This window comes from Strigops habroptila, chromosome 1, assembly GCF_004027225.2.
Source record: "Strigops habroptila isolate Jane chromosome 1, bStrHab1.2.pri, whole genome shotgun sequence".
In the NCBI taxonomy this organism is placed as follows: domain Eukaryota; kingdom Metazoa; phylum Chordata; class Aves; order Psittaciformes; family Psittacidae; genus Strigops; species Strigops habroptila.
This window is the reverse complement of record NC_044277.2, coordinates 82651152-82787722: the sequence shown is the minus strand read 5'-3', so window position 1 is coordinate 82787722 and position 136571 is coordinate 82651152. Positions and strand designations below refer to the sequence as shown.

General features: G+C 39.4%; 1 protein-coding gene across 2 annotated transcripts; it reads right to left on the bottom strand.

The window, feature by feature from the left end:
• Positions 1–17190: 17190 nt before the first annotated feature.
• CDH6 (cadherin 6) lies at positions 17191–122828 on the bottom strand. 2 transcript variants are annotated; one of them, XM_030480799.1, is made up of 13 exons: positions 122593–122728; positions 100417–100583; positions 70510–70864; positions 47766–48060; positions 46129–46248; positions 43923–44090; positions 42182–42369; positions 40425–40678; positions 34492–34628; positions 29362–29483; positions 28462–28579; positions 28124–28375; positions 17191–24493 (listed from the first exon to the last, which is right to left on the bottom strand). In XM_030480799.1, exons 3-13 carry the CDS (start codon positions 70738–70740, stop codon positions 24003–24005), a joined length of 2376 nt encoding a protein of 791 aa, XP_030336659.1. In that variant the 5' UTR covers positions 70741–70864; positions 100417–100583; positions 122593–122728; the 3' UTR covers positions 17191–24002. The 2 variants fall into 2 exon arrangements, with proteins under 2 accessions (XP_030336659.1, XP_030336651.1); XM_030480791.2 differs by lacking the exon at positions 100417–100583 and having other exon boundaries at positions 122593–122828.
• Between the last annotated feature and the right edge of the window lie 13743 nt (positions 122829–136571).

Below are 136571 nucleotides of genomic sequence, written 5' to 3'. Positions count from 1 at the left end.
TGTCTTGGAGGGATAGAAAGACAAGTTGGGCGTGCAGGCTGGGCAGCATCTCTCTCATCCCAATTTTCCTGTGGAGTCCTGGGAAACTAGAGATCTCCAAAACTGGGGACTCTGCTATGAGAAACCAGAGCCCAAACAGTGTGTAGCCTGTACACCTTTTTATAAGTAAATAAATAAAAACTTCCACTTACAGCAGACATTTCAAAAGTAATCCATTAGCAAAGGACAGACTCTTGAGCTGACAAACTGTGAACTTTTACTGGTGGCAGGAGCAGCTCATACATCAGTGGTCCAGGAGTGATGCAGCAGTGATGGGTGAGTGTTTGTCACTGGAGGCAGCTTGTTACTTTATTTAAAGATGCGGATGGTGGTCATGGGAATGCATGGGACCTCACAGATGCAAGCTGAGCCAACATTCCTTCACTGCAGATTTCTTCCTGTCATTACTTCAGCCATTTGCTGTGTCAGAGCAGTTCTGACATGGTGACCAATTTTTGCTGCCAACTAGGATTACAATTCAAATATCGCAGCTCAGTTTCCAGAAGGATACTTGAACTAGCAAACAAAAAGCAGTTACTTCCTAATCCAGCAGCACTTGAAAATGCTAATATTATTTGGTATCCAATTATAAATTTATTTCTTATGGAAAAAGAAAAAATTCTAATTAAAATTCTCTAGGATAAGAATTTTTAATGACCTCACTGGACAAGTCATCCAAAATTGTTGCTCTTACCTTTTGGTCTGGTGATGATAAACATTGTCAAATACATGAAAAACTTCTGCTTTTGTCATCATTAAGAAAAAATAAATATCATACCATCCAAAGGAAAAAATTAAAACAAGTTTTTTTATCTTTCAATTCTTGTCATTCAACACTGTTGTCTTCTTCCTTTTTCCAAAAAACAAGCCAAATATTTTAAATAAGTTTTCCACCAGTGAGAATGTGTCAGATCTTGCAACCAATATCCTGTCTCAGGAGGTGTCTGTACACTAACAATTGAAAGCAATCTGTGTGTCTCTGCTTACTGTTTTTTGAACTAGAGCTTGACCAGACATCCAAAATGGTGGGATGCTGCTGAGTTTATAAGCTCTCAAAACTAAAAGAGAACTCAATTGCTTTACCCAGGAAGTGGTTTTCAAGACTTCTCATCTTCTCGTGCCTTTTTCACCCATTGCTTTCAGGTTTTGGTGGTGTTTGTTTGTTTGGCTTTAATTTTTCAATGTTTTCATTGATTGGGTTTTGGGTTTTTTGTTTGTTTATAATGTGGTCTGTAGCACTACTCTCTCCTATTTCAACGTTTTCTGGTCTTACTTTTGGTTAGCAGATAGGCATCAGTTCCTTGCCTGCTGTGAGAAAATAACGTAAATGACCTTAAACTCTTTGTCCTTGCAAGTCATACTACAACATTTGTGTTGGAAATCAAGTGCCAACAGCAATAACAAAAGCCTCACTGCACCTCCACGCAAATAAAATACTGAATCATTCCAGTACAACTGGGAGGAGAAGGGAGGGGGGGAATTCTCTCAGACATTTTAAGAGAGACTGTGAAGTCTTCAGGCATGTAGTGATGTATTTTTTGCAGCTTATATTGTAGATTTATGCAATTGGATCAAGTTTAGCATCTATTATTTCAGCTGTCAGCTTATAGATGGACATTTATATGTGTAAGCAAGGAGAGAAAGGTGAGAAAAGGTAGAACTGTTACCTAAAACACTAGAAAAAGGCCTATTTCAACACTGACTGCTGAGAAGCAAATTGATTTGGGTAGAAAAATGTGTTAACCACATCCAAATATGTACTGAAAAATATGGGGTTTCATTGTAGTGTGAATACAAATCTATGCCATGTGTTTGGGATAATGATGGCTTTGAAAAAATGCATTGAGTTGAGTTTTATACGAAGCCAGAGTATAAATCTTAAAGGTAAGGTATAGCAAATCAATACTTCTTGTTAGAAGTAAAAGTGAGGTGATAAAGCTTCAATATCTGAAGATACAGAGGTGGGAAATAATCTAGTAAAATTGTAATAGGTATCTAGAATTTAATTAGGAGCGTATTTGAATATGTATGTTTGGACTAAATGCAGATATATTTATTTATTTATGAAACATCTGACGTTTTCACTCATTGCAACATGATACTTTTTTACCAAGGGAAAAAAGTCTTCTCTCTGTTCATTGCTTGTTTAACAGGTATTTAAACCTTGTTTGTATTGTAGTAGTATCCAGACATCTTCACTAGCACTGAGGCTTTTCATGCCAGCCACAATGAACACAAAATGACAGGCAGTGCCTGACCCAGAAAAAAATAGAAAGAACACAACCACTTATTCAAAGTCACCAAACAGGTCAAGGGTAGAAATGAGAACAAAATCTGAATCTGTAAAGCCCCAGCTGAGATTCGTCCTCTCTTCATACCACATAGCTGCTTATTTACAGCATTTAGCTTTGGATATAGTAGTTTTGTTTCTGTGTTAATGTGGGCATTTAAAATTTCATGCACAGCAGACTAGAATGCAGTTTTACATAATCTCTTTCATACTAAAAGTTTATCAAAGTAATGAAAAAAGTGAAAGAAAAATCAAGTGGCTGGTGCTGCGTGGCAGGAGTTTCTGTAGACAGCATGTTCACATTTCCCTGCCTTTACTGTCTGAGCTCCTGCTGTGGCAACTCAGGCTCCTAGCTCCAAGGTCCACTGCTCAGCACATCATGACAGTACGTGTGACAAGCGTCACTTGGGTAGTAACAAGCAGTGCTGTTGTGCTGTGGCAGAGCTGGCGTAGGCTCCATTATACACACCCAGGACAAGGCAGGCCTCTTTTCTGGCCTCTCACAGTCCGGAACTGATGGCTGTTGGTTTTTTAAGTCTGACCGTATCCTCACCAAACCTATTAGAGGTTAGTATGGCTCTGGGCACATATATAATATACTTTCAGCATGGTTACAAGAGAAAATAAGCATGCAAACAGCTGTGCTGTTGTTTATGCAAAGTACTTGATTTCAAAGTGCCTGGGCGAGTTCCTTGGTTCCCTGAAAAGAAATTGTTTAAGAACTGTTTGCCTTCCAGTAATGGCCCCAGATAGGTAGTGGGGGCCAAGGGCTAACATCACTAAAAGAGAAGAGCGTACCCTCTTCTTAGTCTTGTCCTGCCACGTGTACTTGCTCCTGCAGGAGGGTTAGTGGCTTCCAACCCCCGTTGCCATACAGGACATGGTTGGGGAGGGAGGAGGGAATGTGGAGATGTGGGAAAAAGCAGTTGCTGAGTGCTTGACTATAGTCCCTGGACTGGGAACATTGGGCACCAGTGCCAAGGCAGGCTGGTGGGAATACATGCAGTGCATTTGCAGAAGAGGCAGGCAGAGGAGTAAGCATGGGTTTTAGCCCAGCCTTGGCTGGCATAAATTCGTGAGATGGAGATGAGACTTGAATTAGAAGCAGGACCTCTCTCTTTACAAGCTGTGGTTAATCTCTGACTGAAATAGTAAAATAGTATTTGTTGCATGGCAGTGAGGAGGAAGACTGGAGGTCCAGAAGACGCTACACATAGTTTGATCAGCTGTTGCTTACATACTGTTTGGAAATGGCTTTTCTCATGGCTTCTTAAGTTTTGAAGGGATTTTTGCCTGGTCCCACATGTGCACATGTACAGGCATGTGTATGCATACTTGTATATGAAGTTAAACAGACAAGAATCTGTTGGTATATGAAGAAGTTTGGGACTGTGCAAGTGCGGGAGTGAAGGAGGCCCAGAGAGACAGCTGCATGATTCCTTCGCCTCCTAGGCAGATCTGTCATTTCCAGCTATGGGATTGGTTTGTTTATTCTGCTTAATGATACTGACCTTTGTGTTGAATAGGTTGGCCTGTTGCAAACTAGGATTTGTGGCCTTTTGGGACTTCAGTTGTTTGGAAGACAGGATATTCTTTACTACATCAAGTCCAAAGAGAACTTCTGATGACCCAGCTGCCCTTATAACTCATTTGCCCTTTACCTTTTGACAGACAAAGTGACTTCAGATTTAGTCATATGTTAGAGACTGTCTAACCTTGAAGAACATTCTGGTAATAAATTATGTCTTATGGAAAACGGAAGTTGAAAGTTCTTTTGAAAATTCCTATTTTTATTACGTAGTGCATGTACTTTCTTGGGGGAAACTAATCCTGAAATTGTAGTGTGAGTTTTAGAAAGGACTTATCTTGAAAAACAGAAAAAAAAATAATAATTTAAACACACTGGGTGGAGTATTGCCTCAAACGGTATTGTCTTCCACAAGAGAGCTTACACCAATGTTACTTTATCTGTCTCTGAAAGAGCAATCAGGTTCCCTGTTCCAGTGTAAGAAATTGTCCCCAAACCTTATTTGATTTTAGGACCACCGATCTGATTCCATAATCTGTGGAAGCTAAGCAAATCCCTCAGGACTGGAGCAGAAGGGTTTGCACCTGAGATGGCTTGCAGCACATCAACAAATAGCCTCATTTGGTTTTTAGCCCCTAGACTTGCAGTGGCCCTGATTCTGCAACACTAATGCCTAAGATTAATTCAAAGTATGTGACTATCTGTTGAGTTAAGCACATCGCTAGGATTGAGAACTTGTGTTGGTCTAACTTGCATGTTATCAATAGCAACAGCTTTGCAAGCTCTGCTTGTAGGTACAGCCCTCCGCTGTCTACAGCAGGAGAGTAAAGGTGGTCACAGTCCAGAGACCCTCAGGCTGCCCAGCTGGCCCTGGAGTTTAGTTAATAATCCCATAAATACATAGGCAAAAATCCTGTCCTGTGCTTCCCCTTAACTGTATTGGTTCTGCTGGGTGGAAAGCAGGGAAAGGGAGGGAGGGGTAAAAATATCTTAGTACTTTTAATGGTAAGTTAAGCAGCACTCTTTCTGACTTCACAGGAAAAGGATCTGCTGAGTAAGAAAGTGCTAATTTCACATTGTTGGTTTTCACAGTAGAACTATACTGTAAGTACCAAGCCCGAGAGGAACGAGAGCATAGTCAAATTAATGAAAAATAGGTTATGATGATAAATTATTCAAGTGGGTAAAATTACTTCGGATTCAGAAGACACTGAAAATAAGGACCAGATCCTTTTCTGGTATAAAATGATTCAGCTTCATCACTTTTAGGGAAATACTGGGCAATTGTATCATTCAGTTGAGAATCTTGACTGATTAGCAGCAATAAGAAATCCTTTAAAATTTGGTGGCACATATTTCATCTACTTTGGGTGACAGCCATAAGGTGAATGTTTTAAATTCTGACATGACATAGCTTTTCTTTTGAGATCCGTGGTATGATTTTAAAGAAGATGAGATAAAAGCTCTGCCTTTCCAAAGGCACCTTTCCTCTGATGTTAAAGGAAACAATGTAAAAATATGCCCACTAAATAAATCATCAGGGACTTTAAGAATAGATCACATCCTTCTCTCTTAAAACTTGTAATACAACTCAAGATGTTCACTTTAACTCAATTGCTTTTGTTCAGCAATTTTTCTGTACAAGGAGGTGTGTGTAGAGAAGGCAAGTCTGGAAGAGACTCCCCATCAGAAGAGGTTTCAGTGAACAGAGATATGAAGCTCCTCTCTTGACTTCTGGCATGGCACTTTCAGAAGTTTAATCCTCATTAATCCCTCTCATGTTTCCAAGGAGGAGATAGTGGAGAAAAGACTGAGGGTTGGTATTTTGCTGAAGGTGAATAACAGCGACCTGTGAACGTATCCAGCTCAGCAGAATAGCCTCTGTTTTTTCAAGTACCTTAGCCAACATAGTGGAGGAAGTGTGCTGATTTGGCTTCTGCTGCTCCAGGATGAATTTTCAGTAACATTTGTCTTTGGCTTGCATGCATGTAAGCACATAGGGCAGTGGATGGAAGCGCAGGCTGGCACAACAGGCTTTTAAGGACCGTGTCTGAAGTTACAATCTGCAGCAAGTTGGATCCATAGAAATAGAAAATGTCTCAAACTCAGGAACTCTTGTCAAGTTCATCTACTGTACTAAACTCTAAGGCTGAAACTGATCCTACCAAAGAGTAGACACTGAAGTCATAGCTATGGCCCCTATGCCCCTTGCTGTGATAAGTAGAGGGAGATAGCAACTAGCTCACAGCTTACGCAGGATGAATCACCCACTCTTGTCTGAGAACCAAAGGGTGACACCTCTTTTATCTTTGATTAGTCCAATGCCCATAGTTAGATTAGTTGAGTTTAGGCTTTAAACATTTGTGGCATATAGCTGTAATAAGACACTAGGGCTCAAATTGAGCCAGCATGGCACATCCTCCTTAACACTTTACATAGGCATTGCTGTGAGGAAGACACTTTTATCCCTAGATGACTCCTTCAAACATCCCCTTATGTGCAGATGTGAGGAGGAGTGACAGTTTCTCCAAAGTGAGAGTATTTTCAAATGTCAAGAAGCTTTATATTTTTAATGTGTTAAACCATATAAAATCCCCAGATAATATGCCTCATAAATGAAATGAGACTAATTAGTAGGAAGGTAATGAGAGAGCATTTACAGAGGTTACATCCCAAGGTCCGGTAACTGCTGTGGAAAACATGGGAGAGGGGTGAAAACTGCAATCATCTGCTTCGTTCCTCTAGCACTGGCATACATAGATGTTAATTAACTCCAGCAAGGGCAACTTTACAATGGCAAAATGGGAAGAAAAATGCTAAGGGACTATGAACTTCGTCTTTCTTTTCTCTACCCTTTGCCTCATGTCAGTGTCCTTAGGGTGGCAAGAGCTCCTTACTGCTACACCAACCTGCCCGTGTATCCGAAGCAGTGCTGTGGCTCTATCCAGCTTTCCCTACATTGCAGCCCCACATTGGGAAACTCAGTTTCAAGTTGTTTTCTCCAAGAAAAGTTTAAGGGCTGCTGGGACACCACACAAGTCCTTTTGACATAAGTCATCAAGGTTATGTAGGTGCCCTACTCCTTTTTAATTGAGAGTCAATTGTCCATCTGCAAAAGCAGAAAATAGCACTTCTTTACCTTATGGTATTGGAAGTGTAAATTTGTTATGGGTTTTTGAGCACTTGCGTGCAAAGGTATAGGGAGTTGTGTGCGGACTTAAAACAGACTATTGAATTAAAATGCCGTCTATAATAGCAGAAGTGGAAGCTTTTATACTGACTGCACAGTAAAGGATCTGAATGGCAAATTTATGTTCTGAGTTACTTAAGCTTGAATAGAAGTAAAAGGTCTCATTCTAAACTCATCTGAGTTGATAGGGTCCTTCCCTTGACTTAATAAGTGTCTATATTGAGCTGAAAGTTGAACCTTGAAATGAAACGTTGGCATGCAGGCAACTGAGATTTTAAGAGCATGAATTTACAGTTTGTCAAAATATCAAGGAGGTACTGCTGTATGCTGTGTACTAAATCTTTATGTACCTAGTGAAACACAGATGTCTCTTGAAAGGACGAACCTATTGAAAACCAGCCCCATGTTGAAAAAGGGTCATCCATATGCACAGCTTTTAACAGTCACCACTTACACCTGAATCACTACAGACTCTCTTTGAACATGATGGAATTCAAAATGCTTGAGGTAAGTGCAACTGAAGGAACATACAGTCAAATCAGTGCTCACTGTAAAAGAAGCATTTGTCTATGTACTGATTGAAGGAGCTGGATCGAAAGGGAACAAAATGATGAGGAGATGCAGTGACTGAAGTGTAACTAATGAGAAGTCAAGATAAAAAAAAAAGAAAATCACTGATGTCAGCTGTCACAAAGGAAAAAAAATTAGAACAAGCAGTTGTAATGAGAAAACAGGTATGTTGCATGTAACTCTGTGCCAATCTGACGTTCATCAGACCATTGTGGAGAAAAATCAGATAGGGTGCCAAGGAAGGCTTTCTTCATTGTTTCCTCTCAAAACTTACATTTTACAGATCTGCACTCTTTATCATTTTATTCTTGGTCCAGTATTCTTAAACATGTATGTTAATTGCACCTCAACTACCTTTGAATTTTTCACTAGCCTAATTATTCCTAGATTTTTGCTTATGTTTAGCCTAAACTTTTCCTTCCTTTGCTTATGGCCATTACTTCTTTTTCTGTTTTCTTCTGAGACTTGGTATAATTTCTTTCCTTCATTTACATTATTACCTTGAAGATATTTACAGGCTATGTTCATTTTCCTCCTGAGGTTTGTTTCCCCTGTGTTGCTCTTTTCAGTCCCTTTCTTTTCTCTTCTCTTTCCCTAATTTGTATGCTCCCCATCTGTTTTTATCAGCAGTACAGCTAAGCGTTCTGACTAATTTTTCATGTGATCTTTTTCTCATATGTTAAATACTAATAGTTAAGTAGCAGAACTGACCTTAAACTGCTGAGGGACAATTCCTCAAAAAATACTGCATAATATTCTCTCTTTTATCACACTTTTTTTTGCTTTTAATGTCCATCAACAGCAAACTACTTCTATTGCTAAGCTAGCTGCTGCAGTTATGCACAAAACCCAAAAAATAAATCTATAGCCTTCATTTTTGTTTCATGTAGGACTTTAGATCCCCATTTCTTTAATTTCTCACTGATGCATATCTTATTTGCAAGCTGCCCAGACTAGCATAGATTCTGCATAACTTGTAGCACATATGTGAGTCTGGTGCGTGCGTTTAAACAAGTGGGAAGAGTCTGTGCTCCACAATTAAAACACAGGAATGACATTCATGTCCTGCTTTGGATGTTTTTCCATTGAAGAAACGCCAGGCCAGGTTTACAGCTATATTTAAGCAGATTGACCTGCATGTAGACGTCTAACAGGGTTTTCAGAAGTGGCTAGGCAGACTGAGTTCCTAAGCCTTAATTTCCTGATTTTAGCACTTTACACCTGAAATCCTTCAGACATCTGCTACCTCTTCTTGGTAAGTTTGCTGGGTGGGAGCTGCCATTTCTCTGTGTGCAGTGCTGAGAACAGCAGAGCCCTGCCCTTACCAGTTAGTCAGCAGTACCAATCTGAAAATGCCTCACAGCAGCAAAACAAAAACAGAACTATGCCAAGGGGCTATGCAGTGGGAATTAATACAATGTAGAAGGAGCCAAACAGAAAGACAGCATGCAATCAGTTCATCTGATGATGAGAGTAAAGAACTGGTGATCAAAACCATCTCGCTTAGCAGTGCAAGATGAGGCATTGCTTTTCTGTTCTTTGCATATAAAGTGATTAATAATATCCCCAAATAAAGAAACAGGTTAGATGTACAAAAAAAGTGCAAGAATATACTTTTCTTGTAATCTCTGCCCAAATACTTGTTTATAAATAATATAGGGACAGCTGCAATCTGAGAAGCGTGCTTGCGCTGGCAATACAGTGCCAGGGAATGGGAATCTCAAGTCTGTCAGAAAAAGAAATGTGTATAGTAACCCACGAGCTTGAGAAGATACAGTTCCTTTGCCCTGAACCCCCTGTTGTCATTGACTGCTGTCAGCTGGAGGGTTTGGTTTCAGTGTTTTGAGAAACCTTAGGCAATCTCACACAATGCAAGTGAGAAAATGACATCCCTCTGATAATGCAGCCAGTTTTCCTGATCAGCATGATTGTATGATAGCACTATACTTAGTTATATCGATTTGTCTCTGAGAGCTCTTTCTGCCACATAAATCTCATCGAAAATCTTTAAAGATCTTGCCCCAGAAGGCCACTATGTTTTCTTTCTCAGAAAGAGAAGCAGAGCCAGGAATTCATTTCTCAAAGTTTTAACAAGCATAGTCCACTTATGAGGCAGATCTGAATGCAGCTCTATTTTACATTTTGAAATATTTAAAATCAGTGCTGCACTTCGTGATTAACCTTCACATCTAAGCAGTGCTACAGAGAGTTGTATCTATCTCTTCTCCCTTTCTCTCTTAGTTCGAGAGGCTTGAATAAAGAAAATCACCTTTCTTTTAGATGGGGGAATTTGAAGAAATATTGTGCTTATCGTAGCTAAGCCTTAAGTACAATAGGCACCACATTATAAAGATTCTATTTGTGCCACTCTAGCTGAAAAGACTGACAGTGCTTCTCTGATGAGATTTTGCTTTTAGAGTAACTAAAATGATTTTTTTAAATAAATAAATATTTAAAAATTAAGAATCAGGTCTTTCAACTCAGTCAAAGCTAAGGAATCTTAAAAACCAAATTTGTATTAATTCACCATGGAATTATTAACAAGTCTGAGTCATAAAATGTGTCTTTACACCTGGCAGACTCATTTCTTCCAGCATATATATAAGTAAATACAAGAAAACATAAGAAGTTTGACATTTTTTTTCCCCGACAAAGATTAAAAAAATAAAATAAAATAAAAAGTGTTGTTGGGTCTGAATAATCAGCAACGCAAAAAGAGCCTGCTTGTGTAAACACATACTCGTGTGAATTTTAGGTTGTTCAGGTACAGAATAGCTTGTATGATGGGGCTATAAATGTTCCAGTAACACTAAATGTTTGGTAATATTCTTATTTTTTTCCTCTTTAATAACCTGGTAAATTATTCCTTGTCTTGCTCTGTCACTCTGCGATTGTCTGTCCATGCACTGTAATAGGAGGTGGGGGACTTCATTTCCTTCTCCTCTTTTTTTCTTCTAAGCAAACTATCTCCAAGACCTTTTACAACCAATATAAGCCAAAGCAAAGTGTCATTTATTTATTTAAACTGTGCAGTCCAGTGCAACTTACATCTAATTGCCATGCAGCAGAACAAAGCTAACATCATAAAACCAGGAGATGGCAAGCAACTTCCTACAGGTGCAGCATCACTGACAACAAAGGAGGGTATGGCATTAATCCAGGAGGTAATAAGAAATTAAACAGGCCATCATTTTGTCATTTATTGCAGAGAGATACACCAGGACATTTGTATGGAGACAGTTTCAAAGAAGTGAGCACTGTACCTGTCCCATCAATGGACCAAGTTTGTGAACATGGCATAAATTGTGCTAATGAACCCTGGCCTACAGTATATTCACATGTTTGTGAGTTCTCTCCTAAGCTTCTTTGTCTAAGTATTCTTATTCTGACTTTATGGTAAATTAGTGGATTTGCTACAGCAAATGAAGGAGAAATCTGTCTCAGTGAAGCAGCAGGGTTTTTGAAGACTGGCATGGACAGTGCTCAACAGAACATAGAATCATAGAATCATAGAACAGTTAGGTTTGGAAAGGACCTTAAGATCATCTAGTTCCAACTCCCTTGCCATGGGCAGGGACACCTCACACTAAACCATGTCGCCCAAGGCTCTGTCTAACCTGGCCTTGAACACCACCGGGGGTGGAGCATTCACAACTTCCTTGGACAACCCATTCCAGTGCCTCACCACCCTCACTGTAAAGAACTTCTTCCTTGTATCTAGTCTAAACTTCCCCTGTTTAAGTTTGAACCTGTTACCCCTTGTCCTACCACTACAGTCCCTAATGAACAGTCCCTCCCCAGCATCCTTGTAGCCCCCTTCAGATAGTGGAAGGCTGCTATGAGGTCTCCACACAGCTTCTCTTCTCCAGGCTGAACAGCCCCAACTCTCTCAACCTGTCTTCATACAGTAGGTGCTCCAGCCTCCTTATCATCCTCATGACCCTCCTCTGGACTTGCTCCAAAGCTTCATGTACTTTTTATGTTGAGGACAAGAACATGTGCTGTAGCACAGCATAGCACAGCACAGCATAGCATACCACTGCATTGCATAACTCAGCATAGCATAGCATAGCATAGCATGGCATGGCATGGCATGGCACGGCACAACACGACATGGCATAGGACCGCACAGCACATCATATGTGGTAATTTTGTCAGGAGTATCAATTCTCCTAACTGCAGCATATCAGCATGTCTTCATAACTGTGGAAGTGTTTTTTCAAATAGCAGTTCAGTCTGATTAGAGTGTGAATGCTTGTCCCAAACTTGAAGAATATAAGGCACCAATCTTTCCAGATTTATGCATATATTTCATTTTATGTGCCAGAACTAGGGCCTTTAGTTTCAGTGGACTGACTGACTGAATAATCATAAAATACAAAGAGATTCAAAGTCAGTTTCTGACCCCCCCATCAGATTCTAGAAACCAACTCCATGGTTTTTTGAGCAGTTTTTGAATTTCTGAGCTCTCCATCAGCTCTTGTGTGCCTGCAATATTAATGGTCCATGTTTATGGGAGAGATGTAAATACGTCCACTAACCCTATATGACAGTCCAAGTTATATTTCCATCAGGAACATTTCTCCAGCTGACTTTCAGCACTCTTTTACATTTCCTGCAGTGCCCTTTTGTCCTTAGGTGAGACACAGACAGACTTGTCTCCCTTTTCCATGGTTGGTACTAAGAGGATGAAGAGGTAGGAAGAAAGCGCTAGCTGGCCACTCTTTTCATAGGAAAAAGGGCTTCCTAAAGCTACTTTCTGGGCCTTCCTTTCAGTGTTGGAGGAAAGATATTTGTCTCCTTTCCCGTAGTCAACACCCCTCACAGCAAATAAAAAATGTGCCTTATTTGCTAAGGAGCCTAGAAAGACTTCTGGTGGCCTCTAGCTCACTGCTGTCTCAAAGAGATTGGGCAGTGGGAAGACAGTCGAAGTGGAAAGTAATCCAGTTATCTTCTGGACTTTGCATTTTCTCACTTCATCACAATACGAACTCTAGTGATGACAAGAATAACTCGTGTGCTGACAGAACTGCACATATAGAAAAGGTCTTTTGCACTTTACTAATGAGTAAAAGGTACTCAGTGAGCACTCAGAACTATGTGCATCAGTGAAATGTGAATAATACATTCACACTTGTAGTGGTAAATCAGAGTGTGGGCCAAGTACTTGGCAGAGTTTCAAAAGACAAGGTGGAGTAAAATGATAAGACTGAGTTATCATTAGCATAACAGCTTTATACATACATAGTTAGTGTATAGTGTAAATGTTTATGAATGTAGGTAGGCCAGAGGATAAAAGAAAGGAAGTACAAGAACAAGAGCTGAAGGAAATAAAAGTTTGCAGTTCAGCATTGTCTGGTTGGTCTAGAGGCTGGGTATGCCAGAGAGGTGGCCAGAGCTGGCACAAGGCAAGCACTGCCTGCAGCAGGGACATGACCGTCCAGTGGAGAGGAAATTAGAGAGAGCAGGGAGACAGCTGACAGGATTTGATGATGTCTCAGCTGACATACAATGTGGATTGTTGTTGGGTTTTCTTGTTTTACAAGGTAATTGTTAGCAGGCAATAAAATGAAAAGCTGAAGATTTGGCAGAATGTTTTATATATTATGATTCTCCTGCCAGAGATCTTTGTCCACATGTGGTTCTTTTATTTCATAGGCCTCAGGAGCATCATCTGTAATCTCAGCCCCTTTGTCCTCTGCTGCACTTCATGCTGGTCATGAAACAGTTAACGTGTACTGTCTTTCAGGAGTCCCATTTCACTCCTGCCAGAATCAATGATAAAATTCTGACTGCAAAAGCGAGTGAGCCCATGGGCCAGATGGATATTTGGTATCAAAACACCGGAAAGACTCTTTCTGCAATAAAAAGCTATATGAAGCATTTGCTCTAAAGACAAGTACCAATCTCTTGTCTCCAGGGTATTTGTAATCAATATTATATTACAGGTTGATTAAATACCAAGATATTAGAACAGTGAATCTCAAAATGTGGTTTTGACTTTTCTTTGCTTCTCAAAAACAATTGTAAAAAATGTTTAGAGAAATGTTGACAGTACAGAGAACAACAAAAGCAAAATAGCAACATAGTTACTGTTTCTGAAGGTGCAAACTTGACAAGGGGGAAACACTCATCACTGGGTCAGTTCCTGGCAGATGCTGTAGGTGGGCAAAATATTATAACCTTGTGGGCTAAATATTTTGGCCATTTATCCTGCACTCTGTGAAAGTAGGTAGTAGAACGTGGAATAATTTCTACACATAGCTGCTTAGACTAGAATCCACTATGCTCATGCAAGGTGGGTGCCTTTCAAAAAGTCAGTGGCATCCACAGGAAGAGAAATACTAAAATCTGTTGTCTTCATGTTGAAATATTGGATGTGTGTGGAAATCAGAATTCTAGATTTGATGCATTTGACAGTGTGACAAAAAATGCGTAAGCAAGAGAATGAAGGCTATGTGAAGAGGTATGGCTAACCCAGCTATAATTTGGAGCAGTAACAGGTAGCTTGGCCCTCTTGTTCCTTTTTATCCCTTTAGGCTTTCTGTCTTTGGCAACAGGTATTAGGTTCATGTCCATCTGAACATGAGTAATAAAGTCTGGGACTGCTGTGAGAAGGAGGAGGCAGAGAGAACCTGGCTCCATACTCTAACTATAGATAAGCTGGGCCATCAAAATGCCCAGCAGTGGGGGGTAAGAAATGTAATGAAATGTAAATGAAACGAGTTACAAGGTGAAGAGTGCTCCCTCTGTGAGTCGCCGGTAAGCAGACTTATAGGAAAACTCTGCTGGAGACTGAGCCAGTTGGACCCCCACTTTCTTTGCCCATGCACCAGCTTCCTCACTCTTCCACTTACTAGAGCTCTTTTATTCAGTCCTCTTTTCAGTGACTTCTTACCAAAGTTTAGGTTTGTTCTTTGGGGGCATTTTTTGGTTTATTTTATTTTATTAGAAGAGGTTTGAGAGTTTGTTTGTTCTAATAAGCTGGAGCTGTAATTGGAAAATGGGTTAAGCTTGCTTCCAATTAAGATAATTGACATGAAATACCCAATTGCATTCTGAGAGAGAGAAAGAAATAAGTTCCCCAGCTGAGCTGTGGAAAAGAGCAGCTTTGTCTAACAATGTAGGGAGAAGCAGATGTTTAGAAAAACATGTAAAAGCAATCAGGAGGGGATTTATTCATTTGTTTATTAATTAAGATGCATGCATGAGCAGGCAGACAGCAAAGTTCTGAGTTAAGAAAGTTCCAGCAGGGTGTATATGGAAAGCTGTATACAGGGGGCCTTGATATTTTTTTTTTTTTTTTTATTAATATATACATTTACATATATAAAGAAGGAACCACCCTGGAGTTTAAGATTCAGGCCAGCATGTCCCCTTGACCCTTGTAAGTTTTTTCTCTTTTACTTAAATAGAGTAAGATACATTACAAGGTCCAATCAGGCCATGAGTATCTCCACAGCTAGTAAAAATACACATGGTTTTGTGCACTCCGTGGTTTGTCAAGTTTAAAAGTGCATGATGAGTACCAGAGCAATTCTAAAATAGCAATGGAGCACTCCTGACAATGCTCATGTTTGCTTTCTATTTTGTGAGGAGTAAGGAAATCAGCTTTTCTGGTTGGAGGGACAGAGATGCTTGGGGACCTGATGTGGGGACAAACAGCTGCTGTGAACCTGTTAGAGTAGTCAGTTCTGAGAACAGAAAATGTAGAGGGTGGATAATTGCTAGGTAGCTGTCTGTGCTAAAAATGGGGAAAGGCGTACTAGTGCTGGTAAGAAAAAGGAAAGGCTTCAAAGGCTGTAGGTGAGAATACGGACTTTTTAAATTTTAAAATGTTTGTACCTTATCCAATGAATTTGAACTTCATTTACAACATCAAAAGTAACACTATCAGAGATTAAAACTGGAAGGACCAACACTGAATTCACTTGTCTCATGTAACTGATCATTCCTGCAATTTTTATGCAAGTATTAAAGCATCAGTTACATGTATTGCTCTTTTCTTCAGTTTCCTTGTTTGAGCTGTTCTCGAAATTCAACAAGGACTGGTTAAGCGTTTTTAAAGAAAGAGACTGTAGACTTGAGTGGCTTGCCTGGCTAACTTGCCTCTGTGATGACTTTGGTAGCACCAAGGAAAGATGAATATGAGGAATGGATTTTGGGTTTTGTGTTGCTTGTTGGGGGAGACTTATATAGATAAATCTAGTAAATTAATGTCTGAGAATCAAATGTTTTCTGGATGAAATGCCAGCCTTTAGTTGACTTTTCTTTGTGATTGAGGTGCTTTTTGATATAGCCAATCAAACAAAAAGATAAGAAACACAGCAGATTCCTCTTTTATGTAAATAAAAGTGGTAGGATCCTTCTGTTCTGCTTCTGGCAATCAGAGCCTCAATAGACATGGAGGGTTGCAGAGCCTGGACCACCTCTCAGAAGGTGGTTAACCGGATCCCTGCTGCTGCACCTGTCTTCATTTAGAAGATGAAAAGCTGAAGTTGATGTTTTGTGAAATTTTGTAGGGCTGCTCTAGTGCAAAAAGTAACAGATCCGAGAGATGAGGTAACTGCAACCCCTGTATGCTTGCAATTGTAAGGGTGTGTGTGGGAAGTAGGTGCATCCTCCATGTACAGTGCAGTGTTTAGTTTGTATAATTTGGTGTTCAAATAATGAGACAGTTGAAAATAAACACTTTTAATTACTATGTAGACCGATGTATTCATAGCCTTATGATCTACTATTGACTGTCTAAAAAAGCTGGTTTATTGGACTATTCCTACAGAAGTTTTCTTCTGGAGGTCCACCAAAGATTGTAGGTGGATGTTTAGGCTAACTCCTTGTGTATAGAAGTTACTAATTTTTTTCATGAACTATATACAGGTTTCAGTGTTAGACTGGTTTGCTTTTTGTGGCTCATTCTACTGCTTTTGATAAAGTACTGCTTTACTGTGACCTTTCCCATTCTTTTCTTTGTGCTTGTGTTTAGGAAAAAATTTAAGCATGATGGAGTTTTCAGAGATGTAGACAGATCTTTTATTAAGGAAGTGTTAAAATGATTAATTTTCTCTGGAGATTGTTTTCCTTATGTATAAAGATATTGTAAATGACATTCGAACTCTCCATAAGTGAACTGAGACTGTAAGTCTTTTTTGGACCTCATATGATGAAAGGTAAATAACTGAACAGTGTTGTTATAAATTATATGGTCTTTATATGCTTCAAGGAAGATCTTCTACATGCTTTTATTTCAACAATGCTCCTGCTGATTTCCTGGAAAACCTTGGTTAGTCAAAATTTAGCTTGTGATCATAGACTAATATAGTCCTCAAAGTAAGCGTGCTAAGTGATGCCTTCTCAAATTATATAATTCTTTTGGGAGGCAGCACTTATCACAGAAGAGTGATCCTACTGCTCTTACAGCATGTTGTAAGCCAGACACTTACAAATGGAATTTGAAAGACTGAATCAATTTACCCCTGTGTCTTAATGTGATTGTAGAATCTTTTCAAAGGCTTATTTCTGTGATAGTGTTGTAAATACAAAACATGGAATTAGAAAAAAAAAAAAAACAAGTTAGAAAAAACCAATTTATTAAGTAGTATCATATAAATAACTTGTTACAAAAATCAATTTGCAAAAAGGCAAATTCACTCTGTCTGTGAGAAATTTTTGTTCAAATTGGTTTCTCATTAAATCCTTAAATTTAATTTCCCCTTGCCCCCCAACCCCCAAAAAGAAGCCAGTACAGTGAACAGGAATTATAAGGGAGAGAGTGCACACTTGCCATCTGACCATAATGAACTGCCCATCCACGCTGCAGCAGAGATAATTGTTCCAGCATGGATCCCTTTGCAGCACAGGGAAGCTTCTAGGTGTAAATCTCTTCGGTGACAAAAATCTTATAGCATGCAGATGTCTCTCTAGGCTGAGCAGTGACCAGATCCATCCGATGCTGAGGCTCCCTTGGCGCAACCAGGGGATGGCATCACCAGGGACTGTGTGCCTGAAGCATGCCAGCAAGTAAGTCTCCTCAGGTGGAGGCATCGGTTTCAATTTATGCTTGGAAGTGTTTTTAATTAAAAAAAATCAATACCAAAAAGCATTTATTTTAAGGGTTTAAAAATCACAAATCGCAAAAGGAGTTTGCTAGATAGATTTCGCTCAGCAACACAGTTAAGATGCACATACATTTATTATAAGGCCTTTCTTTTCAGTTTAATTTCTCAAAGCAATGAAGGTAATCACAGAATTAAAACAGTACAGTGATTCTGAAGAGATTTTTATGTGTCAAAATCCACAACAATTTTGTGTTTGCAGTGTTGTTTCTTTGTTGTGTTCACCTGAATGTTTAATAATTCTATACATTTGTTTCTTTAATAAACACTAAGGTAATAGATCATAGAAAACTAAAAGCTTATAGAAAGTATCTCCAGATATATTTACATAAATAGTGCAGTCTCATAGGAAAGGTCAAAAGCTCATGGGAGTGGAAAGAATCTCTCTATATGCTGGATTTATGTCTTAATTTGTCAAATTGACTTTATGGAAGGAGAAATTTGAAGTTAGCAGCTCCTAATTTTTTGTTCCTTCTTTTTTTTTTTTTTTTTTTTTTTAAACAAAAGACATGCAGGGAGGAAAGAAAAAGAAGAAAAAAAAAGCAGGTTCTGTAAAAACTCCTTTGAAATCCAGTAACTCTGTTCATAATATGACAGCTTTGTGGCTTTTAAGTGCCATGGACGTACTTTGCTTGTGACTGACTACCTCCCTTCCATCCCCCCATTCAATTCATTTTCTGTTCTTCCTGAAACTCCAAGCTCTCTGACTTGTACTGCCTGTAACTCCAGACATGGCTTTTGGATACCTACTGCTGAATTTTATGAACTGTTCACAGAAGTGTTTAGCGCATGACAAATGCAGGTCTGGGCTCAGAAGTGTAGTATTGAGAGTGAAATGATGGACAGCATCAAGGTTGTTTCAACTGTGCCTAAATAAAACTACTGAGGGGAGATGCAAAACTACATCAAAACATTGTGTGGCTGCTGTGGACTTTTTCCCTCCTTCTGGATCAATGCATGAGGCATTAAATATGCCTTTGTTCCTGTTGAAGTACAGAAAAAATCTCTAAGAAAACAAGTCTTTCTGAAGACTAAACTGAAAATGTTGTAGTTTTGACATTTATTGGAGGAGGCTGCTGTTTAGCAGGTCTAGAGGGGTTGGAAAAAAGCCCTGCCTTTCACAACTTACGATATAGTTCATACTTACTGGAAGTAGAGTAACGACTGTTAATTTGTCACCTCTCATTTGATAAGGGAGCTCAGACTGCACTGCTAATTGAAACACAAACGGGCAGGAGCTGGCAGCATCCAGCTGAGACAGTGGTCTTCTGAAACACTTCAATACTACTTGTAGCTGAGGGAAACATGGAGAGAATTAAAATAGATGGTGACAGGAAGAGCTAACACAGTGGTGTTTGCGAAGTTACCTGCTCACTATCTGTAATTCACCCTGCAGAAGACCATCAGCTGCAGAAATTTAACAAGTTTTAATAGTAATCAAGACAAAGGGACTTTCTTTCCCAGAGATCTGCATGGAAATGGCCTGGATTTAATTTTCTTGGTCTGAAAAAGATGTCTGTCTTCTTATCCATGCAAATCTTCCTCTGGCTGCTGTAGGAAACCTGGAAGTGCTAGAAGTTACTGTGCATCATTGGTCCTGCTGAAAATGAATGTCTGGTTTTGAAACATGGCCGGCTTCTAATGTTCAGCATTTCCCATCTTTTTATTCATACTGCATATGTGCAGAGAAACATTCCCAAAGCCATTTCTCCCTGCTCTACTTCTTTATGACCGTTCTGCTTTTTATGATACTACAGATGTTCAGTTAGTTGGGTTTTGTGGGACATTTTATTTGTTTTGTGACAGAGAAATGGAAATGTTGAGCCTTGTAATGTAGCCTGGTACTTCCAAAAGTGCATTATTTGAAGGTTGCCTCTCCCATTCTTGTTTAACAGCTAGGAAACACCTGTCTATAAAGTCAAGTAAGACCTGACAACATTTAAAAAAAAAAAAAAAAAAAAAAAGTCAGAAAAATATATCTGTTTCTTAGGACAAATTTAGAAAATATATGTCTTGGTACAGGTGGAGTGTTGTTCTTCTACTCAGAATATTTCCCAGCAATTTTTTTTTTTACCAGCAATAACTGCAAAAACACAGACAACTTGTTTTTCTCATGGTTAGACACATCTCCATCTATGTTTGGTTTGGGAGCACATCCCAGTCCTGTGGTACTTTTGACAGAACCGTGTGGGAACCCCAAGTTCCCTTGTCCAGAGCTCGCTGGAAATTTCTGCCTCAGCTCTCTTTCAAACACTTGTCTACATAGAGAGATTTCCTGGCACAACTGCATTGGAGGCATGTGCTGCTGTGTCTCTCCATACTAGTGCTGCTATAGGATAGAATCAGTTTCAACCTGAAATATTCCTCTGGAGTAAAAAAAGAAATCATTTTTACAGAATAAAGTGGCTGTTTTGGGAGCTGGAATGAAATACCTATACTAGAAACCTTATTCCATTGCAAGTGTAGAGGTGTTATTGTTCTGCAGTAGCAAAGCTGGAAAAGTCTCTCCTGTAAAACATGCTCCGGTTTCATGTTAACTCCACTGAATTCCTTGGTATCTTCTCATAGGTCCCCAGTCAGATCAGAAGTTTTTCCAAATTAAAAGCCAACTTCATTGCTCATCTCTCTACCCGGCTTAGCGAAGCTTCCTAATAATATTTCTCCTTCTTAAATAGGTGTAAGAAAATCAGGCTTAAAACAGCCTTGAAAACCACTTCATAGTCCATATTCTAACACTTGTTTATCTATAAATTAGAGTTCTAGCACTGTATGAAAGCATTGTTAAATACTCATTTCTATCATTTAGCACGCCGGCATGCAACAAAGTGCAAAGAAATACTACTGCAAAGTTTTGTATTCACTGCAATATGGCACTTTCAATATTTAATATGCAGTACTGCTTTTATAAATTGCACTTTGTGGTACTGCCAAGCAAGAAGAAAAGACAGAATTGAACTCTTCTTTCTGTGTGAGAAATGCTAAATCTGTCTAATTTGCAGGAAAAAGTAGACCTTAAAACCTAGATGCATAAATAATAATTTGAATGCAAGTTTGCCTTGAATTTCCTTAGAAGAAAATTTTCTATTCAGGCACCATATTTGTGGTGACATAACAATTTTCTATATAATATATTTACACAACAGGCATGAGTAGCCACTCACTGTGTCACGCAATGGACAAGAGAAAAACAGTTTACAATTAAAGGTAAAAAAGGAAAAAAAACCCAAAAAAATTGCACTTGGACTGCTACTAACAATCACTAAATCAGTCAAAATCACTGTACGAACATAGGAAACTAGTTACAAGGAGGTTAGTGATTCTCCTATCATCTTTTTTCCACCCAAAAGAATGACTAGTGAAAGTTGACCTGCAGTGTGGCCCAGCCCTTTCAGGGCGTACGGTCTGTCTTCAATCAAAAGATGGTGACAAGTCAAGCACCCTTCCCTGTGAGCTGGGGGTGGCTTGCAGGGCCAAATATGTGTGCGGTTTCACAGCCACCTCTGTCATCCCCTTCATGCACAAACCTGTTTCCTCAGGGCCTGAGGAGGGGAAGGGGCAGTTCACTGGCTCACTTTGGGTGTCGAGCTGGACTCTGAGCTCAAGGCAACGCAATGCAGTGAAGGGTGAGACAAAGGCGTGTGTTAGAGAGCCATTGGGAAGAGCTCCCTAGGGGTACACTGTCTCCACTGAGTGAATGAGGAAAGCAGCCCAGAGTGAGGGATGTGTACAGGTGGTGCTGAGAATCTGCTGCTCCTCCACTTATTTGAAATCCAGTCCCTCCTGTATGCGCCAGAGCCAGGTTTCAGAGAGATTGCCTCCTGGATGTTCTGGTTTCAAGGAAGTCATGAAGGGCTAAACTTTCGAGGCTTTTATCATCTTAAATTACTGAGGGGCTCACAGAAGGACATAATAAAGGCCTCGTTGTGCCATTGCCATTGTAACAGGCATGACAGGCTCAGCCTTCCTACGCGATGGAGTTCGGCATTCTGTTCTGCTGGACTAAAGCACCATAAAAGGCCTCCAACAGGGAGACCAGGGGCTCAGGATGCTTTGAAACACTGGACTCCTCCACACTGAACATCCATCTATCTGTCATGCTGGGTATCGGCAAGCCATTAGCTGCATTGCCCTAAACTTACAAATGTGGAGTGCTTCCTACTGCAGAATAATCCTTCCCAGTCCCAGCGAGACACCTCCACATGGCTGGCTCGTCCTCTTCACAGGGACTGTTTCACAAAACCTGAAATTATGTCGTCATGCTTGTAGAAGTCTAATACTCGTGAATCTTACTGCTCTTTCTATTTAAATCTCTAGCAGTAATGAATTCTAGGGATTAATTTTTAATCCCTTTTGATTTTCTCTTTATTAACTTTTTCCCCTTCTCTATATTTAGAGTAAATTGGAGCTGTTGTTTAGTTTTCAAACTGATGCTCTTAAGATTCAGGAGAGGAGGAAAATAGATCCCTGCCTGTAATACTGGTATTAAATACTGTTTCAAAATTAAATAAGTGAAATTAGTTATATATGAGGTATATTTAAAAAAAAAAAAAATCTTCCTTCTTTCCTTGGCACAGTGCCATGGGCTGTGTCCCTACTTTGGGACTCAGGGTGGCTTTTAGCTCCCGGAATTGGATGTCCCATGGCAGTTCCTTAGGGTTTTCTCCAAATAACCTCTTCTAGATGGCTGGATTTGAAAAACAGCAACTGCATGCATTTGACAAACCAGCAGAGGTACTGAATGGTGCACAAGCTATAAAGAAAACTCTTTTGGCCCGAGACTACAGCATCTTCCCCTACCCTATCCCTGGACAAAAATTGCTTAGCTTGGCAAAGTGGATAAACGAACGTATACAGAGAGACTTGTGATTAAAATTTTACCTTTTTGTGAAGCCTTTAACATCCCTGGCTAAATAGTTTATTTAAAAAAAAAAAAAAAAAAGAGCTATGGTTATAAACCCTATTTCAGGCTCTTGGAATGACAATTGATTCTCACTGGTGCATTCAGGGCTTGACTCTTGAGATGAAACAACCACCCAAAAGCAAGAGAAATTACTTCCTCTGGCAGAATGCCAGCATTTTCCATCTCTAAAACATTTTCCAAGTGACTTATATAATTCTTGCAACATCCTGATGAGGTAGGCGTTATTTCCCCACTTTACAGATAGTAAAACTAGGCAGAGTCAGACAGGAATCCACCCTCGGCATCCAGGCAGGGAAGGTCAGGACAAAATAAGCACTCTTTCCTCCTTTGCAGCTGCTCCTTTTGTCCCAGTGGGTGGCAGTCCCCTTGAGGCTACCACTCCTCTCCTTTACATGAGAACAGGCTGAATATGAAAAGCCTGTCTCCCCCCTCCCCATCGCAGTGGCCATCACTGAACTGATGTGCAGGTGAAGGCTGACTAAAGAAGTACAAAGAAAAGCACAGGTATGATCTGCTCTTTCCTCCAAGTCATGATCTAATCTGGGGTTGAATTAGATGACTTTCCCCATATCACAATGCAAGTCTGGGTTAGAATTGGGAAATCATCTAAGAATTAGATATTGGGGCTACTGACCACACACACATGCACGCACACACATCTCTCCAGCAATGCTAGGTCAGAAGAATATATACATAGCAGTCAATGAACTATATATACGTGTATGTTATATGATTCAGTGCATTGGGGGCAACGACAAGTCCTAGAAAAACACTTAGGTTTAAATGACCATTAGGCCTTTCTACCCTCCTTGTGAGTAAAATGTATGTTTGATGGTTTTTTCTCAGCTTACTCTACTTGTATAAAAAACCTTCATTCCATCACCACTACTTTTGGCTATAATACATAGGGTAAACTATGGTACCTCATAACATTGGGATGTGCAATACACGATTGACAGAGCAGTCATCTGAGCTGAATAGTCTGAATACAAGTAAAAAGAGCAAGTGATCTTAAACAGTAATATATTCCAATTTACAATATAAGCAGAACAAGTAAAAACATTGCTCCCATCGGATCCTTTTTTTTCCCCTCCAATACTGCCGTGCCTGTAAGATTGGCTTGGTAAACTGGATGCAGTGAAAAATAAGAATTTTGCCTCTTGGAAGCTCATAAAATGATACTAGAAAAAGTTTTCTGGTGGCTGATCCACACAGACTGCAGTCATTAGACAATTTGAGTGGGTAGAACATCTGTGGAGAAATAATAAAAAATAGCCACCTCACATATCTCAATGCTGTTTCTGAAAATGAGGAATGAAAACAAAAAAGAAAAGAAAAAAGGCAACATATTAAGAGTCTTTGTCACTGTCCATTGCGCCATACATATCTGCCAGCTTTTTAAACCTAGGTCCCCAGTCACTGAGGTAATCATAGTCCTGATCTCCATCTGTAGTCACCGACTCCAGGGAGCTGAGAGACTCAGCCACAGAACCATTACCTTCGTACGCGTAGGTTGCTAAAGAGTCATACGGGGGTGCCGTCGGATCTATATCATTTTCCTTTAACCTTTGGTTAATGAAATCTCTGACATCCGTGTTATCTCGCACTGTTGCAGTCCGCTGCGGCATAAAAAGTGTTTCCGGCACAATGTCTCTGCGGAATTTATTATCATCTATGGCTTCGGGATTTCTCAGCGTGCCGATATCAAATGCCTGGGTATCTTCCTCTCCACCACCTTCATCATTATAACTGACAATGTTGTCTCTGATGTCTTCTTTCGAAATAATCAAAGGCTCCTTTTTCCGCTGCCTTCTCAGTGCTGCAAATAGCACCACTGTAACTAGAAACAAAAGTAACAGGGGAAGAGAAAGGGAAAGGTTAATCCCTAACTCCATTAAAACTCAGAAGAAATGCTGTGCCTCTGCTTGAATATGAAGTTTTAAAAGATGTTTTGCAAAACTGCAAATGTGCACATCAGGTTTTCAGGCTGTGCATGCTCTGGGAGTACCTTGGGAGATGAAATGGCATAGGTGTGCACCAGAAGAAAGGAGATGTCAAGTTGTAAGAAGCCAAGTGGAGTGTGTTTTTGTCAGTAGGCCCATTTTTACCCAGAGTCATATAGCAGTTCTGTTGTCTTGAGAACAGAACTAGTTTCATGAGAGTTGGGAAGGAAGAAACACTTTCCTCAAAATCAGTAACATCAGATGTTATTTACCTTGAACCCCTGGGAGAAGATGCAGCTTGTGCTATGGACAAGGTTAGTATCTACTGGGCTATGATAAAAGGTTAGCAAAGCTGCATTTCAAGATTAGTAAATCTATCCTCCTCTGGAAAAAGCCTGGAATATGAAATGTATTTTCAGACAGCACAAGGTCCAAGTTTTAGTAATTTCACTGGTGTGTTTTTACAATGTACATCACCTTAAAAAAGTACATGGCTTAAATCCTAGACTGATGAGATATGGTAATGGTATATTTTAATCTGCCAAAGGCATGAGATTTCTCAAACAGATATTTTATTCCTTTCATTCTAAAGTGTGTGTGTGTGTATACATGTATTTTTAATTTATTTGGAGGGCAGAAACACTTTCCAAGGCCCAGATCCAAATTTAAATACTTTACTCAATAATGATCCCTGGTACTGTTGGAGAAGTAGACACAGAGGAAGGAAGGGGATATGTTCAACACTTCATTTCCTTCAGAAGCTAATTTCAGATTTTTTTAGCTGGATTCTACTTTAAGGTGCTGAAGGGCTGAATATTTACAAATGAGCAGCAGCAAGGAGCATGGATGTATTGCTACTATGACTGTGCTTTGGTAATCTGAGGTCCACAGCGCCCAGTATTTCAGCTCTGTTGTGTAAACTCCAAGAAATGACACATCTTGCGGTCTTTATAGTTCTTTCAAACAAAATGCAAAGCAAATCAGAAAATACCTAAACTCATTGATATTAGATTATAAGGTGGAGCAAAATTACCATTCATGTAATGTGTTTTTAACATGGTGTGTGAGTCAAAGCACAGTAACCATTAAAGACTTTTTTTTTTTTTCTGGCAGTACCTTCCTCATTTGTAATCTTTCTAAGGGCAACGCCAAGGACTAAGGTCATCCCCAAATAAAATTTTAGCCCATTGAAACTTGTCTTTCTTAGCTTCCTTCAACAGACAAAAAGACTATTTATTTTACTTTAGCGATGGATTCCCCTGCAGGGTTGCTTAGAGCAAGATGCTATCTGTAGGTGTGCTCAAGCATGTTGTGGAAAAGTCTTACATTCTTTCTCTCCATTGACTCACTGACTATAGCGGGATTCCAAGAAGACAGGATAAAGTAGAAAAGTGCTGTAATTCCTGTTGTGTTTTTACCATAGGAATAGTGTGAGAAAGAGAAAACATCAGTTAATGAGTTGGCAGGAAATAAGTAAGGTGGTGAAACCGGAGGAATTAGGAGGAGTGTTTCAGATGGTGAAAGCTTCAGGCTCTTGTCCTAACGATGAGGATTTACTTATACTGTTACACAGGGGTCCTAATCTGAGTAATGCTTGTTTGTGCTGCTGTGTAAAAATGCAGTAAGAGAGAATTCTCTTCCTTAAGAACATAAAGCTACATGGGAGGACTGGAGAAAAGTCTATGTGAGAGAACAGAGATAGCTGGAGAAAATTTTGGAGAACTTGAGAAATACAGCCTCTATTTTGTATGGGCATCTGGAATAGTGACCAGTAGAACTGTCTGAGAGTAATATCATAAGAATGATAGCTTTTATGTTGATGGGTTGCTGAAGTATCATGAACAAAAAGGTGCTACTCAGAATACACAAGGACGAGACTTTGATAAGTATGTCACATCTCTGATACTTAGATTTTTTTTTATTTTGTACTGAACTTGCAGGCAAAAAAAACCATTAGAAGTTCTATGTTAAAGTACATAAACTTTATTTGCATGTCAGTGTTTAACAGTATCTGAGGTCTCCTGATAAGCTGCTAGACTTACTCAAACTGCAAATAAACCTAGCAATTTACAGGCATTTTTGTTCCTGCTAACCTTTAAGCTGTGGTTCGAGTCTACCCAGGGTATTGTTTTACACTCAGTAGTGGTTGCACATGTAAACCCTGCAACCAGCCTGAAAATAGAAAATTATATAGCTGAGTTAATTGAAAATCTGCTTATGGTGCATGGTGGCGTGAGCAGTAATTGACATAAAGTGCTGCTTAGCACACAGAATCAGTTATTTTCGATTGACATAAAACAGGAAATCGTTTAATGTCAGATTGATATTAATGAACACAGTTGTACTAATGACTGCAAGACTACCTGCAGCATTAGATTTCTTTATCTGGTAAGGAACTTGATATAAAGTGATCTCAGCTCTTGGAGGAAATGATATCATGTGTTGAAAAATTAATGGTGAATTAAGGGTAAGATTGTTTTTGTGGGAATCTTTTATGAAAATGGGATAGTGCTTATTTGGGCAAACCATGACTATATTGTCAAAGTCTGAGAATCACAACATAGTCTTTAACTCATCACTGGAGAGGGAAATTTTTCTAATAGTAAAGATCAGGATGATTCTGCAGTGGTGATGAGCATGTCCAAGGAAAATACAAGTACAGTAGAAAGAAGCAGAATCACTGAGCAAACATTTTCTCCCCTGCTCGACCCTACTGCTATAAAATTGGCCTGACTCCCTTCTTTCTTGGTCATATATTAAAGGTGACTAACAACATCTCCCTCAGAACTGTCTGTGTTGCATCATACAGTTCTCCCCAGATGAATAGGCTTTGGCTAATGGCCAAAGAACTGATGGTCTCTGCTGTACAAGAGGGGTGAAACCTGAAACGAATGTGAGAGATTTTGCAATCTGTCTTTATTTTTATTAAAAAAAAAAAAGTTGACCACCTGTAAGTGCTGTATCCAGAGATCTGTATATCCTGCATACTCAGGATCCACCTTGTTCATATTCACAGGTGTCTGAAAGGGAGGACCCTGCAGCTTTTGAGGGAGTGCTTTAGTAGCCACTCTATTTCATCAACCTTTTTCAGCAGAACAGAAGCACTAAGACTTGTTTCTCCTCAGTTTACATGTGGGAAGTTAATTTGTTTAAAGGAAGTTACCTGCCCTCCTTCTGTGCTCAGCAAGAAATAGACACATGCATTGGTTGTTTAGTCTGGTCCACCTCAGATAGCCATAAGGGGATGGGATCAGTGTTTCTCTATAAGTGCCTGCCTCTTTCCATTGACCAGAGGGTGGAGCTCAGATGCCTCCTCTTGCTTCGGCATTGCAAACTTCTAGATATCTCAGATTAGATGTGTTCTGCACACCGTATGTGTAAGCGGCCCTCAGAGAAGGAAGTACAATAATAAAAAAGCAGGATAAGACAAGGATGTCTTTGCTTTGTTCTTGTCCTAGCCTTGGTATAATCACTTGTAGCAATGCAAAATAACCATGAAAAGAAAAAAATAACTCTAAGCTACTTACCAAGTAATATAATGATACAGAGAAGAATGGCAATAAGAGCTCCAGTGCTTAGACCAGTGGGATGAATCAAGGCTTCTGCATTACAGGACAACATCTTTCCTCTGTGGTCACAAGCACATACTCGAATAGTCACTGTTTCCGTGCTGCTCTGGATAGGGTAGTCATTGTCTGATATTATCACTGGCAAGAAGTAGGTACTCATTTCATGCCGGTTATATCTGTTTTTTCGGGTGAAAATCCCTGCTGTGTTGTCTGGAAACACAAAGCATACATTAAATCTTCATCTGAAGGCTGAAAACAAGGATGAGATAATAAAAAAAGTCTTCCTAGAAATTCACCTCTGTTGTCCTGTAGTGTAAAGTTTGAGGTGGTGGCTGCCTCGGGAGCTAAGGAGAATGAAAACTGATGTCCACTGTAAGAGTCATCTTTATCAACAGCACTTAATGTTTGTATCAGCTGAAACAATAAGAACAAAATTATCTTCAAAGTCAGCAAACATTATTTATGTAATCTATGATTGTAAAGCAATCTTACTATATTTTTTTTTTTCTTCTGCTTTAAGGCAGCTGATGCTGCTATGGCGAGCTTAATAAAAATGATCCATGTGCTGCTGATGCTATTTAGGATCACCATGCTATTGTAGCCTGTACCACCAGCCTGTAATATGATAAATTTGAAAGTTGGCAGGAAAATCATGTTGCATTCAAGAGTAGGCTTGGGTTGATGTTACTCCAGATGAGTAGCAAACCTTTGCATGTGACATGAAATAGAGATAAAAGGTGAGACAGTCCAAGCTGACTACCCAAATTGCATGTCACAGGAATTGTTTGGCTGAATCTTCCAAATTTTCTGCTACTTTGAACCATTTAGCAATGGTTCTGGTAGTGTGAAAATTATATGGCAGGAAATAGTTATATCACAGACAGGACCTGTAACAGATACGAACCTGAAACTTGAAGGAGGCAGTGGAAGTGCCTTAATAAAGCAGAGAATTACATAACAAAAATGAATCAGGGATAACAAGGTGCAGTACAGAAAACAACAGTCTAAAACATACTGTCACATTAGCTGCAAGAATACTAAGTGTAATCAGATACTGTGCAACCACTCTTTGGTTTAATTTTGCAAAACCAATAGTGTGATGCAATGCAAAGAATACCTCTTGATGAGGTGATGAAAATGTAGTAGCAAAACTCAAATAATTTGGAATATTTTCTTATTACAAGTAGACATCATACCTGTTCTGCCTTTGCATTTTCACAGACAAAGGTCTCGTAAAACATGGCAAACTCTGGAGCATTGTCATTTACATCCAAAACCTTAATGAACACTGGGACACGGCTGCTTTGTTTTGGGTTGTCTGAAATGATAAAACCAGAAAGATGGAAGATTTTATCTAGCCCAGCTACTGACTCAGTGCAGGAGAAGAAAAGGACAGTCTTACAGGCTCATTGCCCTAAATTGTCTTACTCACAACACTCCACCTATATTCTGTTGATTTCTGGGGAATGCACTATGGGGTGAATTCCACAAATCATGTTGTGTTATCATTACTCTGATTCTGTGAAAACTATACATTTAAGATGGGGTAGGAGTCCTGGATTTACAAATTCCTTTGAATGCTCCAAATGGTTATGAATGTATGTGTGATATCTATATACACATAAATACAATGCTGGAATCAAATCTATTTATTAACCTAACACAGTTCTGTGGCAGCAAAGTTTCTAGAACATATTCATAGAATCATAGAAACAACTAGGTTGGAAAACACCTTTACGATCATCAAGTCCAACTATTACCCCAGGACTGCCAAGTCCACCACTAAACCATGTCACTAAGGGCCTTGTCTGAACACTTCCAGGGGCAGCGTTTCCACCACTTCCCTGGGCAGCCTGTTCCAGTGCCTGACTACCTTTTTAGTGAAAAAACCTTTCCTATTATCCAATCTAAACCTCCCCTGGTGCAGCTTGAGGCCATTACCTCTTGTCCTATCACTTGTTACTTAGGAAAAGAGACCAGCCACCCCCCTGCTCCATCCTCCTTTCAGGTAGTTGTAGGGAGCATTAAGGTCCCCCCTGAGCCTTCTCCAGACTAAACAACCCCTGTTCCCCCAACTGTTCTTCATCAAACGTGTGCTCCAGACCCTTCAGCAGCTTTGTTGCCCTTCTTTGGACCTTCTCCAGCACCTCAACGTCTCTCTTGTAGTGAGGGGCCCAGAACTGAACACAGTATTGAAGCTGTGGCCTCACCGCTGCTTCACCAGTCCCTTCCTTAACAGGAAGAATGAAAAGTTGTGAAGATCGGATTGAGTGACTTTTTTTTTCCCTCTCCACCTCCATACATAATATTCTGTCCCCTACAAATCTCGTAACACAGTTCCTTAAACTGTCATAATTACCATTATGTTATATAAATAGTAACTGTGGCAGTGATCACAAATATTTTCTAATCTGTTGTGAATTGATTTGGCTGATATTCTAGAATTAACACTAAAAGATATCATTGCAGAACATAAGCACTATATAGAATCTGCAGATCCCCACTTGTAAATATGGTGTTTTTTCCCCTATAGAGACTGTATAGTGCTAAAAGTTTGAATTTGACAAAGGTATTCCTGAGCATAAAATACTGATGAAAATATTGTCATCTTGCTAAATAAAAATGAAGAAGATTGGAAATGCAGCAGATTGTATAGATCACTCTTTATCCTGTTGGACCATTCCGTTTCCTGTCGGAGTGAGACAGGCCTTAGTCATGAAGATTTCATTAAGAAATAAGGAAGAAAGGCAACAGGCAGCAATCTTGCCTAGGAGCTGGCTAGAATGGTGAAATAGTCAAGATTCTGAGGCAAAAAAGCACCATTGACTCCTAAAAGGTACAAGATCTGCCCCTAAATCATTTTGTCAACATCAATAAAAAGGAAACCAGAAGACTTTGCCAGGACTGGATCTCTGTCTTTTGTGCTCCACATGACATAAAAATTATCTAGGCCAGGTCACTCAGACATATCCACCTCCATGCCTGGGAATATGTGGGTGTGGGAATGTGAGAGAGTGAAATCTATAAGGCAATGAGTGTGATTGAAGTTAGCGTCATTTAAAATAAATACCTCCCCCCTCCATTTCATGAGGGCTTGCACTGAGTTTTGCTATGTTAATTTCCTACCCATATTAGGATAGTTTATTAATGCATTTTAACCTATGATTCAAATGGAAAGAAAAATGTGCAATAAAATACAGCAGATCTACGACTGTATGCTTCTGCAAGCATTCATTATAGTAGCTTGTTGAGTTAGGCTTTAATAAAAGTCCTATTACTGTGTTTATCATACTTTTATACATCTGAAAATGCCTTCTCCAAAATTGGCACTGTATATTTGTATTACAGAGCTCAGTCATTTTGACAAAATATTGTGCTTTAAAGCTCCACAGTCCCATTGAAGTTAATATGATTCCGTTAGGCATAAACCACTTTCTAATATGAACCATTGGGCTAAATTCATTCAATGTATTAAATAACTGTTTATACATAAGACAGATTAGGCTGAATGCTATGCTAAAATGCATCAATACAAATGTTGAATTTTTATAGTAGGCAGAAATCAAAGGTACTTATTTGAAGTTGCAGGACTATTGGCAAGACTATTTTATAAGGGCATACCTTTCTAACAAATACATTCAAATATATTGGCGAATGTGTTTCTTCTCCTCTCAAGAATTACAATTGTTTTCTTTTACGCTTTTTGAACCATGAACCACATATTTTCATTTTACTTCTACATGCTTAAGAATCTCACAATTTAAAATGATACTGTAATAAATAGAAATTTCATAAAACCCCTCTATGCTCTATGGACATAGGCCTTTTTTCTGATTTAATGGAAGTGTAAGATGAAATATATATACACATCTTTAAGCCTTTTTTTGTCATCTTTCAAACTATTTTTGCAAATTAATGGATGTCATTTAATTTGTTTTCATTATTCTTTAATTATTGCTGGGCTCCATCTCCAAAAAAAGCTTTACAGACTCAACAAACTGCTTACACCTATTCATCCCTGTAGTGGTATGTTTTCTATTGAGCCAGCAACCAAACTGCTGAAGTTCTTTTTCTGAATACAGCCTCAAAGACCTGCCAATGTTTGATTTAACCTTTAGTGTTAAGAACGAATATTTTAAAATACTCTGGGGATTCTCTCTGGTAAATCAGCTGTAATTCTGCAGCTGTGAATCAGTAGCTCTGTGTACTGAATTTTATTGCCAGTTTGCCTTCTGACTATGGCAGATGGACTGACCCAGTGTTTCACCAGCTATATGTCTGCAGCACTCACAGCATAATTCTCTGGGCTGCTGAGCAACTGCAGCTCATACTGGTGAAAAGAAGAACATTAAAAAAAAAAAAAAGGAGCTATCTACACTTAATGATAATTCTAGACAACTAAAAGCCAAACAACTTCTGTACTTTTTTCTTTTTTTTCTACTGTAAAATGAAGCCACGAACAGTTGTCACAGAAACATGTTTCTCTTTATGACTTTACTATTTTTTTCATATCAAAGGGAACACCCATGCATCTGAATGAACATCCTGCGTGTAACTTGACTGGATATTTCTTTTAGATAACTTCAGAGAAATATACCTAGAGTTTGACGTGATAGTATGTCACTGAGAGCAATCAGTGATTAGCTGGAATTTAGTGGAATGGGACTTCAGCTAGCCTTGTTAGAAATTACTGGTTTTGCCTAGGAACATTAAGCAGTAGTACTTTCCAGTCCAGTCTCTTGAGAAAAAAATTAGTGAGGAAGCCTGGATTAGACCAAGGCTTGTAGCTGTATTTGAACCAAGAAAATTGCCTTTGGAAGGCATCTACCCCAGTTATGCCAAATTTGGTCTAGGCTTAATGAAGCACACCCTGGGGAGTAGCTTGTTGTAGCCTGGAAGGATCCAGACTGAAGAGAAATTGAAATTAAGACAGAATCCTCTGTCAGACACAAAAGGTTTAGTTGTGATGGTCCAGTAGAAGGTCTGTTCTTAGGGGCGAAGGCAAGGAACTAAATGAGTATTTTGTATAGATGCTAAGCTGATTTTCAGATAGTATACAATTTTCTGTATTTTACATTATTTCAGCTTTGCTGGGGTCAATGCAACTGTCCTTCCTAAATATTCTTGTTCTTTCCTTTTTAAGTGGTTTTCCCTCTCCCCTTCTATCCAGGAGCTCTCTGTAGTGTACAACTCTTGGCCTATCGTCACTCCTTCAGACTGAAGAGAAACACAAACACTTGACTAACAGCCAGCCAGAAGTCAGTGTTTGGTATACTGAAACCACATGCCTACCATTCAAATGTGCAAGCTTTCAAAAGAGGGAGAAAAATATTAAGAAACATCATTCCTGTAGGGTCTAGCCCGCTACGCTTTTACATAACCCCATATGCTTTCCTCAGGAGTATTGTTTCACATCAGTTTTCAGTTTTAAAAAGATCTACAGAATAAGGAAAGCTGGAGTCAAGTAGATATTCCTTAGTTGCACTCTTCTCACCATTCAGCAGCTGATTGATCCATACACACACACACAACATAGAGACTTTGTGACAGTTGTAGAACTGGCGTTTATGTTAGATCTATCTACCATTCTACTGTGCTTCACAATCATACACACTAATTCTACAAGAGCAAATAGAAATGCATTTCCTAATATTTGAGCATGTCACATGCTTATAGCTAATGTACTAAATAAAGAGGGTTTTTTATTAAGGCCACCTAGCATACACATCCTTATCTAGCCCCCTGGCATTTCAGCTCTTAAAATCAACATGACCAGTATTAGCACAAGATTACTTCTTCTGAGCAATCCTAAACTAAGGGACAAAAGTGATTTGTAACTATAACTTAAAATTTCAAAGGACGTGAAAGAAGTTAAAAATGGAAATCTTTAAAACTGATTAAGGTCTGGACACCTAGCTCAGCCCAGCCACCTTAGTCTTACTTGAAAACATCCTGCCTGTGCTATATTCATTCTGGATTAGACTGGATTCAGCCATGGAATGCAGTTTGTCTTTAAATCATATTGCTTGCTGCATGCCAGTTTCATATTCAACAATCATGTTCAAAATTAAAAATGCCTATTACTGATTAGAAAACACACAATTGTTGCCTTTCCTCCCTGCTCAGCTCAGTTACCCCTTCATAAACTGTTTCCCTAGTAAACACAAAATTGCAGACCACCTCTTGCAGAGTTTCCACTTCTTCATTAGGACTGAGTGGACTATCCATATAACCTGACATCTGAACAGCCATGCTTTTCCACATGCTCAGCTAGAAAGCTAAATTCATTACGTCAGGGGCAGCAGCGGTATTTAGGTTTGACTTACTGATCTCTGCTGCTATTACTGTAATGTTGTGCCATAGCAGTGTTTCCCGGTCAAGGGGTTTTGAAGTAAATATTGAACCGTTTCCTGAATTGATGTTGAATACTCTGTCCATATCAGTGTGTCGATCTACAGAATACCTGAAAATACAGAGAAAGTGGTTAGGAGAAAGCTTTCCTTTTAATTTCTATGTTCTTAAACCATTTTCTAAGATGAGACATCAAACAGCTAGTAAATGGGTTTGCTTTTTGTTTTCAGTGCAGGATTCAGAGTCTTTATATATTCACACAAAGAGCTGGTCCTGAGCTACTGTATAATGACACATTGGAGGTTTGATATAGAAGGTGGAGCATTGTCACTGAGTAAATGAATTACTGCAGAATTTACATACCTCTGAGAATCATCAAAGCTTTGTTTTTAGTGAGAAATGTGAAGTCTGTGTCTGGAAAGATATGAAGTTTATTTTAAGGCTGAGTTGGCTTTCCCTTTATAAATCCCTGTTTTTATGGTTTGGTATCTCAACTGTTCCAAATAATTTCTGATATAAAATTTGACAGCTGGGATGCATGTCTGCCTTTCACTTCCCAGTGTTTAAGAAGACTGCCCCCCTAAAACAAGTCAGCATAGAATAGAGGTTCATTATTCTATGGTACATATTACATAAAGGTTTGCTGTAATTCATGAAAACTAACATGCTCAGCCCAGCTAGATGGTATCTAGATGTGAAAATGAATGCTAACAAGCTCTGGAGGAGTTCAGCGTCTATAAACAGATTCAAATTTTCAACCTGATCTTTCACTTTTTTCTGCTGAACTGAATCCAACTTTAAAAGCATAGCTCTCCAGTTCACAGGAGAGAGTGCTATCACCTTGATCCAAATACTGTGACTTGGTTTAATCTCTCATGAAAAGTCTTGCATAAATTACGGAGGTTTTGACAGAAATATGTCTCTGATTTTGCTAAAACAAGAATGCAATTGCATTATTCTGCTCTTGTTTCAAGCCCAACTGTGTGCTGTTGTACAATCCAGGACAGATCTGTAGGAAGCCCAGTGTGCTCCCTTGGTCTCCTTGCAGGCCGGGTCGATGGAGAAAAGGCAACTACTGCTGCCCCTTGTGTCCAGACAAGGATAAAGACACGGCTGAGCTGGTATGCAGTCAGATGAAACTGGGCCAGGGGAGTGGCTGGCAGAGCTTACTGTCACTATAGAATTGAGAGGAATGCAGAGACTGAAGAAAAATTTCTATTCCCTGCTGCGCCCTAGGGGTAGCTGTGTGACATGTCCCTCACTCTGCACAGATTTCCCAGTGCCTGTGCAGTGTTTCAGAAAGATCCGGCATGGAAAAAGGAGGGTATAGAAGAGTCTAGTCGAAACGTGATTCTGACAAAAGTTTAAAATGAACTAACTTGCTAATTATCTTGTAACTACATTTTTTTTCTTCTTCTTTACAATCAAAAAGAATGAGATATATCCACAGCAAAGTAGATTGGCTTTATTCTAACATAAGAAATTTAGTGTAGCCTACCTTCCTAAAAAAATAGCAATAGTAAGTATTTGAACCAAATTGCTTTTCTTTTTCCACATTAAATTCCTATGGAAACAACCAAATGAAAGTCAAAGGTACTCTCTTGAAAAGCTAACTTTTTTTTTTTTTTTTGGTAGGACTTGCATGGAGACACACCTTGCTAGTTTTTCAGGTGTTGATTTAGTTTTTATTTGTTGCTGTCACTTGACTAACAGTACTGCAATTTCAGCTGCACAAAGCCAGCTGCGGTGTCACTAACGTAGATCCTTTATGCAGCATATAATGTTACCACCAGCTTGAAAAGAGTATGTGAGGAGGTACATAATAGGCAGTGCTGATGGATGGGACAGCTCCAGCAAGCTGTGTTGTTTTGTCCAAATCTAAATAGCACATTTAATTCTGTTGACTTTGCTGAAATGTTTGATGGAAACAAGTTTAGACAAACCAGTCTGACTCTCTTATATTTTGACTAAGTAAGTATTTGATATGGTAAACATTTCATTTTAACTTTCATCCATTCAGGCTTTTATAGGATATTATGTTGGTATTTTGTGAATTCAATTATTTTTCAGATATTCTGTAGTTCATTTCCATATCTTTCAGCTGAAATACTTTGGCATTTCCATTTTGCAGTAAATCTAGATTTTGTGCTCCTATTTGAAATTAAATATCAGGATTTTCCACAGTTTAGCTGTTCCAGCCAACTGTAATAGTATGTTTCAGGCTCTTATTCAGCAAGACATTTAAGTAAGCAACTAGCTTTAGGCATGAGTTGTCCATTTGTTGCTTTTTTTTTTCTTCGTTTATGATTTTGCTCATGCTCCGTATTATGAATGGACTTAAAATATCTTGCTGCCTTAGCACATTTTAATGACTGGCCATATCACTATCTTTATAAGATTACAGTATCTGGAAGAAAAGAAAACAACAAAAATTGTTCTGGACTTTTTCTAAGGTTGCCAGAGCTGTAACATTGAGAACTTCTTCAAGATATTAAGCATTTTAAAATATAAGTCCTTGCAAAACTGATGTCTATTCAGTCATTTGTACAGTGGAAAGCTAAACTCACCAAAAAAACCCCAAAACAAACCAAAAAAAGATCCAGAGAACAGCTTCTTAATGAAATGTTAATTTTATTTCTTCATATCCAAAAGAAAATACATACAAGGTCAATGCAGTTAAAGTATATTCTAATTATACCATTAACCCTGGACCAGAAGGATGATTTTAATAAGCTAGACTGTCACTTCTGTTTCTCAGTTTGTATAATCCAGTCTCTTTTGATCAGGGACTGTTCATTATGTTGAATTGGTGGTGATTCTGACTTAAGGATCATAACCCAGTAAGAATTAAGCAGGCAACATCAAACCCATTTTTACATTTATTTAATGAAATTACTGGCGAATATTTGTCAGATTTCAGGACTTCATTCCTTTCAGGCCTTGAGGAATTGACAAGGTAAGAAGTTAAAAGGTATGTAGATTCCAGTCTCTCCTTGTACATAACAGGAAGAAGGCGAGGGTGAAAGAGAGAATCTAACACATGCAAATATGTTGTCAGTAAAATACACAAACAAAATTAAGCCTTACATTTGTTTGCAGATCATTTTCATCTGGGACACTTTAGTAAATCAAATCACAGCAGGGAGACAGTTCCAGTGACTGATGAACTTCATTATGCCTCTGAGGAGTTACCATAGCAAAAAAACTCAGCTAGCAATTTAAAAAGATCAGATGTACAATACAGCAGTGCCAGTTGCAGCATTTGGTTTTTTTTTTCATTATGCAGTGGTTCATAATATTTCTGTTTAGACCAAACACAAGCAGAATGCAAAACTTCTTTTTATAACACAGCTGGACAGTGGAGTGTTACTCAGGAGTGTATTAATATTGCTATGCATGAATGGATATCCAAATATTGCCAAACATCTATCAGTGTATTTTTGTATTTTCTTTATATCCCGTTACAAATAAAGCTTATTTATAAGGGCTGAACTGATGAAATGTAGCTTTGCCAATATACAGGTCATGAATGATTACACAGTCTTACTACCAGTGCAGGTATCCACTTCATATTTTGCTGTTGCTTCATTGTCTTTGATGTTCAGCAGCTTGCTGTCTAAAGCAACCACAAGTCAGGAAGATTTGTGGGTCAGGAAGGGATGTGTGTGTGAGTTTTTCATAATGCATTTTCATAATGATATTGTGAAGGTTTCCTTTAATGGAAGATCAAAGGGGCTTTCATCTAACGGAGTTAGGGCTCAGTTTGTTTAAAAAGAGAAAACTTCACTCAAGTAGAGGAGAAAATGGAAGGTTTTCATTGTAATATCAAGTGTCTAAAGATTTTATTTTTAACCGTCAAGAAAAATTGACAAGCAAGTGACAAGTCATATATATACAGTCTAATTGCATCTTCCCTGAAGCTCAGAGTGAGAATCAGATTTAGCATCTCTGTTGCATGATGATAAAAAAAAAATCACCCTGTCAAAAAGATGCAGAGTCAACCCATGCCCTTAAATTCTAGGAGATATCCAAGATATTAGCACCATAAAATTACATTTATTGCAAGCTCACATCTCTTAGGCTGCTGCTCTCTGTTGATTTCCTTCCCTCCTCACTGATTTTCATGTTTCTTCTTGTATTTATTTCTATTACTCTAACCCCTTCCTCAATTTTCTTTTTTGTCTCCTTTCACCTTGCTGTTGCATGTTATTAGAGTAAAAAGGAAACAAGTTTTCCACTGCACTGCATCCATTTTGATGCCTCTGTTAAATTTTGCTCAATAATTATCTGATACTTTAATATGCAAAGTACCTATACTGTATTAAAGAACTGCCCTTTGAAAGATAGGTAAGTTTTAGCACACACATTCAATTAATAGAAAAGAGCCAGTAGGCAGTACTCAACAATGAACAGCATAATCCCTATCCACTCTAAATCACCTATAATTAGGAGCTGGTGCTGATACAAAATGCAAATCGTTGTAGTTATCACCACAGGGAAGCAGAGAAGCACTCCCTTCACTCTCCAGTGCCATTAGATATAAAAAGGCAGATTCATGTGTAGACTGCAAGGGGCCTGGGTGTCACCCCAACCAATTCTTCATCTTCATGCTAGCATGCCCATGAAGACATGCTATAGAAGGTGTTCATTCTGTCCCTGGGCTTCACCAAAGTCAACAAAACAGTATGTTGCTTTTTAGGTTACTATGCTCTGCTAGTTCGGAACTCCATATAATTATTGCATGTCGTGATATAAATGAAAGCAAACCTTCACTTAAACTAGAAGGCTTAGTCTTGAACAAGAATTAACCTGCAGGGCATTGCGTGTAAACTGAAGACATTGAGGATTTCTGCCAGAAATGTTTTAGATTATAGTTTCTTCATCTAGGAAATTAAGATGATAATATTTACCCCTCTTACAAGATGAGCTGAGAGCTTAAAACTTGTTCATGTCTCAGAAACTTTGCAAGATATCTTGATGAAAGATAGCTCTTTACAGAAGTGAAAAGTATTGATGGATTGGATTTTTATTAAACCTGCATTGTTCTATTTTGGTCTTAAGACTACTATTGCATTTCCAAGGTGCCTAACACGGAGACATGCTGAAAATTGACCTGGATTTAATATTGCTGTATTTTTCATTTCCTTCTCTTACTGCCTTGTCAGTAACAATGAACTTTAATTAAAGCACACTACTATTTAAAAGTTCTTTTATACTCTATCTCATATGACTTAAGTACTCCAGTATGTTTTCAAATATACTGAAACAATGTGCCTGTTAATACACAAAAAATGAAGGCTTAGGTTTAGCTACTCCAACCTTAACATTTCCTCCACTTCCTCTAAGACTAGTTTATTGGTTCATGGCAAGTCTAACTTGTGAAGTCCATGAGACTGATTCTTACCTTGCTAACCTTACACTGATACAAGTAAGATAGAGTCTGCGTGCACATGAGTTGCTTTTAAGGCATTTCTGGCTGCAGTTTAAAGAAGGTGACCTCTGTTAAACAGGTCTGGATGCATGTGGGAAGAAAGGGCTACTGAATCTCCCCCTTGTTATATAGCCGAAAGGATGCACCACACTGCACTAGAAAATGCTGAAAGTGGAAGGAGAACACTTACATCTTCTTAGTGCTCTTTTTGCAGTAAATTCTTCCATGGCAGAAATAGCCAAAAATATTAGTACTGGAGAGGATAGGATGTAATTCAAGATTAAGGGCCATGCAAACAGAGTCACACATACCTAGATATGTTCAAGTGTGGGAGATCATTTATAATCTACAACACTCCATATTTAAGCATACCTGAACAAGTTAATTGTTCAAAGTGATTTTTTGGTACTGACATGAAAAAACAAAATTAGAGCTGTAAAAAAAATATACTCACAAGCTGAAATAGTCTATGCTTACTTGACAGGGTTCTTGGCAGCATCTGGATCCTGGGCAGTCACTGTTCCTATTACAGTGTTTATTGGAACATCTTCTTTCACTTCCATTATGTATGCTGGTCTGCTGAACACAGGGGGTTCATCTACATCCTCCACCTGAATTCTGACTGTAGCTGAGTCCTTGAATGGCCCCAGGTAGAGGAATCGAGGGTCCACATGAGTATTGGTAGCCTCCACTTTCAGGATATACAGGTTTTTACTTTCAAAATCCAATGCCTGGGAAGAGGAGGGACAGAGAAAAAAAAAAAAAAGGTAAAATTTTGGGAGATCTGTGGGCATTGCTGTGCCTTGCAGCCAGATGAGCCAAATGAATAGGGCGATGTCACGGAGAAGCTTTTGCTAGATAACATAAGCCTGAACTGGAATTACAATAGCAGCAGAAAGAAGAAAGACAGGGGTCTATGTAATTGATGATATGTTATTAAAAAAAAAAAACCAAAACCACCACACTTTTTCAGGGAATTCTATGCCTGGAACTTCTAAACACCAATTAACCTTTCATTCTCAAATGGCCTTAACTCTTCATGCCTTAGATTCTGTCATTTTTGCCATTTTGATGTTTTCTTGCATATTCCTTGCACCTAAGCACCACATACTAAAAGGGGGAAGATTTCTAGGAGCTGCTTGTTTAAATATTGGCATTCCATCACTGAAACAAAGCGCTGTGACATCTGTGTGACATCTAGTGTCTGGATATCCAGGACTACCCATCAAGCCAAACATGATTTTGTGGTAGGCTATGACTGTATAACACTCTACGAAGTAGCAGCACCTAGCAACACTTTGTTACAGTACTTAGATAAATGTAGGGATAGAGTAGTTATCCTGTTTTTCTATTAGGATGTGGAAGATTCACAGCTTCTGTCAGCAACGGACAGAAACGCAAATAGAGTTAGACTGATATAATAATCAGCCCCTGGAAGGCATCTCCTAAAAACAAGTAATGACAGGTGTCGTACTGATATCAAAAAGAAGTGCATGTTCAGAAAATCTATACAATGTCTATCTAGTGATGACTGAACTTGAACTGATGGAGGATGATATCTGTAACCTTATCAAGCTTTCCTGATAGCCCACTGTAAACAATATTTCTCAAACCTTTTCTGACAGCCAATGTGCAACCTCGTAGATGATGTCCAGTATAATCTGGTAAGGCGTCAGATGCTTTCTAGAACAAAAGCAGGCTGGTGGATTTATTGATTACATTTTTACAAAATGTGAGTCAAAATAAATTAGTCTATGTACTTTAATACATTATAACTATACAGTTCAAGGCCTTCTGATAATGCAAAACAGGCAATGTGATACTGATTATTTTTGTGGTCTTAACACAGCACCTTCTAGTAAGTGAGCAAATCCTGTAAGCATCATAGAGAAAAAATCACAGTTGGATAGTCTTGCCTCCTTGAATTATTCTGTGGGTATGTTCTGACTGTAGAATCTTTTTCTCAGTCTCATTCCACTCCCTAGATTATTTACTCGCTCAGGTCCTTCAAAGTACGTGCATTGGTTTAGTAAAGGAGGATATAAAAGGAAGGACCCCATTTGCTTGTATAAGAGAAAATTTACATAAGTAATGTAGAGTTTCCTAATAGATATAACATTCAAGTTAATAAACAACACATATTGCACTAAAAATGGAAAACAAATAGATAAAGTGCTAGATAAAGTTTTGACTGGTAGTTCAGAGGCTGGGATTAAGTGTGCTAAAATGTGTACCTTTTTGACAGTTATAATTCCTTCCTGTGTGTCCTTGTCTGTGGTAATTCCAAACATGTCATATCCATCACCCTCAGTGATGCTGTATTCAATCTCTGCATTTTCATCCACATCAGCATCATTAGCTTTTATCCTGCCAACTGGTGAGTCAGGTGGTGTAGACTCAGGAACTCTGAATTGGTATGTACCTACAGCAGAGGGAGAAGGAAATTTTGTCAGTCAGTCTCATGGTACTTTGGAGACCACCTCTCTGCCCACTCTCCACGCTGGGCATGCACAGATGGGTTCGTGAGTCATTGTATTTTCAGGCCTTGCTGGGGCAACAGCCTTCAGCTTCTGTCTCACTTTCATGTGGATAAAAGTAACTTTTTTTTTCTATCTATTTTCTAGTATGAAGGGTAGGCATTCTGTTTTCCTACAAACATGTATCTTTATCAACATATGTTCCATTCTAGATGTTATCAGGGTCTCTGTTGGCCATATCAAAACTGTATCCAAAAAATGTCTTGAGGCCAAAAGACAAATATTAAGAACTGCCCGAGGCTAATGCAACTTAGTAACACTAAAACCAAATCCAGTGCAAATGCCTACTAATAATGTGCTACATTGAATTCTCCTCTGAAAAACCTCTATTTGGGGAATGTTGGCATTATGAAGCTGTATCTTTGGCTTTTATATTGAAGACATTTATGTCCAGAGATGTATAATTAACTCACTGGGGGCAGACTGCTGTATTTTCTCTCAAGCTGCTCTAATTTAAATGGAAACACTTTGCCCACAGCTAAGAGCAGACTTTGAACTTAAATGACAAGTCGCTTCCAATAACTTTCCCAGTGACTTAACTGCCCAAGCTTGCTGATTTGTCTGATAGTATCTGCAATTATTTTCTCTAACAGCTGCTCTTGACTTTGACACACATTGACACTGTGATGCACACACATCACATACAGAGCAGTGGTTAGACAAAACGAAAAAGAAGAAAAAGAGAGAGAGAAAGAAGGAAGGAAACAGAGAAAGAAAGAAGGAAAGAGGGAAAGAGAAAGTTGATGAAAGCTGAATCACTTTGAATCACTAGAAAATAGTTTCCAAGAGATCTTGCTCAATTGATTCCTTTAAATATCACACAGGTTTCTACCAAATGATCTGAGACAGGGGATGGAAAATACATAGAAATATCTGGTATATTTATGTATATGCCTTTGTTTCTCTATGCAACGAATATAGAAAAACCCATTGAGGCAAGTGCTTCCTGGATGAAAATACTAATTTTAATAGAATTGATCTTGAGATCATTTTACGTACTTAAATAAGTATGTTTCAAAACTTAAATATGTTAGATTAGAACATATTTAAAACAATATCTTAAAACAAGTAGATTTTTTTACGATATCTTAAAACAAGTCAACCACAAGGTCTAATAGACATAATATTGAACAAGAAATATAGATTATATCAGTCAAAGCTATTTAATAGGTAGGAAAATAAAAGTTGTTTCTGCACATTAGTTTACCTCTCAGTCTACTGCAACTGGAGTAAAAATATGAGATTTGTTTCCCACTTATTGCAATTAGCCTTAGCATGATGTTATTTCTTGTTTGTGTGTACTCTTTTTCTTTCTTCATAGAAGTTTTATACTCAGTAAGATCACAAAACCAGAAACAATATCTGAGATTAAAAAAACCAAACCAAACCAATTTTTGTCTATTTTAACGTAAAGACATAGAACGTAAATGTTCCATACTCTGGGGGAAGTGAGGCGGATTGTCGTTTACATCAGTCAATGTGATGTTCACAGTGGTGGTTCCTGATAATCCACCCATCTGGCCTCCCATGTCCTTAGCCTGTATGACCACTTGGTATTGCTCTCTGTTTTCACGGTCCATGTTTAGCAAAGCAGTTTTAATAATACCTGAAAACATAAAAATAAAAGAGGGGAAGTTCACAAAAAAGGTCCCGACTTTGATGGAAATTCTTATTAAAAAACCCCACAGTCTAAAGAAAAAAGCAATTTCTGCGTAATAAGTAAAATCCGCCTGTACAAATATTTACCGTTATGACATAGCTCATTAAATTTCAGACTTTTCATATCATATTTCAGGTGGTTGCCTACGTGGCAGGTACAATGTTAGTGGCATCCCCAGAAACATGTTCTACTTATTTGTGAGCAGTGTTATTTTACATAATTATTTATCCCCTTTCAGTTCCATGCTAAAGTCTCTCACTGAACTGGATAAAGGCTCTTTGTTCATTACAATGTGCTCCATCTTTACTCTCCTTTTCTGTCAATATTTTTGTTTTGACAGAGGTGGTAAGGAAAAAAAAGCTAACTTCAGCAAGACATCATTAAAGAGGTAGTACAACAACATTAAATGGGAAAAGAGAAATTAATTAAGAAAATTATGAGCACCCAAGCATGCTTGAGTATGTATATTTCTATTTATACATTGATTGAAATGATTTTGCCACTCACTTTCTTCTTCAAAGGTACAAATACCAGTTATGAAGCCAACCCCTATTGAAATTCTTAGTGAATATTTACCATGAAGAAAAATGTTTGCATTCCTACTGGGCCCCTTACGGTTAAAATCTGACTCCTTTGTAGGCAAAAGGAGTGAAATTCAACTACTGAAATCCATGACAAAATTCATAGCAGATTTGACAGAGACTTATTTCACTCTAGGAGTTTTGTAATTGATTTCCATGGCAGGATGATCAAGCCTGTGGTTTACCTTGCTTCCTTTCTGTGTCCCATACAACCTTCTTTCGAAAAGATTATTACTGGTGAACTCCCAGCTACATTATCCTTATTATAACTCTAGATAGAAGAGCACATAGGGTACTGTCCAAGACAGAATGAGTGCATCAGTGCAAAAATCCTTGCCTGTATTATCTAATGCTATATGTTTGAAGGGAAGTTCCCTTTGATCTTGTCTCTCCCTCTTTTCAGAATTATGTACATTTTTTCCACTTCAGGTTTTTCTTTGAGACATCGAATCTCTCCCTCCTTTTCCCTGCCTAAGTCTCTAAGATTTGTTTGAGAAACAATGTTAAAACCTGATTAATTATCTGGGATAATCCATTCCTTTCTTGTAAGAATGCTGAGGATAAATGATTTCTCTAGGTTCCAGCAACATATCACAGTGGTTTTTCCCATTTAAGGAGTTTCTCAAGAACTTCTGTTTCTTGTTGGAGAATTTTGTTATAAATCTTGGGAAGAGACTATCTATGTAGTCAGATAGTCAATGGTAGAGCAGATTCAGTCAGACAGAATTCATATGTTTTACACGCACAGGTTCCAAAGCTGTCTGTTATTCAGCCCATAAAAAATTCCAGTCACTGTGTATAATTTAAACATCTTCCAAAAACAGAACTCAAGTTTGGGATTCTATTTGTGATTTTCTAGTGTAGCACAACAGTCAATTTTACCTCTTCTATAATTATTCTTAATTAAGATTTCTTTCATAAAATTAGCATTAAAGTGATGTGCTGCAGATGCAAAGAAATTATAATTACTTTAAACAAGTTTTGAAGAAGCAGAAGGAGAAAAAAAAAAACACCTGAACAAACCTTCAGTCTTAATTTAGCCGTTATGAAGATCTATGACGATTAAGCACTTTTTTCCACACCCACCTGTTTCTTGGTTTTGTCTAAAAAGCCCACCTATTTGGTTTAATTTAAGCATGCATGGCAGTCTCTGTACCCACTGCTTGTTAAAAATGATCGAAAACTGATTCACATCCAGTACTAATTGTATTTATTAGACTTTGCTGGTAAAATTAAAATAAAGTAGGTTGCATGTTTGCAGATGTATCGCTTTATTAAGTTTGTCAGATTTTGCACTAAGATGTAATCTCTTTGAAGTTTTTGTCCAATATGTCCTAGCTTGGCTTAGCATGTCATTTTGAATTACAGACATTGTCATAGAATGACAGAAAAGGTCCCCTGACCTGTCTCGGATTCGACGGAGAAATATGGTTGTCCCTGGAGAATGCTGTAGACAACTTTAGCACTGTTTCCATATGTAGGATCATCAGCATCAGTTGCAGTGACTTGCACAACAAAGGTACCTACAATGATAAATTAAAAAAAAAAAAACCAAAACAAAAAAACCAAAAAAAAAAAGGCCCAACAAAAATGAACTTTTACCCCCCTCCCCCCCGAGACAGTTTATGATGTAGAAATAAACATAGTTCAGTTCCAGGTCAAACTTATGGCAAAAGTTAGAGATATTCTTATTTTGTAGAAGTTTCTCTGTTCATAAAGGTGATAGATACAAAACCAAAATGATAGTTGGCTTATTCTCAGCTCATTAAAATACACAGTTATTGATTGGATATGTAGTTCCTTCATCATATTTCTCATAAAGAAACCAGAAGTGCACCTTTCCCCAGGTTTTGAAGGCATTCAGAATTTCAATCTAGGTCAAGAACATACTTTTGAAATTTACTCATGCGTGTAAGGTGTTTGACATAAGAATGTAAACCTGTTTTTTCATGTGTTTTGTAGAGAAAGAAATGGTGTTGAAACCTAGGCAAAGTGTTGAGACACAAAAAAATAAGCTTAAGTCTTGGCATTTAAAACAGATTTGTGAATAAAATATTCATTTCACATATTAAAATACGAATATCACGTTCTCTCTCCACCACATGAGATTTCACCCATGTGGCAAGTCCCATGAATGAGAAGAGAGAGTATGCCCCAAAGTCTTTATTTTCATATTGCCTGAGCTTTATTTTAATCTCATTTTTGATCATGATTAATTAATACTTCTCTGCCTGGATATTATATCAGATCAGAAACGTGCTTCTTGCTGTTTAACCATCCCTCGCTCTCTGACAAAGAAATCAAAATGACCTCCCTAAGAATCAGAAACAAAGAATCAAATCCCATCAACTTCTCTGGAAAAGACCCAATATTAAAATTGTGTTTCAAGAAGGCTATTTATTTTAGATTGATTCTTACAGCTAGATTACAGCTAGATACCTTTTAAATCAATAGAAAGATTTCAATGGACTTCAGTGGACTTTGGAGCTCTTTTCTTTTGCATTAAAAGAGCAACAAAGGTCATAAGAAGTTAGTGGCATATATTACAATCAGTGATGAGCTGGCTCAGGTGACAGTTTTCGCTCCTGAAGTGTGTACAAGCACTTCTGCATCTGCCCTTTTGCATTTTTTTACCTTCCTGAAATAAAGCAGTGTTGCTGAACCGATCCAGGGGTGATATGGACACAGGTGACTGCGGAATAGCATATTATTACACTGCTACTAGGTGATGTTAACAAAGCATGTTAATGTCACACACAGCTTAGCTCAGATCACTTTCACTGTAGTTAAACTAGATTGCATGAACTTGCATTTTTTGTGGTACATCAGAGGGAGTGGGTTTCACTTAGCTGACATTTCTGATTCCAGCAAACTGTTGCCACTGTTTCCCTGTTTGCTTTTTTTTTAAATGGCTGAGGTGTTTTTACTCCATACTCAACAGCAGATGTCTGTATTCAGTGCCTGTAAACTTTGGACCTTCATTAACTCCTCAGAAAGCACCCAGACCAGACACTAAAATCAATTATTAGTTAGCACCTACCAACGTCTGACATTTCGGGAATGCTGGCATTGTAAACGTCCTTTGTAAACATTGGTTCATTGTCATTGATGTCATGGATCTTAATGATGAACTCGGATTCTGGTTCCACTGGTCTTCCAGTCCTTCTGTTTATAGCCTGGGCACGGAGTATGTATACAGGCTTTTCTTCCCTGTCTAGTCTCTTTGTGGCCTGGATGTCACCAGTATTTTCATTGATAATGAAGAGGTCTCCTGCTCCGTCTCCAGAAAGGATGTACTTAAGTGATCCGTCTCCTTTATCCTGATCTGAATGCAGCTGGTGGTGAAATGGGAATTAAAAAAATAAAAAAAAAAAAAAGGAAAATAAATACTTGGGGCACAAATCTAGATACTTTTACTGATATCATGATACATGCTTTACTATTATTAATAGCCAGTCAAAAGTCTGTACACTGCTTTTGGGAAATGAGATGATACCACAGTAGAAGTGAATTGATAGAGTTGTGTCTTGATGTCAGAATTGAAATGGGCCATAGTATTCTAAGAAATTGCCTGAGGAAAACCATGAATTGAAGCTGCAGATCACTTTCCCAAGCTAAGCATTTACCAAACAGGTCTAAATGCTAGGGGTGTAGGTGGAATCCTACGAATACGTGGGACAATGAGATCCTACAGTGAGAAAACAGTGGATTTGGAAATTGCAGTAAGCAAAGAATTAAAAAGTGGCCAGGTCAGCCACTTTTTGAGTTTAAATTCTGGGTGCTCAGCTCTTACACCCCATGGAGATTATGTAATATACAATACAGTGCACAACATAAAAACATATTAAATACATACACAAATAGCAGATAAATACATACATTCACAGATGCAGCAAACTAAGAACAGAGGCAGGCAAGCATACTAGTACATTACAGCACTTGCAGTGAAGAAATCAGTTGCCTTATCCAAAGGGACAAGGACCAAGCTGAAACATGGTGGGGGCAGGGGAAAGAAGGCAATGATGGTAATTAGCATACAAAGCATGAGCTGCCCAAACTGTCATCTTTTTTCCCCAGGAGATTTCTATGTCTCTTGAAATGCTGCCTAGCAGACACACAAGGTATGACTGATTAAATCATACTCTCATGGCTGTTCCTTTGATAAAAGCTTATTTATCCCCTGGCCTTAAAATCAAGGCAAATCAATTACAGTTTATTTTGTTGTTACTTTAGACAAAATAAAAATCTAAAAAATGAAACATTTAAATGGCTTCTGAAGTCAGGGCATAGGTAATGAAATTTATGGGGGATAAAAGAATCTGTTAAGTAGCAGGTTCCTAGAAATTGTTGACTTCATAGAAAAGACATGTTCATGAGTGAGGAAAACTGGACTTTCTCAACCAGCTCTTTGCTTCTCTTTGCTTACATACAAGTTAAGTTAGAAAAAAAATACCTACTTGGCTGCATGGCAAAGTACTTAGCATTTCTGGATTGCATACTTTGTAAAAGAGAAAGATTTGTGGGCTGAAAGAATATAGAAAATCTTCACATAGACTTTACCAGTGGCTGGCTATGCCCCTACCATGCTGGAAGGGCAGCCTCCAGCACAACCATATGGTCAATGTTTTGGGCTTCCTCCAACTTCCTGCCAAGATCAGTGCTATGCTGGCAGCCTACTGGCACCCATTTAGTGGCACAGTGTGCTTATGTCTATGGTCTCTGAAGAAAGCATGCTCCGTGCAACAAGTCTGCCTTTAAGGGCAAAACTCTTTGTCACCGCGCATACCAAAAGTGCCCAATAATACAAAATATCAGAACTGTAGCATGATTAATCATTAGCAGACATGCTAAAGCACTCTTCTTAATTTTATCCCTCAGGGAGATAATGGGCATTTCATGTAATTTTGCACAGAGCCCTTTCTCTTGATAATAAGAATACCAATAAGTAGCTTGTATGCAGCATTTTTCATTGATTTCAAAACCCTTCACAAAAGCAGTCAATACCACTTGCTCTGTTTCTTGGATAACGAAGCATAGAAACTTGAAGTTTCCCAGAAGGCTAGTCTTGGAACTTGGAATAGGATTCATGTCTCCTGTGTCCAATTCAGTTGGCCAATACACTCAGCCAGGGTGCCTAGAGGAATTATACGATTTCCTAGATACAACCTCGGACTCGACTCTGACAAATATCTGTTAGACTTGCTGGTTAAGAAGTCAGAGGAATAGACTACTGGGGGAAGTAATTTCAATAGGTTATTTAAGTACAATTTTCCTCAAAGGCAACCTGCAACAAAAAAGGTGAGAAAAGTATCTTGTCTTAAAACTGTGTCTTTTTTGTTATTGTTTCACATTAAAAATTCAACTTTTGTTTGCCTTGAAAGCCTCTCTAAGTTTGTATGTATCATACTGGGACAAAAACAGCCCTCAGTAAAAGACTATCATTAATTCATATGAATTATGGAATAGTGCTGTTGTGAGACTTGTTGCAGGCTGAACTCCCAAACTCATTTTTATCATCAATTTAATTAAACCTGGTTTCAATGAACAAGGCAGCAAAAAAGGTCAAGCTAAAAGAGGTGTTAGAACCACTGGGAATTTTCTTCCATAATATCCTTTACCTAGCCCAGGCCACCAAAAGAGGTAAAAATGGAAACTTGTGTGATTTTTTTCAAGTTAATTAATTGTTTATGAAATTTCCACTCCTCCTCTGCAATTAATCCACCTGTGTAAGATCAACTGTGACTTTAGATATCATGACAAAGTATATCTCAGTGTAATGACTCTTCAATAACAAGAATTAGGTGATCTTCACCAAAAGTTCAATCTCTAGGCCTTTAGCAAAAGCACTAATATTTGAAAATAAGTGTTCCCTCTGACAAGTTCCTTTCCAACTTCAATACCTTTAGCTTTACAACTTTCCTAAGACATAAAAGAACAAACCAAGTTCTCAGTAGGCCAGGCTGCATGTGGATTATTTACTGTGAGAGCAGGTCTGGATTATTACTGTGAAAGGAGGGTCACGTCCTACGTACCAGTGTATATTATGTAGAGCTAAGGCTGGCTGAGTGACTGCTCTTCAGATCAGCTGGGAACTTACAGGTTGCCACCATGTGAGGCCTCAAGAACCTAGTTTACAAAGGATCTGAAAAGATATGATTACAGTCTGTTTGGTTTCGGTGAACTAGGATAGTTCTCTAACTGTGCGTCATAGGGTTTCTGTGGGATAGGCCTACATTACAACTCCAGCATCAACTACTTAATAGCTAGGCCAAAATATTTTGGGTTTTGTTCCCTTATTTTCAGGGAAAAAAAAAAAATGCTTTATGTATTAGAAAAAACAAGCAGATATTTGGAAAAGTTTCTCATAGACGATAAATCTGTAGCATTCACCTGTGAGGAAAACATCCCCAAAAATGATTTATTATTTTAGATTACATTATCTGTCCTTGACTGCTTGGTAGAAGCATTTTATCCCAGCAAAGATAATAATCTGTTCTATTTTTTCTTAAATGTCAGTTTATCTTAGAAGCAATATTTTGTCTGTGTGACCTATATGAAGGGGGGAAATTTCTACTGCAGCTCTGCTGGAAAAAAAAAAAAAAGGGAATAAAATTAAAGGAGAAACAAATGGCACAAGGTGAGGCCAAAAGAAGGGCCTGGAGGTGAGATGCACTTAGAAGTACAGTTGATGGTTTTGTATAGAACTTGACACCATTGTTAGGTTATGAGGATGACACGAGTAGTAATAACAACTCCTCAACTTCCTTTTAAGTTGAAGTTATTTTTCACTACTCAGACACCTCATTGCAAAGAAAGTTTACTGTGATGAGATATGCGTATAAATTATACTGCAGATGTTTTTAGCAGGACCAATCCCTGCCAATGCAAGATTATAGCTTCACTCTGCGTGCTAACTTGTGTTGCAAAAGGCCATCCATTATGCACTGCATAAAGTTGGGTAGATAAATTGGCCATGGCAGATAGTCATGGGATAGAATAAAACATCTGGGACATGTGCTCCTGTCATCTGGGCTGTATCATATTACCATTCGTCAAGACAAATTTACTTCATTCAAAGGTTTTTAGGACTTGACATAAAGGTAAGGTTTTTTATTTCCTTATGAACTCGGTGTTACTCAATGGCATTCATTTCAATTGGTGGCTGAACTGAGCAATATCCCAAATGTAAGCAAAATTGTGAAGAATTAAGTCTATGCAATGAAAAGTAAATGCATCAGCAATTGCACTGTATTAATATTATAGTAAATTGATTCATTCAGAATCTAATCTGGACACTTCTGTGAAATCACCCATCAATCACTGGCTAAGGCTGAGGATGAAAGACAAATTAAAGATTTTACTATGCCCTAGGCATACTTTTACTTGTTTTACTTTAATACCACTGTTAAGTGAACCATCTGATTTACCTTTAATGACTTACAGTCAGACAAAAACTGTCCAGCCTCTGTCTTTCTTTTGCCCCTCCCAAACTTCCTGTCTGCTCAAAACCAAGGAAGGCTTCTTCATGCCTCCAGGAAGAGGCATTTAAAGTGCATTCAGGACTGAAGCATTAGTTGCCTGTATTGGGCACTCTGCTTGTTGTCAGTACGTAATTACTTTAAAAAAAGAGTTGGTTTTCGTTGGGTTTTTATGGTTTATGTTGGGTTTTTTTTATTTTTTGTTTGGTTTTATTTTACAAATTAGCCACAATCTGGAGTAACCTCATTCTTCACAGTGTCTCTGGCAGAGCCCTACAGAAGTCCCAACGGCAATGGGGCATCTTCAGCAAGACAAAAAGGAAAAGGCAAATGAAACCAGTGCTCAAAGTATTTGTACAATAAGACTTTTTTTTTTTTTCTTATTTCCAGGGTGGATATATTTACAGCATTTGTGTTCATCTCCAATAGATAGTATTGCTTCACTTAAAAAAAAACCTCCAGGAAAATTTTTGCTCCATTTAGTGACTCTGTGCTAAAAAGAAAATGACATTGGTTTTGCACATTAGGTAATAAGTGTTTATGTAGATTTTACTGAATTTTAAGCATAGACTTCTTCTTAGTGCAAAAAAAATAACCCCAAAACACTACATACGTGTTCCATCTACCTACATATACACACACTAGATCATGTATCATCAGGGCAAATACCTACACATTTATTTCTAGCCATACAAGATCCTTTTTTATAAAAATATATTTGACAAGGTCCACAGGGAGATCTAGCAACACCAGAAATGACAGATTTCCTATGGACGTGTATGCCATGTTCTTATGGCATCAATTATGCTAAGCTCTGGTCCTTCCATACTCCACGTAACCTCTCTATTTGGCTCACCCCTAAGGCAAAGCCTCCTGCTTTCACTCATATCCCTTAGTCCGCTGCTTGGTACTGTATACTTCCTGCTCCAGCCTTTGTCCTCGAATCCTCTCGACTGCAAAATGCTGCTACTTCTTGTGTTCCATACATACTGGCTAGAGAAGAGACTGTGATTGGTGGTGGTTTATATGTGTATTTATGGAACAGGTAGATGACCAAACAGTCAAGGCATAATGTAGGCTTATCTGCCTTATGAAGCTACTTCTTCCAAACAGTATATGAAATTAATGGTTTTGACACCTTTATTCCTCTATAAAATTTAACTGAAAGCAGTTAATGGACTTAAGAATTATTTAGAGGAGGCCAATGGGCCGAGGTAGAGGCTAGACCACTGAATCTAGTTATCATCTGCTCAGGTCAGATATCTGGAAGGTTATGTCAAGACAGGTACCTACACTTAGGGACCAGTATTTCAAAAATGTAGCTGAAATTTCTGGTAAAGATGGGAGGTTAGATGCTATAAAAAGAATTTGGAAGACAATGGGAGAAAGATGCTACAGTGCTTCCAAGTCTTCTTGGTGTTTATTAAAAACTGGAAGAGATGATTCCTTCCCATTCTTATTTAAAGCAATGTGAAGATTTATATTCTTATAAGAAGATTTATATTCTGCAGCCTCAAAAGAGCTGGTGAGCCAGAGTGTGAAGTAAGATTCAAGCACTGTCATTTTCAAAGAAAATAAAACAATTAAAGAAAATCTGACAACATTAAGAAATAAATACAAACAGACGAAGCCTTACCAGATCAGAGCACCATGATTCCAGACGTACAGCTGTCAGAAACAACACTTACAGAGGGGTTGTATTTAAATTGTTACAACAAGTGCCTAAAGTAGATTCCCACATTTTTGTATCTATCTATCTATCTATCTATCTATCTATCTATCTATCTATCTATCTCCTCCGTAATGCAGGATCTGCTGTCCTAAGCAAACAGCAGTCTTCATTGTTCATCACTTTCTTGACCTTACAAACATCACAGTTTATAGAATACTTAAATTATATATACTAAGTATGAACTATACTGATTAGTTTACTAAATATAATACAGTATACAGTATATGTAATGTAGTATACAGTATAATTCCTATATTGTATAGTTCCTATACTAGTTAATATAGTAAACCTGAATATGGCTCAGTGTGACTTGATTTCTGAGTGAGTTCGTTAATGTAGTTTTAACTTTCTTGGCTCCCACTAGGCCTAGAGAAGAAAAAGGTAACACAGGTTCCTATCTGAAGAAAATGTTGCTCTGTATCTGGTGATAGAAAAGGATCTTGTTGCTCAGATTAGATGTGCTGTTCCTGTGCCAACATTATTTTTCCGTTTTAAGAACTTCCTCCCACGTGCATACATCCATCCTCATCCAGCATTTAAAGATAATAATTTGTATACTTTTATTTTTCTTTGATGGGTTACCAGCCTATATGCAGTCTTCGCTTGCAAAATAGGAACTTCTGAGTCCTCAGCTGGAATCCTGTTTACAAGCCCACTCTCTCCTTTTCAAGTCAAGTGGATTCCAAAAAGAGCCAGTGAAGAACAGGCCAACTATGAAGGGCTGATGTTGCTAGTCATTTTTCTGTAATTGCTGCACTTCGATTGGCCTTCCTTTTGTGTGAATGGACACAGGTCTTTGAATAATGATGTTAATATTTTCCTATCTCTATTAAAACTGAGTACAAAAATTTGCCATTTTCATCTCCATATCAAACTAGCTTCTTCCTGTCTAAACCGCTCAGGTTTTTCTCTTTCTCCTGCTATTTCTAATTTATGACCATTTATCATGTATTAGATTTTTTTTTTTTTTAATAACTCTTATTTCACTAATATTGCATTTTTCTTCCTCTTTCTATTCCTTCAGTTGTAAGATCACCCTTTTTTCTCAGTAGGATATTCTGGTCAGCTATAAAAGGTAAGCTTCAGTACTGAAATCAAGAATGCAAACATTGACTCTGTAAAAAATTAAAGAAATAGAGCACTGAAGAATTACTGAGGTTATAAGAGATTGCTGTATTTTGGATATTGGTTTCTTTGGAGTTACTATAAAATATACTATGTCCTATTTGAATTGTGCTTACTTTTTTGGTCTATAAGAGTTTGCATAGCAGAACCAGAAATACTTTAAATCCTGGTACTTCAGCTGTGGAAGCCTATTAATATAATAATACATTACAGATTGTGATTTATAAAAAGTCCATATCTGCAAGCTACTTTTTTTAAGAAAACTGTATCATCCTTGATTGTATGGAATCAGGTAGATTAGAAGAAAAACTCAGTAAAAATTTAAAGAACAATTAATTAAAAAACCCTTGTAAAGGATGTAGGAATCCAACACATGGTCTATTAAAATGTAAATTGAATGTTTTATTAAGTTAGCCAGCTCAATGATAACAGGCAAACAGTAAAACAGTAATACTCCCTAAGGGCCCTCTTAAACAAAGTACTGGTTTTTGGCTCTAACCCTAATGTTTTTACACAAAAAAGCAAGTAGTGAGATTTAAGGAGAAAAAGAATGCTAAAATTGCACTCACGGCAAATGGGGAAAAACCCTAGATGTCAGATAGAGTGTTCAGTAACAGCAGTATCATCTGTAAAAAAGATTGTCCAGCTATGAAGAACAACATGAGGTATTAAAAAAAAAAAAAAAAAAGAAAAGAAAATTTAGAAAAAAACAGTATGGTGATGCTCTTTCTGGAGAGCATCAAAATGTCAGAGAACTTTCTCATTCATTCTCAAAAGCAGCAGTGCCAATCTGTTGCCTGTAAATGAATGACACAAATAGAAGCTAAGAATAGTTTTGTGCTGCTGAACAACTTCAGAAAACGAATGGACCAGAAAGCACTAAGCATATTTCAAGATTCAGAAGTAACCAAGTACTCAAAAGGTAAACTGAGAATAAACAATAACTGTATCTAATTTAAAGCCAAACAAACAAAGCACGTGAAATGCGCTATAATCAGAATCTAGGGTGCTGGAGTGAAAAAAAAGAAAAGGGTAAGAGAGACAGTATAAAGGGCAATGGAATAAGAATTTGCCTTTAGACAAGAGGCAAAATGCTCTCACCTTGGAGCCTGCAGGCTGACACCCTCCAGGCAGACTGGAAGGCTCCTTTCATTCTCTTTTTTGTGAGGGCCGTTATGTGAGGCCACATGGCTTGAGATAGACAGCAACAACAGTCTGGCTGATATTGTGATCCTTGGTTTATGGAATAGGCTGTCCGAACAGTAGTCAGGAACCTGTTGTTCTATTTTAAAAGTATGAAGCTAAGAATAAACATCCATACTTCAGTGACTCACACCTTTCTTACACACCCTTCAAAATCACAAATGGGTTTTCTAACCTGAAGTGCAAACATGCAGCCACAGCTAATCAGCTTTGCAAAAAATCAATTGTAAAGCGTCAATCTTTTCAACATTGCCTAGGGCCTATCAGCTCTTTTCCCTCGAGTTCCCCAACTGCTGCTGCTCTTCACCGTGATTAAACAGGAACAATGAACAAGAGCTTTGGTCCTGCACTGCAGTACATCAAACTAGAAAGGTCCCTTATTCTATTGGCCCTTCTCTCTAGGGGCAACTTGTTATCAGATCTTAATGAATATTTAGCAAAGCTGCAGACTAGGTAAAGGTGTCTCCATGTTCTCCCAAGCTGAGTGCTGCTCAGTTCTTCTGTGCTAATGTAGTTTTATTTGTTCCTCTTCCTATTATCTCTAAGTACAATTACAGCAGGAATTTATAAAGTTTGCCTTTACAAAGACAAACAGGTCTTTAATTTATAAGTCATGAGAGACTGTGCTGTCAAGTCTGATCTCTATACATATGGGCCCTTGAATTTCATATTCTTTTATCAAACTTATTTTTCTTTGAATTACTGTATAACAGTAAGAAAGACAGTCTTCCTTTTAGACTGTAAGGAACTCAAAATAATTCTGCCTCTAAGTAATAACTGACCTCTCACTTAAAAAAAAAAAAAAGTCTTTGGTTGTAAATGGAATTTTCCCAGTTTTACTTACAGCAGTTTAGTTTCATTATGTCTTTGGAAGATCAAAGAGCCCTATCCAGCTAAGCAGTAGTGATGGTAACAAAAGAGCATTGTGCAGACTTCTGCAATTACCCTCACAAAAGCCTGGACATCTGGTTGTTCTCTTAGGGAAGGACAAAGCAGTTTGAAAAACCTGTTTTATGCTTTTTGGTCCATCTGTTTTAGCATCTGGCACTTCTTTGTCATACTGACCATCATCCCTCTTTGCCAGTGTTTTTAAACTGTGGTAGCAACAGTACCTGGTAACCATGAGGACTGCTTTTAGTTGAGGCATCAACATTCACTCGCTAAAAAGCATAAAGGACATAGCCATCCCCAGATTTGTCATACCTGAGCTCAGATACTGAGAAAACTTACATGAATAGTTGAGCAGAAGATTTGGAGAGATTAAAAATTACTGTCTTACCTAGTGTATATATTTCAGCCATCAGGAATAAAAATACAAGCCTTTGAATTCTTGAAAGCCATAAAGAGCTGTGCAAGTAATTTTGTTTTAGGAGACAGACTTTCTCATCACTGCAGATTTACCACTGTAACTGAATAGGCAGTCATTGGATTCAAGTGTGAGTCTTAAAGGCTAAATGGGAAAATTTGAGAAGTCATCGCTGATGATTTTCTTGGTATAAAAAAAGACTAACGAGGAGTGAAGTGTGTCTTCTTTGAAAAAACGCAGGATATGCAAGGGAAAGATAGGCTTGTAGCCACGAATGCAGGACTGGCAGGTTTTAATATTGTCTCTGTCACAGTCTTCCTGTCTGATCTTAGACAGATCACTATGTGATGCTTCTACATTCTCCCTGCAGTAAAATGTGAGTTGTTAACAACATCCAGCTCTGTATGAAATAATTATAACATGATTTGAGAGCGTTGGGTGTAATTTGTTCTGTGTTAGTTTGTGGAAAGACTGAGGATTGTTTAACTGGTGTAAAGATTAACGATACTGTGGCATTGCCACAGCCTGCCAGATTTAGAGGTGGGGAGGGAGACCAGCCACAATGCTAAAAAATCTAGTTGCTCTCAGGTGTTATTACTATCCATGAGCTGAAGGTTACTGTCACCACAGGTTAGCTAAGGGGTAAGGTAGATGGGGAAGTTTCTTCCCTCTAGGGCTGACTGTATTAGCTCAAATAACATTCTGAGGTATCTTAAGACTTTCTGGTGAAGTAAAAAGGAATGTATGTGCTTTTGTTCTTAGTGAGTAAGCTGTGAAGTTAAGGAAAATTGAGTGCCTAACTTCTAATGATTTTCAATTGGAATACGAGTCCCTAAAGGGATGCATGCTTCTCAGGGAACTCTCTACCCTAAAGCTCCATTTTTCAGTGAGAATTGTGTAAGCAATTCAAGAGCACCAACTTTCATTATAGCTTTTTTCCATAGTCAGAGCAAAATAGTTCCAATATCTTGATATCTTTATATATCTGTAATACAGGTATGTACACAAGAAAAGTTAACTACAGCATAGGTACTGTACCTCTACCTTTTAAGCTCACTAATTCATATGTAAACTATGTCTCATTTTCCTGTTTTGCAAGAAAAGATACTCATTGAGCCAAAAAGCCCACATGTATGTCTCATCTTTTATAAATTACACAGGGGAAACCCCCCCCCCATGAAGTTTTTTGTGTACCCAGCCATTTTATGGCAGAATACTTTTGTGGGTTTGATATAAATACTTTTTAATTAATTTGAAGGTCTTCAGCTGACTATAAAGGAACTTCTGTCCTCTACTGCATTACTCAGCCATAAAGGGAACTGACACATCAGTAGATGACAGCAGGCATTCTACTGAGATTAGGAGAAAACAGTTTGTTTCAGAAAAGAGTACATTCAACAAACATGCACTTCTATAATTAATAATTTATTTTAGTATATATCCCTTAATCTCTAAATTGCATGATGTGTATGGTTAGTGTAATCAGTCTGTATTATGTGCCCAGCTTTGATTACCTTTGATTTCTCAGGGAATTTACCCAGGGACAATTGCTTACTCTTTCATCACTGAAAAAGTGTTTTCTTTTCAGGAACTTTCAAAAATGCCTCAAAATTATATGGTAGGGAAATACAGCACCTGAATTAAGGCATATGAACACATAAATTTTTAATTTGGTGAAAACCTCTATTTCTTGTGAGGGTAGAGAAGAATATATCTTAAAGATGAACTAGGAAAAACCGAAACAAAACAACAACAACAAAAAAAAACCCTCCTTGGCCTAATATCCAGAAACGTTTTTAGTGGGATATAGTTGAATAAAACATCAGGCTTCTTCAGCAAGTGACAGCTTCTGACTACTCCCTGATGGATGCGCTTGAAAGCAAATGCTCATCCTTTGCTTACTGACAAAGGTGACCCTTTGATATTCTGAGCACTTGATGCTGACAATCAAACCCTGAATTATGTGTATGAATTTTATATGCTATATAAGAGTGTGTGTGGCAGCAGGAAAGTAGCAGGATGGAGAAGGGAGGATACAAACACTAAAACAAACGAGCACCCACATTCAGTTTTAACAGACTTAGTAAGACTTAACAAGAAGGAAATTAATCTATATCCACAGGTTTAGTTGAGTCTTTAATCTGTTTGGAAGCCTGGATCATATAGTTCTACAGTCCAGAAGCTGGGGAAAGGAAAATATCTCGATGTTGTCATGTCCACAACTTTGTTTCTAAACAAAATTTGTGTTGTGTAAACATATAATTAAGGATTTGTGTGAGGCAGCAGAGACAATCTAAAAGACTGCACATTTAAATCTCAACAGGACCCTCCTGAGGAAGGCTGCATACCTAAGAATATATTTATGGGAAACCTTAGCCAAGGCTGAAGCCTTCTTTCAAATGAGTATTCCTCAAAGTGCATGAGTCAGGATGTGAAGGGATAGCTGACATGACTTGAATGCTGCAACAGAAGGATGTAGGTCCTTTTGAAAGGCCAGTCCAGAAACACAAGGAGGTGGATTAGCAAAAGACCAGCTCAGGCAGATGGAACTTTGCTTTGAAAGAGGTGACAAATCAGTCAAGAGCTTGTGGATGAGGACAGACCAACATAAGACATCACAGTAGCTATTTGTTACAGACTGCCTTCTCAAAGAGATGAAGTAGATGAAGCCTTCTTGAGACAGATGGAGGAAACACTATGATTACAGGTCATAGTACTTATGGGGGACCTTAATCATTCTGATTTTTGCTGGAAGGGCAATATGTCTGTGTGCAAGCAACCCAGGTTTCTGCAGAATGTCATGAAAATTTCTTGACCCAGGTGATTGATGAGTTGACCAGAGGATGCATTATGTTGGACCCATTACTCATGAATAAAGAAGAACTGCTCAGGGACGTGAAAGTGCAATTTGCCTACAGGCTTCAAAGATCCTTGAGCCTAGCAGAAAATTCTGGTGAAGCATTATCCACAGCAGACAAAACCCAATTAATTAGGAGCCTTTTAAGTAAACTGGACAAAGTCAGTTCTGTAGGACAACACTGGATGCATCTAAGGATGGTGATGAAATGTTTTACTTCTATAATGCCTGAAAAGTGATACACATTGGAGAAGGTTCATTCTGAAGGTTTATTCTGAAAATAAGGAAAGCCACACCTATTCTAAAGAAGGGCAAGAAGGATCTGGGAACTAGACACTGGCCAGCTATATGTCAGTTCCAGGGAAGGTTATAAAGCAAATCCGCTTGGAAGTTCAATCCATGTACATGAAGAAAAAAAACTAACATATAACAACCAACAGGGATTTAGTAGTGGAAATTCATGCTTAATGAGTCTGATCACCTGGTGGCACTCATGGAAAAGTAGAGAGCAGTGGGTATTATGTTACTTTAGCAAGGCCTTTAACGCAGTCTCCCATAGTAACCTGACAGACAAATCAGTGAGATATTGACTGGAAAAATGTCCAGTAAGGTGGGTGGAAAACTGGCTGAACAGCCAACCTCAGAGGGTTGTGATCTGTGGTATGAAGTCTGACTGGTGGCTGATTACTAATGATGTTCCTCAGGGTTGGTAGTGGGGGTCAGTGCTGCTTAATGTCTTTATTAATGACTCAGCTGATGGAATGCATCCTCAGAAGTTTGGCAAATCATAAAATTAGAGGTTGCTTGGGTGAAGCACTCTCAATATTGAGAAGGTAGAACTGCTATCTGGAGGGACCTCAACAGCCTGGAGAAATGGACTAATGGAAACCTCATGAAGTTCAGCACTGGAAAATGTAAAGTCATGCATCTATGCTGGAATAATACCTAGCAGCAGTACTGGCTGAATAGAAAACAGTTTTGCAGTGAAGTATCTGAGCACGCCAGTAGACAAGAAATTGAACCTGAATCAGCAGTGCGTCCTTGCTTGGAAGAAAGACAACTTTTTCGTTTTAGCAAAACTGTAGCCTGTTGATTGAGGGAATTGATCATCCTCCATTCAGAGAAGAATACAGCTGGAGTACTGCATCTAGTTTCGCCCTCCTCTGTACCAGAAAACCATTAATATACTGCAGTGAGTTTACAGAAAGGTCGCTGAGAGGGTTGGGGGAGGCTGGAACATCTGACGTAAAAGGAGAGGAGAGAGAAAGGGTTTTGTTTAGAGTTAAGAAAAGAAGGCTTACTGTTCTTTACATTTACCTAATGGGAGGGTATATAGAGAAGGCAGAGCTAGAGAAGGTAATGATTAGATGACAGGCAATAGGCACAAGTTGCAATGAGGGACATTCTGATTAAATATTAGGAGGAAAAAGAAAAAGAAAGGACGGATGGTTAAACACTGAGAGAAGTGACCAGAGAAGTTGTGAAATCCACATCCTTGGACATACACAAAACTTGACCAGACACTGCCTTGAGCAAACTGCTCTAATTGGACCTGCTTTATGTGGGGGTTAGACCAGGTAGACTCTCGAGGTTTCTTCCAGCCTTAATTATTCTGTGATTCTATCTGGCAGCAACGATATTCAGTCTTAGGTTTCAGGTAATAGTTCAAGATCCAACACTGCCTGTCTAGAAATGTGGGTTCATTTTGACTGGAGAGCCTGGAATTCTTGTGGTGAGAATACTTGTGTCTATGCTCTCCCAACTATATAATATCTTGTATTCACGAAAGAAAAGAATCCTCCCTGCAGCAGACAAAATTGATGTGATCCCATCAGTCTAACCAATCTAAAAGGAATTTTTCCTAAAATATTTTCTCTAGGTAAAATAATAGATATTTGAATGAGATGGGTTTATTACATGAGCACTCTATATCCTGCCAGGCTTTGTTACTTGGAAAGCAGCATGAGGCTCAAGCTCACACCAGTTTAAGACTACCTTGAATATACATGCAAGAGTTTTCATCTAAAGGGCATTAACTCTTTGCCCACAATCCCCTTGGCAGTTGTTATTCCCTATGTGTACAGGACATTTTGCGAAGAATTTTAGCAACTGTAAGCAGCATTAATTCTGCTTTAAGCAACTGACCTGAAATGTGTAAAACCACAGAAAGAGCATGGAGTGGAAAGAGACTGTGAATGCTCTGACATCTCTGAGTGCGTACCCTTTAAATCAGGGCCTGATCAGCTTGATTGCAAGAGCTGCTGTGTAGGAGGAAGCACGTCATAGAGTCAGAGGTGCACTTGTGCTGTTTGGTTCTGTCTTTTAGAGATAACTTCACCTTCCATTAATAATAACATGGTGCTAAACACAGAAATTATACAATAATGGCTTAACTTGATATTGCTTTCCAACATGAAGATATAGTATGGGCAAAGCTGACAAACATGTTAAAGATGATCATTATATAAGCCTGTATGGGACAGTAAAATCATCTTTGTTCCAATAGACATCTAATGGTGAAATATTGCTCTATGTTTCTCAAAGCGACAAAGTAAGAAATAGTGCCAGATAGATAGACAATATTCCTATACAGAGAGGCCATTCCAGCTGAGCTCTTTTGGAGTCCCGCTCTGTACGAAATGACATATGCAAGAAGGGGATAGAAGGACTGCAGTGTTCATTGAATGATATGTCTCCAAAATAACTCTGAAAACAGTGGGAATGATAGTTCTAGCATAAACATTTGCTGATTTGTTTTTCCCCTTCTCCTTTAATGTATGTTTTCCACTCCTAGCTCACTCAGTGTTTTTGTTTCTTAACAGCCTTTGTTGTTTGTTGTTCTGGGTTTCTTGTTTTTGGAGGGTTTTTGGTAGGGTTTTTTTTAAATTTTTTTTTTTTATGTTTTTTTTCTTTAATGTGAAATTAGAAGAAAAGAGAGAAAAGATGGGTATTTTTCCTTTCTCCTTTCCTTCCAGAGGGTGATTCTTCCCTTTCCTTCATCTGCCACCTCAGACTTTCATGATAACTATAAGCTTCACTGAATCCTGAAGTACTTGAAAGTGCATGCTGAGGTTTGTTTCACCCCATTAATGGTGAAAGCAAGCCACAGTCTGCATTAGCGCATATGGATCAACAGTAGGTATTCACATCACAACACATTTTCAGTTTGTGTTTTGAAATGTTACACTCACTGGCCACAGCTCTCAATCTGCTGCTGCCCCACTATGAACCTATGTTCACCAGTGAGGGAAACAGCAGAGAAAGAGAGACACAGACAATGGGAGTTCCATTTAATAAAGAGGTTTTTCTAAGCTTTATGGTTTAATATTTTTGGTGAGCCAACTGTAAACAATAAATGGTAGAGTAACAATGAGTCTTTTTCTTGAGCATGAAAGAGGGACTTTTTTTTCTAGTTGTCATTCACCTGCAAGTTCTATATTCATGATGTTGCACCTTTATGGTGAGGACTTCACTGTGCTATAGAAACAAGAAAATGGTAATCACAGCTCCAAAGACCAGTGATCTAAATATCCCAAAGCAAAGCATGAACTTTACCTGCAGTACCTCCTTGGGAAGAAAAATTACTGTGTTCAGTTGTTTTTCTATAGCTAGAAGCAAGCAATTCAGGAAGACATGCAGATTGCTAACAAGAAGATTGTTAACAGGATGATCTATGAGAAGATGTGGCCCAAAATGTAAGCACTGGTATGAGCAGATCATTAGCACAAGAAAAAAATTGCTTAGTTCTGGGCAGAAAAATGAAAAATAAGAATTAACAGAAATATTGTCTTCAGGGTCCCAGGATTTGCTTGCTTCTCTAGGTAGAATGCAAAGAAGGTGAGGAGGTTATGTACCATTACACTGTAAGAGCCATAATGTAGGAAATGTGGTATGTTTGAAACAGATGGTTGTAAGGCTCTTATATTGTGTGATATATTTGGATACAAAGATGATGCCAAGTAGATTCACAATTATGATGATCATAAACATTAACCATGCTGTATTTCCTGCCTTTTCATTTTCTGAATAACATTCTTGCCCATCCCACCCATTTCTCATTACCTCCTTTCTTAGCCCCCACATGACACTTTAAAATCTGCAAGCTGTTTCTGGACTGTCATCCTGGGCCTCTAACCTCTCAACTGTCCCTCATTTCAGAGTTATCTCTATTCCACAGAGACCAACTGACTGTACAGAGAACTTCTGTCAGTGCCAGTAAATCTTTCAAAGAGGAATATAAGACAAGTGTGTGTATGTGTGTGCAATTCAATATAGGAATGAAGGGCACTTGGGAAAGTCAAGTGGTGGAACATAAAATATGACTGATGGATGAGGAATAAAGGAAGTGCAGATGCGCCACAGCATTTGTTCTATCTTTTAAGAGAATGACAAGTGTTCAACCTATTGAAGCAGGAGGCGGGTGACCTAATCATTTAAATGGGGAAGAGAGGGAAGGGGTAAGAACTCTGATTTTTTAATTTATTTTTTTTTTAATCTCAGTTTGGAGATTTCTGACTTTTAGCTGTGCATAACGTCATTTAACCTCTCTGTTCATCAGTTTCCTCATGTGTTAAAAGGTTTGGTCTTAATGCTTCTTTCACCACAGTTAAACATATCATTGCAATTAACTAATATTGGTACACAAACAGGACCCTGCAACTTTCTTGTAAGGAGCAAGGGCAGGAGTGGCATGAAACAGCCCACAAAATCTCTATGCCTTGCTGAGACAGAAGGTCCTCTGCAGAGTGGCGCAGACAGCCATTAGTGCTCCCTGAGGACCACAGCACCGTCACACAGATGGTGTGCTGGAGGGAGCCTAAATCTGGAAAAGTGGAAATCTTTAGTCCTCCTCCTTCTGCATGGTAAAGGGTGTGGAAGCCCTCTGAGAGGCACAGCATAAAATCAGATTTCATGTGCATGTTTAGCTGTGGAAGAAGAAGATTGAGGACTTGCCAAGGACAGGGGTCCAGCCCAGTGCCTTGTGTATACTGTAGCCTGTGCTGCAACCCCCAGCACCCCTCAGGTTGACTGAAGCAACCTAGGTATGACTGATAGCTGTCTTCAGTTTTGCTGTGAGCCACTTCAAGCCCAGGAATTGTTCAAGATTGGGAGGTCATTCAGAGACTTAAAGCCTGGCTCTTGGGCTGCCATTTCTCCTGGAAGCATAGTGCAGAATCTAGCCCCAGAGAAAGGATATTCTGAGTGTCAAAGCAAATTGAAAACTGTTCTGAGTAGACTTCCTGAATAAACGGAAGTCACAGGTGGAACTTTTAATATTAGGCCTCATAAAGATAACAAACACTGTGTTTGGAATAGGAAACTAAAGGCATTAGGTGTATATCACAGTGCAGGTTACAAGGTAAAGAAAATAAATACTGAGCAAGCGTTTGCCAATAGAACTACATAAAGGATGTTAAAAGTGCAGATGGGGAGAATCATTTTAGTTTGACTCTTCTCATCTTGCTTTTTTGGGAGGATTTGATGAGAAGTAGAGTGCTATTATACTGAAGATCTGAGAGAAAGTGAAGGTTTCTCTTGCTAGTAATCATGTCATCCAATTAAGATGATACCTGCTGTTCAAATACCCCCTTGTGCGTACTCGCAGTCAGATATTTGTGTCTCAGTATGTGACTTAGTCCCATTGCTTGCAATGGTTTGGAGAGATTCTACCTTTCGTTTGATTTGCTTCTGGTGAAATACGCTGTATGGAACAGTTCTACTTGCCTTCAGAATAGTTATAGCCAGAAGTAAAATCTGGCAAAAGAAAGAAAACCAGTACTAAAACTATACTGTGACACCAGTTAGTTCAACCCCTCCTCCTCCAAAGCAGGATCAACAGTACCTTAAACCATTCCTGACAGAGAGGAATTTATCTTTCCTAGTGGTTCTTTCAACACTAAACAAAAGGATTCTGATTTTGCCTACAGTAATGTAGTATCCTTTCTGTTTTGCCAAGCCACACAGCAACACGACTTTGACTTTATCTTCCTTGAAAAATGGAGTTGTCAGCAAAGGATGACTATTTATGATAGGTTGTACAGGTAGTAACATCAGATAGCTTCCAGGCTAGCATACTGCTTGAACTATACGAACATCAGTAAGACTCTGCAAAAATGAAAAGTATGTCTGGAAGTTTCCTTTTAGTGCCAGACAGACTGAGTGTGACAAAACTGTTCCATGGTTGTGCCTGTTGTTATCAGGAAAGCAAGTTGCTCCTTTCCACTGCAGCCTGCCAGAAGCTGTTTCTGGGTTAATAAGTAAGATTTAAGACCTGCTCAGATTTTCCTTTAGTCTAAAAGAAAGCAGCATCCTATCCCTTTGCATAACAATGATTTGTAGGTTTGTGCTCACTCACAAGACCACTCCGTGATGGATGCCAGTACATGGATTTTAGGCAGCTAATGAGACAGCATGCAAAGACACCAAGTGCATACAAATAACAACTATACTTTTCAGTATAATCTTGGAGCAGGGCAGACATTTTTAATCTTTTGTCCAGGAATATCTGAAGACTAGGGAACATAGCATACATTTCTATATACAGCTGCACTACCACTTCATCATTTACCTGTGATTTAGAGACGCATTCACCCCAGCCCTTTAAAATTGTACTAAGCAGCCACAGGTACAATTAGAACTCTTTTAAAACCCAAATCAAATGTTGCAAATTTTGGCTAGGGTAGTAGTGCTGGGCACTTCTCTACTTCAATGCTCATGTAATACTTTTATTTTGGGACTGAGTCCCTACCAAGTGCCATAATTCTTGAACCAGAAGAAAAGATTTCTTCAGGTTAAAATGTCACTGTGCTCATCAATCACACTTCAATGAATGGCTGTAGTTCACAAGTTATTCAGCAGTGCAATGAATAATTCCAGTCTAGAACTTTTCTAGAAGTTCCTTATATTACTATGTCTGAGACTAACCAAGACGAGTTGTGAGTTTGTATCTTTCTAAAAGGCTTTATTTCATGAATATACAGGGATGAAATTCAGAAATACAAGAACTGGATAATAAAATGATGAATCTGGTGTCACAGCCAAAGCATACAATTACCTTGCATTGACAAGAGCTTCTTGCTGGCAGCCACATATTCCTGTCCAGTGTGATACAGCAGCATACTTTACTGATAGTAAAGTGTGTAGCATACAAAACTGGGGAGCACTTTTTAAGAGCTGACAGTACACATGGGTACCAAACAAAGGGCTACTTTGTTTTGTACGTGCTTAGACAATTATGTCCTAAAGGATGGAAAGCATTTGGGTTCATTTCTTATAGAGTATATGGGGTACTGAGCACAGTAGTACTTGGGACCATGACTCTGGTGATGTTTCGGCATTGTCTTCAGTACTGCCTTAAGCTCTATTTTTGGAGAGATTACTTTTTTTATTATCCCAAACCTGAATGCATTCTCCTTCACTTTTCTTCTCCTTCTCTCTAAAACTATTATGATACAAAAATGTGGCTTTCAGTATAAACAGTTACAGGACTTTACAACTGTAATTTGGGAAGTTTATAGAAATAATGCTATTAAAATCCTTCACAACAGACTTCTTACATCTCACATTTTGATGTTTGAATTAAAGATGTTTACAAATGAAAAGAAAAAAGTAAAACTAGCCTGAGTAAAAGATTTTTTTTCTTGTAGTGTATATGGAAATATTTTTTTTTTAAATGTAATTATGATGTTAATTCCCACAAGCTTTAACCAGTAAGCACAAAAGAAAACCCAGAAGATCCAGGCCTGACTGCTTATACAGTAAGATATAAACACAATTCCCCTTTACAAACCTATATTGCTATTGTTTTAAAAGATTTTCCTGTTCACATTTCTTTATAAGAGGATAAAAAGACTATAACTGAATATTCTTACTATTTTCAGTTCATATTTAAGGTTAACATTTAGTCCTCTGAGAAAAAATATGCTTCAGAAACATGTTTATTATCCTCATTTGCCCACACCAATCAAGTTTAATTGCTCAGTTAAATTGCCTGGTTACCTCAATTTGGAGACATTCAGCTGTTTCTATCATTTATACTCACACCAATACTCAACTTTCTCTAATAATAAATGGCTGCTCTTCCATGCCTTTTGGCTAATTGTTCAATTACAAGGGTGTGAGCACTTCTGGCATTTGCAAGACGTGTGAAAGGCCACTTATGAACACCCCAGGAAAACAGAATCAATGACATTTATACATTATGTGTTGTTTCTATGCTTTATAATAGGAAGTGTATTGAAGTACCAATAGGTAGAAGAACAACCTTTAAAAATAACATCCACATTATTTTTCCTCTCAATGCCTCCAATTCAAATTTTCTTGTTTTTCTGTTTCAACTACACTATTTTTAACCGTCTCTCAGCAAACTCATCCTGCAGGAATATTTGATCCCCCATCACTCCCTCTGAAGGCAATAGCTTCTACTCTAACGCTTCAGCAGAGACAATGAGGGACTTGGGTCTGAGCAGGTTTAATGTCAAAATTCACAGTGAAATTGACAGGCTGTAGGACCTACCCCAGTACAACATTCTTTATCTTTGAAGAAAGAGATCACCTTTACCCTAAATGCCCCCATCCCCCACCTCCTCCGTAGACTGTGAAAGAGGTGAGCATGTAGAGGACTGCTGTCTTGCAATTTGTTTTCTTCCAACCCCCCCAACTCCATATTTCTTACCTGTTGGTTTTGGGTTTTTTCCTTCACTCTCTCATCTTCTGTTTTTATATGTGCTCTCTTTAGGTAACATTTTTTTCCCCAACTCCTATCCTCTACCCCTATTTGATATCACTTTTCCCTCCTCTATCTTGATTTCTCTTTGTAAAGGTTCTTCTCTTTCCACCTCTGTTTTTCTGGTTCTTCCTTCTTACTCTTCCTTCCCCATCCCCTCCCCCCCGCTTCCTTACCCTCTTGTCTTCCTTCTCTCTGAGGACTTTCTGCCTTTGGCTTTTTCCTGTAGATTGGGTTCAATTGTATCTTTCATGAATGCTGATTATTCTGGTCAGAACTCTACAAGTATTGCACCAAATGAACAGCTCTTCATCTGAATTGCGCCTTGCAGCCATTTAGCAGGAAAGGAGTGTCACACCCAACTTTGGCTGACAGCTGATTGGCAAGCAAGAAAAGCAGGCCACCATCTCTCATGGGATTGCTCAGAAGCTTGCAGAGGGAGATAAAATGTCAAACCACTGTGATCTACAGCCTTTGCTAAAAGGCTTGAGAGATCAAACTAGATCAGACGCAATCCCATTTTAGTTTGGAAAACTAAGCTTTACTGTTTCTGCTTTGAATGTCACAATCAATAGCATAATGTCTACATTCTGCAAGAGGGACTCCTATAGACTGTGGCACCTTGGGCAGTACAGACTCAGTATACTTACCACAGGTGCATTAGCTCTACAGTTCACATAAAAGTTGTTACGTACATTGGGGGTCTGCTGCTCAGGGAGGTGGATAGTCTCATAGTTAAGCTGTGCTTTTTTTTTTTTTTTTACTTATTATTTTTGCAGACCCTTTTCTAACTGTCAACATGCTTTGAGCTTAGAAATCTTCAGCTGCCTTTTGCTTCTTAGTGTGTAAGCACAGTGTGCTTCAACCCTTTGTAATAGCATGGCTTGTGATATTAAGGTCATGTTAGAGAGTCCACAAAACCTCATCAGAAAACGGCTGCAAGCATTGTTGTGCGCTTAATAAAAATCGGAAATGGTGGGAAATAAAAAGAGAAATGGTTGCCTTTTGCTGGGTAGAATCCTCACCAAATTATGTGTATTGGGAATCCTAAATATTTTGGATCAAAAACTTTTCTGTTTTATATAGTTTGACTTTAGCAAAATTAATGAGAATGAGGGAAGATGCTTGTTACAATCTAAAGCTAAAAACCTAGCCTAGACAACTCTCTAATTAAGTTGCATTATTTCCAGCTAAAAATAAAAATGAAAATCTTTAACATAATTGGGCATGATTTGCCATGGGATTTGCTGGTTAAATGAGGAACTTCCTGTTGCTGATTACAATTTGAAGCTGAAGTGTACTAACCAACAACACTGTTTCTAAAAACAAAATACAGAATGTATATGTAAGAATCTTACCTTGCCAACATACTGGTAGTCAGTTCCTGTGTATTCCTCCAATAAAAAGAATTGATTCCACATCCAGCTTCTTTTGGAACGATGGAGGTCTTGCCTGGTGTTTCCAGACAACACCAAAACTTTTCCCTTTTCTGGAAAGCCACTAGTCCTTTTGGATAACGGAGTTAAGAGAGTGTGATGGGGCTGACCAGCCCAAAACAGCAGCCAGAAGCAATGGTAAGTTCTCATCATGGCAACACAAGAAGGTCTAAAAAATGAGTTTTGTCTTGTCCTCAGATTAACCTACTTTACTGCACTGAATCCAATCTCATGCTGTCTTCCTTCTTTAAACAGTCTTTGCAGTCTCAAAGGATCTCTGAAAAGAAAAATAACTTTTTTGAGCATTTTCAAAGGTACCTAACATTCAGCACTACAGCAAATCAGTTAAAAAAGAGTAGACTAGTAACAATGATTGTTGAAAAGCTGGGCTGTTTCTGGTTCAAAACGTTGCAAGCATTCCTTCAAATAACCTGAATGAATATATACTGAGTAGGCAGAAGGAGTCACAATGTTTGTGGTTTTGTTTTTTTGTTGGGTTGTGGGTTTTTTCCCTTTAACTCCATTTAATTCTATTCATCAACTAAGGCAAACCAGGCATTTATCTTTTTACTGCCTGAACTTTGGGATGCAACTGATTAGTTTCTGACTGGTGATATCAATGAGGTTACCTCATTACATTGAAGAAGGGCTAGCAAGAGTGCTCACTGTCTTCCCAGGAGGCCATTCTGTTGCTTTAGCTATGGGCTTCAGAGCCTGAGCTGAATTTTTCCCTCACATTCAAGGAGCTGTCCCTTTGAATTCATTTAGGAAGGGTGAGGCAAACAGCGTTAGTGAATAAATGTGCATATTTGTTAATATCTTCCCACGTACTAGCCTGTTTTATACTGCATAGGAGTTAAGTGGACATTTTGGTTTTCTGAGGTTACCTACTGAATTTTGTTCTGAGTTTTGGATCTTTAAATGCATAATTATATATGTAAATACTTTCCTTAATGACTTCTAAAAAAAAATTCTGCTAGTTCATCTCTACCTGTGGGCTCCTACGAGCTATTGCTTTCTACCATTATTAATACTACATATCTGTGCACCTACAAAATAATTATGAAAATTATCCCTATCTCTGAAGATTACATGATTTTCTTCACAAAAAAAAAAAAAAAAAAAGAAAAAAAAGCTATACATATAGTACCAGAGAGCAGTGCAGACAGTTCTGGTTTTTTAAAAGTTGAAAGCTTCTTTTCAGGAAGAAGAAATGATATTGTATGTCTCAGGTAACCAGTCCTGCAAAATGCCTAATGAACAAGCTTTGGAACATTTTATAATGTGAATAAATCAGAATTACTTGACAGAAACATTCCACCACATACATTTTTCATAAATACTTTGTTAAATTTTTAGTCTGAACAGATCAGTACTCTTAGAGAAGTATCGTTTAATTAATTTTCATTCGGTTTCACACAAATGCTCTTTGAAAAAGTTATTTTTTTCAATATTCTGATCAAAGCCCAATAAATCATTCTCAAATTCAATGCAGCAGCTCTCAATACTTGTAAATAAAGATTGTGGAATGACAGTCAAATTGAAAAAAGATTTTTTAATTTGTTTTATTTTGTAAGTGTTTTCATGCAACACCACTTGGATCATAATCTATATGAAAGGCCAATTTTTTCCTTAAGTGTGTTTGGTTTTTTAAAGATGTAAATCAGGCAGAATTTAACCTTTGAGCTACACTGACGAAGTTAAAGCATTTGCAATGCCTTGGGTTAGCCACTCTCTTAGTTATCATTGTTCTCAGTAATAAATTGTATAATATAAGCTCAAGTCTCTTACAGTTCCTCTTAGTAAATAATTTTCTTAGCTTTTAAGTGGATAGTAGGTAATGGAACAGGGCTGTTCAAACAATAATTTTACTGCTTCACAAGGTAAAATACTGTAAAAATGTAAGGAGTCAGTTTTCAGCATTAAGAGGAAGACTGGAACAGGTACAGTTAATTCTGAAGCAATGTAGTTTCCTCCAGAGAAGAGGGAAGGTTTCTAGTTAGCTCTCATTAATGCCAGTGAACTTTCTGCAGGTAAAAACAACTCTGTCCTGTAGGTCATGGGAGCCGTGTCCACATAAGGCTCTGAGTGTTTTGAAGTAGACACAGACACACAGGGTTATACGTACATGTAAACATGCACACTCAGAGATATAACAGCAAGAACAGACCCCCTGCCCACCACAAGAAGACCTCCTCAGAGGAGGAACAGAAAAAGCCAGCATGACTAAGCTTTACAATGTGTTCAACAATTGCCTTCAGGGCTATTCATGGAGCACTGGCAAGTAAATGTGCAGGTCGCTAGAGGGGGACAGAGCAGATTCAGGTACCAGGCAAGGGAGAGCTGAGGTGGCTTTAACTCTCTCTCTGTTCGTAGTCTCACTTACCCTCCTCCTGTATCCTTCTGACCTATGTAGGGTCTTGTCCTTTATGGCTTTGCCAACATCCACTCCTCTAACCCCAGCTCTGAGTGGAGCTGTTCTGGTGGGCATCTTCCCTGATGTTATTAAAGAGGAGATTATGTCTCATGACTGCTGTGTTCTTGCCAGGATGCTTTGTGGGGAGGTTGGGGCCTGCCCAGGTGAGTCAATTAGTGCCCTGGCAGCAGCAGTCCTGGCGAGCTGCCATGTAGCAGCACGTCCATCATGATCTGCGCTCGGAGTGCAGACGTGAAAAGACGGATGAGATGGTAGCTCTGGCTGTGTGCGTGTGGGTCGCCTTATTGGGGAGGTAGGGACTGAGGTAGGGAGCGCAGCATATGAGCAAACCTATTATTTTGCTATTAGCGAAGTCTGCATGGATTGCTGAGGCATGAGGGAGTGAAAATCATCACTTGACAGGCTCCCCCAGTGCTCATCTCATTACCCCTATGGACAATCCCCACAGCGAGGCTCCATACCTCTGCTCCTGCATGTAACATTTCCTGAGCAGTGCTGCCTGGAGCAGCATTACCTAGACAGGATTTGTGCCAGCCTTTTAAAGGATCAGTCCCTCAAATGCCAATTGCCAGGAAACGATTATTCCTGCAGGGGAAATTTTATGCATTTGAAGTCAGCTATATTTCATAGCTCTGATGTCATGGGAGAGGTTTTATAGTGGCTCATGCTGAAATATGGCTCACAAGAATGATATCATAGCTGTGAAATACAGCCTTTTACTCTTTTCTGCAGAGATGTGTCCAAAATGCTGAAATAAGGGCATGATCCCATAATGTCCTTCTTCTCTGGGTAGTCTTCATGAAGCAACAGAGCAACTAAGGCCCAGCAGCTTCCCTGTGAGTGGCAAGAGATGAAACACACCTTTACAGACCTTGGATTAAGTGTGCAATTGGGTAAGTACTAGCTGAAGCCCAGGATGTCTTTGCCCTATAGGTGCTGATAACTATTTTATGGGTCACAGTGATAAATTCAGTTGAGTGAATAAAAAGGGCAGGGGCACTATACTCTGAGATAAGCCTTTAGTGAAGAGTGAGCTCCTGTGGCTCTTAAAGGCCATTTTGTGGTCCAGTCCTGATGTCTTGTGCTCCAGAGGGGTCTCTGCAATGTAATAGTTTTTCTTGTGCAATCTCCTTTATTTTGAAAGCAAGTCATTCACCAGGGCTCTTTTATTTTCTTTAAAGGTAGATGTGCAAATATAACTAGTGCGACCTTAGGATGGGGGCTAATATTTCTTTGTTTTCTTCACAGTGCACAAAGACAAGCAATAAGACAAAAGGGGCTCTTTAAACATGGCATTTCTCTCAACCATCAGCTGGTTGGGGAACTCGCTGTGTTAATCAGCTGTCAAGAGTGAAAAACAATTTTACTGTAGAACAGCCTCAGACAACTGGCTTAGCTCTGTTAGCTTAAATATATATAGCAAATCTGGGCTTTTTACAGGAGAAGAAGGAATCTGCATAACCAAACTTAAAAAAAATCCCAGTCTAACTTTAGGTATGATGATTGTTAACATAAAAGCAATGTCACTTGCAGTCACAGAACTGTCTTTGGTGTGACAAGTTGCAGATTTAAAGTTTATGTTCATGCCTCTTTGAAGGATCAAAACCTTAGACAACTGCTTAATCACTATAAATATCAACTTACTTCAAAATTATTTCTCTTAGGTGATGATATTCCTAGTCAAACTTTCTATTCACCCTCTCCCCTACTATCTTCTTAATGTAGGTAATGTCTTAATGCCACCAGTGTGAGAATTCAGCACAAATTTGCACCCTTCCAGAGAAATACTTAAATTATTTCAACTATAAACCAAAGACAAAACACATCCATTGGAGTCATTCTTAAGAATCCAGGAGCTCTGCCCTGGAGATGCCTTTCTGGCACAGAGAACCAGGTGTAGGTTCTTGATATGAGGAAGCCCAAAGAGGTTCCATCTCTGCTGCCACTCAGCACTGTGGGTTGTGCTGTTCTTCCCAGCTAGTGATTAAATAAACCAGACTAGCAAAGAGCTTTACCATGAGAGGCATCAGCAAGGAGATGGAAACTTTTCTTCATTCCATTCTGCTCAGCCTGGAGAAGAGAAGGCTCAGGGGAGACCTTGTAACAGTCTTCCTGTACTTAAAAGGGGCCTCCAAGAAATCTGGAGAGGGACTTTTTACAAGGGCATGTAGTGACAAGGGGTCATCTTGAAACTGAAATAGGGTAGATTTAGATTAGATATTAGGAAAAAAATCTTTACTGTGAGGGTGGTGAGGCACTGGAGCAGGTTGTCCAGAGGAGCTGTGGATGCCCCATCCGTGGAAGTGTTCAAGGCCGGGTTGGATGGGGCTTTGAGCAAATTAGTCCAGTGGAAGGTGTCCTTGCCTATGAATGGGGGGTTGGAACTCGGTGATATTTAAGGTTCCTTCAAACCCAAACCATTCTGATTCTACGGTAATACTCCCCCCTCAATAGACTCTCAAAGGAATATGATTTATAAAGTGTCCTAGAATCTGCACTTGAGGATAATTTCTTTTTCAAAACCCATGCATTCAATTACATTTCTGTACATGTTTATATATCTTGGACAATATGGGCTCCTGGTTATAAGATTTTAAATAGCCTCTAAATATGCCAACAACCATCAGTGTAGCTAAAGTTTCTGACATACATAACCTTTATTCAAACAGAAGTGTCAGTAAAATAAATCTTTTTTTCCCTAGTCATCTAGATACAGTTTCATTGTGTGAGGGTTGGGTTCAAAGCTTCACGCATTGGTATTAAGGTCCATTAGTACACTGGTATGAAAGTTCATTGCATTTTCAAGAACTGATAATGTACTGTTATTCTCACACAAGGTCTGAATGAGGAGGTGAAAGTTAATGGATGATGTGGCATAGTAATTTAGGAAGCTGAGCATGGGAAATGTTTTAGGTTTTCCGGTGGTTTTGGTTTTTTGTGTTTTGGGGGTTTTTTGGAGGGGGGGTGTTTGGTTTTTTTATTATTTATTTATGTGACACAATAAACTGTATCCATCCTCATGGAGATTACTTAGGTTCTTGGGGAAAAATGCACAAAGGCAGGGAATAGACCCTGCTCTTTCATTCCAGCAGGTTCACTATGAATGTACCAGTATATGTGCCTTTACTGCCCCCAAATCAGGTCTGATTTATGGTTGGTGGAGGAAAGACACAGACTGGTCCCTGTCAACAGCTGTATTATGTGAAATGTGTAGCACCACCTTTGGAAGAAAAGGAGGCTTCTGACCTGGAAGTTTTAATTTATACCTATTTTTGTAGAAGATGGGGCGATGCACTAAGAATATTCTGATATCATATCTTCCAGATGCTTACCTAGCCATGCAAACTGACCATGCTTAAATCCCTAACAATTCTACAGAGCAAATTGACAGCCACAATAACTGGACTGCAGGCTTCAGCTTCACAGTTACCCTGTGCAGGAAAGTCAATGGGTAGTCCCCTGGTGAGACCATGCAGTGAGAGATACTCTCCACATTCACATGGTCCTACTGGAAGGACCTTCTCCTGGCTCAGACATCTGGTGCTGGTGTTTAAGTTATCAAGCCTGAGAGAGAGGAAGACATCAACGCTTCGTTGTCAAAGCCTGAGGAATGAAAGATGGGGAAAACATTAATGGGTAAGGAGGATAATGTTCAGATTACCCTCCTGTATTTGCTGTATAAGGTGTGACAGTCTGTGGTATGGAATGAGGCATGCTAGGTAACAATCTGGTGATCATTTGCTTGGATTTTACCTTGTTGCAAAGCCGTGCTAAAGAAGCAACGTCCAAGTCCCTGAGAGAACTTTAATGACTCAAAGGAGCCAAGGACCCAAGGCTGTCCTTGGAGTTGTCCTTGCAAATGTGATGTATGTGGTTCTGCTACCCCACAGGCAAGACTGCAAGGAAATGATTAAAGCTGTTAGGAAAATCTGCAGAAAAATTACTTTCTCACTGGGGAGGGAGAGGTAAGGTTAAAGTAGCACTAGTTGCACAAAGAAAAGAAAGTATTCCAGCTAACCTCAAAAGACAGAGGCTTCCAAATTTATCATATTCATTTATTTTCAGTGTCATATTCATATATTTTAATATATCATATTGATGCATTTTCATATATAGCAAAGAATTCCTTGCTAGATATCTTCAGTAATAGCTAAGATTCATGTGCTCAGAAGCTGTAACACTGCACACTTGTCCATAATTGACTTGGACTTAAAAAGCAGTTGTTGAGTTTGAGCTTACTTTGCAATTCTGCCTCTCTTATGACCAGCCAGATCTGAAAGTCTCCATCTAATAATTTTCTCAAGTCTGAATTAGCTTTTACAGCTCTGAAATAAAAATGATCTTTTCCCTTCATTGTCCATGAGGCATTCCTTTGTAAATATGTCATAAACAGAAAAAAAGGTCACTGTCAAGGTAGCTGATGGAATTTTAATCTTCTGATGCTCGCTTTTTTGATATCTTTGTTATATAAACCCATATACTCTAGTGATCATTCCTGTAAATACACCTCTGAAATAACAAAACAGAACAGAGTCAAGAGAGAATTCAAACTGAAAGATTTGTGGGTTTAAACTAGAGGTACTTTATGAAGACATCAAGTACACAATGTAATTGCAGCCAGCAGTGGTTGATTATAGTGTCTTTCAAAGTCATTCTTTTTTATTCAGTTGTCTCAGCAGGAAAAAAAATCCAGAACCATAAAAGTAACTAAATGCAGCAGAAATGTTAAGATAACTACTACCTCCATCCTGTATTGGGATCTATCAACATGGTGCTTTTGAACAATGCAACTGCTTTAACTCTAATGTACTTGAATGCACACAAACACCAGTCTTCACAAGAGCACACACGGAGAAAAGAGGGAAAGTGAGAAGTTTATCTTCTTCTTTAGGTCATGAATGGCACTGGCAAAAGATGACTGTTCAGTGGCTGGGGAGTGAATTGATGATGATGTTTGCTTGCTTTCAGATACTTTGGTTTTTACAAGACTTCTCACAAGGGCATGAAGGTATAGGACAAGGAGTAATGACTTAAAACTGCAAGATAGTAGATTTAGATCAGATATTAGGAAGAAGCTCTTTACTGTGAGGGTGGCCATCCTCTGGAACAGGTTGCCCAGAGAAGTTGTGGATGCCCCATCCCTGGAAGTGTTCAAGCACAGGCTGGACAGGGCTTAGAGCAATGTGGTCTAGTGGATAGCGTCCCTGCCTGTGGCTGAGGGGGTTGGAACTAGATGGTCTTTACAGTCCCTTCCAACCCAAAACATTCTATGATTTTTATTTTTTCTTTCAACCTGGCACTTGAAAAGAACCTTAGTATCATCTTGTTTCAGAGTTGCCCACTCTAAAGCTCTTGATTTAGCCATGCTGGGAGAATATCTGTGCACAAACTGTCTCAACAGACAAGACAGAAGAATGGCACAGAAAAGGACATATTTTTTCCATTGTATGGTAGCATTAAGTGACTTTTCTGTGGTTGTTCAAGAGTATCTGTGGTGGGGCTGGAACCTGGATTTAGATTTCTTGAGGCATACAGCAGCATTTTAATCACAAGGTGGTTATTCTTACTTTCTGACGGTATGCCAGTCCAAGACAAAATTTCTGTGCTTTAACCACCATGTGTACCTTTGCTGCATGTACTGCCTGGATGCTGGTGTATGCTGGAGGGTGTGTGGAGACTGTAGTTGGAGCACCTGGAAAAGGATCTGAAGTTCCCTGGATGCGCAGGCAAGAGCAATAACTGCTGCAAAAGCAGCAAACTTAAGCAGGTGCCACGGGCTAGTCACCTCTACAAGCAGCTATATGGAGGAAGAAGGATCGACCCAGTTCTAGCTGATCCTGTCCTCTTTGTGTGCTACCTCTGCATGGCATTAACAGGAAGCAGGGCGGGTCTTGCGAAAAGCTTCTAGCTGCTTCTGCCTTCTGCAGGTGATGTGGGGACAGGCCTCCACAGTAGGAAGAGTTTTCATTGTTCCCTTGCAGTGGGAAGCATTCTGCTAGTGCTGTTAGAATCTAAAATGGGGGACGGGTATGTGACTAGTAGGTAATACAGACTAAAACTGTAAATTATATTAAGTTGTTCCTCGATAGAGAGAAGACTATACCAGTGAAGTCATCAACTACATTTAGTAGAACAAATCGGTAGCACTCCTACTGCTATGCATATCCGGTTCATGAGTCTTTCTTTTATTCCTGATCAATACCTTAATGTTAGAGACTGGCAGATGTGCATGGAATCATAGCCAAAGGGTTTTCAGCAGCACCAAAAGTATCCTTGAAACCATGAAACCTTATTCCTTGTTGCAGTACTTGAGGTAAGTCTGCAGTGTTGTGACCACGTTGTGAAAGTTACTGTTGTTTTCAGACATATTATCGTGGTTTAAGCCCAGTTGGTAACTCCACCATGCAGCCACTTGCTCACACCCCCTCTTTCCCTCCCACCCTGGGCAGGATGGGGAGGAGAATCAAAAGCTACTATCGAACTGGCAGTTGCTTATATAAAGTTGAGTTTTTCCCTAATCCTTTTTATTTATTTATTTTAGAATAGGGAACTAGTCAGGTTCTTCAAAGCAGAAGTGTCATCAAAAAGAAATTCAGTCTAACTTATGCATTGAAATTTGATGTCTGAAAAGGAGTCTAGTCTCCCTACGTAGTTAATAGAAAGTGAAAGGCTCTTGGGTGACTTGAAGTGCCTAAGTTACAGCATTTTGTCTCTCCACTGAAAAAACTACATGGTTTGAATACCTCTTCTTCTGTTTTTCTTTTTTAGACTCTGGTACATGAAAGTCTCCTAGACAGGACCTTAGAAGTGATCAGTGACATTTTAGAGTTTTTATAGTAAAACAAAAATAGAGCTATTTTAAACAAGACTCTGTTCCAGGAAAGATATGAGATTCCACCACCCAAAAATATCTAGTAAGGAAACTATCCCAAATCTTTAGATACCTTAAAAAAAAAAAAAAATGATCTTCTCCCAGAAAATTGTTTCTCTCAGTGTAGGTGGGCTAACCTGTTTTTCTTTTTCCATACACACTCAGACTACCATTTATTAGGTGCCTAACTCCATGCCGTCAGAGGAAAATTAACCGCAAGCTTCCATAAGTGAGACAGAACCATAAACAACAAACCCTTTCTGTGCTGATCAGCAATTACTCAAAGCGAAGGTGTCAGCAATACTCTCCAAACACAAGAGAAAAATCTGGGCTTGCAGCTGCTTCAGTGGTATTGCAGTTCTCCCTCAAGTATTGCAGTGTGATATTGAAGGCAGAGGCTATACTGCCACATGCGTAGCCAGGAAAAAAGAAAGGAGGAGGCAAGGTTTCTTTTTCAAAAGGCACCAGCGTATCTTCCTATAAAAGACTATTTTTGATAGTAGTAATTAGGCAGTTCAATAACAGATACAAGAAAAAGAAAATTCTTTGACAGGAATGTTTTGGGCAGTGTATATTGTTGTTAAACAGGGTATTAATTGCTAAAACCCTTATTCCCTGCAAAAGAAACCCACAGACTGAGATAACAGAACTGTTATAGCAAGTGGTAAAACTGAAGGCAAAAAGGGAAGCAGAGTTCACCTGATTCTAATTTAGGCATGTTAAAGCCTATGCACTTTTCATATGTACAAAAGAGATTGTCCTTTTATTTCTTTTTTTTTTTTTACTTACAACTGTCTTTAACTTCAATAGCCACAATCCTACATGCTATTGCTGCTGTCTGTCTGTTTGTTTGTTTAGGGTATTTTAGTGACTCTAATCTCTTTTGCCTGCTTTTTGCAGGTCCCTCTTACAGGCACTCTCCTTGCCACCCCCATTCCCAGCATGCCCCATTTCATCTGTGGCAGAGCAAAGCAGTTGTTTGTGTTAAGCAGTTTTCCATTTACCAGCTGCTGTTTGCTTCTTTCTCTCTGCTAGAGGCTCAGTGCTCACTATATTTTTCTTTACTTCTTGACAGAAACATATGCTAATTACCTAGCTGAAGTTAGGCAAAAACAATCGCTAGGTGGGACATAAGGTACTGGACCTGGGGAGGATAGAAATAGCTAAACTTTGGCTCTGTATTTGATTGCCAAGGGCTTTCCTATTGCTCATAGACTTGCATGGTCATTTACCACTGTGAAATGGATGCAGAGTGCTACCAAATCAGGAATGCCTGCAATGTTCGGCTCATTGTGGGCAAGTGAACTCCATTTGTGCAAATACGCTCCAACAGGAGCAATCAACTGGAAAATAGAGAGCTACTCATTAAGACTAATTTCATTATGAATGTGCTAGTAAAAGAACTGTAGATTAGTAGGTCATGTCTCTTTTTTGATGAAAGAGTCTATTATTTCTTTGATCTTGATAGTAACTGGCTGTACTAAGTGGCTATAGCTTCTTCAAAAGCTTCTTAATGTTACCCCTGTTAACTACAAAGCTTAAGAAGCTGTAGCAAAAGACAGGAAGGCTAATGCAGATCTGTTGGCCTCCCTTCTGAGATATCTTAGCTTACTTGGCAACCTATTAAGGATCTAGGAGATCTTATCAAGCAGGGCTGGACTGGATGGCAGAAGGTGGAAATACCTTTGGCAAGTCCTCCTGGTATATCCTTGTGCTAGCATTAAAAGAAGCTGTAGCAGTGAGAGGAACCGGCCATTTCCGAGTGACGTTACTAGGAGTGGATAATGACTTGACTTAAAACAGAAATAAGGCATGCCTGAGGTTCATTCAGGGTGAATGAATACCACGCCATGATGGCAGGGGTGTTCTAGCAGTCTGACATTCTTGTCCAGGCAGGATGATATTCATTCATCCTACAACTGCAGGCCAGAAGCATCTACACTCTGCCTGTGACTGAGGCAATAAACTTTACCACTGCAGTGTGTATTTCCAGCCACGATGACTCATTACTTAACTGAGGTTTTGTGAACAGTGAGTGATGTTTCTGAAACTCTTGAAGTTTCTTGAATAGGAAACATACATACTTGCTTTTCAAATCACTAATCTGAGAGGTGGCTTTCTTCTTTGACAAGGGCCTTTTAATATGTTTTTGCTAGTAATTTTATGTTTCTCAGAATATGAAAATGTATAAAAGAATAATGTTACTTGTGACTGAATAGATTCTGAAGTATTTAATAATGCCACTTATGTCACTAGTTCTTTGAAAAAAATTTAATGAGTTGTTTAATTAGGAATATTGAGGAAATTTGAATCAAACTATTTTTTTTCCCCTCTCTTGGTTCACACAGCTCTGCATACATACATTGTGAACATCAAATATTATACAGGTGACTAACCCCTTTCTTGTATTAAAGCATGCTCCTCTGGGCGTTGGAACCAATAAGAAAGTTCCTTTCAATGGTATGCAATCAAATCCCTGTAAAGATGATTCTTCTTAGGAGTGAAAAAAAACCTGGGAAAGATTCCAATCTGACTTAAAACAATCAGTGTTCACAGTATTGTTAAATTTTTTGCTACTGTATGTGTAATCTTTTGGGGATTAAACACAGTCTATAGTTTTTGGAAGTGGGGTCTCTAATGGAATTACTGAAATATTCCCCTTGTGTAATGCAGACATGAATATGTTGCTTTATTTTTAAAATCTGTTCCAGACAGACTCTTTGCTATTGTTTTTCGTGGAAAGGAGGAGTAGTCATGCTACAAATCTTAGCTATATTGTTAATGCTAAATAACTATGTGATCATCATATGCAGCAAATTGAGGATTAAAAGCTTCCAGGACAGCCTTGCAATTATGTTTTAGACAACTGAAGGAGCTAATCCTAAAAATATAAAAAGTGTAATGCAAGTGGTTGTTCTTGGTCCAGGATTCAGCTGAATATTGCTCTGTGCAAGCCACTGAAGACAGCAAAATTGGCTGTCTTTGCTCAGTGCAGTTTTGGTTTTGATTCTGAATTAACTCCATAGAGTTGCCAGGATTGATAGCCAAGATCAAAAATGCCGGATAAGTACACTGGGAGGAACAGAATTAAAAGAAACTATTTCTGCATAATTTGTGCTTTCATGCCTGTAAACAGGTGTCTCTGTTTAAAAAAAACAAAGAGATACTAATCTGGACAAGAGATTTCTTATTTCAGAAAATCTTTTTTGTCTAAAAGGCATTCCCCTGAGCAGTTAATGCTCAAGTAATGTATTTCCAGTACAAAATGAAACTTGACCAACTGAGGTGTTAGTACAATCTCTGACACTACTCCTTATATCAGAGAGAGGTAAATCTGCTATTCTTTCATTAGTAGAAAGACTACTGTATATGTTTAAGTATTTACTTGAGCTAAAACTGAACTTCTCGGATGCTCTTACAGAAAGTGGTAAACAGAAACAACAAGCCTCAGTCTTGCTGAAACTGATGAGAATTTTGTGTGATAAGAGCCAGCATGTCACTCCTTTATTTTTTTTTTTTTTTTAATGTTTCTTAGTTCTACTATTGCTTCTTTAAATTGTCACTATTCGTTTTACTGGCAAAATTTCAGTTAGCCTAATTTTAATGGCTACAGATGAACACAGTGGAACTTAAATATCACATGAAGTGACCAAATGTTTACTGACTGTATCTAGAGAAATCCATGCTTTTGCAACAAAGGATGCGTTTAATTATATTTCAGACATTCCTAAAAATTACACTTATTTGCACTCATAATATGTTCCACCCCAGCATTTTAAATATTACATGCACTTCTAATGCATTGTGGCTGTTGTCAGCTTAGGCTGCTTCCTTCTGGAGGAATAAAAACCTCCCTCCTGTCAAGGTCACTTAGCATTGATCCTGAAGTCCCCCACTTTCTGCTTTCCTGTTTTCTTCTCACCTTTAATTATGGGCAAACTGATGTAAGCTGAAAATTGCAAGATTGCCCTGAAGGGTTTATTCACCTGTCTAAGGTACCCACATTGTTTCAATTACCAAGGATTTTGATCACTTAATAATCCTTATTGTATTTATTGTCAGAGTAATTTTGTGAGAATTGCAAAGCTACCATTCCTGAAGATAGAGTAAATGTAAAGACCAGACCTTCAAAGGCATTTAGAAACCCAACTCTTACTGCAATCAGGTCAATGGTATTTAAGCCTCTTATTCCGTGATATTTTAGCACTAATTCAAAACAAGAGAACAGTATGGACACTGAAAAATCTGAGGAATCATTATAAACTGAACATGGATAAACTCATACTTACATGTGTATCTTTCTCATTACTCTGTAAGTTTTCATGTATTCCAACTCAAGTCTTAACAACTTTGTTTCTAATGATGTTTTCTTTAATAAGCTTTAGGACATTTACAGTTTTATGATATTTGTCACCTGATGGATGAAGATAAATTTCAAAACAAAATCAGAATTACATCAGCAGCTTATTAGCTCAATCTATACATTATCTGTTGAATTGATTGTCTTGTAATAAAATGTTGTTTCTTCAGTTACATAATCAATCCACAATTTACCTTTTTTAAACTAGAAATTAGATTCTCTCTCCTATTTAAAGCCCTTGCAACTTAGCAACAATGCAGGTGTTAGGGACATACAGGTAACATGAGGGGAAGTCTGCTGTGGAGTTATCTGCCTCTGCTCCTTGCCTATAATCTCTAACCAATACCCCTTTCATCTGGTTTACTGCAGATTATTTTACACTGCAGGTTATAAGATGACTTGTTTTCCAGTATGGGCACTTATAAAGCATTAGGGATTATCCAAGATTCAGGCTGTCTGTGAAAAAACATGGTATTTCATTAAATGGGCAATTTAAGATTTATGATTTTAGATTTTCATTCCTTTCTGTTTCTGTCAGAAGTGTGATACATTGTCCCTTAGTACCATATTGCAAGTGTTGAGCTTGCATGTGTGTATATATAGATATATATACATTAAAAATATATATATGCCTGCACCTGTGTGCTGTACACTACTACCTATACTAGTAATGGCTATAGTAATGCTACTGTTGCTGGTGGGAATTGAACTTTGATTACAGTGCTGAATAGCTAAAAGGTTTGCTTGACGTTAGTATCCAGAATAGGATGAAGGGTTACAATCACAAGCCACTGTTCCTTGAAATCAACGTGTGACTCTATCAGATGTAAATAGAGCTGAGTGACTTCAGATTGAAAGGAAACCTTGGGTGTTTGGGAGAACACCATATAACACTTTGACTGCGCTTCATTTGGCTCTAACTGGAAAAAGATCAGGTAAGCAGAGTTATACTGACAAAAGCATTGATGTAATTGTTATGTACAAGACTGTGTATACATAAGCAGTACCAGTGTGAACACAGCTTTAGTAGCCTGCACCTTAGGAAATAAGATGTTGCCATTGCTACTGGAAAATTGCAGATTTTGTTTTACCTTAACTCAGGCCACTTCAAGCTTTAACTGGTCCCGAGATTATGCTTCTTGTTTTGGCTGAATTGCCCAACAGGTGACTAATATCCAACTCTGTGAAATTGCATTTCAGGATATTATACCATGTATGTTGTTCCAACAACTCCTAGATGATCATTCTGTAACTAAAGTTGGGCACCAATTAAAAAAAAACCAGTAACAACGAACTGTGTGAAAACCCCAAGCAGACCAAGGACTGAAGAGAAAGAAACTGACCTTCAGCAACATGCTCCTTCCAGTGTGGAACTGAGGATGGTAATTATTCGCTGTTGCTACTCATAAGAAAGGTAGGCATCACATGACAAAAAGAGGTAGATACCAGGAAGTTGGTGACTAACAAATTGGATTGTACTATTAATGGGAATTAGCAATGACTAGATAATATGGACTATAAATGTTAGCATCATTGTAACTGGACTTAGAATAACTGTTTGATCCGTTTTGATTTTACTGTTGAAATGTTAATTAGACTAACAATAAACTCTAATTGTTGGGTCTGCATAGAAGGTGTTTTTCCCTGTGCCAATAATGAGATTTTGACTGTAACACTCTTTGTCAGATGGGCAATTTTTATACATCAGAAGTGTGGAAAAGGGAAAATAATGAGAAGTAGCAGCAAGGAGAAAGACGAGTGGCAGCAGAGAGGCTCGTAGCTTGGCTGTGCTTCAGAGCGGAGACACAGCTGGTTATCCAGCTGTGAGCCTGGGACACAGCCAGAGAAGGAAGATGCAGGGCACACCCCCCAGATGTACCTTTTCATTGAATTTATATTAAGCTCATGCCAGTGGCACTCTGACATATCAACTGTTATCACAAGGGGCAGGTTTTTCTCCAGCCTGGCAAGGAATTTTTGTGGCTGTCCCTCCCCTGTACTGTCTGCTTGGAGCAGCATTAGAGGTAGGGGACTGCATGCGGTCACAAGGTCTGTAGCTGCCCTCTTAGTCCCAGCTTAACTTTTGCTTTTGAAGCAGCCCCCGATTCTTGGCAGTTTTGCACCGTAGGGACAATCCCCATGCCAAAACAGGCAGCATCAATTCATTAGTCAAGGCTGACTGAAATTCAGAGGTGCAGACTGTAATTTGGAGGTGCAAGGGAAATATGGGTGAGGGTGACTTTAAGCAGCCTTGCTTTCTGGCATGCTCTGGGGCCTGAAGTGACCCTTGACAAAACCTAGGCAGTCCTGGGGAGCTCTGTAGTCACTACAGCGGCCTGTGCTTTGCTGATTAGTCTCTTCCTCCCCAGATCTCTGTATCTAGAAGCTGCAGTCCAAGATCACCCTTGACATGTTCTCTGTGCTGATAATATACATGAGCTGAATGGCTGGAGTTCAGTTCCTGTGCAAATTATGAAGTCTAGGGAAACATGCCCTTCCTGCAGTATCTTGGGCTTTTAAGTCTCCTTTAACAGCTCCTTAGTAAACAGGGAATCTGGGAGAGTGATGGATTGCTCCCTATTCATATCCAATTCCAGTATAAGGCGTGACACATGAGTTGGTTTTCTCAATCGTAAAAAAAGAAAAAAACAACATACCTTACTGCTCTTGAAAGCTAAACAGGGAAAGAGAGCATTTAACTTCAGTGGAGTTCCATATCCATTGAACTGCCAAGGTGGGGAAAGGGCTAGGTTGTGGTTCTTGTGGGGGTTCCCAGTTTAAAAAGCACTTGAGCCATGTGTCCTGAGTAAGCATATGAAGGAAAATGAGATGCTGTCGAGGAAAAATGGCAATGTCTGGCCTGCCTTGCCATTCCTTCTCAAATGGGGGAGTAAAATATATCATCCCTGCCTAAACTCTGCATATTGAGTTAAGCCTAACGTTTGGATTTATTAATAGTACAGCTTCACTCCTCCTTTCCTCCAGGATAAGAATTCAATCTTTTTTCCCAGGAGCTGCATTTTTATGCATACTTATGGGCAGGCAAGGTTTGCAGAAGGTGACTCTCTATAGAAAATGTGTGGCTTCATAATGTCAATTTTTTTCTGCATTTGCTGGAGGACCCTGTAGTAATCTGGATGAATACTTGCTGTAGATTGATAACAAAACATGATGTCCTAGAAAGTATACACTAGATGAAACATGAGGGAAAAAGAATCCCCATTCCATTTAAAATTAGCAAAATTGTTACAAAATGGAGAGATTTCTCACTATTTTATGAGGTTATTTATACTTTTTTTTTTTTTTATTACAGCTGTTTTGTGAGTGGGATGGGAAAGAGACAGATAATTGATGCATGTGCTTTTTCTGACATGGCAGGATGAAAGCACAACTTGTAGCTGGGGGAGAAAAGATTAATTGTCAGTTGGTCTCTCATGCAAAACTTCAACAAATTTCTACAGTGTGGAATCTACACTTTTTAAATGTCTGTCTTTTTCTTTCCCTCAATATATGTGAATGTAATACTCATAGTTCTAGGTGTGGCAGGAAGAATGTTATAATGCAAAACTGCAGGAAGAAAATCGGAATTAGAATGGGTCACCATTTTACTTCTGGACATTTCAGAGCCTTGGAGGAAGGGGAAAGGAGTAGCAGAAAACTTTGGCTTGGTCAAACTGAATTTCCCCTTGGGTTTAAAAGGGAGTGCATGTTGCCATTGCACCTTTTTCAGTCACTGCAAGGGGACAGTACCCCATGAGTGCTCTAAATATCTAGTCCTATTCCTCATACTTTTGGTTGGGTAACATCAGCCTTGTGGCTGTGGGTCCTCTTCTGCCTTTAACCTGCAACTGCACTTGGTTTAGTCACAATTAGGGTTTTTTTTCCGAATTGTTTCTGATTGCACTTTAAAACTGTTGCATCCTATTGTATTTTCATCCTCATAGTAGAAGGGCAAAATCTATAAATTCTATTTTAGACAAGGAAAAAAACTCTATAATTTTTTTAACTGATTTTCTTACTTGTTATTTATAGGTTTGATCTGAAACCCCATGCCCCAGCTCACCTTTGTACCAAATCACATCTGTTCTTAATGACAAAATCTTTAGGGTGAGATCATAACAAACAAATAGCTGTTTACCCATGAGTTCTTTCTGTTGTTTCTCTTTTTGTGTGTGTGTTGTAGTATTTCTGTGCTTTGATAGGATCAGAATAGTCTGGCTTTTGTATTCCCATAGCTGGTCACAGGCTATATGAACATTTTTCAAATTCAACCTTCTACCCAGGACATGTATTAGCTCTCAAGGAGGCATAAAGGAAACATCCCAATCCAATGGCTGCTGCAGATGTGTTCAATAAAAGAAGAGCTGTAACTACACAAATTACCTTTGCTAAGCTGCAGGGTGCTGCAGAACTCCTGGAATGAGTTTCTCTCTGCCACACTTTTCATTCTCTCTGCTGGTTGTGAATGAATACAAATTAAGAAGAAATCCCTGAAAGAGGTTGTAGACCTATACAAACATCTTACAAGAAAATTGAGCTGCTCATGCAGCTTATTTTTTACATTGGAGAAAGTTTTAGGAAGAAAAAGCTGCTACCCCTTTAGAAGCCTGAACGAGTAGGGCGGAAATGTCAGATGTTCAGCATAGCCGAATGGTAATTTCATTACGAGTCTTGCAATAATTGGTATTTTAATTAAAGCTGCAACTCCTGGAGATGGGTGATTGTCAGAGAATCTCCATTTTCATTTAGGAAAGCATGGTTCTAGTCTGATGCTTGCTAAATAATTTTGGGAGATATAACCTGTGTCCTAGCCACCCCATAACTGGAATGCAATGAAAGCCAGATGGAAGAGGCTGTGGCAGCCTGTAGTGGAGAGGCGAGTGGAAAGGGTGTGTGTGAAATATCTATTGGGACCAGGAGAAACAGAATAGTCATAGCAAACTCTATCTGTTAGCTGCATCCCCAGGAGGAGCAAAAGTATGCTGCTCTCTGCCAGGGAATGAAAAGCTAATCGAGAAAAATTGCTGTGTTCCCTTCTACTGAGAAAAACAGTTTCTTGCAGAGATTGATTTACTTCATCTTTTGGCTCCAAAATGATATTAAACAGTGTATTCAAAACTGATTGACAAAATCCGGGTGCTAGTTTCAGTGCATAGACGACCCAGACTGTCTCCAGATATCTATACCTAGCTATACCTGTTCTTTAACCAGCGGCATCCTCATTTTTAAGAAACCCTCCTGCTTATTCTTCTCTGGCAGAGGTGCAGGAAGGAACTGGTTGTAATGTGGCTTTTTAGGTGTAAAAGCAGGATTTTAACTGTTCTTCCATACCTACAGGTCTGTTTTATTTCTCCTAGCAACTACCTTGTAGAGTTCCTCCTGCTTCAGAACCCTGGGAAATGAGACCAGGAGTTTACCTACAGGAGAGATATATGTTGTCTTTTTTTTTTCCCCCCCTTTGTGAATTTGCTATAAACAATAAATTGCAAAATGCTATAAAAAGAAGAGTCGACATGAAAGAAATTCAAAACCCTTACTGGAGTGTTGTCTTTAAAAAAAAACCATTTTGGCTTCAGGCCAACCATGCTGAGAACAAATGGAATAAAAATTCTCTTAAAATATTTAACATTACACAGTGGATTATACTGGATTACAAATAATCAAACTTGTCTGTTTATTTTAAAAAAGACATGTCAAGTGCAGTTCTGTAGCTTTCATGTTTGTTTGTTACTACTCAATAATATTTCAGTGAAAGCCTCTTAATGGCCAGAAAACAATACTTTATTCCTTATTGGGTTTTGCCTTTTTCTTATACTAGCTTAAATTCAGAGCATTTTTTGCATGGACTTCAAGAAGAGCAGGGTGGAATCCATTTCCAATTAACAAATGGTACTTTCTTCTTCCTTCTCTATCCCATGAAATAAGTTATGTTACACACGCAACGATGGTCATGGAGGGAATCATTGGTGTGAATATAACCAGTTTTACATATAATTTGCTCTAGCATTAGTTGACAGCATAGGTAGTTTGACATCTTTTTTCTCCCAAATGTGGCTAATAACAGTCTCCACTTACATAACTGGCAGAGTTTTGGGAACAAGCTTTATTAATTTATCTTCTTTTAAAAGGATGAGTACATCAGGAACGAAAAGAAAAGGAGAAAGAAATGGAGTAAGAATGGTTATTATGTGGAATTTTTCATGGATTAGTGACATTTGAGGAATAAAGTGAGTTGCGAACTGCAAAAGTTATGGAAGTAATATTTGTCCAACCATTGCAGTAAAATAGTCAATAGGATCAATTCTCCTGTACTGTATCCTGGATGGAGAACTTGGGCCCTGAAGCTCAGTATTTAGAGCCTCTGAACCTTTTCTCAGCTGCCAGCTGACCCTGGTGGTGCCAGAATTCCCTAGGCACTCGTGCTTCTGCCATCAAAGCCCGACAGGTGCATGCACTTCTGCTATTGAGAAAGGCCAAAATTATGCAAATCTGATGCAGGCAGGCAATGTGGCAGCTAATGCTTGGCACAATTCAGAGGCTAGACCCTCCTTTTCCTATTTCCCCTCAGGAGCCTCAGCTGGGACATCAAAATGCATACACCAAATTGGAACAGCATTCAAGCGATTTCCCACCTCTAGCCACTATGTTCCAGCGGGGCTCTCTGAGCTGGATCCTTTTCAATCTGTTGTGCCAAGTCCGCGTAACATATTCTAATATTCATAGCACCCATATCTGACTGCCCTAATCACCACATCTAAGCCACCTTTCCAGCCTTTCTTTGGCCCTGGAGCAAAGGGAAAGTTTTGGCTCAAGTTCTTTTCCTATCTGTTTTCCTTTTCCCTGTCCCTGCTTAAATGGATAGAACATGAACTGTGACATAGCTCTACCTTACACAACCAAATGGGCTTAGATGGGAGAGCAAGGTCTTGTCCACATGTTCTCTCTCACCTGCAGCTGTGTTGTTGGCTTAAGAGCCCTTTTGTCACCAGACACTCATCCATACACCCTGCCAGGAGCGGAGGTTAGCTATACTATGCCTTAATGCATTTCATTTCAAACAAGCTCATTGTAGCTTGCAGATCTCTAGAAAACCTACATAGTCTTGACACAAAGGAGGTGGGGAAGGATCCCAGGAGCAGTGTGAACAGCTCTGGGAAGGTGGCCTGCAGGTAGAGGAGTGGTGTCTCCTTCACAAGCACAATGAAGTCAGAAGAGGGTGTAGGAGCAAACTTCCATCACATTGTAAAATGGTGGCTGATGCAGCTTCTGTGCAGAATAAATGAAGAGACCGAATTGTGTCTGAACCCCTGTGCTTGCTTGTATTTCCTGGCCTGGTCTGAAAGATGCTAATTTAGCTATTAAGGTTTAATAACAAAATGGAAATCTCAATTATAAAAGATTAAATGTTGCATTAGAGGTTAATAGAATGGTCTGATAAAATAATCAGTTGTTCTTTTCATCCCTCTGTTACCAAATTACTGTTTTTTCAGTTATATGCTTCTACCCTTCTCTACTCTTTTTCTATGTGTTATGTTGGTTTGGTCTTGGTGTTTTTTGATTGGTTGGATGGTTGGTTTTTGGTTTGGTTTTTTGTTGTTGGTGGTGGTTTTTTTGGGGTTTTTTTTGTAATGCAGTTGCTTTATATAGTTTCCGTCTTCTCTTTGAAGAAGAGAAAGTACAACTAAGACTTAGTTATGTTGCTTTAGCTAAAATATCTCCTACTCATTTATCCCTCAAACCACATCTCTTGCTTCAGTCACATAGGAATGGGTGAAACAGGAATCAGTCTTGGGGGATTTAATTGCAGTGCCAAAAGGCATGGAGAGCCCTGGGGATTCAGCACCCTGTTTAACTGTATGATGATGACACAAGGGAAATTTGAGATTAATGTATCTGCTAGAATAGAACTTGCAGATCATCTCCATAAAAATCCTCACTGTTTCCAGTTTCACTGAGTACTGTACACATAGGCACTTCTGCCAGAGTTGAAAAGCACTTTATAGGCACTGATTGGAGCCAGGAGGGATTAGTGCAAAGAGGGACTTACTTACAAAAATACTGGCAAGAGTTAACTTAATGGGAATTAGGAACCCAGCTGACTTCTGTGCATCCTGTGAAGGTGTCTAACTCCCATGAATAAACTCCCTCAGGGACTTTTGCAAGTCTCTTGAAGTATCACTAAATCTTTGTAAATCTCGTACAGAAGGCTATGTCAAGCCTGAGCCAACCGTGATCAGGGCTGAACATTTCTGCCTCTCATTGAAGAAAAGAGGACTTGGTGTTATACAAAAGGTCAGCCTATACAACCCTAAGGGGATGACAGTGAGTCTGAATAATCCAGGAGCCCACCAAACTAGCTAGTCAAGTGTGCTCTGGCATGAGAGGCTCCATGTGTTCTGGCTGTCCAGGATCAGTAATTACTTGGTATTGAGCACGGCCATGGGTAGTCCCCAAAAAGCTAACATCCTCATGGTGATTTGCACATGCCACTCTGTAACGGAGCAAGAAATAACATCTAGCTCATCTTACACCAGCCATGGAGATAGCGCTGCTTCTTGGCATTGTTAGTGGCAGGGAAGGGAAGGAGCTGAGGCAGTAAAGATTACAAGGAAGCCTTCCCCTGAAGCATTCAGCTACCTGATGACTCTTTTGTGACAGTTCAGAAACGCTCAATATTTGCCATGTTAAGTTTTTTTCTACTTCTGATCCTCCGATCTCTATGATTACACACAACCTCTACAAGCCTTTCGAATTAGAGGATAGGTTTTAAAATGTCATTGTCTTTTCAAAAATCAAACATCTCCCTGCCCCCAAAATCTCAGCAAGACAACTGACAAATCCATGCTTAGAGGCAAAAGGTACAGAAACTCAAAAAGTATACGGACAACACAAAATAAGATAGGAATTCAATTATATGAAGCATGCTGCACTTCCTGAGCACAAGTATAATGCTAGTTCAGTATAGATGAGACACTGTCAGAGCTTTTGAAACCTTTTCATACATTTTACAGTGTGCTGCAAAACTAGCAGGCTTGGCCCTAGTGCTTCTCTGATCATGAAGCAAAGAGAAAAGCAATAGCAGAAATGATGGAGCATTGCTGATACAGGGCTGCATGTAAAAGTGTATGTGCTTGCTCAGGTGTGAATATACGTATCGCCTCCCTTTGTTTGCATGGATGCTTTTGTTTCCTGTGTTTATACAAGCTTGTTTTCAAGGCTGGCACATCTCATCTTTGAAGCTGTGAATCCTGCAAATTCTGTCCAAGCACACTGCCAGCAATCCACAGCTGTACACAGCAAGAGCAAGTGAATAAACCAAGTGTGACTGGAAGGAAAGCAATGCTGTTTTGTTCTTGTGTTAGCTTTCTCTTTAGTCCTGTGAAGGACCCAATTTAGCAGAGCACTTTACTTTCAGATCATATGCTTTTACTGAAGGCTGTAGCAGACCTAAAGATAAAGATGTACCTGAATGTTTTGCTGAATCAAGGCCTAAGAGGCAAAGCATAACAGGCAAAATGTTGATCATTACCTAAGATATGATGGACTGGCATCATGCTGATAGAGTACTTTTTCAGTACACATAAAATCAGCAGGGATTACAGGTGAGGAATGGATTTCTGCGTCTTATCGCTCACTCATTGAAGTAAATGTTTATGTTTCCAGCAAGTTTATTTATATTATTCTTTCCAAAAAATCATTTCGTGTTTGAACTGGGTAGGGCAGAAGGTGAATGAACTCTTCTGGTACATCTGCAAGTTCAGGGCAGCCTTAGTTTTTTTGCTAGTGACACATCCGTAAGCGTGGTGGAAAGCTCTGTGAAGGGAGAAGTTCTGTACTGAGACTTTTCCTTTGCCAAATGGCAAAGAACATTTTGTATTACAACAGGTTGGCAAACCAGACTCTGTTTATCATCTATGCTGGAGATCACTGCACCTTGACATTCCCAAAGTACAATAGCATTTCTGAAACTGGGAAAAGCAAACAATGGTCTGGGGAAAAAAATGTCTTCCCTGAATTAACAATTTCCCTTGCAGGGTGAGGGGAGAGAGAGGAGAATTTGAATTTGAATGTGCCCCCCTCCACACACACACACTCATATGCACCTCCTGCCAAAAGATGCATCTGGTTCTATAAAAATCCCAGATCCTTTTGCATGAATGCAATCTGAAGTCATAGGTTTGCATAAGAACCAAATCCTCAGCCAGAGGGCTGTGAAGTATCTGTCAGCTCGTCAGCTGGATACATACAGAGCGAGCTATTTAGAGCTGATGTTGCTACTTGGAAGACAGTGACTTGGTTATCTTTTTACTTCTGTGCACCTGTGTCCTATCTTGCTTATTTTTAATGCTTCTACTTGCTTCTACCTTGCCTTGTTTGAGCTAAGGGCAACTTCAAAGTAAGGAGCTAACATTTGGATGCTCTAATCCTTGCTGCGGCAAACCTTTACCCAGTGATGGCAAGGCAGCACAGTGCCGAGGTGCTGTCTTGTGAGCTATATGCAGGAGAGCCTTACATGGAAGGAGAGCCTGATGAGAGTCAGGAGAGAAGCAGTGAGCAAAGCCAAGGGTAGTGCATCTGACCCATCAGACCAGCAATCTGCTGGGAGGTAGGTTGAGAAAGGTCTGCTTTTATAAAGGAAGTAACTGCAGCACAAGAGGAGCCATATGAAATAATACTAGGTGAGATTCACGAGAACCTCTCTCCCTTGTCTCAAGTGATGCATGCTCTGCTTTAATTTCTGGTTCAAGCAAACTACAGGTTTTGGACAAAAATTCAGGCAAAACAATGCAGGTTAAGCAAATAGAAAGCTTTCAGAAGCTTTCAGAAAATCACAGTGCACAGTTGACCAAATCATTCTGCAAATAACCACCTTTGTAACAGAGGGCAATGACACCACCAACTCTCTACCCTTTCAAAAAATGAAAGGAAAAAAATAAACTATGCTTTTGGTTTCATTGTCTCTAGTTCAGGTACAAGTCTCTATCAACTACCAGGAAGTTACTCAGAAGAGATACTGCAATGACTGTAATGCCAGCGCCATCAGAATCTTCCTAGATGCAGGTGCTGGCAAGCAAACTTGAAATTAAATCCCACTGTGATGTTCTTTTTCCTATTCCACCGAAACAAATGGGGTAGTGGTTCACTGCTGACTCCTTCTCAAAATGTGGTCTGTGACAGTGGTCTTGGAAACGGGTCTGTGGGGTGAGCTCTCCTGTTCCTGCTCCGAAGTGCTCTAGCAGATTAAAAACAGTGGGATGGAGAAGGAGAGGTTGCTGAGCAGTTAATGGCACTAGAATGGAGAGATTGCATGTTGTGATGAACATTGCCATAGTTTGTGACCTTGCCTGGTGCATGCGGTGCTGATTACATACCAAAGGATCGAGCAGATGTGAAGGAAAATTGAGTTTCATCTCCTCCCAGCTATCACAGGCCCTCTTTGATATGTGGAGGATTATGATACTTTAACAAAATAATGTATATATCTGTGTGTGGCTGCAATAATAATGGATTTTTTCTCCAACCAAAGTAACTGTGATTGATGCAGCTGGCTGCAACCTATAACAAAAACTAAGGTTAATTGAAGCCAAGGGCACAGCAGTCCTTAAGTAGTGTTATTCTGTGGTGCACTCATGTTCTGTCATTAATTTTCTTATTTGTTTGACTTTACAAAAATACATAGAAAAAAATTTGAAAAGAATAGAAGAAAGAGCTCAATTATACCTCTTACAAGGTAGTACTGAGGATGGGGAGGAGCTGAATCACCCAAGTGCTTGATGACATTATACTTTTGTACAGCAGAACGCCTCCAGGTAACTGGAGAGCATACTGTGCAGTGGCATTTGCTACATCTGTGCTCTTCTGTTTCTTCTATCTGGTACATTAAAATATTGAGCATCATAACACTTCCAGGCCACAGCTATTTTGTTACAACAGACCAACCCGTGTCAGAATTTGAACTCCTGAAGCACTGAAAAAATATATGGAATATATTTTTTTGAACAAGAAACATTAATTAAAGCCATTGTGCTGTGTAAGAATGAACACATGGCACATCTAGTCTGCACATCTCTTCTCTGAAGGTGGTCAGCATCTAGAGGAATGGTCAAAGATCCCAGCAATAGGCTGATATGGGGATAATCTGCTTTCCATGTGGAGATCCTAATCTGGTAGAGTTAGAGACAGCTTTGAAATCATTAAAGCTGATGTATTATGAACTCCAAAAGCAGTCATGGGGACCTTGGGGCATTCTCACTCAGAGTCTGCTGTTCATGACCACACAGATGTCCCATTCCCTTTTGGACATTAGTGAAGTTGGACTTGGCAGGATTATGTACTGCCGTGATTCCTCTGGTGCATATTCGTGTCACATGAAAAAAACCCACCACATTTCCTATTGTCTGTATTTCAAAGCAGCCATAAGAGTGGAAGGTGGCAGGAATTTCAGTAGTGATGTAAATGAGAACTGATTAAATACAGATATCTGACAAATGGTGTTTGTCTCTGCTGATCCCACCATGTTGCACAAATCTGCAAGACAACTCAAGCCCATACAACATGTGAAACATTACATACTTGTCAGAACACTCCAAACAAAAACCTACTAGCCTACTCCCTCCTCTTCCAACAAACAATGCAGTATAAGATCTTTTGCTTTACAAAAGTCAACAAGTCAGAAATTATTCATATTCTTGTATAAAACTGATTTTTACAAGGTTTTGTTGGAATGAATGGTGACTGTCAGTACATGACTATATTAGGATGTATATAAGAGAGCTTTCATTGCAATGTAGTATCAGGGACATAAACTAAATTCAGATTAGAGGGAAAATGAGGTCTCTATGGTCCACCTGAATTGATACCCTAACTTCTAATATCTTTGCAAGATTTCAGGTCAAACAATACCATGTCAGGTGCAAAACATACCACCCAATTCATTCCGTGAGAATGGCCAAATTACGATGTTGGCCATGAAAAATAAATACGTACACCAAGAAAACTGACAAGTGCCTCTGCACTGCCTACAAGTAAACTCCGCATGTGTACTTTTTCACACTTGCACCATTACAACATATTGCAAGCGCGTGAGAGAGAGGAGGAAATGGGAGCGGGGGCAGGATTCCTGCATGTTACAGATACTGCTAACAGCTTTTTTTTTAGTCTTTCCCTAAACCCTTCTGGTTGCTGTATTTCATACATTAGAAAATTTCAAGATCCTTCTCTTGTTATCACTTATTCTAACAGCTCTGTGTTCCCTGATGAAACTATTTTCTTGGACATATTCTTATTAGTGCTCTTAAACATGTATTTTGATATGCCTCTTTTGGCTCAACTGCAGCATGAAACTGTAGACATAGTGGGAAATAAAGACTTAAAACTTTTCCAGACTTTTGCAAACAGCTAGACTTCTGAAGAAGAAAATTTATTATTGCTTTTGGGCTATGCCTTTTTTGGGAAAGATGAAGCCCTGCCACTGAATCCAGTGTTGCATAGAAGTCTATTGGGTGAGCAGTAAAGTGTCATTGTCAACCTAACTAATCAGCAATGGAAAAGCTGGTAAGTAAAATTCAAGCTCCTGAAAGTAATTTCTGAATATATTTCACATTCATATTTTTAATTATTCATTAAAAGAAAACCAGAATGACTGACAAGATCAAAATCCTTTTCTGTAGGCCCTACAAAGTAATCAAGACTGTAGTGGGTTTTTTAGTGGAAATGTAGCAAGAAAGTAGGAAAAGCATAGGTTGAGGCAATGCATTCCTTGGCCATTATTGTCATGCATTGCAAAGACAGTAGAACAGTGTTCATGTGTCATGTGAGTCTATATTTCATATGGAGATATATTGACGGGGACATAAGACTGGGGCAGTACGTTACGACAGTGAGCAAGATCTTGCTTTTGGCCAGTATCAAAGAAAACTATTTTATCAGGCATTTTTCAGCTCATCAGTATGACGTTACATGATCCAGCAGAAACCATATGGTACAAACTCCTACAGAGTTGCAGAGTACTGAGGCTTTAAAATGAGTGCCACCAATCTTTTTGCCAATGCTTTGTACTTCTAGAAAGGATTACAAAGTTAGCATTGCACAAAAGCAGCACAGGGGAGCCTGACTCATTCCAAGCTGTGGCTTAAGAGCAGCCTGAGGAGCAGAGGTAAGGTTAAAGGTGGTTTTAAGCCATCTTTATACACTACCAGTCCTCTGTCAGTTTCTGCCATATCAGACCCTTGCTCTCTTCCTTTCCTTTATTCCAATGTTTTGCCATTTTTAAGCAACTTCTCAGGTGGGTTACAGAATGTAGTGAAGGGTGAAGTGTATTGTTGCACTCCTGTAAGCTAGAAGTCTATTATGTGGAGGCTTGTGATTATGGGAGAGCTAGACTCAGTGTCCCAAATGATTCCTTCTAGTGCTATGATGTTCCCAGGAAATTCAGAAATATTTAAAGTAGGCTGAAGGCTATTTTAAGTTGCACCAGCTGCTAAACACAGCAGGGATTCAACAGGGTGATAAAGGACATTTTAGACCAAGTCTTGGCTTACACTTTCTGCAGTGAGTATAATACAGAAACTGCTAGGAAAGCTCTTCACAGTCTGCAAGTTCACCTATTTGGGGACAAGCTTTCCAGGGCTAAGTGAGGGCAGATTTATACTAGAGGAATGGTGCCAATCTGCACTAATGCAGGGTCTGACTGTGGAAAGGGAATAACAATAGCAGAATTATTTAAGGCCAAAGATTGATTTTTGAGACCTAGCTGCCTGGAGGCTGGGCTTTTTGGTATTTGATTTTTCATTCATTAAACCAATAATTTCACTCATTTTCAGTCCCCATTAATGCAACTCAACTTCATGAGTGCTTTACCAAGCCATTAAAGGAACCACCTTACAGAAATAGACGGGTAAAATTGTGTCCATCTTACCACACTGTGACTCTGATCACAGGCATAATGTGCTGAGGATGATATAATACTCCTTCAGGACTCTCACTGGGGCTAGTAAAAAGTAAAGTAAAGATGGGATGTTTGAGGGAAAACCTCTAAGCTCTGTGCTTTCACATGTGGTTCAAAAGCTGGTATTCTGAAATTACGCTAGCTGGGTATAAATTGAAGCTGCAAGAACCTGTAGTGTGTCCAGTTAAAAGCACGCTGCCTTGTTATATGTATGGAAAGAAGGATACTGAAAAACCTTGAGGAAAGGGTTGATGCTATCAGCCCTTGTGACTTCTTGTGCTTTCTATCTTGGTGAATTTTTGTGCTTGCCAGAAAAAAAAATATCCTCCATGGCCTGCATGTTGCTATATGAATGGTGGTGAGGGGCCAAAACCACCCTCTCACTCCTCACGCAGGGCACAGGCTGACCCAATGTATAGACTGTAGTCTGATGATACAGATATCTGCAGGGCTCTGACCAAAAGGTCAGTCACAACACCTCAGTTGAAAGTCTTTGCCCTCACAGCTAACAACAGAGAGGTCTACACAGGTACAGTCCTCAGCCACTCTGCTTCAGTCTGCACTTAATTTATACATCAGGGGAGACCAGTTTGAGTAAGTCCAGGCATGTCTGCATGCGATGGACAGCTCTAGGAATACTAACTGCTGGTAGCGCAGCATGACAACATCCAGCTGGTGGCAAAAGCCTTTTAAACCATATCCACAGCACCATTCTGTCTGGGATTGAATGCCTCCGCTGTGAGTGCCCAGTGGAAAGAAACAGTATTTATTTGCCGTTATGTCCTGCCCATGTGCAGCCTTTTCTGCATTTACTCCATCTACCTGGCAGAATAACACAGCCCTCCTTCATGCAGGCCTTTCTGTCAAGGGACATGACAAGCTTACAATCGCTGTAGTATACAAAGGCCCACTGGGCCTGCAGCACCCAGGGCCTCTTGGGGTGACTCTAGGCTGGAAAGGAGCCACAACCCAAAGGGACAACTCAGGCCACCAAAGTCTGACTACACTACTCTCTGGAGAAATTTATTGCCCCTTCTTCATGGCTCTAAGTGAAAACCTTGCACAAGTAGACTCTGAAAATAAAGATTGGGGGTTTTTTGTTTTGGTTTGGGTTTTTTTTTATAATCTAAAGCAGTGCCCCAGTGTCAATTTCGAAGTCTCGTGTTTGCATTTGATGGCAGGGCAGAATTTCTCGTCGACTTGTGCAAACTTACTGGGCGGGAGGTGCAGGGAAGCCTGACCCGGCGGCGGCCGCCGCCCCCGACCCCGCACCCGTCTCCGCTCCCGGTCCCGTTCCCGGCTGCCACGCGGGGGAGCTCCAGGCTTTGCAGAGGGCCGCCGGCCCGGGACTAAAGTTATCCTCAGATTAGGTCCGCTGGTACTTGCAAAGAAAAAAAAAAAGAAATGGGTGGTTTGGTGCGACATGTAGCTCGGCAAATAACTTAAGAGTAGAAGGGAAAGGACTGTTAATCTTCAAAAAAACCCAAACCCAAAACAAAGCATCTCCTTTACTGATACACATTGTAAAACACAAATGGCTAATCCTTTCACTGTTTCCTAGTAAAGTATTTAACTGCGACAAAAAAAAAAAACAAAACAGGGGTGGGGGGGGGACGGACACTAAGCATTTTAAATAGCTCAGCTGGAAGCACAGAAATTAGCATGAAGTGAAATATTTATAGGCGCGTAATACAGTTCAAGATCATTATTTTCTCAGCCATAAGACACCAGGGCCAATTAACTATTTCCAATTAAGTAGCCTAAAACAAAACAGCAAGCAGCAAGAAATACTGATAGTTATGACCGGACTGTGGAGTGAAAAGAAATTGACTATATGAATGCGAGGAAAATAATTTTCTGATAGTAAAAATTAAAACTACTATAGCATGAAAAGGCAACAATTGGATAAGAGAATGAGAAGGGAAAATCATGCTCAGAATTGACATTATTAAATACTGTTCTCTTCAAATCCTATCCATTAAATGCAAAGCCTTTTGTTTGTCTAGATGTGCATCATATTCTATCTCATAATTCTGCTACACAACGCAGAACTCTCTACTCATCTGCCAAATTCCAACCTTCGGTCGGTTTTCTGTGAGATTTCTATGCAAAACAAAGTTAAACATGTACAGTGACAGAAACATATTCAGTTTTGTCTTTGAAGGACTCAAAAAATGTCTAATCAGGCTGTCACCAGGCTGTGACTATATGTGTTTTATTACTCTGGATTTTTTAAACTTATTTTCATCATATTTAATGCTTTTGGCATCTAAACAGACGACACTGGAGTTGGCAGTTTGTATCTCATTGTCTGAACGAGGGAGAGAGTTAAAATTTCCCTGAAACGGATGAGGTAATGTTTACAGATTCATAACCAGGCTGTTGCTTGTGCTGTTGTTTGTTCTTCAAGGTTGGGTTAACAGTCTAACTGTCATGGTGACTCTCTGGAAACATAGGAATGCAGAACAGCACTTTAGAAACTGAGTAAGACAGAAACCTAGTGTTAGATTACAGGTTACTTCATAGCAAGGGGAAAACTTTGGAAGAAATACTGCAATCCCAGAAGTTGCATTTATTTTCACATTGATGATTTATGATGACAATTTTCTCACACTTTGTAATGACACCTCAGGTAAACTGTCTTTCTCACAACACAGAGATTGGCCACAATGGGAAGAAAAAGTGCACTGCAGCGTCACAGTTAGAACCTGACAAAAATCTTAAGATGCTCTGATACTTTTGGGTGCTAAAAAAGCAAGCTCAGAGTGGCTTTTCAAATGACAAATGTTTTCCCGTGAGCCCAGGATGAATATATACATCAGCAGTTGTTTTTCAACTGTCATTTTTTACACTTCAGCCAACTTTGAGTTATTTGCATTGAGACAGTGTCTTAAAGAGACCTAAAAAGGTGTGGGTTTAAGCTACATTGTAATGATGATCTTCCTTAAGATCATTGCATGTAATGATTAGATCTTCCTTAAACCTTTGAATGATAACCAAGTGGCCACATACGTAAATGCTAAAGTCTACCTATGAATCAAAAAAATATGTCTGTGAATAAGTATTTTCATGATTGGGCTCATCTGCTCTGACCTGTGACTACAAGAGCACACTTTTCATTTTAGTTTATTTTTTTTTGTACTTATAACTGTTCTTTATCCAATACCCTGATAGCTTTGTCTTGCTATTACAAAAAGAAGCACTCACTTTAATTGCAATTTAGTGTGAAAAATTTAACCAACTCGAGAAATGAAAGAGATTTGCATTGACCTCACACTCACGTTTCACAGCACTGGGGAGCTCTCTCTCACGGGCTCCTGTTCTGGTCCAAAACTCGGATAAAGCACTGCACGAAGCTTGCTACCTGCCACCCTATTTCCTACAGAGTCACGCTCTTTCTCTGCGGCACTTGTAAGGGCATGCCTACAGGGCTGTGCAGCCGAGTGCGATGCAGAGAGCCCCCAGCCCTCCCAGGCACTGGCAGCAGTCCCATGGTTCCAGCACCGCACTGCATCTTGCCTCATCCATCCTGCTGACAGGCAGAGTTAACCAGCCCGGACGCGGCACAGGGCTGGTACAGCTCGGCTGTTGTTGTGGGATCTCTGCCTGGCACTGGATTCAACTCTTGCGTGGGTACCAGTGAAGTCTGGGACCTGCAGCACAGCACTGAACTCTTCCATAAAGATGTTCTTATCACTTTGGTATCAAAATCAACTGCACCACTATCAAACACTGCCTGGGAGAGACATCTGCTATTTAAATGTGTTATAGCGGATGAAAGAAATTGAAACATAAAACCCAAACACTTCCATTTTTCCTAATATAATCAGTAGTTTTAAGCAGTTTATCTGCTTATTAATAGGAAGGTTTTAAAACATTTTGCTGGAGCTGACATTCTTTAATTATAACATTCACACTGCTGAATATGCAGTCACACCAGCAGAAGCTCCATTGTGAGAGAACGCACAGATTCAATCTGTTTCTTTCTCTGAATTTTTCTGACTTAGTTGTATTTTTCCATTCATCATTATTTTTTTGTTTGCTTCTCACATTTCTTCTTAAATGTGTGGTTTTCTTCCTTTTACTCTGTCGTTTCACTTGAAACACCAGGATTAGCATGCAGATGTTTTTTTGATCAGAGATTTATTTTTTTTTAATCATTCCTATTTTCCACAGTTTCTTTGGGTAGCTGGGGATATTTGGTTTGGTTTTGACTCTGTCTCTCTGGCTTTTTTCCCTGTTAAATGTATTTTCCTAGTGTGAATAACCTTCTGTTACTATTAACCTTCTGTTTGCTATTGTTCTTAGAACAACATTTTAGAAAATTAACTATTTCTTCTAGTTTAATAGATCATGGTCTATACTAGCTATGCCAATAATCTAATATCTTGCATATTTTTAGTGCTTTGCTAGCCATGAAAGCTTAAGTCAAAGAGATACTGTTTTAGGAAGGTTTGGGGAAAAAAAAATAAATAAAAGAGGTAAGTTTTCAGCATGTCTTATCTATTGCAAAATTGTGCTGTAATACCTTTAAATTTGCTTTTAGAATTTGGCTAAGTTACAGGGCTTACTGAACACAGAGTAGGTGCATGACAAAAGTAATCATAACCCTTGTCAAAAATAAACTTTTTTTATTTATTTATTTTAAAACAATAATGACCTCTTTAAATGAGCACCAGTTGTAATTTTGGCTATCCTGTCACCTTCAGGCTAACTTTCACAGGAGTTGAATTACACTTAATTGTTACAAAGCTGAGAGGAGAAAAAGATGTTCAGCAGCTTAGCCCAGGGAACCTGCTATCAAATGCCACCTCAGCAACGACCAGCAGAAAGAATACAATTCAATTGGTTATCATCCATGAAACTGGCAACATCCATCTTCACTAAATCTATATTATAAACACTGATGTAGTTCAGAAATGACTTCTCTCTCACATTAGAACAGGTATTCAATGGATTTTACAAGGCTGGTATTTCCATATGAATTTTTAACATCAAGAAACTAAAGTTGGAAGGGGGTGGATGTTTTTCCATAACCCTGAACATTGCTCATAACTATTGCCACCGTTGCTATTTTAGTGGCTGTATTTTTTTCTTTTTTTTTTTAAGAACTTCCATGCCTGAAGGACCTGTGGAGAGGGAAGCTCACCTATACACCATCCCTTACAGGGAAAAGTAGAACTGCCTTCAGTGATGTGTGCTGGGCAAGCTCAGAAATACCATGAACTTCAGTTGTTAGGGATCTTAGCCAAGTCAGAAGAACGGCCCGCTCCTTTCCAAAGTTCGTTTAATGCCTCAAACTTGGTTGGTTAATAGTTCTCTTTCAGCCACAATGAGGCCATTGTTCCCTGGTGGGCAATGGCAGTTGCATGACCATGTCCTGGCACCCCCAAGGAGCAGCTCCAGGGCAGCTCCTGGAGAGAGGTCAGTTCAACAGAGAGAAAACACAACCCACACAATTTAGTTGCCTCTTAGAAAGCATCTGCCACCACCTCTTCCTTGCAGCATACTTAGTTCCTGAAAAGGGTTATTGGCTGAAGTTAAAAAACAAGACATCATTGACAAGTCAATTATCCCTTGAAAGTTTTTCCACAAATAAGTAAATGCAAAAAATCCATGAATGTTGCTTTTCGCTTTCTTTGTGGCTAGACACCTCATGAAAATGGGATTATTTTTTTTTTTAAACAAGCTATCTTTTTTAAAACAAACTATCTTTTCTTACACAAGATAAAGCAGGAGATTAAGTATTACCTGTAGCTATCATCAGGTTAATATTACAAATCTGTTTTTTCCCTGCAATCCTATTTCTTTCTGCTAAAGTAATTTTTTTTTTTTTTTTTTTTTGTGACATCACATACTTTAAGGAGAAAACACAAGATGATTCTGCTCCAGTAGTACAAGCAGAGCAGTAAAGAGGGGATTTTTCTCTCTTGCTCTGCAGTATGTAACTGAAAATGTTTTAGAGGTTAGTCAGCTTTCTTTAAACTTCTGGCAGTTAAAAAGCATTTTCCCAACCCTTCTTCCATGTCCTACCACAAACAGACAAAGGCAGAATTTCCTGTAGCCCTGCAGCCCCTTTGCACCAATACAGATGAAGCAGAGGCAGCACAGGCAAGGTATAAACCTCTCCTGAAACAGCAGTAGGTGTGTGTGTGGAAGTCTAGATGTGGGACCATGAGGGACCTGGGTGCATGAGGTTACAGTAGGATTAACCTAAAACTGCCTCCTTATGTCTTGTAATCTAGTGATTTCCTATCCCAGCACAGCAGTTTATTACACTAAGGACACAAGTTAGCATTTCTTTGAACATGCCATTATTACTGAACGTATGGTAATTAGTTCCTGCTTGTGAAGCAGGTGGACATAAAGGAACATGTAAGTGTAAAGTGTTACATTAATTATTATTCACCTTTACTTGATACTTTTCCACATGCAGTGGATTTTGACATTAAATAAACATCACAAAAACTAAACTATAAGGCCCAGATTCATTACTACTAGTCACCTAAACGGAGAAGAATTTCACTAAAATCAACAGGTAAAATCTCGACCTCCCAAACTTACAGAAGTCTGTTAAAAATTTTGCTAGGATCTCCAGTGGAGAGGGAAGACCAATAATCCAATCTAAATAAGAACAAATGTAGGTCCTGCCATTTGACCAGACAGCCTAAACGACAGAAAACAGGGCCATGTCCTCAGCTGTTATAAATTTTATTTGGTTTTGCTTTGCTTTTCCCTTGGAAAAACATTGATTTGCCTGTCTGATGAACTGAAACATAAGGCTGTGCTTTAGGTCGTACTTAGATTTAAGTGGAAGAAAATCATGTCTGCTTGGGATGAACAGCTACATATATTTTAGATGCATATACATCCATTCGTGTGAGGGCAAAATCTGTTCTACTTATGAATGCATGCCTTATGGTCCATTTTTGCGTGCTTGTGTTTCTGTTAAGGTGCATGTCTACAAAGCATGAGTACTCAGAGAAACTTCAAACCGGAGTGTCCAGGTCTGCAAACTCCTAATCAAGTGAGTCACCACTGCTCTCCTGAATAATTTTTCCATTCTAAATTTGAATGCTATAAAGACCTTAAAAGGAAATGATGAAAAACACTTGATAAGAATTTCAAACTCAGCTGAGTAAGGATTCTTCATGAAAGGAAGGGCACTGACAAAACTCAGGTTACCCAGTTCATTTTTAAAAACTCGTCTCTAATGGCTGGTTGCAAAACTGTGAGTGTCTTTTGTCTCCCCTTTCCTATTCCCTCTGCATCATAGGAGATATTGCAAGTTTTAAGATTAAAACTAAGGCCACAGTACAGATAATGGATAAACAGCAGCAGAGTTTATTCAGCCCACCTCATCAGGGAGCCTAGATCTCATTTTGCAGTGCTGGCCTCCAAGCCACTTCTGCTACTGGTTCAAGAGCCAATGCCACTGAAGTTCTGAACAGATGACGCTATTAATACAACCCTCTATTACTTAATTTTTCTGTATGGAAGGGAATGGAAATACTCATTTTGCCTACACAGTCCTCTGAAGAGCCATTAGGTCTTTCACCTAATGGTGCTTTTGACGGCTGCCATCTGTTCTAGCTGGGGTTTGAGTAGAGGCATTGAAGATAGAGGGCTTTCAAAAAACTGTTTGCTTGACAATCCCCTGAGGAATACCAGCTATGTTGGTATCAGCATACTCAAAGATGTGTGATACCAACCAGCAAGACGGGTGCTCTCAATGGCAGAGTAACAGTTCATGAAAGGCGTATGAGGGTGAGCTGGGAAGTAAAAATGAAAAATTTCTCATGAGGACTTTTAAACACTCTTACTGAACTATCTTGTCCAAGTAGAGTTAAGTTAAGAGCTTTTGGAGAGTGTTCTGTTCTGTTGCCATATATTCCTCCCCCAGAGGCATTTGTCAGTCCACTGTATTGTGGGGAGAAGATAAATGATAAGAGTCTCTCTTTTCCTTCTTGAAATAAAGAAATTTTTAGAAATAAAATATAATCATATTCTTAATAAATTCTCACAATTCTACATTTCTTTCCTTGGCAGTCCCATGTATTTTTCCAGTGCCAGTGGCCTGAATAGTAATTGTATAGCATGAACCAGGCTGTCACACACTGCTCGTCTAGAGCAGCAGTCAGGTTAAAATGCTCACTCCTGTGTCCAAAAGAACTGGATTTGTTGTTTTAAACTTTTATGTTGGGGTTGGGTTTGGGGTTTTTTTCTGACAGAGGAAAAATCCCAGGGACAACCAAAATACCATTTCTGGTGTGAGAAGCAACCTCCTTTTCCCTCTTTGCTTATGGCTTTTAAAGAGATCATTTCTAAAGGAACTAGGGTTCTGCTTCCTATCTTTCACGCAGTGTCCCATGCTTCTGACTTTGCATAGAAAAGGGTTAGAGCTGCAAAAGCAAAGCTGAATGTTTATATTGCAAGGTATGTGAGTTGTGCCTAGAGCCAAGCAGCCAGAACTGCAGAGGGCTTGCAGTGTGTAGGTATACACCCCATTCTTCACGGTGGATAACAACCAGAAGGCTGCCTCTCTCCCTTTGGCATCCTCTCAGTCAGGCAGAAACGATGCCTAGCCCAAATGCTCCAAAGCATCCTCTGCTTTGTGGTAGCAGGGACCCGGTCATCAGCTGGTAAAGGCGATGGCAGTTCCTTAAAGTTACTGGAGTTACACATGGATTTACTCCAATTAAGAACTTGGCCCAGATTCATTCTTTTTTTCTTCTTTTTTTCTTAATGCATTAGCAGATGGCAAATATGCACTGAACACAGCGAAATTGCCAGTTTTTGAGGGCAATGGTTGCTTGCAATGCTAATTCGGGACTTCCTGTTTATGCAAGTTAACCCGGAGGGACACATTTCAGAGCTGGGTTGAAGCAGCAGAAAGACTCAAGCCACAAAGTGCAGAGCTGAGTACCAGTAACCTGTTTAAAGCTGGGGTGCATGTATGCAGGGCTGGGTGTCTGCTTGTTCTGAAGAGATTCAGAAAATAAGGCAGGAGCAGATGTTAAGATATCACAACTTCATGCATTTTTTTCATTCAGTCATGTCAAGATGAGGCCACTTGCACAATGTGGATCTCAGTTCAGACTCCAAATGCCTTCATCTTGTGAAGGTATTTGGCTTTATGGTTCAGATTCAAGCCAGCTGACACTCTACTGCAAGCTGATATCCACATGTTCTCCTGGAAATGACCGCCACGAGAAAATTTTAGTGTACTGGTGTGTGGTGAAACTCAACTAGTAATAAGCATCCAAAAGTAGAGGTTTAGAGATGTGTGCAAACCAGGTGTTGACAGATGTTTTTCATCTAGCAGTTCTTCTGACACATACCCCATGTATCTGCAAACTGTGGTGTGCTGTTGCAGACTCATGTGCAACAAAGCCAATGTTTCCCACAAAACATAACCTTGCTGCACAAAGCAACCCAGGATCACCATAAAATACCTACTAACCAAGGCTGAACAGCTTATATATAACAAGGCACTAGTTAGTGCCTAGTTCAGACTGTGCAGTCACAGAATAGGAATAAAATGAAAAACAAAGCAGAAGCCACTTTCTTGGCAACAGTCCTACCCACAAATACAGTGGAAAAATGTGTGACACTATGTGCAGAATTTATCGTGAAGACCACTGAAGTATTATGGTCCCCACTGACCTCCAGGAGATCCCAGTGAATGTTTTAGACCTTGCTTTATTTCTCCTACTTTCTTCAAAGAAGTGTGATATCCTTATGTTAGGCCTGATACCATGTTGTTCCTCCACATAAGATATTCTGGTTATGATCATTATGATCAGATCTACTTTTTTTTTTTTTTTTTTTGTAATTTCTGATTCATTTAAGGGAACCAAGAAGCCATCATGAGTGAAAATCACATTGGCCTCACTTGAAAATTCTGTACACAAGACTTTAAAATTATTTCAGTGGTTACAGAATGAATCATAATATAGCAGGCATTCAGCTATTTTTTTTAATAAGTGTGCTTTAATTGGGCAAAAGCATAGCTGACATTTTTAACTTACACATCTATTACAGGGTAAAACTCACTTAACCACTCTGTCCTAATATGATTTCCTGCAAAGTTAGCCACATTTTGGTCAAACAATCCCACAGCCAAGACTGATTTCTCTGAACATATTTGCCAGCTGGGACTCTATTAGGTTAGAGCACCACTTCACAAAATTAGGACCTGTGGGCACTAATGTTATACAAATAAATAATAATATGTTGCTGTATAATAGTTTTTATAAATAATTTATCACACAGGTTAAGTATGAACTATTTGCTCACACTGTTGTTTGCTGTGTCACTGGCCACAGAAGTCCATGATATCGCTCCTCCTCTCTGTCTACATGGCTGAGGAATTTTTAACAGGAGAATGAGGAGATAGTGGGAGGAGCTGACTGCTCTCCGTTCCTGGGCATGTCCACTATTAATAATTTATTCATGCACTTTCTTCTGCTTGTTTGGTCCAGTTTTTCAGGTCATGTATATCATTAGAGGTCCCTGGAAGTCAATAGAATAATATTCATTTGTCCTCTTTGACTGAGAATGTGATTGGATAAAAACTCCGTCAAAACTGAAGAATAAAATAGAAACCTAGAGTGTTGTTAATCCTGAATCTAAGGGCCTTATTCCTCTCAGGTACTACTCAGTCCCTGATTCAGCACAATCTTTTGAACATTTGCTTAAATCCCACTGACAGTAATGGCCCACAAGCATATGCTGAACACAAGTGCAACAAGAAAATATTCTGATGGCAGTTCTCAGAGTTCTTCTAACAGCAAATCCTTGAAATATGAATGCAGCTCTAAAACTAAAATTCGCTTTATCACATCCTGAAAAGCCAGGAAAATGAGAAATTTTCCTCTGAATGTGTTAATGCTCATTTTTGCTTTGAAGAACCAGAAGTTTTCAGATTATGGCTCTAGTATTTTAAAACTTAAAGCCCTGGAGTCCAAGACTAAAACTAAGCTTTTGATTAAAAGAAAAGCCATGGAGATGTTGAGAGATCAAATAAAGCAATGAAGGTGCTTAAATATCAGCATTTCTTTTGAGCCTTTTAGTGTCTTAGTGACTAGAGAAGCTCAAGAAGACAAAAATAACGTCTCCCTTGCCATGAGCCAGTGGAGCCATAGCCCTTAGCCAACAATCTTTTCCCTCAGCTCTACAGGTTATGACCACCACATCCAACCCCTGGTGGAATGAGTGTTAAATCCACTGAAGGGTATGAGAAATGGAAATATAGAAATATAGAAGGGAAAAGAAAAAAAGAAATATAGCATACAATTTTCTGAAGCAGCTGAACTTGCAGAAGACAAAGTCAAGGGGAAGCATTAGGTCAATTTGAAAGCAGATAACAAAACAAACTATTGTTATTATGTTCCATTTCAACACTAAAAATAATAATAAAAAAATAGCTTTGCCATAAGTGGAACAAATTCCAACCTGTTCCACCAAGCTTCAAGTCTTTTGGTCTGATTTCATACTCAGGAGAGTGAGATAAGTTTGGCCAGAGGGTTTACTGGTATCTGCTACCCACCACCTTTCCACCTGGTAGCATGCTCCTTCCTGGGCTGCCTCTATTATTATTGCAAAAAGCAACAGTTCTTGCTCCGTTGCTTCCCAGAACATAGCAGCTGAATCACCCCCTGCCTCCTCTTCTAGGAGAGGCTGTCCTGCGGTAACCTAATAAGGAGGACTGGGAGGCTTATAGGAAAACATTGCTGAGACAGAGACGGCACTAGTCACAAAAAGTAAATGTCAGAAAGGAAAACTCCTCTCTGGGAAGGTACAGCAGGCAAACCTTGGTCGTGTGCATCTGGATTTCATTCTCTAAAATAGTGTTAGCTAGACAACATTCAGCTCCTGGGCTTGCAGATCTCAGTCTTGCTCTGCCAAGTGCTGATCACCCTCCATCCCAAAGGACTTTGAGGACAGTGAAAAGCAACTGAGCCCAGCAAGAGACAAAAGCCGTCATTTTGCAGGATCAAGGCTATCACATAACGCAAGAGACCAGTTTTCCCCCTGACACGTGTGAAGGGATGGGTTACTAAAAGATCAGTACAACAAACTGGTGCCTGCAATGTTCACGTAAGCAGTATTTTGGAGACAGCAATACTAATAATAAAAACAGTAAATAATAAAAATATAAACCTGAGTATGGTTTCTCTTAGATACAAATTAAGATTCAAATATAAAAATTATAGGCTTCTGCTAATCCTTCTTAGGAAGTCATAAATTGTTAATCAGACCTTAGGCGGTGTTGTTTAATACCAACTTTAATAAAATAGCTGCCTGAAGCAGAAAGACAGTTGGGATCCTGACTCTAAAACTTTGGTAGCCTTATCCACATTTTTGTAGCCTGAGGCTTTTATACTACTATTGATACCAGCTCCTTTGAAATATGCTCATTTTTTAGGCTGCTACATTATTAAACACCTTATTAGTAGAAAGATTAGATGGAAGAAAAGTCATCTCTGTATGATGGAAAACGGATTGGAAGAGGAAGGGAAAGTTGAGGGAATATTTACATACAAGATACAGCTCTGTTGTTGACATACAGAGGTAATCTATAATCCATAATTCATTTAAAAAATGAACCCATCAAATTACATCACAATGCATGACAAATTGCTACTGTTGAGCTATCCTACAATAAATTACGTAGAATCATTCCTGTCAAGAGAAAAAACTTGTTTGAGGCTAAAAAAGCAATGTCATTACAAGGTTATTTTCCCTGTTGTTCCACAGTATTTGTCTATCACACAAAATGCCTTACATTTTCATCATATACTTTGATGGGGGTAGCAAAATTTCCCTCGTACAGGATAACTACAAAGTCTGCAAAATTAAAACTGCTTTGAAAAATTGTAATAAAAGTAGAAAGGAAGAAAAAGAAGAAATGTTTCTTCCCTATTATTCTATAATATTTGTCAGTCAGGTAAGCAGATCTTTAGACTAAAAAAATAAGAAGTCATTTCCTCAAGCGCAATGCCTTTTCACTCTATGTCCAGAGCAGCTTGTCAGCATGTTAATTGTTTAGTTTAAAATGCAACACAGAGCACAGTTACTATTTTGAAGTGCTTATGATGTCATGGATATTAGTGTATGTTTCTTAATTACACAACAGGACAATCTTTTCCCACTTCAACCTACAATTTCTGTTGCTCTGATTGGTTTCTCTAACTAGCCAGAATAATCATTTTGCCACACAGAAGCAGATAAGGAAAAAAAAAAAAAAAAGTAAACAATTTTAAAAGCCATTTTAATTTAATAACAAATTGGGAGCTGTACTTTGTGTTAAATTAGCACTGCAAGCCTCATATCAATTCAAGGCAAGGTTCCTTGTTCGTTACTGCTTAATTAATCAGTCCTGTTTCCATCTAAATGAAAAGTTTTCTCTCTCTCCCCTATCATCTCTGATATCTCATTTCAGGCAGCACATCAAGTTAATCTTGCTTACATTAGCAACTTGTTTCTAATGGCTCAGCTCAGTTATTTACAATAACTCATCCTATCCCAGCTTGCAGCTGAATCCTGCTTGGTCTCATTGCTCTGTTGGGCAGAGTCAATGGTAAATCAGCAAGTGTAGAGCAAGCACATCCAGCCCTATGACAGCTCATGTGAAGAGAAAAAACCTATTTCCAACAACACACTGATGTCTGCTGAACTTTCGGCTTGCTGGCATCTCTTGTCTTCCCAGAGGGAACATGATGCTTAAGGACATGGTGGTGGACTTGGCAGTGTTAGTTAACAGCTGAACTTGATGCTCTTAAACATCTTCTCCAACCTAAACGACTCTGTCATCGTAACATGCACAGAGCTGAGCAAAGGATCATTGTCTTATAGGACAACAAATGAGCATGAAACAGTCCAATGAAAGAAGAGAAATGTGTAAGGGTAGGAGAAATAGAAAGTTGGGTGGTGCCTGAAAACTTGTCCTCATTACCCTTTCTACAGCACATCCCATAAATAAAGTTGGGATAACCACGACTCCTGCATTACCATCGGTAGTGTACGTAAAAAAATATCAAACCTTCCACCATGTCATCTTTGAAGGAAGTGAAGAAAGGGCCTTGAAGCACCATCTAGCTGAGTATCTCCTCCTTGCGCTCAACCCACCATTCCCAGAGCTGCAAAATGCTGCTGCTGCTGCCATAATCTAATACCTTGTATCACCACAATAGCCAAACACACTTAATCTGGGATTTAACGAAAGACCTCTGGTCTCTGGTGTTTCAGATTGCACCAACCTGTCCCCAGCCAAACACTTACTGATGCAGTGGTCGCTGGTAGCCATCTGGCCTATCTATGTGCTTGCTACTGCCAAGTTCAGCCTCCAGAAAGAAGTAGGTTTTCCGGCTGCCTCCTGGGTCTGGGATGCCTGCCCACATCAGGATGCCTGTCGCTAATCCCTCTGCACCCTCCCAGCAGCAGCACTGCTCCAACAGCTCTGTCCCCTGGTGGCCCACAGCCTCTGAGATGTAACAGATACAAGCTCAGGTCAGGGCTCGAAACTAAATCTGCACCTGAGGTGCCTGCATCACATCAAGGCTGGTTTTAATGTCAGCTTGACCAAACATAAATACCTCTGCAACAAACACAAAACACACTTATTATTAAATAAGCAATTCAAGGGGGCAAAGACTAGTTTTTTTCTGAGTAACCTGAGTATTTGCTTTTGCTCAACCAGGATTTGGGATGGTGTTGCAATAGGAAACAAGGATGTGCCGTGTATTCTGACCTCCTGGATTTGCAGCAACCAGCTTCTGACCTCACATTTACCAGCCTGGTTGAAATTACAACCTGTTGCCAAGGAAAACTCTGTCATACCTTAAAGTAACTGTGATATCAAGTAGCTTTGAGATATCTGACAAATGAATTACAGTAGATTGATGAAAAGCTGCTTCAGAAATCCTGCAAAAGACACCCTAAAGTGTTACATTATGATAATACATTTCATTTAATAACAATATAAATTCTGTGCTGAGAAAAGTGGGAGTTGGTTTTTGTGTTGCTTTGTGTTTTGTTTTGGCCTTTTTTGTTTTCTTTTTTTTTTTTTTTCCCAAAGGGAAAAGAAATCCTTTCTACAAATCAGAGTGCACACTTCTGTTTCTGATGGGAAACACTGCTCTGAAAAGCACTGAATTTCAAAGCTGCTTGAGATTAGATTGTCTACAGAATTGTGCTGATGGTTGTAAATATTAATAAATAAGATACACTGGGCCAGCTTTTTTTCCTCAGATGTTTATGCACTATTTCCTTTTAAGTACATATGACCTGAAGATACAGGCACCAGAAGGAAGAATCTGAGATAAGAACTGGTTTTTGAGATGTAAGGCGCAGCGACACTTGCACAAAGGAAAGATCCTCCTGCTATGTTCTAGCAGACCCAGCCAGCCAGCAAGTGACAATCTCAGTCCAGTCCTCTGCATCCCTGCTGCAACTGCCCCCAGCTGCTGATAGGAGCAGGGCAGCAGAGAATCCATCTCAATGCTGCACAAATGAGCCAGGGTTATGTTGAAGGGGCTTCATTGGGAAATGATGATCATTTCTTTACATTTTTTTCTATCCCCATAATTCCTTACACAGATTTGTTTGGTTGTGGGGTTTGGTTTTTGGTTTTTTTTTTTCCCATCCACACTTTTCCTAGTCTACTGTTTAGGGAGACTAACTATACACATTTTTGGAAGACACAGTTTGGTCATCATGGAAATAAATGCTAAGTCATAAACACTTCATTACAAGTTCCTGACATCTTGATATAGGAAGGTACTTAAGTATTCAAACAGTCTTGTGGACTTCAGCACAGTTTATTGGTATGTTTAAATGCAAACTGCTCTGGGACCAGGTAGGATAAAGCAGAGAGAGAGAACTGCTTTGTTTATAGCAGAAACAACTTGGTAATTATCAGCAGTGAGAAGTGAAGTACCTTAGCAGAGCATTCATATTATTTAGACTTAAACGGAGTTTAGATGAAATACAGAGTTTTATAAAACTGGTTGGCACAGCATGAATTGCTTAAAGGGATGTGGCTGGTGGACTTAAAAGTTGCTTCTGCATCTTTTTCCCTTTCAGCAGTGACAGCTAAATTGAGCACCAATTTCACAAAAAGAATTTGCTCCCTGAAAGGGATTCTAACTCTATATATTCCTGCTCTGTGATCTGCCAGAGCACTCTTCGCACTATGAAAATGAGGAAATAGGCTCTCTTGAATTCCTGTAGTGGTCGATCAGTTTACGAGGCCAGCTCCAAAAGCAGAAGGGCATAATAAGTGGCACTCAGCTCAGAACCTGGTACTGTTTGGATCTAACCCTTCCATATAATTTATAAATTTCATTTGTCTTTTTTTGTGATTATTTTTCTACTTCTCCTCTATTTATTTATACCAAGATTAATACCCATGACAGGGGATACTGGTGTACACTGTGTCCTTATTCAAGTAACTTCCCTTTGACTCACCTTCATATCTATGCACTAGGAATACTGCCCCTTAGAAAGGAGGGGTGCTTTGAAATGAGTTCATACAGCAATAGCCATGAACAAAAGAGAGTGTGGTTTGACCTCTGGCTGCCCCAAAGCACAGGCAGCAGCATGCAGAAAAGGCAGCCCTTAATGAGACTTTTTTATCCCCTTCTCTCCCACAGGCATAAGTAGGTGGGAATGCACAAGGCAGGAAATGGTAAAGAAACTCTGTGGCCAGTCCAACTGGGCTAGTGCAGAGAGGAAGGTCGTCACCACCTTGCCTGGGGACAGCTCAGATTACTTTCTCCTGGGAATAAGATATTCAGTCTTGTCCCAGACGGCTCTGGAGCTACCCAGCCTCCTCCTTCCCCTCCACACAGAACAAGGCTGAACAAACAAGCAAAAAACATCCAGAAAATCCTTCGGGGAGAGAATGCCAAAGTAGCTTCAAGGAGTCCTTGAGAAAAATAATTGGCTTTCTTTTGGATGAAAAAAGAGACCCAAATCTGACTTTTTTTCCCCCTTCCATTCTTTGATCAGCTCCAACAACTCAAGTGAGCAGCAGAGAGGCAGGAGGGTTGACTGCAAGCTGCACTTGCTGTAAGATCCTGGTTTAGCATCCCTGCTGTGCTACAGCCTCCTCGTGTGACCTTGGGCAAGACACTCACCTCTGTTGTGATTCACTTCCCTCTGCTGTAAAACAAGGCCAATTACACAGGCCAGTCTTGCAGGAGGGCCGTGTGGTGAAGATGTAATTTTTAGACATTGTGGAATACTTCAACAGATTTAGTGAAGGCCTCATGTTGATCAACTATACCTTGTCCCTTACTTGCAGCAAGACTCCTAAATGTCCATAGAGCATTCCACAATGATAGTGTTATTTTTTATAACAGGATATTATAAGCCATTTCATTTGCTTCTTGTCTAGGAAGATGCTTTCTTCAAATAATGATTGCCAGGCTAATGACCCCCTAAAGTTACAAACCACCAGGCACTCAAAGAGAATCAATTCAGCAAGGAAACAGCATTGCTCACCTCAATGCTTAGGGCACAACTAAAAGCAACTGTGCTTTTAATTATTTTTGTTAATTGATTGAAACTGGGAGGGATGAGAGGGAGGACACAGAGATGTCTTTTTAAGTGAGAGGGCTTTCTCTCAGGTGAGAGTGTCAGTACAGAGGTGGACTCCCATGCTGCATGGTGTCAGAACCCCAGTTGGGACCCCCAGGCACAACTGGTTCTCCTACTACCCCACTACCTCACAGGCAGGACAGGTCTGGATACCCATGACCTTCAAGAATGCAAAGTGGAGTTATCAAAAGCAAGTACTTTCTTTGAGTTTGATCTTACCCTTCACACCAAAGCAGAGCTACATGCTAATGATCATGTTGATTAAGCAGCCTTTGTGCTTATAAAAGCTATTAACTGACAATTGAAATGCAGCAGTTTGGGAGTAGGCGGTTCTGCCTTATACCCAGACAAGCATGCACCTGCAGTACCTGGGGAAACTCAACTAGTGTTCAATTTCTGTGCTAATTTTCAATTCCTGCTGGCCCTTCCCCTAGGTCCTCCTGCTCTGGCTCTGAGATTAGATGCAGAAGTGAGAATGTTGGAAAGATACACTAGCTATTATCTCACAGGCAGCTGTAAACATTACAGCAAGATAGTGGAATTAGTTCAGCTGAGAGGAATTAAGGTATCCAGATAGTACAGGACCGATCTCATTCATAAAGTGCTCTCTTCTGTGCATTGCGGTGTGTCTCTAGGGAAGAGCTGAGGGGTTACGATGGGTATTTATGTTGCAAATCAAATCTAATAGTCACATTCTGGCTAGAACTAAGCACTTTCTGTCTATATATAAATACATATATATATCCAGACAAGACAGGCTAATTAATCCACAAAATATTTGCCCATGACGCCCGAATAAAGCCATTATAGAACAGGTTACTTAAAACATAGCAAGGTTGGCACTGTTCCTGAATGCGACCAGATGGAAATGTATACGCTTTTTTGTCTGTGTACTTGGCGAAGAGGAGAGTATGGAGAGGGTGTCTTGTGGCTGGGTGTGAGGAAAGATAATGCAGTATCAGTGTAATCTTGGATGTTTCAGCACAGTGCTATCAAGTGCTCTGGCACTGTCACAGTTAAGCACTTTTCCACTTGAAGCTTCTTTTTGGAGGTCCAACACCAGAACTTGTGAAGGACACCATGCCAGATGTGCCTTTTCCATCCTGGCAGGGCTCCCAGGCTTCCCTCACCAGAAAGATGCAGTTTCCCTTCCCCATCTGCATTGTTCCTCCCTGCTCCAAAGGGGATTGCAGCTGCAGGAAAAACTGTCTTTTTTGGCTTGTTTTGAAAGAGGAAAATACTCGAGGAGCGGGCAGCTCCATGAGACTGTATGTACCAACCAGTAACATTAATTCACACCACTCAAAACAGTCCTAAACTACAGTTGTCCTAGTTTCTTCTGGGAATGCTTGTGTTAACAAACAAAAGCATAAATACAAATATTCACAGTATTGGGCCTTCCAGTGCCAAGTTCACAACCGGGAAAATAAAGTGAAAGAAAATGTTGGCCACCAGCAACACTTGGAGTAAGTACAGGAGATTGTCATGGGTGCAAGGAGGGGTAACACTGCCTGAAGTAGGGAGGGGAAATCACTAATGGATGATCAGGATGAGGACACACAACAGTGCCCTGGAGAAGCTTAGGAACCTGAGGCTGGATGGACTCCCAACAGATATCTGCCAGTAACTGGGGAAGGGTGAGAAAGAGGCTCTTAGGCTGAGATTTACGGCAAGAAAAACCCAAATGGATGTGAAGTACTCAAACGCAAACTTTAAAAATGCTTTTATCCAGCACTTTCTCCACCTAGTTCCACTGCAGCATCACTCACAATACAAACCATAGAGGATACTTTTTCTGCTGATTTTACATTTACATTTACATAATTAATTTTACATTAATTATGCATTCTTCGAAGGTGTTTTTAAAACTCAGACAGGGACTAATAATCTGCCCTGTACCTTTTGTTAAGCAACAAAGACAGATAATATCTAGGTTTAATTGCACTGAACATTCCATCTACATCACTGCTCTCCCCATTCCAAATGAAAGAAGGCAAGATGTCGTAACACCTCTCTCCTCACAGAGCATAGTTTCTCCAGACCCCTCGAAAGGGCTGCCATGACTAAGCAAGCAACATGAGCAAACCAGCTGCTACTGTTTTTTTATCTCAACCAGAACACATTTAAACTTGAGAACTGTGTTTATACTGCAAATTGAATCATGCATAGAGTCAGCAGAAGAAATTGGGTTTGGCAGCACACAGGGGCTGTTAACTTCATGTGCAGGATGGGGAACTCACTTTAAAGGTTTATATTGAAAAGGTCCTGAATTTGGCCTCACATGACAGTCAGGATAATCACAACTAAGTTTATCAGACCTGCTTCTGAGAGTTATGAACCCAAGTAATAATTCAGATAAAAAGAAAAGAAAAAAGAAGCAAATCCCAAATGATGCAAAGCCTTTGAAGAAATCAGAACAGTTACTGCAGCTAACTGGTCTTTGAGGAGTTAATGAAGAAGCTTCCCTACCACCCAGCTTCCAAGGCACAGCCCCTCCATGGCATTTCACGCACGCTTATGATAACCAAAAGATACTGAAAACCAATTCTGCTTTATTCTGGTATAATTGCTGCAGAGCCACTAGAGGAATTGCAACCATTATGCAAGATGAGGCACCATCACAGTGGGGCCTGCTGTTTCCAACGGATTCTACCCACTCGTTTTTATAGATTTCAGCTACCTTTCATTTTAGTAATTAGCCACCATTTCCAAGGAGATCCATAAGCAATTTCCTGCCCATCTTGAGCCATAATGCTACAAGATTGCACTGGAAAGGGAACGTAGTTTGAAAGGAGTCAACAAAGGGCAGATGGCACACTAAAAAGTTCAGTTAAGTAAGAAACGGAGCCCACTATTTCATTCAACAGCAGATAAATGTTGATGTCCCCTAGATCTGCTTGACCACTACACAGTGCACAGTCATCCACTGGAAAACCCAATAGCAATTCCTTCCAAACCCCAAAATACTGCAGGAGTTATTAATAAGCAGCAGATCTGTGTGCTGAAATCTTCGGTCAAAGCAAAAATGATGTAGAAGAACTGAGGGAATAGTGGACTGGAGGGACGATCTTGCCCCAAGGAACCCAGTGTGCCTTTGAGTAGAGGGCTGCTCACAGAGAGAAGGTGCTCTGGCAGGGTATCAGCTGGTGAGAGCACAGGCACATTCATAACTTCTATCAAGTTTGCGTTAGTTTCATGATCTTCAGCAGAAAGGAAGGGAAAAAAAAACCGAACCCAAAAACCCACAACATTTTTTAACGTGTGTGTTTTGCTTTCAAGGAAGTCTCTCAGCTAAATATTATTGAAACAGCAGATGGCAAAATGCAAACTTTATGTAAGGGAAGGCTGCCTTAAGCGGCAGGTTGCTGTTTGCATGGGAGAGCTGCGGAAGGGAGGGAGGGAGGGAGGGGAGATGCTGAAGTTCAGATGCATATTTCTAGTTGAACAACTTGGTTAGAAAATGATGACCATGCCTGTAAAAGTAATCTTTGGAGTGCTGGCATGGAGATGTGCAAGAGCTGTGAACTGGTGTGAAAACTAAAATACCTACAGGGACTAATAAGTCCCTATGGGGACCCCAGTTCCTTAGATGGCTGCAAAAGGATAATTGCAGAGAACTACAACAAGACTGAATCAATGCCATTTTCCTGGGGGAAAAAAAAAAAAAAAGTATTGCTGCCTCCGATTACGTTATTCTGAACAGACTGGCTGCTTTCCCTCTTGCTCACCCATCTCAAAAGTCAACTGCAAGCCACTAGAAATATGTTCAGAAAGATTATGGTGCAGCTGAAAGTCAGAAGCATGTGAGATTATATATTTACTGGTGCTGTGTCAGATAACATCTGAGAGAAGAGGAAAAAGGGATTCAGCCCTGCAGTCTCTATTAGCATGTTTGGGCCGTTTAAAGGAGCTATCCAATTGTGCCATTGCTGCCAGGCTTTTAAAACTGTATATATCCATGATAAAGGAATCTACTTAATCTTGATCACAAGCCTCCAAGCCCTACCCGGCTATCCTGTGACATGCAAACTTATTGCCTTTAAACAGGAATTAGAAAAAAAGAAATTAATAGGAATGCATCATTACCCATAGCATTATATTGCTCAGGCACAGATGTTAATCAATTTTATGGAATGCTTTAAGTAATATGCAAGCACTTCTGCACAGAACTAACTGCATAATAGAGATTTCAGCCCAGCAAATACATGAGATAAGCCTTTATCTTGACTGGGAGACTTATGTCTATTTTGATTAAAACCAAAGAGGTCTGTATGTTCAAGCAGTTTTATTCCCTTGGAATTATGTTATTTCCAGGGTGCTAGTATCATAAGGTCCTATGATCAAAGGGAATGGAAATAACCTTGCTCTTGATTGTAGTGTTCCCCTTGCGCATATGTTCATGCACATAGCTCATGAAGTACACATGTAGGATGCATGTACCACCCTCACAGATTCCTGAATAGACAAGGAACAACTGTACTCTCCATTCCAGCTGTGCTAGAAGAACAGTAAATTTGGAGAAAGGACCAACAACTCTGTAAGTAATTTTTGCTACACAATCTCCTATGCAGTGCTAACAGAACTTTAAAATCCCACACCATGCACAAGTACAAGGGAAAAGGTGCCCTGTCATCTCAATGTGTATAAATGTAGCAGCTGTGCCATTGTGCTTGGGAGTAATTTCAGTCATTAAACTTCTTGATCCTTGAATGTCATCAGGAGCTACTTAGGTGACCATTCATTTGCACTTATGAAGCACTGCATTTAACTCTCCGTAAAATATGGATTTTATTGCAGCAGTGACAAGACTTCTTTCCACAGCCACTGACCTCTACTGCTATTGCTTATCTCTCAAGTGAACCTTTTGCATAAGAATACATGTATATAGTATACATACTGTGTATTGGTTTCCCTGTGTGTGCATGTAGGTGCTATACACATGTGAATACATAAATAGTTCAATCTATCTGACATACAAAGTATGTTACCAGCTCCTTAGAAACATTCACAACATAACCAAATTCAGCACTTTCTTTCTGCAATTATCTAACTTCTCTCCTGTAAAATGCTTGTACGCCTACCCCCTTTCTTTCACCACTTCCATCACTCCCCAACCCGTTTTTTTATCAAATCAAAGATTTCACATTTGTCAGCTCCTGTAACATCCCCAGATTTATCCCCTCTGCCCCCTTCTTTCCGCTGCGGGAGCGCCTAATTTCAACTGTGCTCTACATTCAGCTCTGCACTCTTCCTCGGATTTTTCTCATGATCCGGAGGGGTTTGCCTTGTATCCATTTCACAGCAAGTAGGCAGCATCAAGAAACCGAGACAGATTTAATTATTATTATTTTCTAGTTATCCATTAAGCTTCTCCTGTTGTTGTTATTATTTGTAGCAGTATTAGTATTATTATTCCCTTCCGAACGCACACGACCCTCCCACCACCTCCCCTCGACCGAAGCGTCTTGCCGGCGATAACAGTTCCCAGGAAAACGCCGCATCCCTCCGCGTGACTTTAAATGACAGCGAGCGCGGTCGCCGCACGCCCCTGAGCCGCCGGACACTGCACGGAGCTCCGGGAAGGGGCACCCCGGCGCGCCAGTGGGGTGCAGAGCCCTCCACAAGACAGCTGCCAACTTTCCCATCCTCCCCCCGCCTTAATTAGTATTCCCAATGAGCACAGCAAGAAGAAGAAGAAAAAAAAAAAAAAAACAAAAGGGAGGGGGTAGGTATCTGACAGTTGAAAGTTGCTCCTGAAGAAGCGCAAAGCCGCATCTTCTTACCGGCAAGCAGGGACGGCGGGGCTGAGCCTCGCCCGGGTCGGCGGCGCGGCGGCGGTGGCTCCCTGGCTCCTTCTCCCCGGCGCTCTCTCAGGCTCCCCGCCTCTCACTGGGGCTCCCGCTTGGCCAGCAGCACTTTTTAACTCCAGCATGCAGGCAGCCCGAGCCGAGGGGGCTCTCTATCTGATTGGTTTCCATTCAGTGCTCCTGGTTAATAAAAAAAAAAAAAAAAAAAAAAAAAAAAAGGTGGGAGGGGGGAGGGAAAGGATTGGGGGGGGGGGGAGGGGGTGTGGAAATCCAAACTCCTCCCTCTTTGCTTGTCTCCCTGGCAGGCGCACACACACTCCCATACACACACACACTCACACGCACTCCCGGCGCCGGCGCTGCGGATGCCGGAGCCTTGGAGCTGCCGCACTGGGGACGGGGAGGCGCGGAGCGGGCGCGGGCGCGGAGCCGGCTACTCCGGGCGGGCAGGAATTTGCAAGTGAATGAGGTGGGAGGGCAGAGGGGGAGGGTTGTGCTAGGGAGCCCCCCTTCCCCCCGAGAGCAGCTCCGTGCTGGAGGTGGAAAGCAGCCAGCTTCTTCCTAATCGTTGGGTAGTGATAGAGCAGAATAAAATCCGGGGAGAGGGGGATAAAGAAGAGAGAGAGGCATGGTCCTCTTGTAAACTGTTTGTGCTGTGCGGCTTCTCGTCCTCGGAGCCGGTTTTAAGTCTTCTTGATGCCAAAGATGCCAGGCTAGTCTTTTCCCACACTTCCCAGGAACTTCCTGGACTTCATGAATCAAGAATTTCAGTGAATTATTAATGAAGATGACATTTTGTGGGGGTGATCACATGTGGCGGTTTCTATGTGAATGGGAAGCAGCGGAGGAAGATTTTCCAGGTGCCTGCCTTTGCCTGGGCCATCTGCTCCCAAAGGGCTCCCCACTCACAAGGTTATGACTAATCTTCATGCAGAATGAACTGAAATCTCAGCTTTTGCTGTGGGACTCCTGGAGCCCCTCTACACACATGCATGTTGTTCAGCCTCCCCCCATCTCAACGTTTAACCTGAAATAAAGCTTTAGGTGTTGTAATCTAAATATTAAATGACAAGATGGAAGTTGCCTGACAGTTTATTATTTACCTGACAACAGTCCACTCCAATTCAGCTGCACAGTGTCCCCTTAAGAATCATGGCAAATGTAGCAAGAAGCTTTTTGCCATTTGCCTCTCACATCTCCAGTCTTAGGCTTGACCTTTATGATGCATTTTTTTCCCTTGCTAGTCAATCTTGCATGGTCTTTTTTATTTTATCTTTTTTTTTTTCTCCTCTCCTTTTCCTTCCCTTCCTCCCTTCCTCCTACCCATCTCTCACAATTTCTGCTTGCTGTATATCTTAAGGACAGGTCTATGCTGGCTCTAAGCCACCTTTGTGTCCTCCTGTTTCTGGACTATTGCAAGGCTTTTAGTATAATTTAAATACTCTGAACACCAGCAGTTCAGGTAACAGTTTTGCTGCTTGTGCTGTAATTTCTGCAGTGCTGCAGCACCATCTCCACAGCATAGCTGTTATCCCTGAAACTGGTACTGGAGTCCTTTTTCCTACAGTCACTGTGTTTGGGAGTCCTTCTTCAGCACAAAAGTGGGCTTGTGAGGACTCCGTATGACACCTGCAAAAGCCAAAGCAGTATAAAGAGGCTGGATTCTGATTTCCAAATGTTTGTAACTGTTTAAGCAAGTCACCCAGAAAAGCCACTTAGGTACTACTGCCATTATCTAGCCATTTTAGTCTTTCCACACAGCTGGATTTTTGCAGCCTGCAGATCATTCTGGTTGCTCTTCTTTGATCTCTAGACTTTTTATTATTTTTTTTTGGCAACGACAGGTCAGGAGCTCAGTGAGTATTTGCAGAGTATTCCCATGAGAGCCTGGTGGACACAGTCTATCTCTCCTTTATGACAGATCACATTTGCAGGCTTGCTTTCTCCCTGCCATATTGCATTGTCAATGTCTGACTCACTGCCCACTCTGACCCTGAGGTCTCCTTGGGCATTATTCATTCCTGGATGTGTCACATTCAGCTTAGCTTTAATAAAGCTGCTTTTTTATTATCATTATTATTATTTCCTCCAATAGGACATGGTTATTTTTGTCCAAGATGGGTCTTCTGTATTTTTGTCAAAAAGGAAGAGCTAGTACAGGAACTGTTGTGTTCTCCAGAGCATGTGTGTGAGATTTTTATCTTCCCATTAATTATATGAATTTGTGGTTGACAATTATAAATCCATAGCTGTGTGAAGAAAACTTTTTTTTTCATTTTTGAGGAATATTGTCAAGATGGTGCTCTTCCTCCTCAACCCTCTCGTGTAGACAGCTATAATGATATTAGACTTCACAGACTAGATCAGGTCATTAGCCCATGAAGTGTTCTATACCTGACACATGAGCTGAGAGAAAGGCTCAGCTAGGATTATGAAAATTAATCAAGATCAGCATTAGATGAAATCAACTTCCCTGTCATGAAGTAGAGAATTTAAGAAGATTCAAAGGAGGACCCAGTATTTATGAGTCTAGATAAGACTGGAAAGGAGAGCTTTCTTCAGCTCTTGAAACAATCTAATATTTGGAAAACAGGATGAGCAGTCCATGTAAAACATACTGTGTCACACCTATCTTGTCTGTGGCTCTTCTCTGAAGCAAGTATTCTTGCCCATGGACAGGCACAGACTGAATCAGCCAGAATGAATATCCAAAGTGGCAATTGCTGTCTCTGCCATCTCTGTGGAATGCCCAAACCCTGCAGACTGTGACAGAAATGTCCATGAATCTCAGCCACGACTGCAAAAACAAAATACAGCACAAGCTAGGAATATGTGACAGTATTTCTCTGAGCTATTCAGGAGAAATCCCATTTCCAAACAATGGAAGATGTCTATGTGGGATTTAAGGACTAAGAAGAAAAATCCTGAAGCTGGTGAAAAGCCACCTATGGTTCACTGCAATCTGCAGTATTTGTGAAACAATCTGAAGGTCTCATTTTGTAGCTCCTCACATGAAGCAGGCATTTCAGAGTTTTCTCAGACCTGTTTGTTTTGCAGAAAAGTGGAAGGACTTATTTTGAATTTATAAAGGGGCAACCACAGTCTAAGAGAATTTATTTTCACTCTTTTCCGCATTTTTTTTTTTTTTTTGTTTGGTTGGTTTTGTTGGGTTGTTCATTTTGGGTTTTTTTTTTTTTTTTTTTTTTTTTTTTTTCTGGGGGGAGGGATATGGCTATAAAGGAAACATTCCAAAAAAGAGTATGACTAGAGTCTTGATTATTGTGACAAAAGGGAAAAAATTATGTTGAACCTGGTACGCAATCAGGTTACGCCAAAATTTGAGGTAGAATGAATTACTAACTTGGTGTCACATCATTACGGATGCTATATACGGTCACTATCCAGGTCTTTAAAAATCCACAGTGTAACACTTATGACCTTCAGTGATAACGAATTCCACAGGTAACCATATACAGCACAAATGTTTCTTTGTTTACTTCATAGCTTTTTAATTTCACTGTCAGTTTTATATTAAACATCAAGAAAATAATGAGCTCCTCGATAGTTTTAAACACATTTTTTCATTTATTCTTGCTAATAGAATTTTTTTTTTTTAATTTTTGCTTTCCTTTGCTTGAATGCCATATCTCCTAAGTCCTAAGTCTCTAAATCTAATCCTATAGACCTATGTGCAGTGACCAAGGATTAGCTAGGTAATTGTAATGGGCTGAGATAACATGTCGCAATTTACCATTCCTCAAGTAAGACATGCTTCTCATAGGACTGGAACTGACCCTATGTGATTTCCTAGTCCCAATCTGTTGTAAATACAAAAGAAACAAGTTAGGTCTGGCCACTCTCCCTTTTTTTCTTCTGTCCATACTCCTGGTCTGCTCGACCCCTGGAAGAGTGATGGTTCCCAGATGGATCCCAGTGATTGCATGCAACCCTGCATTGCGTATTTGTTCTTCTCTGAATAGTTTTGTTCTTTATTGACGTCCTTCCTCCAATGAGGCCCCCAAAACTGGAGAAAGTGGTTATTCCAGCAAATCCAAGTGCCTTATTCTAATTTGAGTTTGTTAGACTTTTAGTCCCTTCTAAAAGCAACGAAGAAAAGCAGGTGATGGCTTGATTGCTTGCTTCATAAACCACATGAGGAACTACTCAATTTCTGCCTATTGCATAGATATTTTAAGGTGAAAGAGATTCCCATTGCAAAGTACAAAAGAACAAAGAAGCAAAATTTGCATCAGAGCTTGCTGATTTCGTGGAAACATTATGAAACCTGCCTGGTTTTTCTTAGCTTGCTGTCTGAACCTCTCAGCTGCTTCCCAAGCAGAGAACCTGGAACTGCAAATTCTTGCAGTTTTATGGCTTCTTGATGTCTGTCTTTCCCCATTTCAGTAGTGTAAGACAGGAAATGAAGGTAATTAGAAAACAGTAATAAAATTTTTCATTTATCTTTGAAATAGTTCTATTTATTCATTAATAGTGTAGATCCTTTTTTAAAAAAATTTATCTTCTGTCTTCTTGTCGTGGTTGAAGATGAGAATTTATTTTAAAAAGTGTTCTGGAAATTCAATTTTCCAGTCAACTACTATGGTAGCTACTCCTCTGCTGCTCTGTGTCCATCTGAACTGTTGCAAATAGCACCATTTTTCCTCTAGAATTTACTTCTGAATTGAATAATCCTGACCATCATGGCCCTCCCTCAGTTTTCCTTCTGGTTTCTAGCCCATGTACTTTTTGCCTAGGAATGGCAAAAACAATCTCTTTTTGAGCAAAACTCATACTGAAACAGATATTTTCAAAACTGTCATACACCTCTGCATTTCTTACCTTTCCTAATTCCAGTGGCATTAACATATCACAAGAACAGCTGTTGTTCTGTTGCTTGTGGAGTCAGTAATTACAGAATTGTGTTGTGAAAGGAACAAGCTAAAGGGTGGCAGGTAAGTTTCACATACATCTAGCTGAGGTATGTTCAGCTGAACTGAATCTTTGCATTTTAGGTTTCACCCCACACTCATTGCAAACTACAAGGAAACTGCTGTTAAGAATGGCAGTAAGGGAGTCCTTCACCTCTGCATTAACAATATGTCTGATTGATCATTCCTCACAGAAGCATAAAAATGTCAGCATAACAAATAAGACGGGTAAATAGCAGCTAATGCCTCGGGAGTTTCATTGCCTTAACAGGTACATGAAGTTATAATTGCTCTAATCAGCACTCCCACAAGCAGTTAGCTTGCCATAGAAGAGGCCTGAAAGGACAAAAACATTCTTCCATTTAAAACACCATAGAGATCAAATACATCACAACCAATATGGTCTTTAAAACCAAAAGACTGCATCATTAGGATAAGTGAGAAGCCAACACACATCTGATGCATGGGAGAGCAGCAATTGGAAAATCAGATTCTACCCCTCTAGCTGAATAATCATTACACAATAAAATCAGTTCATGACCAAATTTCACTGTAAGCCATTTGGCTGCAGTCAGAATCTTGATAGCTTCCCTGTAACTGATAAGAAATGTTATCACTGATCCTCTGATGCTGCTGTTGTAGGAGTTTTTAGTCATAGCCAGTAGTCAGAATCTGTAGATGTTACTTCTTTCCACATGAGATATTATTGCACTAAAATTAGAAGACAATGCCATTTTGTCAGCTCTCAAATTTTTGGGTGCTCCAGGAATATTTTACAAAGTGCCTAAGAACATAAGTATTTTTCAAGAAATATTTTATTTTCTGAAAAAAATCGCTTTAATTTATGGCGGAACCCACAGAACTTTTCTACAGGGTTACATTTGCTATCAAAATGCCTCACTTTGGCCATGAAACCTATTATTTATTTGTGTGAAGCTGACACTCTTACCAGTCCCCTGTCTGTTTGTATCCATCAATTCTCCGTTCTCTTAGGGCTTAAACTTTTTGTGTAAGTTATCGTGGTTTAACCAGTTACTCCTCGCTGCCTGAGTGACAGTAACTGTGTATACTTTCAGACGGTACAGAACACCATGTAATTTGACTTTGTCAATCCCTTTTCACTGTGGGCTGGGCTAAAAAGAATTATCTTCCATTTGTTCCTGGCTAAGAGTGCCTATATGAACAGTAAACTACGCTTGAGACGACACAGACTACTCGCCCTGCAATAATAACTTGCTTGTAAGCCTGATATGAACATACTTTATATTTTAGTAACCTCTGGAGAATTGACTGTCTTTTCTGCCTCTGCTTGCACAGCACCTAGTACAATAAGCGAAAAAGCACTAAAGTCATGCAAATAATTAATACATCAAAATCACAGTATAATTTTCAGTAGTACACGCACGCACGCATCCACTCACAGACTTTCTGGCCCAGAGGGTTTGTCACCTAAATAGAGCTGAAAGGTAAATGCTGAAAAGGAAAATGAAGAGAAGTGAGTTAAGCTTCACGCAGCAGGTCGGTTTAGATCTGGGGATAAAATCCAGACCTGATTCCTACTCCACTCCAGCTCACACCAGTGTCTTATCCTCTTACTCATAGTGCCTGCCACATATCATTCCTACCAAAGATTTCAATCCAGGCATATCTTTCTCATTTCTCAGATAAGTATTGTTGAGAACCACAGGTCACTCCTTCCTCCCAGCTGATCAGTCAGTTCCTCCTTCTCAGGATTATGACTTAGTCCAAATCTTCATCTTTCCTGATAACACTACTAATGCATATACCTCCCTCTATGTTAGATTAGGTAATCTACACAAGGAATAGTACATCTTTTTTGGGTAGTTTTCTAAGAAGTGGTGGTCTGCTTTTCCCCATCTCCTCCACTTTCTGATTCATAAAGTCCTGAGTATATTCCTTCATGTCCGTAAGGATCTATGTGGTTACACCAGGGTTGAATTCTGCAACACACACCTTACACTGAGGCTGCAAATGCACATTGATCCTTCTTAACAAAGCACTCTAAGTCATCTTTACTTCCTCTACCTGTGGGCTAGTCACTCCTGCCTCTGCCTCAGTTCATCTCCCTCCAGAATTTTGTCATTAAAACCATCTGGAAGATGTGCTGTAATCTGGTCACAGAAATTGATGTGGTTAAAAATGACTGTTGCTGAAGTTAGTTAGTTTTAAAATTTAGATCATTTGAGTCACCTATTGTAGTGTAAATCTGAGGAAATGGTGAACTACTGCATCTGTGTGTGTGTGCACGAGAGTGGTGGTTGGTGGTGGTTGGGGGAAACTTCTTCATGACTATGTCATTGGAAAAAAATGTAGTGTCACATTACACGTTAAAGATACATTCCCTTTTCAGGAGAAATTATATAGCAGCATAGTAATAAAAATGATGAAAAGTCCCCCAGGTCATTTGTGAAAGATATTTCTCTAACTATATACAGAATTTGCAAAGTGAGCTGGAGTTCTATATTAGCATTTACTTGAGCTAATCAGCAAATCTGCTACTTCCTTTCTACTTGCTAACCAATATTGTCATCTCAGAGAAAACTAATACCCTTTACCCCACAGCTTTGTGGGTTCTCTGTATGCCACTCGTTTTATCTAAGCAATATAGCTTGATGTTCCAGATGTTTGGCTGAAGTTCTTGATTAAATTTATTAATTAATTTTATTAATTTATTAAATGTAAGCTATTTAATTCTACCCCACAATATGTCTTATTTTTTTCTTTTTTTCTTTCTGAAATTCCTCTCATCTGCTTCCTCGCAAAAGCCTTCATCTGAAGAGTGGAAATTGCAGCTCCTTGTGCCTAGCTTTAAAGTATCCAGGTGGACTAGTCATTAGAGACCTCTTTGTGATCTCAATTTTGGAGTCCAGTTATCAGAACATTTTAATAACTTTTTTGTCCCTACCTCTTGGGGATGTAAAAGCTGTGTTACTGTAGGAGAGTGACACTAATTTAAGTATGCATCTTAAGAAGGCAGGGGTATTTTGAATTTGATATCTAAACTTCCGATGAAGGTGAGATTTCAGCTGAAAGGGTAGGAATGCCTATGCAGAGTTTATAAATACACATTTCCTAGGAGGCTACAGCACATTTTAAATTTCCAGCACATCTGCTTCCATGCTGGTTGCTTTTAACCCTTATCCTAATCCTTCAGTGTTACTTACATAGTTGCCCAGTCATCCTACATCCTCTAACCCCCACGCCCTGGCCCTTTCAGGGCATGGAACTTGTACAAGACAGGAACCAAAACATTCTACCAAATTTTGGCAGAATTTTTTATACCCCCCTCCATAAGGAGTTGCACAGCTACTCCTATGGGTGACATAGGTACAGTCCCTAAGGATGTGGCAGCTCAGTGCAGGTTGCCATGAGCTGCAAAGGAAATACTGAAACTTCATAATGGAGCTGGCTACTCAGCCCGGCATTAATATAATTTGGGGTCTTTTTTCCCTAAATGAAGAGAAACATTCTCTCTGGTGTAAAGGATTTCCAGTCAGAAGGAGAAGCATTAAACTTTTATTTTGCATTTAATAAGTATAGCCCCCACTAGAAAAGAGCATATTGCCAGGACCTTTTTTATTTACTTTCTCAATTAGTAGCAAACTGTGATAGTAATTCACAAGAGAATTAATACACTGGCTTCTGCATTTCACTGTCTCCTCTTCCTGCAACTATTTTAGGAACTGCAATGCTGTGGGATATAGCTAGTTCCTGTTAATAGGTACTGTACTGAAAAGGAGAGAGCTAAACATCCTCTACTTGATCCCCTTTCTAATCTCTTATTCAGTGGGCCTTCTAGCAGAGTGGGAAACATTTTAGCAGGAATTAGAGAGATGCAAGTGGGCTTTGTAAGAAAAAAACATCTTGTAGTTGAATGAAAATAAGTAGACTAGCAAGCACCCATGATAAAACAGGTAGTTTTATCTAAGACAGTAGAAGAAGACAGTAGCTGCTTTGGGACTCCTGTTGGAAATGTTAGTTTATTGACCTAGGTCATAGCTCTGAAAGTTAATTAGAAATAGACTGAACTTTGCGCACCTGAGCAGTCCCTCCAAGGCTGGAATAACACTCTTGTGTCTTCATTGAATCAGGGTTTGAGATGCTATGGGGGATTAGCACTACAGTAAGCTACTTATGGACTATGAAGAGTTAAAAAATCCTGTTTACATGTTCTCCTTGAATCTGGTGAAGAAATATTTCCTGAACCCACAGGCCTTGTTTCACACTTGAAATACTGCATAGACCATTTGAATATTTTTGTAGTGCTTAGCATTAGCATCTCTCACACAGTTTACATTACTTTGACTTATGGAGGTCCCACTGTGGAGTATTGGGGAAAATTAAAGTTCTGTATTAGTAAGCCCATGACAGAAAAAGAAGCAATTATCTCTTACTTTAAAAGCTCCAAAGTGTAATTCCTGCAATTAATTCCTACAAGGTTCAGAGAATCTAGTCTGGATTTGGTTTGTGGTAGATATTTACATTCTCTTTGGATCAGCTATATATTTATATTTATATGTAAGAACAGTGATTTCGATAACAATCTTCTACTTAAACTTGCAAATCAAATAGACCTTATGGGACATCTGATGTAAATTAGTGAACTGTTGCTAAAGGTCCAGCCGAGTACCCGATGCTATAGATAAAAATAGGTTTTGTGGCATGCCTTTGACCCAAAAAACCCCAAGTTTATTAGGCTTTTTCTTGCTGGAATTAATTCTCTCTTCTGTTTTCTCCTTTAAGATTAGGTATGTGTTAGCTGAACATCGCAGTAGGGAAAATACCCAACAACTGTTGTGAGACATAAAAATAGCCTGATACAACACACACCTGATAAGAACATAACCCGTAGGAGCTGTTGCAGTGGAGCCTTAGGAAAAAAGCCATAATTTATAATTGGCCACTGTTCATCTGACAATAAAGAGAGAAATTCCGAGTTCAAAAGGGACTTCAAAATGTGAACCTGTCAGAGCCTGTGCATTGTATTTGCTTTGGATAGTGCATTAATATCTCTAGCAAAGCTTATGCTATTTTGAGTGATGGAGGTCCTACTGTGTGGGGCTGGGGAAAAAAAAAAGTTCAGCATTAGTAAGCATGTGACTGGAAAAAAGGCAATTATCTCTTTCTTTAAGAGCTACAAAGTACGGTGGTGGTAGACTCTGACAAGAGTAAACTAGATGTGCACAGCTTAAAGGCAAACTGAGGACATTCAGATGAAAAGTTCAGCCCCCTCTTCCTTCCCCCTCCTTTCTTTACCCACCCCTGTGATCTCTTTGCTACAGTTTGAGAGCTAATCTGGGGCACTTGTTTCTTTTATTTCTTCCAGATAGTTATTTTATCTTCATTTTTGGTAGAGTGGTAATGATTTCCAGTGGTTGCTTAGATGAATCACTGATAGATATTCCTTAGGGATATTCCAGAAAAATGCACCCCAGCCAGGACTTATTTCCTAAGTCACAGCATGAATTTGAAACCTATACAGTCTGCCAACAGTAGTCAGCTCCTGTCACTGGTCAGGTTTCCATTATTTTCTCCCCGGAATTCTTCTTCAACCCTTCTATTTTCTCCACCCCACCAGCATTTAAAGGCTGCAATGAATCTCTTATATACATGAGAAGGCGAGATCACACGCAGAATCCTTTCTTACCTTTGCATTTTATTTTCAGAAAATTACTTTTTTGCACTCACTGGCTTGGTTTGGGATTTACAAGATACTTCCTTTTTTTTTTTTTGAGAAAAACTGGTTAGGCATTTCTCTTCTTTGAAATCTGCAAGGAGTAGAGGCATAGTCAACAGAAAAAGAAACGATCAGGAATATTATAATGAAAAGACAAGTGAGCTTTATTTAGGGATCTCAAATCTTGAAATGAAAAGTGATGTGTTTGAAGGCTCCACATCAGTTAAGGAGGTGAATACTGCTGCTGTATTCAGTGGTGGCTTCTGAAAGTGCAAAATAATCTCCCCACAGTGCAGGTTGCGTCATGAAATTACTCGAGAGCTATGGAGGGGGTTTGTCCTGTTATTTCAGAACTCTTCATGTGTATTTGGACCACGCTGGTAGCTACCAGAACCGGTTTGAAACTAGAAACATATTGTCACAGAAGCTGCTCCAGGCATGTCACAACATCTCCCTGAAAAATCTCCCAGCAGCGCCATTACCTTGTATGGGCAGGTTCCTCTCCCAGCTCAGCTTTTGGAGTGGCAGAGCACATCAGAGCTCCCTCCTCAGAAGGCCTTTCCAGTTGGCCTTTGTCAGCTGCTTTTAGAAATCAATCCATCTTTCCTTTCTCTCTGTTATGCAGTGGGCAAATTTCTAAAGAAAAACGCCTTCAGAGCTGGATAAAAATCATTTCCTAAACCTGCATGGCAAAGTATCTAATACTGTAAGCAGCACTGAGAGCTCCTGCGGCCAAGCTGACGTGATGTCGAGTGAGTGCTGCTGGCTTCTTCACATGCACCCATCCTGCTACCTTGGCTACTGCTGGCACAGGGCTTGGGTGAGGCACAGGGAGGGAGTGAGGCTGCCTTCACTCCAGCCTGTAATTCTGCACTCGTGAGCAGTGGATCTGGGCAACTGGATCGCTACACAACAGGCATCTGGCTTGCTTCAAGAACAGGCTCACAGCTGCATGTATTTTTGTTGTTGAACTAAAACATCTATTCACAGTAAGGGAGGATGCTGTGTGTTGGTACAACGGCTGTGTATTGGCTAGAAGGCAATAGACAACTGCTGATGCAGCCAACTAGTAAAAAAACCCACAAACTTTCACCTGTCCAATCTGGCACAGTGAGTTAATACCCGATCGACTCTCTACATCCAAGAGCTGTGATGAACTCTGAAGCCAAATGCCCTGTATTGCCAAAACACAGCCTTATTATTGGTGGGATTCTTGGTAAAAGGCATACAGCTTCTAGGGCTGCAGAGGCTGAGGGTGCAATTGCATGTTATGTTTGGGGAGAATGCTTGGGAAGCACTGAAGACTTCACTGCAGTTCCTGTCCCCCCAGCTGTGCTGACACAGCTCAGTGAAAGTTGAACCAGTGAGCTAGGTCACTGAAGTAATTTTGCTGTTACTTTTCAAAGTTACCGTTAACCCAAAGCATTTGAGTGATCTGATTTACAGAGCACTCAGATAAACAGTTGCCATGGCACACCAGGGAGGGTAAGACAGCAGGGTGAGGTGAGAGGCAGAGTGCATAACTACACTGAGCCAACAGCTCTGTTTTGAGCTCTCTGGCAATCCCTCCATGTCAGAGTTGAATATGGTGTGTATTTTGCAGCGTTGCCCCCAGAAGTATGAGTATCTTAGGAACAGCGTACTATTAAACTGGCACTTCTAACCAAGCAGTCTTCATCTAAAAATAGACAGACCAAGGTAAAAGATGTTTGTTTACTGTAAAACAAAAGCTTGAGAGTGAGCAAATTGGTCTTGTGGTGTTTCATTTGTGATTCAGGCTCATCTATGACTGTCCCTGTTTCTCTGCAATTAAGTGCATGTAACCCCACATAAACGTTTAGCTTAGTCAGACTTGGGTGCCAAACTTCTCTTCCTTTTCAGTGTCATTTGGGTGCTAAACTGTTATTTCTTTCTTTAAAAGCAAACCCAGGATTCAAGGTGTTATTTCTTGGTTTTGTTTGTTTGTTTGTTTGTTTTCTTTTTTTTTTTTTGTGCCTAGTTTTTATATTATAGGGATCAAGTAAATATTATATAATTCCCCCACTAGTATTGCAATAACAATTCCATATAGTATTGGCACTTCTGTAGCAGAAAAAGCCACACATGAAATTTTTAGCAGATCTTAGCTAACTAGGATACTTGCAGGGTGCCATATCATGATCAAAATCTTGTGTTATTTTCTCTGTAGGAAAGCCCCAGTGAGGTCACATTACATTACCCCCTGCTGGGGATTTTCTCTCTCATGTCTCCTGCTTAGGGCTAAAAAGATTGTAAGCTGGGTGTTCAGTGTACCACAGAATTCACCAAAATGCCAGACTAGAAAGCAGTGATTTCTACTTATTTTAGTCAACTCTATAGCAGTTTGGTTCATTATCCTTTCAACAAAAGAATTGTTTATCCCATTTTTGTTATTAGATCTCAAATTAGTATCTTCCAGGGGAGGCACAAAAATTAATTGGTATAATAAATGTACTTATATTTGCTGATGTATTTTAGCATACTACAATTCAGATACAATGCATATGAATAGCATTTGATAAAAGTTTTCCTAATAGGACATATACTAAAATAATATCTTTTTTTGTTTGCTTGTTTGTTTGGATGCAACTATAGTTATGTGATTTCTCTTGTCACATTTTCTTCTGTCTTTCTAGGCGTTTATACTGCTGATGAGCAGAAGGCAGAGGAGATAAGGTCGCTCTTCCTGTATCACTGTCATCAGCAGTAACTGATGTAGCTGCCACAGAAATAATACTATTTTTGTTTCTTCTCTCCTCTGAGACCATAGAGAAACACTTCTGAATTTTAACAAAAGGCTCAAAGTGTCTGTCTGGTATGTACAGAAAGGCCTCCGTCATCTTGTTTCTTCCTCCTTAATATTGAAAGTAGCTGCCGGAATCATAAGCCCAGCATGGTGGCAGTTGCCTCACACAGTGACTCTGTTTATTTTGTTTGCATGAAGCTTTGAAGTCAGATCCTCATTGTCGTTTAATCAGGAGAAACTCACTGACTTTCTAGACTTCACCTTCAAACACTGAGTTATCCAAGATGTGGGATAAGACATGGTGTGGAGCAGGCAAAAGCTGAGAAACACAAATGTGATGTTTCCTAATGGGATGTTTGGATGACTAGGAAGTTGAGAAGTAGACAAACATCCTTTTTCTTTCCTCCTCCATGCTTTGTTCTCTGCTACTCTGTAGGTGGCAGATACCTTGCTAGCCATCCATGCTTATGATGTGTCGTTGTGGCCACCGAGAAGGTGTTCTTGGATCGCAAGACACTCTTGCGTTATTTGCTTTCTAATCACAGAAAAATGACTACTTTGTAGT

Bases quoted from the DNA above. Each gene is read 5' to 3' on its own strand.
- CDH6 (XM_030480791.2), bottom strand. From the start codon at position 70,740: ATGATGAGAACTTACCATTGCTTCTGGCTGCTGTTTTGGGCTGGTCAG. The intron at 44,091-46,128 runs GTCAGGGGACCT...TTATGTTTTCAG, and splicing joins CTCCGTCGAATCCGAGACAG to GTATTATTAAAACTGCTTTG. The intron at 29,484-34,491 runs GTAAGTCAAACC...TTATCATTTCAG, and splicing joins AGTAATAGCAGCAGAGATCA to ACAACCCAAAACAAAGCAGC.